This window comes from Ammospiza nelsoni, chromosome 7 (genome assembly GCF_027579445.1).
Source record: "Ammospiza nelsoni isolate bAmmNel1 chromosome 7, bAmmNel1.pri, whole genome shotgun sequence".
NCBI lineage: Eukaryota > Metazoa > Chordata > Aves > Passeriformes > Passerellidae > Ammospiza > Ammospiza nelsoni.
This window is the reverse complement of record NC_080639.1, coordinates 4,832,388-4,934,364: the sequence shown is the minus strand read 5'-3', so window position 1 is coordinate 4,934,364 and position 101,977 is coordinate 4,832,388. Positions and strand designations below refer to the sequence as shown.

General features: G+C 46.0%; 1 protein-coding gene across 2 annotated transcripts; it reads right to left on the bottom strand.

Moving 5' to 3' along the window:
- Positions 1-14,432: 14,432 nt before the first annotated feature.
- On the bottom strand, positions 14,433-95,562 carry ABCA12 (ATP binding cassette subfamily A member 12). 2 transcript variants are annotated; one of them, XM_059475923.1, is made up of 54 exons: positions 95,302-95,562; positions 91,579-91,672; positions 79,404-79,551; positions 77,084-77,172; positions 75,970-76,079; positions 75,067-75,252; positions 74,075-74,253; positions 71,136-71,248; positions 69,832-69,928; positions 65,570-69,703; positions 64,835-64,950; positions 64,107-64,213; positions 62,414-62,667; positions 62,191-62,303; positions 61,635-61,759; positions 60,665-60,838; positions 59,619-59,783; positions 58,407-58,608; positions 57,680-57,819; positions 56,997-57,116; positions 55,800-55,890; positions 54,286-54,465; positions 53,096-53,402; positions 50,718-50,832; positions 49,031-49,360; positions 48,135-48,204; positions 47,899-48,033; positions 47,079-47,234; positions 46,172-46,349; positions 44,471-44,689; positions 43,658-43,854; positions 42,884-43,044; positions 41,927-42,151; positions 41,016-41,154; positions 39,372-39,624; positions 36,455-36,541; positions 35,580-35,673; positions 34,002-34,129; positions 33,011-33,098; positions 32,445-32,550; positions 28,969-29,023; positions 28,096-28,273; positions 25,531-25,646; positions 24,658-24,817; positions 23,120-23,388; positions 21,918-22,128; positions 20,342-20,451; positions 19,654-19,798; positions 19,391-19,525; positions 18,506-18,609; positions 18,168-18,260; positions 17,636-17,741; positions 16,989-17,126; positions 14,433-15,819 (listed from the first exon to the last, which is right to left on the bottom strand). In XM_059475923.1, exons 1-54 carry the CDS (start codon positions 95,368-95,370, stop codon positions 15,700-15,702), a joined length of 11,934 nt encoding a protein of 3,977 aa, XP_059331906.1. In that variant the 5' UTR covers positions 95,371-95,562; the 3' UTR covers positions 14,433-15,699. The 2 variants fall into 2 exon arrangements, with proteins under 2 accessions (XP_059331906.1, XP_059331907.1); XM_059475924.1 differs by lacking the exons at positions 60,665-60,838; positions 69,832-69,928; positions 71,136-71,248; ... (5 more) ...; positions 91,579-91,672; positions 95,302-95,562 and having other exon boundaries at positions 65,570-67,872.
- Positions 95,563-101,977: the final 6,415 nt, after the last annotated feature.

The window sequence follows — 101,977 nt, the reverse complement described above, 5'->3', positions numbered from 1 at the left end:
TAGTAATGCAATTAGAGTAATAATAATTTGGACTATCTGGATTAGGACAATATGAGACAATAAAAATAAAGCGCTACGGACGTCCGGGTACCTTTTTCTGGGCAAAATAAGCCCGAAAAAGGACCCACATTAACAGAGGATTAACCCTTAAAAACAATAACCTGTTGCATATTCATACACCTCATACATGATGCATAAATTCCATTCAAACACAGCATTCTGTCTGGTCAGTGTCAACTTCTTCCTCCGAATCCTGACAGCGTCATCGTGGCTGAGCAAGGTGGGAAGAAGTTTGTTTCTTCTGATAATGGAGCAATAAATTCCCTTTCTCTGAAAGATTCAGGTGTCCTGTGGCTGCCATCTTGATCCGAGTCCTTTCTTTAGAAAAAAAGTATAGCATAGTTTCTATTTTAACATTTTGTTATAACCTAAAACTATATTTAACACACTACTGAAGAGAATAAATACAGCATAACTTTCTAACACGACACATATAATATTCATTTCAATATTTGTGAAAAGCCAATACTAAAATACGCATTTTTCACACCTGGGGGCACAGCCCGACTCCCCCTGGCTGTCCCCTACTGTCAGGAGCTGTGCAGAGCCACAAGGTCCCCCCTGAGCCTCCTTTGCTCCAGGCTGAGCCCCTTTCGAGCTCCATCAGCTGCTCCTGGTGCTCCAGCCCCTTCCCCAGCTCTGCTGCCCTTCTGACCTGCTCCAGCCCCTCGACATCCATGGTGTCCTGAAGTGCCCGGAGCTGGACACAGCACCCGAGGTGTGGCCTCAGCAGTGCCCAGCACTGGGGAAAAATCACCTCCCTGCTCCTGCGGCTGCGCTATTCCTGATATAGACCAGGTGCCATTGGCCTTCTTGCCTACCTGGGCTCCTGTGCAGCCACTGCCTCTGGCACCTTTCCCAGCTGCCCAGCCTGGAGCTGCAGGGGGTTATCCTGGCCAAAGTGCAGGACACACTTGGCCTTCTCGAACCTCCTGCTGTTGGTCTCTGCCCGTCTAGATACCACAACACCATCTGAATTGATCTCCTACCCAAACCTGATGCTCCTGTGTACGTCTTCCCAGTGTCTCTATATCTATAACAAAAATGTCTCTGAAAAATGTGTATTTTATGATTGGCTTTTTGCAAATATTAAAATTAATATTAGATGTGTTATGTTAGAAAGTTATGCTGTATTAATTCTCTTAAGTAGTGTGTTAAATTTAGTTTTAGATTATAACAAAATGTTAAAATAGAAACTATGCTATATAGGATACTTTTTTTTCTAAAGAAAGGATTCGCATCGAGGTAGCAGCCACAGGACACCTAAATCTTTCAGAGAAAAAGAATTTATTGCTCCATTATCAGAACAAATGAACTTCTTCCCACCTCGCTCAGCCATGAAGACTCTGTTAGGATTCAGAGGAAGAAGCTGACACTGACCAGACAGAATGCTGTGTTTGAATGGAATTTATGCATCATGTATGAGGTGTATGAATATGCAACAGGTTCTTGTTTTTAAGGGTTAGTCCTCTGTTAACATGGGTCCTTTTTCGAGCTTATTTTGCCCAGAAAAAGGTACCCAGACTGTCCATAACTCTTTGTCTCTACTGTCTCATATTATCCTTATTCAAACTGTCCAAATTATTATTACTCTAATTGTATTACTATTTTTATAAGCATTTTATTACTATTAAACTTTTAAAATTTTAAAAACAAGTGTTTGGCATTTTTCACATGTCTAACACAGCATAAACATAAATATCAGGCAGAGATACCTTACCAGTCACAGTTATTTCAGCTTTCCAGGGTGGTTTTCCCTCAGCCTGTGTGTCTTGCAGCACCCCAGCCCCAGCCCAGTCTCCCACTTTTGCAGCTTGATGTTTTTTAGGTGGTACCTGCACAGAGATGCAGCCCCCACCATCCCTCTGCAGCGTAATTACTGGAGCACATAAAGTAGTTATAGCAGGAATTTATCACTTTCAGGTAGAAATACTCCTGGCCAAGTAAAAGATAGAGCAGGAATGCCAGGAGCAATTTATAACGGGCTTACTGACATTTCACATGGAGAAGCTCCGCCAGTGAATAAGCATCAAGCCATAAATCTCGGAGAAAACGTGATTAAAGCGAGCAAGTTATTCTTTGAGGGAACTTCATCATAAAAGGACATGGCTGCAAAATTTGGTTTGTGACAATCATAGAAAACAGCCATCAGAGGGGTGTCCCAGCCATCTAGACAGAAGGAGTTCTACTTAAATGGGTGCTAAATCAGAGCTGAAAGTATTTCTTAATAAGTTATTAATGTCTTCCAAGAGGGAGGTTCTACAGTTTCCAAGGGTCACACTCCTTTGCTTTCCAGCTTGAAATTGTGAATTTTCTATTTTTTTGTTTCTTTCTTTAGGGAAGGCTAAATATTTATCTTTTTTACTAATATGAAGCAGAGGTGCACACAGGGAAATGGGCTCCACACAGGATGTGGAATTGTGAAATCTCTCAGCACTTTGGAGAACGTTTCCTGCTGTCATCTGAGGGCAGTGAGCTGCTGCAGGGCACAGCATCCTCCTCTCCTGTCTTGGCAGAGGCAAAGGGGCAGGCAGAGGTGCCCTGGGTGTGCTGCCCACAGAGGAGTTTGTCCCCAAGCCCTGCAAGCCAGGGGACTTAGGTTCCTTAAGAAAATACGCTAAGAAAATAAGCTGAGAAAATAAGCTAAGAAAATAAGAATAAGGCTTAAGAAAATAAGAATAAGGTTAAGAAAATAAGCCAAGCCTGTCATTTTTCCCTTAAGAATGAAGAACTGCCAAGTGCAACCTTAACCACCTTAACCTTAACCTACCTTAACCTACTCCCTGTTACTTGGCTCATCCTGTGCTCCAAAAACCCAGCTCCCAGCAGCTCCCCGTGCACCAGGGATCCTGAAAGATGGCAAAAGGCCTCACAGCTGAGATGAAACTTCAATGCAGTTTGAAGCATTTGGAGCAGGTTACAAACCACACTTGATCCATAGATCTCTTGAGTCAACCTGGCATTTATGTTCACAAAATATGAGATGCCGATATATAGTGTATAGCACAGTAAAGCAGATAAGTGCCTCCTCTTCCTTTCCTCCAGCTGAAATATGTTTAGTGCCTCTCTCAATAAATCCACAGATGCAAGAGTTTCCATTGTGCTGAGACATTATGTGGGAATTTACAAACATTTACAACTAAGTTAAACTGAGGCAAAGCACTGCCCTGGGCAGCCTGCATCTAACAAATGCTTGCATTCCAGAAAGATGTAGAAGTCAGAAATGATTCATTCTCCTTAATTTTATAAAGGTTAAGGAGCTGGCAGTCTTGGAAATCTAAAAAATGTCTTCTTCAGCAGTGAATTACTGCAACCAATTGGACAGTCAGAAGCAAAAAGAAAAAGATGGGGGGGAACAGAGGAAAGGAAGAAATATAACTCTAAATTTGGTTTATGCAGTATTTAAAGCACAAGTCAAGCCATTCCAGGCAGTATAAGGCCCACAGACTTTAAAATAAATTTGTTGCATGACAGAAAGCCAGTGAAGGGGTTTCAGCAGTGGTGTGATATAGTGAGGCAGCAGCGTTGGTGCGTGCATGAATCAGCAGCTCTGCACCCTGCTGAGGCAGGGCTCATCCTCACCACCCTGCTGAGGCAGGGCTCATCCTCACTGTGCTGGGCTGGAAATGGGATTTCCAAACAATGCTGAGCTCCAGAACCAAAGCCATGCTGAAGGATGGCTCAGCTCCCTGGCTGATGAGGGAGGGAAAAAATCCTCGCCTGCCTCGTGCTTCATTTCAAAGCATTGCCCATCTGGTGAGGACCTTTTTATGGAAATGCACTGCTACCTGATATTTTATTCATTTAATGGAGCTCCCCAGCTGTTTCTCAACAAATATACAATTATTATGTGATGCACTGTGTAGCGTGCAGAGGGAAGCAGTTCCACTGAGTTTTGTAAATCTGTTTTCTTAGGGGTTAAAAGAGCCAAAGCTCCCTGAAGAGGGGATCACTCTGCTCTCATCCACCTGAATACAGAGCACATCCTGAAACCTCTGCACCCTGCCAGGAAAGGATGCTCAGCTTGACGTGCTGCACACCCACAGCAAGTGATAGGATGGATCCTCTTCATCAGAAGACTGCAGAAAAAACTGGAGGAGGCACAGCCTCATCCTTGAATTCCCTCTCTTCCCAAATATCTGAATCACAGGCTTTAACAGGCTTAGTTTGCTCCTCAGCCACCCCTCTGGGGCCAATTTTGCCCCACACCCAAAGCCCTGTGAGCTCACCGTGGTCGCAGAGGCATCATGGACTGCAGTGCTCATTTGACAGACATGGGGCTGCTGAGATCCTTCAGTGCAGGAATTGATTAGGGCTGTTAGACTACCAAATTTTAAGATTTCAAATACTGAAGGATTTCATCCTTCAAAGGAAATAATAATAATAATAATAATAATAATAATAATAATAATAATAATAATAATAATAATAATAATAAAAAGTCTATTACACTTTCAGACTAAGCAGCACAGCCAGCATTGCATTGCACGGCATTAAATTATTCCTTGAGTCTCGATAGCAGGAACATCTGCTGGTGTTAGACATGGCATTTTTAATTAAAGGCAGCAGCAGAGAAGCCTGTGGTTCATTGGTTCTGCTTTCACCGTGTGAATTGCTAAATCCAAAGGGCACTTGTACAAAAGATTTGGTCAGAGCACAAGCTCTGGGCCCAGCACTGCAGAAAAGCACCAGAGGTGACGGGTAATTTCCACCTGCCCATCGCCTGGCAGGAGATCTCTGTCAATGCTCACATGGGTCAAAAGCTGTGGGGGATTTTACAAAATTGAAATTACCCTTCTGATTTGACCAGAAAAGGGATTTCCTGCAGAAAGGCAAGTAACAGAGAACAGCAAAGCACAAGAAAACCCTGTGCCCAGCTGAGTTCACACCTTTGCTGCAGTAACTGCTGATGCTCCCCTGCTCCAGTGCTGGGGTGCATGGAGAGATGGCACAGACCTCTCTACTAGGTGGTGCCCCCCAGAGTTTTAACTTCTGAAGGAAAAAAGTCTGAACAGGGAATAATTTGCATCCCACATCAGCTGCCCTCCAAGACCAAAAATCCCCATCAGTGCTGGGATTTGAGGGATTTCAGCACAGCTGGAAAATGCCCAAAGCCCCCAACAGGGTGGGTACATCCAAGACAGAGTTACCCAAAAAACAGTTTTCTGGTCCTCTTCCACCTACCATAACCCCAAGGCAGTCCCAACTAACCTGGGTCAGGCTAGGCAGTCTGCTTTGATGGGACCCAGCCTTTCTTCAATAAAACCCGAATTTAAATCTGGGAGATGCCAGGTCCTGACTCTGCTGGTTGGATTGGCAGAGCTGAGGAGCAGAGGGAAGTTCTTGTCTCAGGCTGTGGATGTCAGAAATGTCAGCCCCATGGACGCGTGTGGCTGCCTTCTCTTTGGCACCAGGGGGCCAGGATTTCCCTCAGCAAGCCACACAGATGGTGTTTGTTTGCTCAGGCACCATGAAAAAGGAAAATATTTGGTGCAAGCTGCTAGCAGACAGAGACAGACATATGGTGGGTGTGAGGCAAGCCTGGCTGCTCAGGAAAGCACAGGCAAGGCTCTGCAGCAGCTTTTAGATGTTGGATTGCCCTTGAGCTGAGTGGGAGAAAAGTCCAAGAAAACCACTGAAGAACCTGGGTGCAGGCTTTGTACTAGTGTAGCTTGAATCCTCTTATTAGCCCCCCTCTAATTAATCTTACTATACTATCCCTATTGCAGTAGAATTATTATAATTAACCCAGTTTTAATTCATGCAAACCTCAGCGCTGGCTCAACGCTTGGAGAGATTCACCCTGGTTTGATGTCTGTTCATCTGGCACACACAGAACACAGGTTCAAAATGACAGAGACCATTAAAGGCAATTACTTGCATTTTTAGACCCAGTGGAGTCAAAGTGCAGGTGCAACATTGCTTTTGTTCTTTTCACCTGTGACTGTTTTTAAACGTATCATTGACTGTTTTTAAAAGTATCATTGCAGCTTCAAGCCTAAGAGAAATCTTTGGGACACCGCAAAAAAATCAAATTCTTTTTATTTCCCTTCCAGTTACATTTTAAAAATGCAAACCATAATTGTTTCCCAGATATCAAGGCCTAATTCTTGATCAGGACTAACCTGCAGCTAAAGCAGCACTGGTGACCTCCATGAGGTCAGTCAGGGATCTCCACACCTTCAGTCAGGGCTCAGCACCTCCAGTTCCACCAGGATAAAGCAGATAACCAGGACTGACTTTGGGAAGAAATATGCTATGATTTCTTAGCAACAAACTTGCCTCACTTTAAAAAATTCAAGTTATTTTGGAGGCTAGAGAAGAAGTGGGGACCTTGTCTGAGTGCTTGAGGGCAGAGACAGATGCTGTGCCCAAGCACTGAGATAAGGATCCCTGCGCAGTGAAGCTGTGCCACCACCAAATTTAGAAATGATCTGTGGAGAGGGATGGAGCCAATCTGGCATGAGCTCCACACCCAAAACACCAAGCACTGTCATGTTGGTGCCCTGCCAGCCTTGCTCTGGTGCACAAGTGTCTCAGCCCCACCTTTAGCTTGAATAAAGTCAAATCAGGGGAAAAAATAATACATCAGCAAGGATTGCAGCTGGCATTTCTGGGGAATATGAACTATGTGGGTAATGCTCCCTTGATTTAAAATGAAATGCTCCTTCCCTGCTAAGCCTTCCTTCCAAAGGGAGGAGCAGCAGGCTCCAGCATCCCACAAAACCCATGCCTGGTGCTTTTTAAATGTGAAAGCCAGGGTTGAGCTGCAGATAAAAAAAATAAGGAAATCTGTGGAGTTACTGCAGAGATCCATGGGTGCAATGCAGCAGCTGCCAAGTGCCAGCACTGTGCCCTGCACTGGGGCTGGGGGTGGCAGAACAGGTCCAAGACCTCCTGGTCTTGCTTTGCCCCTCGGTGCTGATTTACCGTGTCAGCACAAGAGAGATTCTGTGGGGCTGCAGCTTGGCCTGAACTGTTGGCAGTCCCTCACATGGAGAGCTCCCAGAACATTTTCCTGACTTCATCCTGCCTGGAGGAAACCAAGGAACAAAAGCCACATCTGTACGTGTTTACAAGTAAAGTTATGGATTCTGCAAATAGGTGAGGATATTATTTTTTCCATCCTAATCCATACTAAATCCAAATTAACATGATAGTGGCTCCTGGTGATTTATGTTGTTATAGTAAATAACAGCAACTGCACGGCACTTAGCTGATGATTAATGATCCTTATTTACAGTGTGCTCAGCCCAGGTCTGCAGTTTACACTTGCAAACATCAAAGGAGAGTTCAGCTTTCCTTCCCTCCTGTATTTTGAGGCCACGTTGTAAATCCTGTGCCAGCAGCCTCGGCAGCTGCATTTTAATCCACAAATAGGATTGCCATAAACTTCCAGGAGAAACAGTGGTCTGACCTGTGAGCCAGGGGGGCTGTTTCCCTCTGGGAACCTCTGAGAGCAGGTCTGGCTTCTCCAGCCTCTGCAGGGAAGAGAGCCAAGCTGTGACAGTGGATGACACCATCATGCCCTCCCCTCCAGGTTGTCAGGGTCTGTCACTCCAACGCACCATGCTGCAAGCACAATTCCTATTTTTGTGCCCTGGTTTTGCTGCAATCCCTCCTCTTGATCCACCTGAGGGAAGCAGGATGGTTTGCGAGCTCCTCTGCCCTCCCAGAGCCAGTGCCCATCCCCAGCCTTGCACCTGCACTGCCCCATGCTGGGATTCTCCAGCCCTGAGCCATCCAAACCCTTTGCACAGGCTCCTTTTTCCTGCCCCACTCTGCAAGCAGGCCCGTGGGGACGGGACAGCTCTGGCACAGACCCTCCTGTTTGCACCAGGTGGGTGCTGAGCACCTCTGCATTTCACAGCCTAGGTGGGAAAACAGCTTCCCACATCCCAAGGTGATTTCAAGGACTTTATAACCTCACAGGCTGGAGTGCTCCCTCACACAACCCAAGCCAGGAATGCCAAAGGGGCTGGGAGGGAAGTACAACACAGCAGCTTTGATTTATCAGGATGAGGCTGCTGAGATAATACAGGAACTCAGCAGTCCAGGGGGGACACTCATCTCTCCCATTTCACTTGCTGGGAGAAGTGGTGCTCTATTATTCACAGGGCACTATATTAGCATCATATATGAGCTGATTTCAAGCCCTGAAGTCACCTCATGTGGGATATTCACAGTGGAAAAATGACCCCTTACAACATCAAGACTCTCCAAGGAAGCTGTGAAGGTTTCTTGCTCTCACAGGTCACTTACATTCACCCAGGAATGACATTTTCCTGCAGGCTGACAGAGTTATGTGGTTCAGGCACATGAGATTCCCAGAGTGGTTGAAATATGAACTCAGTCTGAAGCTGCATCCCCTTGCTGTGCTGCCTCCACTGTCAGGAAAGGCAGGGCAGCAGGCATGGAGCAAACCATCCCATTCCTCCTGGAGCATCTCCATCCCCTGCAGGCATCTGGGGGTCCAGCCATAGGTGTAGGACCTTTAAAGCTTGCACATGCTTTTACACTGCCTGGTCTGCAGCCCAAATCCTCCCAGTGAAGGTCCCCTTGGCTGCAATGGCATGGTATTCCCTAATCCTGCCTGATTTCACCCATCCAGCCCTGAGGAGCAGGAGGGTCCCTCAAACAAGCAGCCAGGGTGGTTTGTAACAAATAACAAACACCCCAGCTTTGCCTTTGCTGCCATCCACCCATATGTGGCAAAGAGCTGATTGTGGGGGAGAAAGGTCCTTGCTGAGTGTTTGATGAGGATGGTCAAATGCTGAATGGCAAAGGCAGGGGGGAGGAGAAGCCTCACTGCCCGTGCTCTGGAATGTTCTCACAGGGTGTTATTGCAGCATGAGCAGCAGCCCAGGAGGGATCACGCCCTTTGTGGCTCCTCAGAGAGGCTTTGGGAATTCTGGGGAGCTCTGGAGGCTCATAAAAAATGAGAAAAGGAGTCAGGCTGAGCAATGGCTCTCTGTCAGGAGCCAGGATATCCCTCTGGCTGTCCTGAGCAGCCAAGACCCCTGCCAGGGTCTCAGAGACCCTGGCACAGAGCCCAAAATGCCTGTGGTTTTCATAATGACCCATGGAGCAAGTTACCAACCTTAGATGAAGATCTGCAAACCACGACAATCTAAGTGGAATGATAGTGAATTTATCACAAAGTGAAAAAGTAGATTTTGGGGTTTTTGGTATGGGGGTTCAGGGGGCAAGATGGAGGGATCTGGGCATGTCCAGCCTTTCTCCTTCTTCTTGGCCTCCATCTGCTGCTGTGATGGTGGCACTTACAGATTGGTTTAGAGTAGAAGCTCGCTGTCTGACATAGGTGATAGGCATTGGAAAGTAATTGTAAACATTGTATACATTGTAGTTTTTAGTATAAAGACATAACACAGCCCTGGGGGCAGGCAGAATGCCTCTGACTGTCGTGCTGAGTGGACCTCGGCAGGGCAAGAGAAAGAATTTTATAGATAAGATACAATAAACAACCTTGAGACTGAGAAATGAAGAGCCCTGACTCCTTCTTCAAGTGGTGGGCTGGGAAAAGAGACTTTTAACATTTCTTGGGGTCACTCTGACCAGCTAGAGGCCTGACAGCTCTCTTCCTCTTTATGGCAAACCCAGAGCTGCCCTTGCCTGGCTGATCAGGCATGGCTGTGATTCCCCAGGTTCCTGCAGCAGAATGGATTTGGCAGCACTGCAGCTGCTTTGCAGTGATGGATGGGAATGGTTATAATTGTTAATCTGATTAAGCCTATGCTCTCAGCTTTTGCTTGTTTTACTGGCATTGAAGGTACCTAAAGAAACACCTGAGGAGGAGCATATGAAGATGGATGGAGCACCTGCTTCCATGCAGCTCTCAGAATTGATCCCAGGGCTCCATGTGGTGATGTGAGTTTGCATTAAAACGGGGTACCTGGATTATCAACACATGCCAGCCCTCAGGCTTTGTGGTACAATGGGCAAAGGAGAGTCTCCTTCAGCTTTATTTTCTCTCTTTCACAGGATTTTAAATAAGAATCTGGGGGAGCAAGGTGTGGTTGCACAGCCTGCTGCTGTCCAGAGCAGCCTGACTGCGGGCTTTGACAGGGACTTCAGCTGAGGCTCCAGAGCAAGAGCCATACTCCTGACTGGCTGCTTTGGGGATGGAATTATGCTCAAGGCTAAACTTCTTTTACCTCATGTAACTCCACAGAGATGGCCAAGGGACACCTAGAAGTGCTCTGGTGTTTCTAGCAATTCCTAATGTTTGCATTGCTAATTTTTTAATGAGTTTTCTTATCAAAGTCAACTCTGTTGCTTTAACTTTCACGGTTCCTGGAGGCAGGGTACATTCTGCCACTGCAAGAGGGAAATGTCATGTACAAAAACGTGTGAAAAGCTCTTACCTTTTAGAAGCACCTGGATCTTAATTGTTTTCCAGCAACTGTCTGTTGGAGAAAATTGCTCTTACAAAGCTGAAAAAGGTTCCTTCCTGTGTTTCTCCTCTGGGAGCTCTTTCCCAGGGGAGGAGCAGGCCACTGCTGGTGATGCAAACCCTCATGTCCCTCCTCTGGGACCTCAGGGACATGGGTCACCAGGCAGGCTTCAGCTCTGGGCTGCTGGCCCTCTCAGCACACGTCTGCCTGGAACTGCACTGGTGTAATTAAAGGTATGCCACTAATTGGATGCACAACCCTAAGGGGACTCCTTTAATTGCATTTCAATCTGGTTGGTATCATTTTAACTTAGATTCATTGCTGTCTTGTGCAGGAATAACTCAGCTGGGTCTGGTAATGGAGATCATCCTGCTTCCTCTTCCCTGTCACACACTGGATGTGCTTCAGTTGGTTTGTGTCTGGCTGGGAAAGAGGCAGAGGGCTGGGAAAAAACCCTTCCCCTGGCAACCAGGACATGGAGAGTAGAGGGCTGAGAGCTCACCTTGACCTGCTCATGGAGGTAAGAGCCTCAAATATTCCCCTGTCTTCACCTGGATTCCATCTCATGTGCGTTACCATAAATTGCCATGCCCGTGCTTTGTTTTTTTCTTTGTCAGTGAAGACCTGAACTCTTTCCAAGAGAAGCTTAATTTCTACCCAACCTGCAGGTCTAGTGAAAGCCTCACTGCTTAAAGCAAAGCACCTCCATGACACGCAAGGCTGGGGAGATGGTGGGGTTGCTGCTTTGAGCCTTACAGCTCATGGGAGCACTGCCATGTCCTTGTCTCACCCCCAGCATGGGGCCCTCAGGGTTGCTCTCCCTGGTGGATTCCTTGTTTCCAGAAGTATCTTCCAGCAGCAATGAGCAGTGAAGTGGGGGCTGCACCCCCCAGGATGAGCACCTGGGAAGGAGAACTGGTTCCAAGTGTTGCTCCATGGGTTGCAGGCACAAGGATCTGTGTTCTTCATCCCAGTGGGACTCTTCCATTCTGGGCATGTGCCACCATCCTGGGGCAGCCTCCAGCCCCAAAACTCTCACACTCCCTGTGGTGATTTTGTGCATTCTACAGATATTTTGAGGAGTCAGGTCTGGCCCAAAATGGGCTGCACTCACCATTGTGCTCCCTCCTTCCCAGTGCTGTGTATGTGAGCAGCATGAGGAGCAGAGCCAACAGCAAGAGCTGGCTGTGTCCCTTACTAATGGTCTTCTTATTATTTCAGTGCCATCTTCCTTCTTTCCATCCTCTCCCCGAACAACTAAATTAATTACAGTGATTTTTTTTCTTTAAATACTGCCATGGAATGATAATTCTGGTGAATTCAATTTTTTTTGTCATTCCCCACTGCTGCTTTTCTGTGTTGTGCTCACTTTTAATATGCTGTTGATACTTTGTTAGAGCTATGCAAGATCACAGCTGTTGTCCACAAAAAAAAAAAAAAAGAGTAAAATCATGCTATGTGCTGTTGCCATCCAAAACCCATTTTTCTTTCTCCACCAGCTCACAAAATAACCCTTCCACTATTAACTGAAGAGACAGATATTTTTCTTGGCTTGCAAAAAGCCTCCCAGCAACTTCAGTGAAGCTGCAGCAATGGAAGGAAGCTGAAGCTCCTCCAAAAGGCTAAACCCCATTGTGAGCCTGTTATGAGGATGGATCCCTCAAATTCTGGACCCAGGAGTGACTCTTTACAGGCTGCAGGTCCTTGGGCACCACCAGCCCCTAAGCTCCAGCAGTCACTGAATTTTGTTTACCTGGATGTGTTCATCTGAGCTGTAAACATGTGTACTGAACTGACCCAGTAACAAAACCACTCCTGCAGCTCTCGTGAAAGGACCAAAAAATCCCATTAGAGACCTTGAATTTATATTTACAATATTTTACTTAACACCGACTCGTCTGAAGAGTTTTCCCCAGCCCTGCCAGACCCTTTCTGACCCTGCCAAACCAGCCCTCAGTGCCGTTTGCACCGAGAGCAGAGCTAAGGGAGCAGCACAAAGTGATAAAGGCAGGATGGAGATTTGAATCGCTGTCTCCAAGTCCACAACTCCAATTACAAACCTGACTTCAATCAGCCTGCCAATGCACACAACCAATTCTGCAATTCCTCCTTGACTCCCTGGCCCTGCTTAGCGACTGCCCTGCCTGTCCCTGCTGTAAATGCATTTTAAATGAAGCCGGTGCCAATTAACGCCCCGGGGCTGTGTGACCGTGCTGGGCGGGCTCGCCCTGGCACTGCTGCCCCCTCGGGGGATATTGGAGGTGACTGAGGTGACGCTGCTTTAAAGGAGGAAGATGAAAAGCTTGTTTCCCCTGGAACACACGCTCGTCTCTGCCTCCTGGAGAGGTGTGTACCGTGGTACGCAGCAATCCCAGCTCCCTGCTCAGGCCAGAGGAAGGAGGCAACTTGGTGGCTCATTCTGGAAGCAGAAATTTTGGCTTCTGAGGGGATTCAGAGAGGGCTGGCAGTGGGAGGCACCCAGTATGACACCCCTCTCCTGCAGACCCTCAAAACCTTTCAGATTCTCACCAGTGGTTTCTCAGTCAGTGCTCTGCATTCCTGGCCACCCCTGGGACCTTCTCTCAGGGAGACAAGGAGGGGATGGGAGGCATGGAGCTGATGTTCAGAGGCAGGAGAGTGCTGGCTTCCAAGGGTTTTGCCTCGAATTGAGCTTAGAACATGTCCTTCTTCCAAAAGGGCCGGGATGGATCTGAGGCTCTGCAGGCAATGGGATGTTTGGAAAGTGGCAGGAATGCTAATTCAGCCCCTGGTGACGTTAGGTACAAGCTCCCTGCCAGATGCTTCCAGCCCCCAAACGGATGTAGCTGCTTCTCCACGGGCCTCAGTTCAATTCCCCCAGTAAATAAACTGTGCCTCGCTTGGACCAATACCCAGAGTTTGATTGCAAGAGCAGATGGTTTATTTTTACCTGCGAGTGAGAGCGGGGATTGTAGATCATGGCCGTGACACATTTCACACGGAGCAGATGTTTCTATTAATGCCAGAATTGGGTGGGAATTCAAAGGATGCTTTTGGCTTTTTTTTTTTCTCCTCAAAACTCTATTTTACACAATTAAATTGCAACTTGCTGAAGTATTCCAATGAATCAATGAATCACTTCCTTTTTTTTCCCCCCCTTTTTGATTAGTAGGCTCTAAAGGGACAAAAGAATAGTTTTGTATCAGTCTCCCTCAATTACATGTAAAATACATCTGGACAGAGTCTGAAGATCCATCTTTCACTGGCAGTTGCAAAGCCATCGACATAATAAAATAATACTCTGATTGGTATTACAAGGCTGCATTTAAATCATTGGCATTCATGCTCTCAGTCCTTTGCAGGGAGCACAAGCCCTCCATTAGCGAAAAGCTTAATTTTATACTATGATCTGTGTAAGATGTGCAATGAAAATGAGAAAAAAGAGCTTTTGCAGAGCTGGAGACATAATAATAGGAGCTACAATGGATGTCTGGGCAGCTTTTTCAGTCACTTATAAACTGCAGGTGTCAAATGCATTCTGCAAAGAAGCTGAATCCCAGTTTTAATTACAGTCAGCAGGTTAAGGCATAATTCAAAGCTCTATAATACTTTCAATCCATAATAAAACTCCTCCTACTATCAGTAAGAAGTTTCCACCAAGACCAAGGAGAGGACATGACCTCCTTGCAGCAGCTAAACCTTGAATTTCAGCATGCCACTGAATACCAAGGGTGTTTGGGGTTTTACAAAGTGCCTACTCCTTGCACAATTCTCACAGCAAATCCTGGCATCACAGAGAAGCTGAACTAGTCAAACTCATGGTCAGGGTAACAAAGATGTGTCATTGCAGCTTTCATCAAAGGTTCCTTTGATTTAAATTAGTTTGAGGGAAGGAGAAGAAAAGGAAGAAGAAACCACCTGGCTGGAATTGTGTGGGTGAACCCAGGTCTCACAAGGTAAGGCTTTATCTGCAATCTGTTTTACCAGCAACAGCAAGTTTATTGAGCTCAGAGTTGAAGTTCATTTTGTGCTTGAAGGTACATCAATGCCCTGACCCAAACCCGAGTCTCTGGGGCCTTATGCTGATACATCTAATAAAGAATCATATTAAACTATCCTATGTATTAATCATTCTGGGGGAAGAGAGCAGGGTGTGTGTGGTGGTGTGCTGAACTCAGCTGCTGGGAGCTGCTCTCAGAATGGGCAGAGCACTCCCCCCAAGCCAGCAGGCAGAGTCTTTGAAGCAGGAGCTAATGATGCCTTGTTATGTGGGAAAACACAGCTCCAGGGTCAGGGGGCAGCCAGCACATGGGGCTGAGGTGGAAGGTCACTGGAGAGGACACAGAGAGGCAGAGCTGCTGGAGATGGAGGCTGTATGAGCAAGGGGGATGCTCCTTGCTTCTGCTGTGCTCAGGGAAATACAATCTTATGAAGGAAAGAGCTTCTTCCAGTCAGAGCATTCAGCCAACAGACCTGCCCTGTTCCACTCTTCAACTGTTCCAGAGCAGCCCTGAACTCCAGCCAGAAGGAGAAAAGGGCTCCTGGGGGAATCATCTTCCACTGGGTACCAAGAGCCAGGAACTGCCTGGGACCAGAGGACTCACTCGAGGAGTTATACAGAGCTGGAATAAGCTACAGGAACAAACCAAAACCACTGGAAGCACTAACTTGTAAAATAATTATATTTGTGCTGACATAACCAGAGAAGCTCTGTGTCATTGCCAAAGATGGCCCCCAGCAGTGGCCTTTGCCACTGTCAGTATTTAACACCTGCATCCTCACAACCCCCCTGTGAGGAGGGGCAAGGCCATGAGCCCCATTTCCCCAGGGAGAGCCTGTCAGAACTGAGCCACTTTCACCCAGCAAGTCTGCTGCTGAGCAGGGAGAGGAGTGTGGCTTTCCTCTGTGGCTGTGGGGCTGCTCTGTGGTCAGACACCTGCACTGCCCACAGCTCCTCTGCTCCATCACAGCCACAAGCTGTGGTGTTTAAATCCTCACAGCCATTACAGTGATCATAAAACAAGAATTGGGGGTGGAGGGGAAAGAACCTGTGGAAAGCCCAATCTGATTTGTAACCAAGTGCCAGTCTCAAACACCTACCATGTTCCTAGTGACATTAATTAAGCGCTTATCAAAAAAACAAAGTACTTTAAGAAAGTGGGACTGCTTATCCCCATCACCCTAAAATCACTTAAAACAGGATTGGAGGGGCTGTCAGGGCTTTTCCCCAGCTTCTATGATCCCTTCAATAGATGGAGCTTATGGTGCTAGCCTGGCTACTTGTGTCAGAGCTGTCCAATGTCACATCAGGACCCGCGTCCACGCCATCAGGATCTGCTTGATCTTTAGCAAAGTTGATGAAAACCTGCAAGTTTAAAGGAAAACAGTCAGTGTGTGACAGCATAAATAATTTATGACATGAATGAATATAAAAAAGGCATGGCTGTTCATTTGACTGTGAGCCTGGAGAGCTCGCTCGGGGATGGATTCACGCTGAATTTGAGAATTGCAAATGGTTGGGCTTCTGTGGGCTCATGTAAATAAATGGATGTGCAGACATTCCTGAACAGAACCTCATTGTCCTGCAGCTCAGGCTCCTCAGGAGCCAGCCAGGCACTGCCCATGCAGTGCTCCCTTCAATCACACTGTAATACAGTCCCATGATTACTTCATAAACCCATCTGTCCCTGTGTAATTGACATCTGTTCACGCACAACTGCAGAGTGTACAGAGAGGTGTATGAAACCACACATAACAGCCTTCCTTTCAACAGCAGCTAATGAATACAGAAAGGACTCTCACCAGAACACTCCCTGCAATCACATTTGCATATTCACAGAGCCAAGCTGTCCTCCCACAAAATTTGAGCTGGGGCTTCCTGTGCTTTGCCTGCCTGTTTCTCTCACAGCCACTGCCCCTTACTGGAGCAGCACTGAGGGAATCCCTCCCAGACTGCTGTGTCACAGTCCATGGCACTGCAGGGCTGCAGCTCTGCTCCTCTGTCTGGGACAAACCTAACATTCCAGGTGCTGATGCTCAACAGGGTGATTTCTGCTGGATAGTCCTTGTGGCAATCCCTTCAGCTGATGTGCTCCCTACGAGATTTTGTTGCCATTGGGAATGCTCTTCCCAGGGAAAATGGAATGAACCCCAAAGCTAAGTTTGGAGTAATGCTAAGTGAACTTACCACCTGAAAAGTGAAATTAAGCATGTTTTCAGGACTGGTGGAAAGCCTAGCCCTGGACTTGGGGGTGATTCGTAGTCCTGCCCTTCACCCACACGGCTCCTGAAATCAGCAGTGGCAGAGGGAAGAATAGATCCTTTATGCTCCATGCAGCTTTCTGTGTGTGTTTCCCTAGCACCAGCCGAGGTACCTGGAGGCAGCAGTGCTGACAAAGTAGCCCCAGGAGGAATATAGACGGAAATCCCTTTCAAACTGTAGTCTATTGTGTGCAGCAGTCCATTATGTGTAACCATCATTCTGCTCCCCTGTTAGCAGTTTTAAATGGATGGCCTCACATTTTAATTCCTTACCTCCTCCAGCGTTGTCTGACTCACAGAGAAGTGCCTGATGTTGAAGGCTGCTTTGTTGCCTTCCAGGAGATCAAATATATTTGCTACCCCTCCTGCAGAGACCGGGACGTGGTACTCCACCATCTTGAAATGCTGATCCTGTGGGGACAGGAGTGGTGGAGGAAAGCCAAGAGCCAACAAATCCAACAGCTGGATCCAACAGTGCCCATGGCATTTTCCAGCTCCAGGTGTGCAGTTTTGATTCACACAGAGATTGGGCTACAGCCAATGGATGGGATTTGTGACTCAGTTACTCTGGTTTTACAATTACTCAGTTACTGGAAGTACTGGAAGCATCTCTACCCACTGAACCTAAAGGGGGTTTCTATCCATTCCAGGCTTCAGAGGGAAGGGCATTCCCAGGGCAGAGGGGCACCTAACAGCTGCCTTAGAGGATCACTGCAGCTCTTTGGCTGATGTTACTTCAGCCACCAGGAACTGGAGTGCTCCAGCCCTCAGAAAATGCAGCTGAAAGCAGTGACAAGTGTGGCTCTGAGAGCTCAGGTCGATGTGCACAGTTTGTCACAAGATGTCCACCTTGCAAGGATCTCCTTGGTCACTTTGAAGGGATTTTGAAAGTCTCTCCTGAAAGCATTTGCCTGGCTTACCTTCAGGCATGTATTTGGGAAGTGTGACTTCATGAACTCTGTCAGCTTCTCAGTGCAAACTGTGCTGCTGTTTAAGTGCATCTTCACAGTGAATCCTCTTCCAAATCTGGGGGAGAAAGAAACTCACAATTAACACTGTAGGAAAGAGAAAAACAGATGAAGAAACTCCTTTGAGAGTGCTGCACAACCTCTTTGGGGAAATCTAATCCAGGCATGGTGCAGCTTGAATGGGGTCAGGATTGTTAACCTGGAGTGAAACTTAGTAAGAAGCTGAGCTATTGTTATAACTAATAAAAGCAAAGCTCAGCCCTAATACACATTTCTCATTTGTAGCAGTGAACAGAATACTTTGGGGGACACATTCTGGGAAGACAGGTTGTGAGGGAGTAGAAAGTGCATTAGTTAACACAGAATTTCAGCACTGTTTAAGGGACATGAACCAGGAAATGTCATTGTTTTGATAACACAGGTCTCATGTTCTGAGCACTCCAGAGGCTGTTCAGTAAAAGTGAAATAGGTTCACTTTACTGACCTGCTCTTGATGTGCTGCAAAGAGCCAATGCACTGGAAACTCCCATTCACCATGATGGCCAGCCTGGTACACAGGGCTTCACACTCCTCCATGCTGCAAAACCAACCAAGAAACTCTAGTTAGTCATTGAGAAAGTGTAAAAATATGGTTAATACCTGGGGAACACCACTGATCTTCCCTAAAGTGTTGTGGGTCTCTCTGGACACCACATTCAGCCACAACAAACCCCCAAACTTGTCACAGCTTGGTGCCCTGAAACTGTGCAAGGACCAGGGAGGGATGGGTCTCTCCACACTTGTGCTGACCCCAAAAAGAGAGGCAGAGCAGGCCAGCCCTACCTGTGGGATGTGAGTATCACTGAGCATTTGTTCTGCACTTCCTCACTGATGATTTTCCAAAGGTGACGTTTCGCGTTCGGGTCCATTCCAGAGCTTGGCTCATCCTGTTGGGAAAGACAGGACTGGATGGAAATTTGCACTCAAAAAATAAATAAGCCTGGGCTCAGGCAGGAGTTTAGTATAGAGAGAATTCCCCCCTCCTATTTTTATAGAGATATTTTATCTCACAAAGCAGCAGGAGCACAGGCAGGTGGTCAGAAGTAAAGGCAGCACTGCTGGGCTCAATAGAAGTCAGGATAAGGGATAATTATGTCCACTAGGTATCAAACTTAATATTGGAAATCCTGCTCACAGAGGTCTGCACACATTGAGTGCACAGCAAGTGGGAAAACTGCACAAAAAGGTAGCTTTTACCAATGGGGTAAGCCCATGGAAGAACTAGAAATTCAGAGTGAAAGGCATGTCAGGAAGCCAAACCTAAAAATGCAGTCACGTTCTAATCCTGAGCAAAGTGGCCCCTCTGCTCTCCTACAGTTCTGGAGCCCTGGCTGCTGCTTTTCTTGCAAAGCTGTGCAGGTAAATTGATAGAAATAAAAGACAAGAGAGAGCAGAGTTTAATTGGCAAATATATGGTCTAATTTTGACTTCTGGAAGGTGCTGCCAGAGAAACTGAAAGACTTGCCACTCACTTATGCCCTCAAAGAAAAGATGGCTGTTTGCTGGAATCTGAACTTCCCTGTGATGGTTTCTGTTGTCAGGCCAAGTATGGGCACGTGGGGAGTGTCCCTTAAGCTGTGCCTGAGGAGGTTTTGTGAGACTGTCCAAGTTCTCCTGCCAGCCCAAGGGCCTGCTCCTCTTCCCTCTCAACAAGACCCCATTTCTCACCAGCAGCAGAATGGATGGGTTGCCAATGAGAGCCAGAGCAGTTGACAGTTTCCTGTTGGTGCCATAGCTGCACATAGAGGTGACTCTGTCCTTGTAGGCCATCAGGTTCAGCCGGTGCAGGAGCTGCAGTACAACCTAGGGGACAAGAGTTCTGCTTCCACAACATGCCCAGCCCATGGATTACCACACATGGATCTACTGAAGGACTGATTTAAAGGCTCCAAATGGCAGAAATGCTGCAAGTCAAAGCCCTTGTTACTCACTCCCTTGATGTCCCCCTCTGGAATGCCATGCAGCCGAGCGTAGTAGTACATGTGCTCCTCCACGGTCAGCAGGTCATCCAGGGCATCCTCCTGAGGACAGTAGCCAAAGAGTGACCAGTGGGCCTCACTGATGTCATTCAAGGACCTGTGGAAGGAGATGGCACATCACTGTAACCTCACTGAATTGCCAGTGTGCTCTGGAATTAAATAGGAGGGAGAACATCCCTTTCTCCTACTCCCTAGCCACCTCCCCAACCCTTGAAGGAAAATGCAAGATGGATCTGCAGAGCTCCAGCTTTCAGGCCCCCAGTTCTGCAGAGGCTGCATGTAGCTCCCCAGTTACTGCCAGCACAGCTGCCACCAAGCCTACACCTGGTAAGGAAAGCTTTGAGGTGAGTCCTGCTGGGCTCCAGGTCTGGCTTAGAAGTGGGATCCCACTGCTGAGGATCTGAGCCCGATCCCATCTGCAATGGGTTGAAGTGGAACAAACACCTCTGAGCAGCAAAATGCAACCCCCCCCCCCAGGAAGCAACCATGCCACCTTCAAAGGATGAATTCCCTGGTTTATTTACTTTTGCTCTGGCTTGAGTGTTTTATTTCAAATTTTTACATTTCTTTTCCTTTGCCACCCAGCCTTAAAAACTGCTCTCAGGTTGATTTGCTTCCCCAGAAATCATATCCTCCATACCCAGAGTGATCCTGGACCCGCAGCCTTCCACTGGATGCTCCAATATCCCCTGTCAGCATCTTAAAGATTGTTGTCTTTCCAGCTCCATTCACACCAAGCAAGCCAAAGCACTGGGAAAGGAAAGTCAAAATGTAAACATGCAGAAATATTGCTCTGAGATGGGTGCTCAGTGCACCTTGGCCCTTCTTTTTCCAGCCCTTGAGCAAGATGAATTGCCAGAGGAGCTCAGAGCATGCCAGTGTTATAATGGAGGTTGTTTATGGTGCAATATACTCCAGCTTATATTAGCACCATTTGTTTAATGTGGTGAAAAACCAAGGATATGTCTCCAGCAGAGTCAATCCTTTTACTGTGAGCTGCATTTCTGCAGGAGCTCAGGCCCAAATCCCCATTGGCTCATCTGTGCCAAGCCTCCCCTTGACAGGGACAGAGCTGCTCCTGGGAATGGGGTGAGTCAGGTTTGGCGCTGGTTAAAACCTTCATCAACACAAGGTTTTTGTCACATAGCATCACCAAAGAACTACCTTAAAAAGATGAAGAATTATCTCCCTGTAGTGTAGTTCCAGCATATCATGGTAAAATCCACATTTTATAGCTAAACTTGGATTTAGGCACTTGTGTGTTGCATCAGCCATCTCCATTGTGCTGATAATTACTGTTATTTTGCCATCATTAGCACAGAGCAGCTGATGTGGAAGCCCTCCTGTGCTGGGGATGCACAGCAACCCATGGCCCTTCCCCACCTTGGTCCATACAGGAACAGGAGCTGTGCACAGTCTGCACTGCAGGGCCACAGCTCCTGCTTACAGCTGGGGAATGGTGCCCTGAGTCCCACCAGCATCAGGGTGAATTTTGCTAGAAGTCAGAGACCTCAGTGGCAGTCCTGGCTTGTAAAAAAATCCTCAGCCATAAAGACATGCACAGTGTCCATGTGAGGATACTGTCCTTTCATCTCAGTGGGACCCAGGCCATTAAAATAAACCAGGTGCCAAGGATTAATTCCAACCTTCCCCACAAGTCAGGTGCACGGCCTGAGGTACAGTCTGGTCTCCAGTTTCCTCTGGATCTCAGAGGTGCTCTGTGTACTCCTGTCTTTTCACTTCTCACTGCACTGACATGACCAAAGAATGTTGCTTTCTTTGGAGCTAATTTTAGGTCCTGATTCATGAAAATGTGTGTTCAGCTGGAGTGATTTGTCTTCCCTTGATGGGAAAACACAAGCAGATAAGCCTGACTCACCATCTCCCATGCAGTTCAGGTGTCTAATTTCAGCTGGACACGTTCTGCTGTCATTATTTACCACCTGGTGATCCCCAGTGACCCCCCCCAAGACTGCACTGTACAAGCAGAGCATGCAGACATTTTGCTCTGAATATAGAGCTCCATCAATTCCATCCACTTTCCCTCCTTCTAGGGCCTCTAAACTGTCACTTGATATCCCAAATCTACCAGGAGCCTTCTGTGACCCCAAGAATCAATAAATGAGGCAAAGAAAGGAAGAGACCGGAACAACACAAACCATTACAGAAGATGGCAGTGACAGGGGAAGGTGCCTGCAGCCTTTCCCCTCACTCACCTCCCCAGCAGGGATGCCCAGGCTGATGTTCTTCACTGCTGTGATGCGTTTGTGAGGGAGGTGGTAGATCTTGGTGAGGTTCTGGAGCTGCACCACGTCGAAGTCCGCTTTGCCAGACTCCACCCGGCTCCTCTCAGCCTGGACATCGCCATCCTCCACGGCCGCAGGGGGCAGAAGGGAGGCTTTGCCATGGACTCTGTCAAACAGGAACCTGGGGAGGGCAGAGAGGGACTCAGCCTCAGGCACCAGCCGGGGTGGATCCCAGGGAGCCTCCCTGTGAAACCCCAGGACATGCACACAATACTCAGATATACAGTTTCTATTCTCTCCTGGTATTTGCTCCACCCAGTTCTCTTACTGCCTGTTTTTTCCTCCTATTTTTCAGCAAATATTCTGGGCTGGAGCAGGTCCTGCCTTGCTGGCAGCTCCCAATGCAGGAGACAGGGATGTTCTCACTCCTCTCTGTGTGCACCCAGGGCAGAGGAGATGGGGAGAGCCAAACAGAGGAGGCTGTCAGTGGAATGACAGCCCTCACCAACAGCTGAGTATCCACCCACCAAACCCAGGTTAATATTCTAACATTAACCTCAGTTAATATTAGAATATTAACCCTAGTTAACATTCTAATATTAACTGAGAGAAAACTCACTCCACATTCACAAATTGTCCTGGAAATTATGTCCTGCATAATTTCCAGTGATGGTGCAGGAACCCAGAATAAGACCACAGAGCTGTGGCTGTTCCCAGTGAGGCTCCAGATATTACTTAGTGTTTCTTTTATGGAAAATCCTTTCCTTAGGATTTTATCTCCTGAGAAGCTGAGAGGCCTCAGGAACAAAATGTAAACATTGATTATCTGCTGCTGTGGAATGCAACAGGTGGGTCTGTGATTGGTCTCATGTGGTTGTTTCTAATTAATGGCCAATCACAGTGAGCTGGCTTGGACAGAGAGTCTGAGCCACAAGTCTTTGTTATCATTCTTTCTTCTTCTATTCTTAGCTAGCCTTCTGATGAAATCCTTTCTTCTATTCTTTTAGTATAGTTTAAATATAATATATATCATAAAATAATAAATCAGCCTTCTGAAACATGGAGTCAGATCCTCATCTCTTCCCTCATCCTCCGACCCCTGTGAACACGGTCACAAGTTAGGACTTGGGCTCCAGATGTTACTTAGGACTGAGGCTGCAGATGTTACTTACTCCAGGACCTTGTTCCAGACTCTCTGGACCATCCTGTCGTGCACTGTGAGTCGAATGGCAAAGAACACAGTGCCCTGGATGAACATGGCCAGCAGCTTGGATGTGGTCTTGTCCAGCTCAAAGGTTTTGTCAGGGTAGTCCACTCCATAGGCTCTTAAGAAGCCCAGCAGTGCCTGATCCTGAGAGAGTTCAATCAAGCCATAGCCAAAGCAAAATTGTGGGAACAGGAGGAACACATGCCTTAAATTTTCAGCAAGATCATGCAAGCCCTGGAAAAGAAAAACAAAGAGCAGCACAGTCAGTCACTGCTTTTATTCATGGAATAAATTCATAGGTTTTACTGTGGGACTGAAGTGTAACAATTACACTGGGATTTGCCTGTGTCTCAGCAGAGATAAATTGAGAGCAAAGAGCTCTGCAGACAGCTCGTTTCACAGACACAAGGTCATAAAAGTCAACAGGCAGCTCTGAGGTTGTGATCACCCATAGTAAACAGCAGCCAGTTCCCAGCATGGTCCCTGCTGCTGCTCCAGCACCCTGAACCCACCATGAGCCAGAGCTGAGCCCTGCCACTGTGCCCCCCTAATCTGTCCAGCACAGCCTGCTGCCCTGGAGCATTGCCCTGGCTGTTTTCCTTGGACAAACATCTCCATAAAACAAAAGGTTTGGCTTTTCTAGACATAGAAGGGCTTTTCCAGCTAATTCACAGCAGAGCAGCCCAGTGCAGTCTCACAGTAAAGAACTCTGGTACATTTCTAGCAGAAGAAAGGATTAGGGCACAAAGCAAACTGGAGAGGCACTAAATTAGCATGGAAGGGAACTGACTCCCTGCCACTGGGGCACAGGGGGATGAATGGTGATCATAATTGCATATCCCTAAAATCCAAGGGGTTGCTGAATAAACTCTGTCCAGACAGAGAGAAAAATCCAACCCAGCTATTGTAATTGCTCTTCATAAAGAAAGAAATCTAAGTGTAAGATGTGCATTTTATCCCAGCCATTCCCAGGCAGATCTCAGGTTAAGAGAGGGCTTTACTTTAGGGAATCATCACTGTCTCTGGGTTGTTTTTCATCCTTGCAGGGAGAAGATGACTGCATTACAGACTGGAATGACAGACAGCTGGTGCTGGGTTAGCTGCAGCACATGTCAGACTCAGGGCAGGGACATTCAGCTGTCACTCCCCACAGCTCACGCTCAAGAACTCAGCAATGGTTTGAAGTGTCCATCAACAACTTCTTATCGAGCATCTCCACCACCTCCTGCCCTCCTTCTTCCATCACCAGGGTGGTTATAAAGAGAGTCCTCAGTTTTCTCCCTCTCTTTTCATGCTCTCCCCTCTGTCACCATCATTTCTTTCTTTGCTGGGGGTGCAGATTTACAGCCAAGCAAGATCCATATGTGACTCATGTCCTGTCTGTAGGGAAGCCCATGAAATCCTGTGGCTGTGTCCAGCTGCTACAGACCTGATCAAAGCCACCAAGCCCACAGGGACCCTCCTGCTGGCTCACCACAGGGTCAGGACCTGTGGGGCTCCTACCTGGTCCGTGGCCTTCTCCTGGGAGAGCAGGAACACAACAGAGTGAGTGATAATGGTGTTGATGCCAAAGAACAGGTTGACACAGACATAAACAATGAAGGCCATCCCTGTTTCCTTGAACAGCCCAGCCAGCAGGTACATCCAGGAAAATGATGCATATCTACAAATATCAACAGTGCAGAGAAAACCATGGTAACTCAAAGGCTACTTTGAAAACAAACCACTGAAGACATCAGACAACAAAATCATTGGATGGTTTGAGTTGGAAGAGAGCTTAAAGCCCATCCAGTTCCACCCCCTGCCACCAGATCAGGTTGCTCCAAGCCCTGTCCAACCCGGCTTTGAACACTCCCAGAGTTGGAACACAACAGTTCTGTTTTGGCATGTAATTACATTTCCACATGACAGAGCTTAAAGAAAGGAAAAATGCCTTTGTGTCTGTTAGGATTTGGAGAAAAGGTTTATGAGACATACTTTGAACATGGAACCCCACCTGAAAACAGAGATACTGGGCCTGGAGGATTCAAGTCTAAGTTTTCCAGAATTGTGCTACTGCTGTTTATTTTGCTCTGTGGTATTAAAATGCTCTTGAACTTTGCAAGAGGTCAGCAAGCATTTGCTTATAGCTTGGGCTGTTTCTGGGACCTTGGAGATTTCTATATCCTCATGTAGGGATTGCTTTGAATAAAGCAGGCATGACAACAATGCTTCACCTCCCTGCTCCTGAAAGGAGCAACTCAGTGACTGTTTGTGAAGGGCATATTGAAGAGAAAAGCCCACATATTCCCCCCTGGATCTCAGACTGCAGCAGTCTGCAAGAGCCAGTTCCTTACCCTGTGCAGTGATATTTAAATAACTAAGCTCCACACTTACCCAAAGAGCAACAGCAGAAGAAATACTGCCACTAAGTTACTGTTGTTGCAGAAAGCTGGGATCTGGAAGGCTGAAATAACTCCTACTGAGAGTCCAATAGGGACCATAAAAAGTACCTGCAAAATGATATTAAAAAGATGTTACTAGGACAACAGTTCTGAAACACCTTCCTGCAACCAAACAGAAGAAACAATGCCAGGACTGAATCTGGTCCCACAAATGCAGCTTGGTTTGGTTTTTCTAAGGGAATGGTTTTTCCAGGGAAGCCAAACACAGGTGGGCTCTCAATTCCCCCCAGATGAATTCCCACAAAGCCTTTTTGAATAGGCAAAGACTCAGCACTGAGGAGAGTGGGCAGAAAGTACCTTAAAAAAGATTGTGAATGAAAAATACCCCTCTGGGTTTTCTGTTAGCCTTGCAGTCACACCACTTCACTGTGCCCTGTAAATCTAGTCTTTATAGTGTTGAGTCAAGCCAGAGAGCTACCAAAAGTCTGCCTGGAGAGCTCCCTCTCCTCCCCAGCTCCGGGATTTGCAGAATTTACTGGCAGGGATTCACTGAGAAATACCAAGTTGCCGAGAGCGCTGCATTAGTTTCAGCCCGCTGAATACCGACTGTGCAAGGGCTCCGGGGATTTGGCCACAGGCTGATTTACAAATACGCAGGGCTGGAGGGAGGGCCCGGAGCGGGCAGGCAGGCACAGACCGGCTCCACCCTCCCTGCAGTGCACTGCCGAGCCAGCCTGGGGCCACGCTGCACTGGGACCCCCTCAATTCCTCCTGCAGGGCAGGGCATCCTTGTGCTGCTGCCCTGGGATCCCCTCCACTCCTCCTGCAGGGCAGGGCATCCTGTGCTGCTGCCCTGGGATCCCTTCCATTCCTCCTGGAGGCCAGGGCATCCTGTGCTGCTGCTCTGGGATCCCTTCCACTCCTCCTGCAGGGCAGGGCATCCTGTGCTGCTGCCCTGGGATCCCTTCCATTCCTCCTGCAGGGCAGGGCATCCTGTGCTGCTGCCCTGGGATCCCTTCCATTCCTCTTGGAGACCAGGGCATCCTGTGCTGCTGCCCTGGGATCCCTTCCATTCCTCTTGGAGACCAGGGCATCCTGTGCTGCTGCTCTGGGATCCCTTCCAGCCTCCTGCAGGGCAGGGCATCCTTGTGCTGCTGTCTTGGGACTCCCTCAATTCCTCCTGCAGGGCATCCTTGTGCTGCTACCTTGGGACCCCTTCCAGCCTCCTACAGGGCAGAGCATCCTTGTACTGCTGCCTTGGGATTCCTTCCATTCCTCCTGCAGGGCAGGGGATCCTTGTGCTGCTGCCATGGGACCCCCTCAATTCTTCCTGCAGGGCAGGGCATCCTTGTCCTGCTGCTTTGGGACCCACTTTATTCCTCCGAAGGCCAGGGCATCCTGTACTGCTGCCCTGGAATCCCTTCCATTCCTCCTGCAGGGCAGGGCATCCTTGTGCTGCTGTCCTGGGCTCCCTTTCATTCTTCCTGGAGGCCAGGGCATCCTGTGCTGCTGCCTTGGGATCCTCTCAATTCCTCCTGCAGGGCAGGGGATCCTTGTGCTGCTGCCTGCACTCATCAGCCCCTCCAGGCAGGCCCTTCTGGCTCACATTCCCCATGGGATTCCAGCCCTTGGCTCTCCCTGCACCAAAGAGGGTCAGTCACCCAAATGTCCTTGAGGATTTCCTGCTTTTGGGAAGCAATGGAACACTGGGATTTTAGGCACTTGCAGATGTGCCTCAGCAGCAGAAATGTGTGGGATAAGTGGAGCTGGTCACCACTGCAGCCCAGCTGGCAGTGCCAGGCTCAGGAGCTGAGCTTGGCTGTACTGTCCATTCCCTGTGTGAGGGTCTGACACCTGCACCACAGGGAATGCAGAACACACAAAGCCCTTCAGCCTACACACACTGCAAACATTTTTCCCCTTGGCCCAGCAATGCTTTCCAGCAGTGCCATGAGCCCTCTGCACCAGGAGGAAACAACTTCAGGGGAAACAAGGGCACATCTCTAGCAGGGAATAGTGCTGGGAGCTCAGCAAGGCACATCCTTGCAGCACTGTGAAAAAGAACTGCTCAGGTCCTGCAAGGCTGCATTTGTAGCTTTTCCTGGCTTAAAAACTTCATAACACAGACAGCATTCCAGCCAGAGGTGGGGTTTTGCCCAGCAGGGCTGTGTCAGCTGTTGCTGTGGGATCCCAGAGTGGCTGTAGCCCTGAGCCCCACAGCCTCACCCCAGACCTGTGGAGCCTGGCTGACAGCAGATCCAGCCCTGTAAGCTGTCAGAGCAGCACTGGGTGCTGGGATGGAAACCAGGCTGCAGCCTGCTCCCTGCTGCTCCTGTATAAATGTGCTGGGTGTTTTACACACACTCCAGAGAGCAGGAATGCCTTTGCTTGGCACAATCCAGTGCTGCAGTTCACATTTAATCCTCCCCAGTGCCTTGGAGAACAATTACTATACAACACTCTTGGTAGCAATAAGAAGAACTTTAAATAAAGAACTTTTTTCCCCTCATGGTGTGTAATGCTCCCCCTGGTGCATTTAGGAATGTGAATTATTTACCAGATCATAAACCAAGTTGGTCACCCAGTAGGTTGTCATCCCAATGCCTGAAATGTGCTGCAGCTGCTTGGCTTTGGTTTGGTGCTCCTTGACCATGTAGAGCACAAAGCTTGCTGTGGTGATGGAGTAGCCCACCAAAACAGACATGGACACTATGATGTCCAATAAGCTGTTCAGCCTGGGAAAAAAGGGGGAGAAACATGAATTTGGTGAGTGAAAGTGGCAGATTTCCCTCACTGTTGAGGCTCAGAAGGAATAAGGTCCTGATTCTGGGACAGATCTTTTGTAATCCTGGAATGGTTTGGGTTGGAAGGGTCCTCAAAGCTCATCCCATTCCACCCCCTGACAAGGGCAGGGACATCTTCCACTATCCCAGGCTGCTCCAAGCCCTGTCCAACCTGGCCTTGGACACTTCCAAGCATGGCCTCACCACCCTCAGAGAGAATTTCCTCCTTTCTTTGCTCCCTGTGCTGATGGCAATGATTTCCAGCAAAAGGGACTCACAGGACTGAGCTGGAGTGCTGGACCCCAGCATGGAGTGGAAGGGCCAAAAGGAAAATTATGTCACCATCATCATGATCATCATTATTATTTTGTTTGTTTGTTTATATGGCCAAACACCCAAATGTGTGAGGCTGTAACTGTGACCTCCAGACCTCCATGAGATCCTGCCAAAAAACCCCCACAGGAATCCCCAGCTCTGGTGGCAAGTAGGACACTATTCATGTATAGGGGGAATGAACACAAGTGAGAACAGTTTCATCACTTAGAGAAAGATATCCAATAATTTAGGCTGGTTTATGGTTTGCAATAAGTGGTTTGCTCCTTTTAAAGCTAAAAAAATTCAGGCATCAACCAAATGAATCTTCTTACATTACTTGTTCTTGACTCTGTCCTCCAGGATATGGGTGAGCTGATAGGAAAATACCTATGGGAGGGAAAACAGAAATTGAAAATGTGTCCAAATTAAAGCTTCCTTCAGCAGCTCCTGATATTGACAACAATATAGAAAACTGAGAGAAAAGAGACGAAAAGCAGATCAAAAGAGTGTTTCTGCTCTGTCATCTCTGTGTGATCTTGGGCAGGATTTTGAGCCTCCCCCTTTTCCCTGGATTTCACTTGGCTGCAAGCAGATCTGAAATTCAAACCTGGGCCCTGTTCCTCCAGCTGTGTGGCTGCCAGCCCCATTCCGTCCCCACACTCCAATCAGGCACTGTGGGGCTGATTGTGCATTCCAGCTCAGATCCTTCAGCATTGCCACCTTCCAAACTCATGGATGTGTTCTGCTTCAGAGCTGCTGTCTGCTGATCCCACCTTGTCCCATTTGTTCTTTTATCACCAGGAACAATCCCTTCCCTGCTGCCCACCTCCACAACTGCTACCTGCCTGTCATAGATGCCTTTCTCCATATGGGATCTCTGAAGGTGAGAGCAGAAACCCAGGCAAGCTACTTTTGCCCCTAGCGTGGCAGTGAGTTAATTCTGAACTGTTCTGTCTTAAAAAAAAAACAGAAAAAATAAAATAAAGAGTATTTTGATCAAAAAGTTACTAGCAAAAATTTAATTATCACACTGATAAGTCCCTGTGATGTTTTCCAAAAAACTAATCCATTAAAAATGGGTTTGTATCAGGCCCAAACTGCAACTGAGAAATTCTCTGAGAAATTCAAACTGCAAATGAGAAATTCAAACTGCAAATGAGAAATTCTCTGCTTATGTGCAGGTATCTTCAGATGAGGTTTAAGCACTCCTTCTCCTAGCCCAAAACTCACTAGTATTGCTCACCACAGTGCTTCTGCCTCGTCTGGAGGCATTTTGTGCCCACAAAAGCAAAAGGCAGAGCATGGAGGGGCTCTGGTGGGCCAGTCCCATCCTCCAGTTCAGGTCTCTGCCTTGGCCCCACCAGCAGGGCAGCCCAGTCTCTAAGGCTCCAGAGCCTGAGAAAGGGTTCCCAGGTTTATGTGCCTAAAAATGAGGCTCTCAATTCGTATTTTGACATCTAAAAAAATGCCTCAGGGAGTGCTGGGGGACCTCCAGCTGCTCTAAAATTCAGAGATTTTCTATACCATGCCACTTGGGGAATTTAAGCTCCTCACAGCCAGGTGGCAGACCTTAGGAATGATGTGATGAAGAATTTTTCTGGGTAATTTTCCCTAAGAATGGGCACTCTGACAGGGGGGACCAGAAGGAAGGAGCCTGAGGGTTTAGCTGACCAAATGCCATACTGAGCAAATGAATTTGAAAGGGAGGATTTAATCAGAAATTAATTTTGGTGGAAAAAAAAAAAACCAAACCTGACCAAACCTCAGTCTTGTCATCAGTGAGAGAAATGGGATTAAAATCCTGGACTGCTGATAAAGCCATACAAATAGCCAGGAAATGTTTCCCTTCTCCAAAAGGAGAGAGAGAAAGAAAGATACTGTCTGTCTAATCTATTAATACTTCACTATAAAGCCATTTTCCTTTACTGCAGCTTAGGCTAGAAGTCAACATTTCCATTTCAATGCTTCCTCCTTTTTTGTTAGCTGGGATTGAGAGAAGAGAAAGCACAATATACAGAAGTCAAAAGCTATTATGACTTGCTTAGTGACAGGGTAAAAAGCTTTTTATGTATTTTTTTTTTTAAATATACCCAGTCTAAGTCAAACCTCTAAAGGAGGACTGGCACCTTTTTCTGACTGCTGAAGTGACAACACACTTTTATCTGGCCATTTCAATGGCTCTTAAACCATCATTTATTTGTCACAACAACAACTCCATTGAGCTGCCAGGAGCACACCCCACAGAACGTGCCTTCAGTTGTGTTTCAGACTGGGTTTACTCCACCTCAGGGGAACCAGCCTCATCCACTCATTTTATTTCTCCCTTTCTCTGGCTTGGATGATTAGTGGGAAGCACAGAATTGTCTGTCTGGTCATTTACTACTAAGTATTTCTTTCCAAAAACACCTAAGCAGCAGGACAGATGGAACAAAACCTGCTGCTATTCTTTCCCCCTGAAAATTGCTGTTTTGCTGGTAGAAAACTTTCCCTGTGAGAACTTTCTGGCTGTTCACAAGAGCTTCCTGCCTTTGCTCTTTCCCAACACAGCATGTGTTGGGAATAGAGAGACAGAGCAAGGAGCTTCACTGCTTAATAATTCAGCTGCTCTGGGATGTTGCTGCTGCTGCTGGAAGTGCCTGGCTGGGGTCTCCCCTCTGGCAGCTCTGTGATGTGTGAGCTGAGGGCACACTGCAAAGCCCAGGGGGGACAGCCAGGACAAGGCTCTGTGTCATTCCCTGTGAGCTGAGCTGGCTGGGAGGGAGTCTCAGTCTCACTGGGAAGCACTGGGGGCCACTTGTGATCAGCATCTGCTGCTGGAATTCAGGGTGTCACACTCAAAGCTCCAGGCCAGGTGCTGGATCCATTACAGCTCAATTCAGACATGTCCTGTGAGCCAAGAGACACTGCCACCTGTGCCTGTGTCACCAGGGACAGCAGCCCTCTGAGGTGAGCAGGGCTGGGCCTGGCCAGGACGAGGCTGGAAGGGCACTGCTGCTCCAAGAAAGTCAATCAGGAGGGTGTTCTGCACTCAATTGCTGAGCAGAGCCCAGACATCTCTATGCAAGACAAATCTCTCTCTTGTCTCTGCACCCTGGCACTCTCTGGCGGCAGACACACCCACAGACAGGTTTGTGCCCACACTGCACATTGAAAGGTGCTAAACTGCAAAGGGAAAGGCAAAGTGTCCTGGTTTACCAGCAGGAATTTGGTTTGCTGCGGTGTGTTGTGGAGGAGAAACTATGAGGACCCCAAATGGGCCATCAGCTCTCCTTGGATTGGTGTAAGTCAGGTGTCAGAGGAAAAACACAGCTGGAAATTCTGTTTCTTCTTTAATCTCTCCCTCCCCACTCTCACTCAAACCCAAACACAGATGCCCACTCACCCTGGGCTGCTCTCAGCAGAAGGGTGACATATTCAAATTTCCTAATCTAATTTTCTAAAATTTCCTAATCCACCCCTGGAGATGACCTAGTGGAACTTTTCTGTGCACAACTGATGGGCACCTATCAAAGACAGACCTGGCAGTGGCACATGAGAGGCAATAAATCAATCAGGAACTGCTGCCATGTCTCAGATGAAGGGTTTTACGTAGGAGCTGGGGCTCCCTGTCCAGCTCCCCTGAGCCTCTAACACAAATGAGCTTTGTGATTTATTTATCCTCTTGAATTCTGTTTTGAAAGGAATTGCAGAACAGTGAATAAAGAAAAGGTCTCACTGAAGCCAAGGTAAGTGTTGGCATTGGTTTCAGCAGAAGCAGGATATCCCTCCAAAGGGGAGAAGTTATCTGCTCCTGTAAAGGGACACTTACCATATCTGGAAGTCTCATTTTTTGGCAAGTTGGCTCGAAGAATGAAGTTGTTCAAGCTGTTGAGATAGGCTGGGAGGCTGTGATAACCCTCAGGATTGTACCACACCTGCACACAATTGAGAAATTGAAACAATTTGGGAGTTATTACTGACAACATGTTGGTTTGTCCTGCTTCACTTGTGCAAACTACCTCAAATTTTAGCCCTGGTGTTTTACAACATTTTCACTGAGCTGAACCAGAGAAATGGGCATATCAGAATGCACCAGCCAGCCCTTGTTATGGTACATACATCCCCTCATGAGATAAAAGTGTTACTAATTGATCTTTTCACCTCTGTATAATAAAATTATGACAGCAGAAAAATTGCCTCCTGCTAGCAAGAGAAGTGAAACCAATAAAGAAGAATGGGGAGAGAAAAGAAAATGAACTGCAAGTCATCTTTGTCATGCCAAGCTGCAGATTTCAGAGGGTTTTGCCTTTTTTTCTGGAATATCCATGAACTTGGCATTCCTTCTCCCGAGTCCCACCCTTCCCATGCCAGGATGAGCAGGTGGGGGTTGGTTACCTTAGTCAGTGTTCTGTTGGGGGGCACTGGCTTGATGTCAAACCGCAGATCTGGTGTCAAAGGCAGCCCAAAGCTCCAGCCACCATACCTGAGTGAAAACCAGAGGGAAATGCATCACTGCCCTCATCCCAAAGCTCTGATTGCCTTGGATGGGCCATGCCTACATGTCACTGCCCCCTGACTTCAGAGAGCTTATCCCAGTGAGGAGCCAAGCCACCTCTCCCCTGGGAGCCTTTCTTTGGGGGGTAAAAGCCCCCAGAAGCTTGGCAAACTTGTCACAAAGGTGCTGAAAGCCTCCCTTTGAGGCAGATCCTGGAGCCCAGTGGACTCCTGAGCTGTGTGCCTGCCACTCTGGAGTGAGATGCTGCTTCTGACCCAGGAGATGAGCAGCTCAGTTTGTCAGTGGCAGATGGACACATTTCCTGCCAGCCTCAGTGGCAGGTGACCTCTGCCCCAAGAGCCACCCCACAGCACAAGGAAATGCTCAGGCTCTGCTCTCACTGCAATGGATGCACTCCTCTAAGTGAAGCTCTCACTGAGACTCTTCAGAGAGTCAAATCTGGAGGAAAATCTCTCCCCAGGGTTTACTTCATGACAGGCTGTATCAGATTTTCCTCTTTTTAAAGATTTGAGTCAGACAAAAAAGGCTTGTCTGCAGATGCAGCCCCAACATGCCAACTGATTGACACATTATCCCCAGGCTATGATCTGCTGTGTCAAGCAGAACACTTGCATGAGCCTTTACCTTTTTTATTTTATTTTTTACCTTTTTAATTTTATTTTTATTTTTTATTTTATTTTATTTCTTTTTTATCTTTTTTTTTCTTTTTTTTTTTTCTAATTTTTTTATTTTATCCATGATTGCAGGGCACTTCAGCTTCTTTCAGCAGACTCCAAACCCCCACTGCCCTGCCACCTCTTCATGCAGAGGGGATGTGGGATGTCCTGCCTTGCTCCCAGTGCCTTTCAGCACAGAGAGAGGGGTTTGTACCTTTTCTGCAGGAAATCTTTGGTGGTTGCCAGGATGTAGCTCTCCACATTGTGCCCTGTCACATTGTAAAGGGTCCGTGTGGAGAAGGTCCTTCTGTGAGGGGGAGTGTAGTTTGTCTGTGGACAAGTCTGAGGGGAGACAAACAAAGAAAAAACTTCAGTGTTTGTGTTTTAACTAAAAACCACCACAATAGGACAAGACTGAGAGCCTGCCATGGCAGCATTTCTGCTCCTTCCCAAGCCAGGGTGCAGGGACACACAGCACACATCCCTGCACACTGTCCCCAACATTCAGGGAGCTGCTTAAAAACAACCTCTGCTTAAATCTACCCTTCAGCTCTCCTGGCATCAGTGGGACCTTGAAACGTGCTTCATGCTTTGGAGGAAGATTTTGGCTGAATTAAAGCTGATCCCACTTAGCAGAGTGACTGCACAGACAACTGCAGAAGGCAAAACAACTCACAGAGCAGAAAACTCTGTGGTGGCCTCAAACTCTCAACTTCCATTTCTCAGAAGCTACACTCTACATTTCTGCTTTACTGTCAGTCACTGCAAATGTTTTCCTGGGCTTCAGAGAAACCTTGAATTAGTCCTGAATATATAATTTCACATGCTGAGGGCCAAAGTCACATCAGTGTTTCATGAGGTTGAAGTGTCCTCCCAGACAGCATGTTGGCTTCTTCCTTCAGCTCATCCATAACAAAAGCCCTGGACTCCCCCATTGTGCATCTGTTCATCTGAATACACAAAATAGCTTCCTCCATGCTGAGGAACACCTGCCTGTGCCTGCTAGAGGTGAGAATCAGCTTTGAACATTATCCCAACTTGCTGGAGAAATTATGCCAATACTTTTAATGATGTGAAATTAGGTGTATGTCCAGAAAACTGCACAAAATAGCTGCTGCATTTTAAAGAATGACTAGAAATGTTCAGCTAAGTACATCCTTTATGTTAAAAGGCATCACATGGTGCCATGAGTTTATCTGCTATGGCAAAAAGCTGAGGACTGGTGAGCAGCACTAGAGGGAGGAGAGCTCAACCCCAAACTAAACTAAAATTGTAACATCCTTGGGGCAGGATCTGCTTTTTCCCCATGTGCATGCAAATCCCAGCAGTGCCCATATCTGGCTCTCTAGGTACCACTGTAATGCAAATTATTATTATTAATATTAATATTAATTTTTAGAACAAGGAGCAGATCTAGACTTTGCATAAAGTTAAATTCTGAGGAGCAAGCAGCAAAAGTAGCTGTGATTTTATATAGTGACAGTGCTGGTATAAGATGAAATCTTCCTCTTGAACACATGCTCCCCTCTGTCAAAAGGGACAATCATACAACACTCAAAAACACCATTAAACCTTTTCCCAGGGATGTTAGGGTGTGAATATTCTGAGGATGCTGTCTCCTTTCCTGTCCCCAAACTGGTGCAGACAGTGGTTATCCAGTGTGTAAATTCAACAAGGCCAAAGAGAGACAGGAGGGATTGGAATGCTGAGCCCCAGCCATAAAACCCCTCCCAACAAACAAGGTCCCCAATTATCCCCCAAGCCCCTTCACTTCTGGGTTTATCCAAGTTACCTGGATGCCATCTGTGCAGTTGCAGGCAGAATATTTAGTTCTCTGGTTTCCACTGGTAATCCACTGGCCAAGCTTGTCCTCTGTTAAGCACTGCCTGAAAAGGAACACATTTTCCTCTGAGGCTCTCTGGGCTCAGGTGTGCAAACGAAGCTAATTGCTGTCATGTTTAATGACAGCAAGGCTGGCAGTTGGGCAGCTCCAGCAGAAATGCAGAGCTTCCTGTCAGCTCTGGGTGGTCCAGGGAATCCCCAGCCTGCTGCTGCCTCCTGTGCCCCTTGGCAGAGAGCCCTCCCTGTGCCTGGATTCGCTCAGCTATCAGATGGAATCCAGGCATCACTTCATTCCTACAGTAGGCACTGCAAGGAATGGGCACTCAGAGGCCAAAAGCATCTGAAACCTGTCCAGAAATAAGGGCTATTGTTGTGGCAATCCCTGGGCAATTCTGTGATGGGTTGTATTGCCTGGGCAGTCACTGCAAACAGGGTAAATATTTGCCTGCATGACCATTCAAGTCTGCCCAGGACTTTACCATCCTGAGAATTTATCTGCAAAGCCCAAAACAAACCAGCCCTCATGGCACAGCTTCTAGATAGAGGTAACAAACCCTGTGCTGAGGACTTGCTGCGTGGGCTCATGTTATAATTGGAATTATTGGGGCGGCAAGGACCACTTCTCAGAGAGGAGAATTGCTCATTTTCCTCCTGGCATCCTGCCACCACCAAAGCTGCTTCCTTATCACTCCTCATAATGCAGGAGTCCAATGCATGAGGATTCTGCCCATGATCAAAGATGGTTATTAAGGTCTAATGGCTAATAGTGTCATGCCAATTCTCTTGCAGGTTTGGAGTTTAAGTGGAAAAAACCCCAATACTTACGAATTGCTTTCGTTCATGCACGTGTTATCCGTCCCAGGGAAAGCCAGCATCGAAGAAACTAAAGCAGCTGTGGTTTCATTAAAATTCCTAAGAATTAACAAAGAAAAATAGAAAACAGGAGAAGGTTCAAAGAATTTCCACTGCCACTGTGTAGAGGAAAACTGTGCTTGAATGAAACAGATTTAAGGTGTTGAATAATTGAGTATTTGTGGAAGCAGCTCTGAAGGACACGCAGTACGTGAGGACAGTCACACAGCTTTAAAAGGAGCCCTCATCACCTCAGCCACTCCAGGGATTTGCTGCCTCTAGATCCAAGCAAGATACTTTTGGACAATCAAATTTCTCTTTATGGGGAAAAAAAAAAATCTCCTGCAATTTCCAGGCACTGCTTGCAGCCCTGACTCAATCAGGTCTCTCATCCATGACATCCACTTGGTTCACACCATTCAAGAAGATTGTCCTTGGTTCTGTCCCTGCTCTCTAGCAATGATCCAAAAGGAGAAGCAGGGAACATTAGGAACAGAGGACTCAGGCATGCAACTCTGGCTCATTCCCCCATCTAGCAGGACTGAAGTGGAAAGGTGTGAGGAATCCTGGGAAGAACACCTAGAGCAGATGGCTTTAGAGCTGAATTTTGTATTTCTGACTTAGAGCTGAGAACTACTGGAGAAGGAAAGAGGTGCACAGCATGAAAGCCAAATGATTCCAATCATAGTTGTTTTGGTAACAGGATTTTTAAGGAGAATGACATAATTCAGTGGTGGCATCCTAACAACCCTGGAAAAGCACATGCTCTTCCAATTGCCTGAGTGCCATGGACCAGCAGGGCCTGACCAGGAAAGAACATCCTCTGCTAACAGAGAGGAAGGAAATGCTCACAAGATGGATAGAATTTGATCTCAAAATTGTAATGTTGGAGGCAACTGATCTGGGTACTTCATTTCACACTGGGAGAGGAGCATGTATGTATACATTAAGAAAAACTCTGTGGCTGCTATAAGGCTGAAAGACTCCAATGGGAAACACCAAGAACATTTCTCAGAATCACAGAATCACAGAATCACAGAAGTTCAAGACTGGAAGAGACCTATAAGATCATCAAGTCCAGTCGATGTTCTAACTGTACACTAGATCATGGCAGCAAGTGCCACATCCAGTCTTTTTTTGAATTCTTCAAGGGATGATGACTCCACCACCTCACTGGGTAAATGATTCCAGTATCTGACCACTCTTACTGTGAAATATTTGCTTCTTAATTCTAACTTACATCTCACTTGACGCAACTTGAGACTGTGTCCTCTTGTTCTATCTGTTATCGCCCGGAGAAAGAGACCGACCCCCAGCTCACCACAGCCACCCTTCAGGAAGTTGTAGAGAGCGATGAGGTCACCCCTTAGTCTCCTTTTCTCCAGGCTGAACAACCCCAGCTCCCTCAGTCGCTCTTCGTATGGCTTGTGTTCCAAGCCCCTTATTAGTCTCGTTGCCCTCCTCTGGACACGCTCAAGTAACTCAACGTCCCTCCTAAAGTGAGGGGCCCAGAACTGGATACAGTACTCCAAGTGAGGCCTCACCAGTGCCGAGTACAGGGGAAGAATGACCTCTCTGCTCCTGCTGGCCACTCCATTTCTGATACTGGCCAGGATGGCATTGGCCCTCTTGGCTACCTGGGCACATTGCTGGCTCATATTTAATCGACTGTCAACCAGCACCCCCAGGTCCCTTTCCACCTGGGCACTATCCAGCCATTCCGTCCCCAGCTTATATCGGTACAGGGGGTTATTGTGGCCGAAGTGCAATACTCGGCACTTGGACTTATTGAACTTCATCCCGTTTGATTCTGCCCATGCATCTGACCTTTCCAAATCTCTCTGGAGAGCCCTACACCCCTCAAGCAGATCTACACTCTTTCCCAATTTAGTGTCATCAGCGAATTTACTAATAAAAGACTCTAAGCCCTCATCCATATCATCAATAAAAATGTTGAACAAAACTGGCCCCAACACAGACCCCTGAGGGACACCACTGGGGACTGGTCGCCAGCTGGATGTGACACCATTCACCACCACTCTCTGGGCCCGGCCATCCAGCCAGTTCTGAACCCAGCAAAGGGTATTCCTATCCAGACCACGGCCAGCGAGTTTGTCCAGGAGTATGCTATGGGAAACAGTGTCGAAGGCCTTGCTGAAATCCAGAAAAACAACATCTACAGCCTATTCTCAGATATTTCATAGTTAAATCCAAATCAGAGGTTGTTTTTTCTGAAGCTTTCTGGTTTGAGCCAAGCCATGTCCTCAGAGATCCCTTGGGAACAGGGTTTCTCTGTGTGTGTTGTCTGCACAGCATAACCACGTGTCCTATGTGTAGGACACTGGCTGTGCTCAGAAATAACCCTGAAGAGCTCATTCTGAACTGATGTCTCTGGTTTTTGCTTTTATATTTTTCAGATTATGTTTAAGTGTGCTTAAGTGTGCTTTTAAGTGTGTAGGTCTGAGCTTTATATAAAGGGATGATGAGCTCTCTTCACAGAGTAGGGAGATAAAACAATTCCTTCTCTAGCTGGGGACCAAGGACAAATGATCCAAATCTCAGGCCCAAGAGCACAAACAACAGTGTACTGAAAGAGAAAAAAAAGCAGGATGGGACTTCATAACCTAAAGCTGTAATTGGACAATTAACTCCAATCTGCAAATGGAGCAGAACTTATAAAAGTGAGAGACCCTGTGATCGGTTGTCTATTTTGTGACCATTTTGGGTCCATCTTGGGTGTAGCCCTGGCTGGGCCCTTGTGCTGCCCAAGGTGGATCCATTGAGCCCTTTTAATAAATTTCTACTTTATCCTTCAACTCTTTAATTCTTTGGTCTCTGTTCTAGGTCAGCCTTCACAAGGCCTCACAAGGTCCCGAGGAGCAGCACTCACCCAAAGAAGTCCACCTGGTCAGCTGTGCCATACAGGGAGGGGGACAGAGGCAGCTCAGGGTACTCGGTCTCCTTGGTCCTCAGTGTCCCCAGGCCCATGGCAGCCATCACAAAGAGCACGGGGAGGATGACCTGGGCGATGAAGCCGCGCACGTCCCGCCGGGTGTGGTGGAACCGCTTGATGAACAGCGCTGAGGTTCTCTTCAGCAGCAGCGGCAAACCCCGCAGGCTCTTGGACCTGATCAGCAGCTGGTCTGGGCACAAAGGATGGCACTGGGTCATGGCTCTGCATTTGTGCAGTGCAGGGAGGTGATGGGGAGATGGGACCTGATCAGCAGCTGGTCTGGGCACAAAGGATGGCACTGGGTCATGGCTCAGTGTTTGTGCAAGGCAGGGAGGTGGTGGGTAGAGCACTCTGGGAGGGTGTTTCACTTCCTGTACACTTTTACAGATAGCAAATCCAAACTACTAAGGTGGACCAAACACAGGATCAGGTGTGGGACAGGGCTCCAGTCATAAGCTCATGTAACACCAGTATTTTGTTAAATTTCAGATGTGTACATGTAGTGACCTTCAGTGTGAGACCTTGCAAGAGGAACACAGGCTTCCAGATGAAAAAGGTTATCTACATCCAACCTACTCACTCCAACTTTCAGGCCAAACATATTTTTCTTTTAGATTTGCAAGCTGAAATTTTTCATAATTTAAAAAGCAGGTCCTCAGAAAAATAACAGAATTAATTCTGAAATAAGAAAATAAGCACAAGCCACTAGGCCTCTTGCATGGACAGGTTTTGTGGTATACTAAAAACAGAGCCAAATCCTGTACCAGCTATTCTTCTCTATGAAATATTAACCTGTATAATACACCATGAAGCAAATCCTTCTCAGCCTTCTTTAAGGGTGAAACAAAACACTTTTCTACTTGAGTGACTGTTTACAGTAACATTTATAGTGCAGGTCAGCTTTGAGAAGGACAAAAATACCTCTGTGTTGTCCCTTGGATGCCTTCCTGACTATAAATGGTATATTTATAAGTACAAAACAGTGCTTCTAACCCAAGGTATGTCTCATTTTTGGGTTGTGCCACCTTTAGGAGGTCTCAGACCCCCAGGGATAGTGGTGTAGCTTGGTTCTCTTCTGAATTTACCCCACTGTCTGCTCCCTTAGGCCCCTTTACTAAACTGCAATGTCTGGGGCACAGCAAAAAGCATCAAGGAGGACCCAGCTCAGAGCTGTGCTGCTTTTCCAACAGACTAAAGAATTTCCATGAAGTTTCTTTCCAATTCTACTAGTTATGGGGAAATAATCCTCTACATCTATTACAGCAATTACTTTCAGAGGTACACATTTACTCTTTCACCCACATGCTATATTGATTAGATTAAAACCTGGATCAATGTAAAGGAAGGCAGATGCAAACAAAACCCCTTTAGTAATTTATCCTGTGATTCAGACTATTCCAAAGCCGGGGATCTAAAGGACTGATGAGTGCTGTACTTCCAGTGATTTATAAGTTTTGTGATTCCTGGCTGGGTGAAATGTGGCTTTCAACAAAGAAAGAAGACAGGGAGCTCAAATCAGTCCATCTGTCAGTGTTTGCATCTGCAGTAAATCTGGAATAAACCCTGTAGGAGACTGAGTACCATCTCTTTCTGTGAAGGTGTCTGTGCTCACAGACATTTCGTCACCACCAGTGTGACCACTGACTCCAGGCAGCTGATGGGGCAGCACAGCATCTTCTTGCTGGTCCTTCACCAGCTCTTTTGTCAGATTCAGGAACACCTATGGAGCAAGAAAATATGAAGGGAAATTTGCCCAAATGACTCCATTTACCAAAACAATTACCAGAACCCACTCTCCTGCGTTGTAGCTGTAGTTGGTGCAGCAGTTATGTACAAGAATCCTCTTTCTCTTCCCTTTGTGCTCAGTGAGAGAAATTAACTTTTTTTTTTTCCCATATACTCCTGTCTCTGTTCTCCTGCAGCAGTGGAAAGTCAAACCTGTTTCCCTGGGATATTCACCCTCTAGCTCCTGACAATCCCACTACCTCCATGCTGGGAGTGTGCAGTCATGGCACATGGGACATGATGTACACCTGATTCTTGCTGCTTTAGGAAAACATCTCAAAAGAAACTAAGAAATTCTGAGCAGGAAGGTAACAATCTCCCTCCTTCCCCTCTGCAAGACATGGGTCATCACTGCTCATCACTGCTCATCATTTACTTTTTATTTCTGATGCAATTAAATGTGTTTATTTGACCAGAGATTTCCCACGGGCAGAAAGGTGCCTGTGTTTATTTCTCCTCAGTCAAACTCCAGAGCCTCATTTTCTGGGTAAAACATCAAAAGGCTGTCACAGCCAGGTGAGACAGTGCATTAGTATATATATAGATTTATAGATGCATCCACACACTCGTGTACCTCAGTGTAACCCCTTCCTCCCTGCCTGAAACCCTCATGGAATTCCTAACATGCCCAGAGAGCAGAGCCACACAGTGCTGTGAAATGAATCTCCATGACATTCCAGCAAATCCAGCAGCTCCTGAGCTCATACCTCTTCCACAGTTGTGTTGGAAATCCCGTAGCAACCCAGGTGGAGATCATTCAAGCTGGTGTCCAGGGCTCTGAGGAGGGCCTGGTAGGCTCCTGACACCGTGGACATGAAGGGGGGAAGCACATAGACCAGCTCTCCACCAATATCCTCCTTGAGATAAGCCTCTGGGAGATAGGACTGGATCAAGGAGGTCACTGCTGTGGTGTCACATTCCTCTATCATGTTCTGAAAAAAGAGGAAAACACTCTGGTCACTGAGAAGGTTGCAAGGTCAACCTTTCTCCTGCAGGATGTAGCCCAAATCCTGTCCCAGAGCATAATGGATAAGTGATCTCAGTCCAGCTATCCAACAGGATAAATATCAAAAGAAGATGAAAGTGGGTAATTTCTGGCCCTTGAAAAAGGGATGTGTGACAGTCTCCCATCTTGGTCCATCCATAACCTCAGCAGGTTGGGCTGAATCAACTACTTTGCAGTGCTAAAGGTTTGTAGTACAAAAGAGAAAAAGCCTGGCCAGCAGAGACCTTAACGTGGCTGCCAGCACAAACTCACTCTTTTTCCCATGGGAAACAGGGCTTGCTTATGGGACTATTTTTACTTTCTCTGTCTCCAGTGCCAGCAGTCTGGAAGAGGGGCTGGTATCTCATGGTGCTGGGGCTACCAACAGCACTGTAATAAATGCTAGCAAGAGTTCCCCACTCCTTGCAAGTAGAACTCTTTGCCCAAGCCAGACACTATGGATGGGCTCTTTCCATCTGCTTTATTCCTCACATTCTGCAGCCTTGCCTTCAACCTTCAAGGAGACCCTGTTCTTTTTCACCAAAGCAGAGCCCTGCCATTGCTGTTTTCACAAGGCATGGAGATCACTCAGCTCCTGCCCATACATCCCTCCACCAGCCCTGATGACTCCCTTGGAGACAGAGCTGCCAGGAGCTCTGGGATCAGCTCAGACACAAACCTTCTTTTTGGTGAGGGTCAGGTGGTAGCCATCCCCAAAGGTTTCCTTCAGGTAGAAAGGTGAGCCACAGCATTTGAGCCCTCCATGCTCTAGGAAGGCAATCCGGTCACTCAGCACTTCTGCTTCATCCAGGTGATGTGTGGAGAGAATGATGGTTCTGCCTGGAAAACAAAGTCACCACAGAATGGACACCTGGTTTTATGGCAAAACTGGATTTTAGAAGGGTTTGGGTTATTTTCTTTTCTTCCTCAAAGATTTCTGTATTTCCCTACACAATGATATTATCATTATAATTGCAGGGGTTCCAGAGCTTCCCCTTGCTCTGGATCAGCCCATGGCAAGTAAATCCACATTATTAAACCAACACAATGAAAGTTAATAGCAATTTTATTTTATCACATTCTGGTCAGATCTGCCCTTATCTCAACAGTGAGACAGCCGAAAGCCTCACTGGATGAGGGAACACAGAGTATCAGGTGAAAATCAACTGCATTTTTTGGTAGTTATTATTGAAATTGAATGAAAGGCAACAAGAGAGACAAATTTTACACTATTGTAAGCTGTGTTCTATGGTGAAGTTATTTTTTAAATGACACTGAATTTCAGAAACCAACCAGGATGGACCCTCCAGAATTGCAAAATCCCAGTCTCCCAAATTTTTTTCTCTCTGGCCTCCAAAACCCACAATTCAAATCCACTGGTACCATCTTTGTAAAATGACACAAATCACCTTTGTCCCTCTTTGGAGGGCAACATCATCTCTCCTCAAAGTACCTTTCTTATTCTTGGAGATTATTTCCCAAATACTCCTCCGGGAGCACGGATCCACGCCCGTGGTTGGCTCATCCAGGATCACCACCCTGGATCCCCCCAGCAGAGCAATGGCTATGGATAACTTCCTCTTCATCCCTCCTGACAGGGTGCCAGCCAGCTTGTGTCGATGGCTGTACAGCCCAGTCTCCTTCAAAGTCCTGCAAAACAGAGGGAAAACTCCCAAAAGTTGTCCTTCAAGCAGGGAATCTGAAAATACCTGAAAAAACTGTAACTGGAAATGAAATCGTGCTCTGCTGAGTGGTCACAGTGTAGAGTCACCCTGCAGCTCAGTCATTGGGATTTTCATTTAAAACATTTTTGAGGATGTTTTCAAAGTTTTCATCTGACAAGTCAAGGTTAAAGGCTCAACCCCATCAACTGAGACACCAAGATCCAAAGTCCCTGGGATGTTCTGGCTGCTTCATTTCTCTGCAGAACCAATAAAGCCAACATCATCTTTCTGACTGGTTGATTAAATCTCTTCCCAGGGCAAACTGTAAAGCAGCAAGGAGTAGCCCCTTAGGCCTATAAATTCATCTCCAAATAATTGCCACAGCAGCCTGTAAACCCCCTGGAGAAGAGATACTGTTTTCTTACAGCACAGGTATCAATATATTCCTCTAGTCAGAGCAAGGCACCATTTGAACCCTAAGCTGGAGCTGCAACAAGACCTCCAATCCACCATTTTGAGCTTTGCAGGGGCACTGGCACCACCACACAACTATTTTGACAGCCCTCTCTCCCTCCTCCCCCCCATTCCTGCTACTTTTCTACCTCTTCACTTCTTGGTAGAGCTCTTGCTTGCTGCAGTGAGGGACTTTGATGTAGCCATAGAGCAGCAGGTGCTCCTTGGTGGTGAGGTAGTTGAAGAGCACGTTGTGCTGCATGCACACCCCCATGTTCTTCCTGATCACCTCCTGGTCAGTCCTGATGTCTTTGCCATACACAAAGATTGTGCCTGATGATGTAGGGAACAACCCAGTCAAAATAGATCTGAAGGAAAATGAAATAGAAAGGGGAAGTTAGAAAAAGGAGGAAGCCATGGGTAATTTTTTTCACGTGGCCTTGGAGCTGTCACCACTTCCAAGGTTTTTTTGTGTCCCCTCCCATTCCTTCCAGCCAGACACCACTGCCCACTGTGTGCCAGGTTCTGGCAGAGCAGAGGCAAATTAACATCCATGGACATCCTTGTTCCCCTCTGTGGGATTGCAGGGCCAAGCTCCAAGCTCACCCTGGCTACTCCTCCCCTCTGCTTTTACCTGCTGCAGCCTCCCTCTCCCTAGCTCAGACCCATATCCCCCACACCCAGGAATGCCCTTGACTTCCAGTTTAGTTACTGGGAATTCCCAGAATGCAGTGACTCCTTGTTCTCTGAGGATTGCCTGGAGTGCCCACAGGGCCTCATATTGTAACCACAGCTGGGACTTGAAAACCTCCTCTTCATCTGCCTAATCCCAGCAGAGCATGCAGACCTGATTTCACTGCCATTATTCATGAGAAATGGGAGAGGACTTCTCCATGAGACACCTCACAGTGGGCAGCACTTTCATCTACTTCAAGCAAATAATCACCCACCAAGCAGGAGCTGAGTCAAACTCCCTCTGCTCAGAATAACTACTTGCACATTACAGCTCATTTTTGGTGCTGTCCTGCAGGGACTAAAGGGAGAAGATGCATCTCAGACCACCCTTCACCTTCACAGAGTTTTTCTTCTCTCCTGAGACTTTAAACCATCATTTAAAAGCAGTAATTTGTGACCTTATTCAGGATTTGAAGCCTCTGCTAAGTTTCAGGAAGGTTTTATACTTTTCTGCATATCACCTTTGCTACACTTTGCAAACAGAATATGAGGTGAATTGATAATAAGCTGAGGTGAAGCACACATCTGTCTTACTGATTTTGGCTCTTCTGAGGCTTCTATTTATCAGCTTAATGTTCCTTTCAGAGATATGCACATATATATCAGTAGAGAAATCAAGTTCTACAGGTCTGTTTTAGTGCTGTTATCTAACAAGTCAAATAATAATTTATAAACAGCAAGGCTGAAAGGCCAATGCATTAATCCCCTGCCATTCCAGCCCAGCCAACACATGCCTCTGTACAGCTGAAGTGTATCTTTATTAAGTTTTCTTGCTGGCATCACTTCAGCTTTGGTGTGTGCATGAGCTCCCCACAGGTTCCAGAACAACCTAACCCCAGGCCATGGAACAAAACCCCTGAACAGCTGCTGTGCTGTGTATCCCAGCTATCTCAGCAGATTAAAAAGCATGTTCCTAAGCAGGAAAGGACCTGTTAGAACCTAAAGAATTCTAACAGATGAAGGAACTCCTGAGGTCATCCATGAGCAAGGTGAAACTACAGGAGGGATTTGGCCTAGTGAAGCACCTTCCTCAGTCTCCCACTGCTGCACTTGCCCTCTTGCTCACCCAGCCACACCCCACAGGATAAAAAAGAGCTGCTTTAAAGGATACACACATGGTTGTAGTTTTCCCAGCTCCATTGTGTCCCAGCAGGGAAGTGATATTCCCTTCATAGAAGTTGAGGCTGAGGTTGTCCACTGCAGCTTTGGATCCATAAACCTTTGTTATGCCGTGGAGGGAGACTCCCAAGGGGAGGTCGGTGGGCTCTGGTTCCACATGAGGGTGGGGGGCACCTTGGACACCAAAGAGAAGGGTCAGGGACAGCTACTGCAGTGCTTGTGCTACTTTCTTCATCTCAGAGCAAACCAAAATACAGAAAAGCAGGTGTCTTTCTGCCAGGAACACTGAGAACATGCCACCAGATGTGTATCATTTTGAACTCTCTGGGATTTTTCCTTTTTACTTCTGAAGCTTCTAACAGCTCCTGACAACAGGCATTAATCGCTTCTGGAAAGGTCTCATATTTAGGTTTTTCAGAGCACCAAACTTCATTTATACTAAACAAGCACAGAAAGTTAGAGGACATGAAGTAAAGCTACAGAGTTATTTTCAGTTAGGTGGAAACAGCAAGGTTTTATGTGTGATCCTAATATTTTACAGGCTAAATATTTAAAGAGATAAGCAAAGAAGAACACGTGTCCTTTGCCAAGTGGAAACCTGTATTTGCTTGCCCAGACAAAAGTGTATTTCTACACAGACAGACAGGCATGGAAGGTAACTGGCCAACTACAACACACACAAATATGAGTGTGAAAATCAGTACTGACTCTGCACAACAAATAGAAAGAGCAAATATAATTTAAGGGCCAGATCTCCATTCATGTGAGTACCAGCTTTCAATATTTCCTGTGCTTCAAAATAACAATCAATGGTGTTTTCTGACTATGGTGCCCCTTCACAAATTTGGCTTTGTTTACCCAAAATATAAATTATTATTGCTACCCCTTCTAGCATCCACATACATATCTTGTTGGGGAGGGTGACTTCTTTCCTCAACATCAGCTTGGAGAAGAGCAGGCATCTCTGTTTCTCATTCCAGAAGGGCAGGTAGCTGTTGTACTCAATCCAGTAAGATGGAAGCAGTGGGAAGTACCAGGGAGCAGCCATGCCATATCTACCTGCAGGAACAGGAGTCTCATTCAGCTATCTGTTCCTCGGGAAGTGCCACTGGTGGGGTGCACTCAAAACAGCAAAAATTAACTTCACAGAGATTTCTTGATATGTTCATGCACCACCAAGACTTTGTAGAGACTTTTCTGATTGGCACAATAGGAAGCAGTCACTAATTTGTTATTCTGAGTAACTCCATAGCTGGAGGGCAGGAGAACTTTACATTTTCCACTGGGTAGATTTCCGTATGCCAGTGGATTGCTTCATTAGGTGGGGAAGAAAAGCAAAAGACAAATGTACTGGCTCTTGCCCAAGGCAGGAATTACTTTTTGAAACCAAATGATGTAAGTAACACAGCTCAAAATCACTCAGCTGACAAATGCAGTCTAACATGCTCCACTCTCACCCACCAGACTGCAGTGACACCCTCCTCTGTCCTTGGCTTCAGCTTCTTCAGGAGACCTACCTAGCCAAGTGACAGGCTGAGAAACCCTAATTCTCCCTTGCTCTGCTCGCTCTCAGTGCCATTAACAGGCTCAGACATCCACAATGTTGTGCTCCCTTTGGTCTGGGACAGAGTGTGTGCCCTGTCTCACTGCCTCAGCCAGCTCTGTGTTCACTGTTCTCCAAAAGAGGTGCTACAGCACCACCCTCAATGCTCTGCACCCTTACCTGGGAAAACATTCCTTATGTACCAGCCCAGGATGAAGTAAATGAAGGAGTCTATCAGAATGAGCCAGCACATCCAGCCAAAGGAAGTGTTGTCTCCAATCATTGGGGACTTGTACATGTTGTCCCACTGCAGTCCTGCAGAGAGGAATTGAGAAATACAATCAGAACCCCTCTCAGCCAGTGAAATACCACCCCTGGGAGAGCTCAAAGCCTGGCTCTGTCAGCCACAAACTCACCTATGCCCTGTGCCTCATAGCGAGCAATGTATTGACTTGCATAACTGAAGGCAGTTGGAGACAACAGACTCTGGGGGATAAACAAAATTGAAAACAAGAAACATTTGAATTAGTCTCTAAGAGAAGTCAGGTCAGTCAAGCAATCAGGTACCTCACTGGGTTATTCCAATAGCCAGAAAAATGAGTGCTGGGTTTGTTTTTTCCCCAGCAGTCACAGGGAGCACTGGACCAGGCCTGTGATGGGAAGTGCTACCTGGTGACAGGCTGAAATGTCTCCTTAGGGCTTGACTTTCTTTTGCATCCACACTCTGGACACAGCTTCCTCCCTCATACAGGGCTTTATTTTAGGCTTTTGAAATACAGCAGTGCTTGAGAATTACCTCATGGAGCCATGTGGTTAATTCTTTTACCACTTGCATTAATTCATTTCCTGAATTTGGTGATGAGTCTGGCTTCTGGAACCTAACACTTACCTACTCTGCCCCTTGGTAAGAAACAAGGCTTTACATCTACTCCCATGTGTAGGGATTTGAGACACAGGAAGCCAGGGATGATCTGAGGCAGCAATGAGCAAACCCAAACCTCTCACTGAGACAGCCTGGCTTTTCAGAGCGGGTGAAAGCAGCTCATTTTGTTTTGCAATGAAAACACATAGCTCAAACTACTGTGATTCAGCTGGCAGGTGGGAACTCACTAAAATTCCACAAGGAGTGCCTTCAGTCAGGGGACACAGCTAACTCCAGGTGTCCCTCAAAAGGTCCATGGCCAACTCTCCTAGCGTGCTTGTCACCACCCACTGATGGAATTCAGAAAGGCACGAGGTACAATAAAAGCTGGAATGTACTGAGGTCCCTGCCTCCACACACTGCCTGGGAATATGGAGAAGCAGAACTCACCAGGAGGCTCTTGACAGAGAAGCTCAGGTGGTTCTCAATGACGAGCAGCACGATGAAGGGGAAGAAGGTGAGGATGTAGACCAGGCTGCCTACCAAGGCAGCGATGTTGGTGTTGTTGAAGAAAACACTGATGAAGTAGCTCATGGCTATGATGGACAGGCTGTAGTCCATCAGGTACAGGAACAGGAGGGCTGTGTCTGTTTTGGGAAGGATGTCACCCACTTTCAGAACAACAATGAGGAAGGTGACGGTAATCAGGAGGAAGATGGCGCACTCGATGAACCAGGCGATGAAATGGCTACTGGCATTGACCCCCATCATCTTCATGTACTGCACAGAGGAAGGTAAAAATAACAATCACAAGTGGCATTTCAGAGAAATGAAGAATTATTTCTTTTTCCAGCTTCTGGACAGGACCTGCAACCAGACCACGCTCATTCTATCCAGGGACAAACCCTGCACTCCCATTTCAGGAATGCCCACAGTTTGCAGAGCAGTCTGTTGGAAAAGAACAACCCAGAGAGGACCTGCAAGGATCAAATGTCACAGCCCACAAGCTCCAAAGCACCTTCTGGCCTTAGATTTGTAAGTTTTCTAAAGCCTTTTGGTTGTTTTTTAAAATAATGATAATAGATCCAGTGGCTTAAGCCTAAAAGCTCTCAAATTTCTTTGAAACCAGACCTTTCTCACACAACCCCAAGACAAAAAAAAATAACAGCTAAATTACTATGGTCAGAAGGAAAAAATATTAATTTATATTAGCTGATAATTAATCCCCCTTGCATAAAACTGCAAATTTGTATTGATAAATCCAGAAGAAACTTGCAAATTTGCAACTTGCATAAAACTGCAAATTTGTATTGATAAACCCAGAAGAAACTACATGTGCTGGTGTTTTCTTGTGGATTATAACACAGCTAAAAAGATTAGTGATGCCCTGGTCCTTGGAGACAGCGAAAATGGTTGTCTAAATTAGAGTAGGGGGCTGCCAGAGAGCACACCCTGGGGTTCATTCATTTTTCATCTCCTCACAGGTCAGAGTGTCCTTTCTTGGAAGTGTTTTTGGTGAATCAGTATTTGTTTCCATGGTGTTGGATAAAAAACAAATCTGCCCAAAGCTTTTGTTGCTTGCTGAGGCTTAGTTTGACAAAAGTTCTTCGCTGTTCATCTCTGTTGACAGTGATCACACTGAAAACCTGAGTTAATTTCATAAATTCCCAATGTCTCAATGTCATTTCTTTTCCAACAGGCAGCCTGAATGAAGAACTTCATTTCAGAGGAGCTGATGTAATATGTAGCACCTTCTGAAATATTAAGTATAATAACTTCAAGGATAGGAAATAAGTCACTTTTCATATCTTTGTCCCCAGTAGGTATGACTCAAAGTCAATTTTTAGAGAGCTTTAAATCTTCAGAGACTCTGTAACTTTGTGAGGTGCCCATGTTTCCTGTGTTCAGCACTGCAAAGCAATATTCCCTCCACTTGAAGGGCAAACACCCTGCATTTCCATGGCTTTGAGCTTGGTTATAATGTCAGAATTCACACACTGCAGGTCAAACAATAGGTATCTGGAATATTTGCCTTAATGCTTGTTTTGCTCCATTTAATATTGCACATCAGACACGCCAACCACGAATAAGGAAAATCTGTTTATAATTCTGCACGCCCCAGAAAGTTTCCCCATACCTCATAAAGCCTGAGATCTTTCTCCTGAACAAGTGTTTTAACAAAATCAGCTATAAACAGCACCCAGGCAGCCATCAGAGCAAATGGAAGAGAGTAGGTCACGCTGGTTAAGAACCTGTAAAAGGCAAAAGCAAGCTTTAGCTGAATACAAAATGTTCTGAGGATTAAGGCTTTGTACAAGAATATATTTTTCAGAACAATACTATGGCACAGGAAAAGACATGCTTATATTTCAAAGTGTGGAGTAAAATTAATAATTATTAAAAAAGACTCCTTTGCCATTGCATTGGACTTTCTATTCATCAAACTCCTGACTGCTCAGAATATTTATATTTTTTTTAATGTTGCAGAGGGATTTCCTTGCTCAGCAGCACCACTGGCAGAGGCAAGAAGCACCATGGGCAGTAGCATCTCCTGGCTCTCTGATGCACTGCATTCCATTTGGGAACACCACATAATACCCAGATCTAATGGCCAAATTTCATGATCAGGCTATATTTCCTGTGTTGGAGTCTGGATGTGGGTGTTTTCCCAAAGGTTGTCTGTCCCACCACCCCACAGGACAGGCAGACCCAGGGCATATTTCTTAGCTCCTCATTTTAGCTAAAACCTTCCAGTGCCAAATGTGTGAGGAAAAAAAATCCCAAATGCAATGGTCAAAAATAAATTTCTGTTTTTGACATGGAAACCAAGTTTTCATAGCAGGGGATCCCCTTCATTCCATCTGCAGGGTTTACATTTTCCTCCTTAATTTAGAAACTTGACTTAAAACCCACAACCAGTGTATGCCTGGAATAATGTACAATAACAGTGAGAAATGAACATTACATTTGTTTTCAAACTTTTTTTTTCCCTGTAAAGCTGAAAATTTCCTATAAACCAGCATTTTAGGAAATACTTCCATGCAAATGAAGCCTTATTTATAAAGAACCAGGAAAGGCTCTCCTAAAAATTCAGCATAGCACAACACCTCTTGTGTACTGGCGCTTATATATATAAAAATAACAACATATATAAATTATATATATATAATATTATATAATATATATTTATATATACTATATAATATACTATATATGATATACTATGTACTATATACTATATAATACATAATACATAAATAACATATATTATATACCATATATTATATATTATTATATATAATCTATAATATATAATATATAAATATATAATGATATTATATATATAAATGCATATAAATATACATAAAAATATATTTATATATAAATGTATAAATTTATAAATAAATAAATATAAATATAAATATAAATGTAAATATATATATATATATATATATATATATATATATATATATATATATTCCCCCCATTCCCCCCCCTCTTCTCTCCAGTATGATAACTGTGCAATAACTGTGCAATAATCAATAAGCAGACATTTTGTGATGACTTCTGCTGGATGAAAATCCAAAGCCTTGAGGTATTTCAATAATTGAGCAAACACCTCCCTCTGAACCTGGGCTGGGGAGAGGGAAACCCAAAGGCAAGTGGTTTTCCCAGGAGTTAATTACTGCACAAAACTCTCTCTCAGCAATAACCCAGGAATTTGCTTCAGAATTGGGTTTGGATGCTTCCTTCCTGCTTCCTGGGCACCTCACTTGTCCTGAGAAGGGGTTACAGGTTTTAGGTGCCCAGCTCTCTTCAGTGCCAGCTGACACAGGAGATGAACAGCTCTGCTGTGGCTCAAAAATGATATTTTACAGCTCCCAAACAATCTTTTGGCTCATGCAGTTGGCATGGAGGTTTTTCAGTAGGAAAAACTCCTAGGTCCAGCCTATCCCTTTGCTCCAAGGGAGACCCTCAGTCAGGGCACAGTGATCCTCACATCAATACTTCTGCTGAACATCCTGCAATGCTCCCTGACGGACCCTGAAATCCCTTCCCTGTGTGTTTTCCACTCAGTTTGGCCACTGTAAAGCTCATAAACCTAGGCACCCTTTCTTCCCCAAAAAAATCAGTTTTTTAAGTTCTGCTGCATTGTCTGCATGTGAACACCTGCAGAACAAGCCAAGACTCATATTTAATCAAGTTTTGGCAAATCTCAACCCCACTATGTGTAGCAAAACAGGGACAGAGAGTTTTACCTGCTGGAAAACCTACAGTTACCACCACAAACCAGGTATTAAAAAAACACTGAAAACTAAGATTAGGCAAACTAAACAGACCATCTTAGAGTCAAAAATTCTCTCTTTTGGGAATTTTCTTGAGAAAAAACCCAACTGAACAGAATGAAATTATTTTTATGCCATGTGAGTATGGTATTAAGGAATGGTGAACTCGAACAGTCAGGGACAAGATGAGTTGACACAAAACACGAAGGCAAAAGCCACCCAAACTTACATATCCTTGTTGTAGCAGGGGTAGGGCATGGCCTGGACCTGAACAGCTATTTCCTCTGGTTTCTTGCCAGTCTGTAGCTCAATGATGGCCCTTTCAATGCTGTCCTGGATGTAGATGAAGGCCCTGCTGTAAATCTGGCTCTGGGAGGTGGAGTTGTGCGGGCCCACGGTCCAGATGCGCTCGCGGATCCTGTTGGTGGTTTGGGTGATCCTGCTGCTCATCCTGATGGTGTAGTTGAGCACAGGAGGGAGGGACAGGCCACCAGGAACTGACTGGCCAGGCCTTGGAGGCAGCTTGAAAATGATACCTGGGAAAAGAAAGGGAAAAGGATTTCCTTTGGAGTCGACAGCACACACAGATATGTAGAAACTCCTCCTTTTTACAAGGCCTCTTCACAGAAATTTTTCTATCCAGAACATTTTTCCTGATTTTTCCATATATAAAACATGTGATAGAATGGAGGATGAACAGAGAAGAAAACTGCTACTATGGGAAAGGACAAATACTACCAAGGTTTGAAGTTCCAAGAGAGGTAGAAGTTTCTATCTACCCCTCAATTATGAAGTATAAAAGCAAACAGGTCACAGGATTTATGAGTGGATCTAATCTTTAAACATTAAGATATGTTAATGATACAAATATAAGTTCCTATTTTCTGCTCCCTCTACCCCTCTCTGCAGTTTGATCCCACAATCCAATACCACAAATGTGAAAAGTGTGACTTAGAAGACCCAGTACACCATTATGGTGCTTGGCTGGAATACCTCAAGTGATTTATGACCTTCTAATAAATTGAATTGTCTCATATTTGGACTTGAGGATCTTAAAAGTTCTTTTCCAACCTGAATGATTCTGTGATACCTTTCTTGATTAAAGCACCTTTTCCCAGAGCAGCTTGAAAGGAAATGGCTGCACAAAGATCACCTTGGGCCAGTGGGATTTTATTCAAACTGAGAATTAACCAAGAGAATCACCAGCTGACCACAGACAGGGGAGGTGCAAGGGAAGAGGAGGTATGAAAAGGAGGTCTCAATGTGCAGGTCCCACACACACCTGCTCCAAATCAACTGCAGTGTGGTGGGAGCTGTGACCACAACAGTTGCTGGAGAAAAGCCAAATATTTTATGCTGCATTCCCACACTATATCAGGCAGAATTTAGCTGTCAGGGGGACTTGGGACTGTCGCATACTTGCAAACAGCTCGTTCTTCAGGAAGAGCTCCTTAGCCACCGCTTCCATCTCGTCCAAGTCCTGCACTGGCCGGATGCGGTTGAAGGAGACGCAGGAGGAGACGTTCACAGCCAGGGCAGCCAAAGTGTTCAGCTGCTCAACAACATCAGCATTGTTCTGCAGCTCCAGCCGGATATCATCTAGGGAAAAACCCCACAAACAACCCCTCCAACATCACTACACCCAGCAGAAATCCCACTCCATCTTTCCACTCCTTCACGCTGCTGATGACACCAGAAAGGAGGAAAGAAAACAAACCAAAAGGCATCCTGCGAAATATGCAGTGTGAAATACATTTCTGCACTCAGCAATGCAATGGAGGCATGCTGTTGACCCAGTTTTTATGTTAATCATTTGTAATATGCTCGTGAGCTTGCCTTTGGGAGGATGCCAGCAATGGGATGTGACAGCCATCCCAAATCAGAAGTCCCCACTAACCTGCTGAGGCTTTAGACATGCACGTGGTGCATCCTTTCCCCATTCCTTCCACACCCTCTGGTTTAGTAGGTAATCAACTCTCCTTTTGAGCTGCTGTGTCTCAGGGGAGGACATGCTTTATCCAGGCACATCAAGGCAGAGCTGTGAATGCTGTGCTGATGTGTGGACTCAACCTGATGCTGCAGTTAATAAAGATGCTGCTGTTTGCTGGCAGGTTTCAAAGGTGGCTGCATAATGCAAGGTAACTAATATGGAACAGCTGCTGCAGGCTCCGTGGCTTTATGGGGAGTTTAGGCAGGAGCTGTTGCTCATGAATAACACAGGGGTCAGCACCAACTGCATGTAAATGGCTGCAACAGACCATAATCACTCTTGGCTGCTGCTGGGCCTTGCTGGCACAGTCCAGATCTATGGTGATATGCCTGGCCACTCACTGCCAAAGCAGGTAGGGACAGCAAGGCTGGCAGGAAGGGACTGGGATCCCCCATGCACTCACAGGGATGTACTACCACCACTGTTACTGGTGATTCTCACAGTGCACAGCTCCAAATGTCACCTTGGAGGGCCTTGCAGACCTACCAAACTGCAGCAGAGCATCTCCTGCATTGCTGCCCCTGGCTCCATCAGCCTGGCTACATTTATGTGATCCCTGGCTCTTCTGCTCTGGAGAAGTTCTGATCTGAACCTCGCTTCGATGCAAGGGAGCTCTCCACGACATTTTCCAGCCGAGTCCCGGGTAGCTCATTTGAAGCCATAATTACGGCTGAACAGTGTCCTCCAGTGGCCACACACCGCGGCAAAGCTCCCGTCCCTGCAGCCCGAACACCCAGGGGAAACACCTCTCCACACCAGGGCTCTGCTCTCTAAGAGCCTTTTCCCTGCAAGATTTCTGCATCACTGCGATTGCCTTGCCCTGGAGCCTCCAACATGGGCCAGAGAAGAGCAGACTATGGGATGGCTGCAGCTGGCTGAACCTGGAGCTCCCAGGCCTGAAGTACAAGTAAGGAAGAGGGCAGCACATCATGGACACACTCACCCAGCTCATTTATCTGACTCAGGAGCTCAGCTGCGTCCAGATCCACCATCAGCTTGATAAAAACCTGCACAAAGGGGTTCTGCAGGGCATTCTACCAGCAAGCAGAGAAAGACAAAGCATCAGTTTGACCAGAAGCTCCTTGAGCTCACCCACTGTGCAATTCCAAACCACCACAGAGCAGCTGCCTTCACTGCTCTGGGTATTTGCACTGCCCCCTCCCTACTCCCTTCACTCTGCATCAGGATGGGGAAATGTCAGCAATGGAAACACCATAGAAAGCTCCCTAAATCCAAGTCAGTGCTTCTCTGAGTCAAGAAAGGATGCCCACTGAGTCTCCACCAGGCACTGGAGTCCCATCAAAAAAATCATGGATGATTTTAGTTATTCTAGAAGTAAATTTCCCTTGTGTCTGTTTTAAGTCCTGTGAACACAGCCAGTGCACAATGCAAAGGCAACCAAAACTTAACTTGGAGATCAGCACAGGTTTTTGTTTGGCTGAATATTTCATTATTCCACCAATGACTGCAATCAGCAGAGAGCATTTCATTTCACTTTTGCATATTCCACTCTGGATTTTCTCCTGGTGCCATGGAAATTAGAATGAATTCCAGCCCCTAAAATTAACTGCTAATGCTTTTGGCTTCCAGAGATCTCATTTTTGTAAGAAAAGGAGACAATTTTTACTACAGAGAATGGTAAACAAGTGTGTGTAACATTACAGTCTACTGCCTTCTGTATCCAGGCAAGGCTAGGCTTCTTAGGAGAGGGAAAAAGAAATTTTATTTACATTCACTGAGGTACAAAACATCTTCCAGCTCTTATGTGTGTACCCAGAACTACATGCTTATTATAGATACTGTTTCATTCTCTGAAAAATTCATTTCTTGCCTGGTCTTGGCTGGCTGGATCAGCCCATCAAGCAGAAAGTTAATTTGCAAACTGAAGAGTGTTCCCTCCAGCAGGCCCCAGTACAGCCAGGGTCAGGGAACATATTACAAACAGTTCATTTGAGAAAGAGAATTTGCAGGGAAAGGTGAGGCAGGAGCATCTCTGTTAAGGAACAGGCAGAAACTGTGAAGTCCAGGACACCCTGAGAGGGGCCTCCCCAGCTGACCTAAGATGTCCCTGGAACCCCAGTTTGCTTCAGTGAACAGATTCCCTCCTGGCAAGAGGCAGAGGGGAGGTTGGAAGTCATACCTTGATCATTGGAACTGTCTGGTTTAACTTAGTCAGTGAATTCAGGATGACAGGAGACTGGTCCAGCCACTCCTGGGACTTCAGGGCTAACTCAGCCATCTGCTCCAGGGTTGCATTTGACTACAAAAGAAGCCCACAACATAAAAGGATTACTTTATTCATTACCTTACAGATTTTAACTAATAAATAAATAAATCAATAAGACTGCTGAGATCAAATTTGTTTTCCTTAGGATTTTTCTTAGCATACTCTCATTGTTTGGCAAAATGTCTTAACACACTGGATTTATGCAAGTACTTAAAAATATTATATTTAGGGCATGTCTTGAATATCTGCTTTCCTTCTGCCTCTGGTCTGCCTGTGAACAAGCACTGGTTACAGCATTTGTCCTGGGAGACACATCTCTCCTACTGGCTGAAAATATGGGGGTGAAACTTTATAAGCTGGAGGCCTTCAACAATTGTCCTATAAATATTAGACCAACAGCAGCTTCTGGAGAGAAGATTCAACCAAAGACAAAAGATGACTCATATGGCCAGCAAGGCAAGTAGGAAAAGATAATGTGATGAATACTCCAAACAGTGAGAAAGCAGCCCTCTGCTTCCCAGGGAAACAAGCCTGTGCTAGATAAATTACAGCCCTGTGCAGTGGGTGTATGCTGATGTCCTGGAGCAGAGCCATACCTTTCCCATGATTGCTCGAGTTTCTGGGGTGTCTGGTGTGAAAAGGATCTTCCCAAGCACCATTGGTTTTAAGAAAGACCAAATCAAAGCTCCAGTGGGGGTCTTGACCAGGTCCAGGTAAAAGGATAAGCAAAATGGGGCTGCAAGGGGAGAAAAGCAAAAAATTACACTGAGAACAAACAGACCAGACACAAGAAAGCTGCCAGTATGTTTTTTCTCCCATCTGCCCAGTTTGTTGCTGTGGCCAGTGAATACCTTCAGGGCCCTCTTCACTGACTGATCTAATGCATCTTGACAAAAGCAATCCACCCCCAAGATCTCCTGTTGCTGAACTCAAGACAACAAGAGTCTCTCTGTTGGAGCCAACATTATCTGCTTGAAGGTTAAATGGAGTTTTGTGAACTCAGAGGAGCTAATAATGTCAGTACAGTCAGGAAAACTACACATCAAGAAAAAGCAGTGACCTGTCGAGCCCTAGGACCAGATCATCAACAAATGGGAGACAGTGCAGTGTCAAGCACTGCTCTGCTGCACAGGCAGTTTTCCCTTTGAACATTTATGGAAATAAACCACCAATAATTAGGGCAGTGCAGATCTTCAGCTACCATAAATAATGAGCACTTACAGCCCTCAGAGACATGTGGAGAATAGCTCAGCACTAGATCTGTCTGGAAATAGCAGAGTTCAGCTCTGAAACGTTTGTGCCCTAGGGAAAAGCCAGACTTACTGGAATCCTGAGGAATCCCATATTTCCTCATCAGCTTTTGGACATAGACATCCCCTGCATGAGAACTGTTGCTTACAGGGTCTCCAAAGTCTGGAAGCAAAGACTCAAAAAACAAGGGTGTGATCTCCTGGTTACAGAGGATTTTTGACATGGATTTAAAAGTGCCATGTGTTATCCCAGAGTTGTTTGGTTTAAATAATGCCTGCAGAAAAGACAAAACACAAATAAATCCTGCACACTGAAAGCATCCCCCTTGGAGAGAAATAAAAGAATGAGAAGGAAAGCACTGAACTTTTTTATACTGCTTTCTTATGACAGGTTTGCATTTACCAAAATAGGAACTTTCTATGGAAATCATGTATTTTTTTGTTATGACAGAGGTGGCACATTTATTTCCAGGTATGACAACCAATGTGGGAAGTGCCTACAATGTGTGCAGAGAAATTCCCTATAATGTGTGCCTGGTGACATTCACACACCTGGGTTACAACACACATTTGTCACATGGATGTGCACATCACTGTCCCCATCCAGCCCATGGCTGCACGTGGCTCTGCAATGTGCAGGCAGAATGATGACCAGGAACAATTCCTGTCACTTGTGCTCTCCTGGACCATGGATCAGAGATGGATTGGGCACTGTGCTGGATGAAGGCAGAGCACCCTGGAGTTACTGCAGCTGTCAGAGCAGTAATGGGTTTGTACTGAATGTTTTGGGCACTCTGAGGCTTTGGGTCTGATCTAATGCACACTGAAGCTAAGACAGTTTTTTGCTGCTGACTTTGGAGGGTTTGCCTTTAGTGGGCAGTTCTCCAGCTGATCCTTCCAGTATTTTGCTGCAAATCCTCTCTCCTTTAAGACATTCTTGCTCCAAGTGTCCCCCTCCACTCATGAGCACATGATGGTCCCAGTGCTCCAAATCAAAACTCCCCCAGGGAGGCAACACAGACTCACAGAATGGATTGGGTTGGAAGAGACCACAAAGCTCATCTCATTCCAACCTCCTGCCATGGGCAGGGACACCTACCAGAAGTCCCATCCAGCCTGGCCTTGAACACTTCCACAGATAAGTTTGATAGAGCTTTTCCTCAGAACACTGTTGCTTTGAAACAGAATCTATGTTTAATGCACCTGTGGTTTCTAGGATAAGAAATTACTGTGGAAACCATTTCAGTGGTATTTTGCCTTAAAAGCACATGCAGGCTACACATACCTTAGTCAGTGGCATTTTCCTGGACTGTCGGAGCTTTTTCAGGGAATGAATAGCTTGTAGCAATGGATCAATGCCAGATTCAACCTGGTGTCTGAAATATTTCATTTTTGTCAGAAGGCCTAACATCTTGTCCATAGGTTTCTGGAGTTCCTTAGGGAAAAACATCTGCAAGAGGCAGGAAGGAAATCAATTATGATGAGCAGGAATCTGCATGCACAGGCATGCACACGCCCATATTGTGTTAAGTCAAACATGAGCACTGTGGGATTTTCAAAATTGCAAGGAGGCTTTACAGAGTGGGTGTCCCATGGGAAATGAATGGGATTAGTATTCCTAAATCCCCAAGCACTTTTGCAAACCATTCACCTGAACATTACATAATCTAACAGTGTATTTCCAAACATCTGCAGTTGGGAAATATGTGTCATGTACTGGCTGGGATACGACCAAATCTCCCATTTCACAGAGCACAGGTGTCAAACACCACAAGTGACTTTTGACCTGAGCCCAAATTCATTGGCATTGTCATTTAACAACTTTTTTTTTGCCCAGGATCACTCCTGTATTTTTAAATACATGTTCACTATTCACTTCTTCATGAATGTTTTCTTAGATGCTGTTGCTATAGTTGGGGGGTGGGGGGAATTTCAATCATTTAATAACTTTGTAGTTCCAAATAGATAGGGAAAAGATATGTTACAGGACTTTTTCCAGGGCTTCCCTTTTCAAGGCATCAAAAAATTTAGCTCATTTTTGGGTCAGCTGGGAGTGTTCAAAAGGTTGTGACAGCACATAAAGGATACTAGCAGACAGGGAGGCATTTAGAGTAGGTCCAGTGCCTTTAAATGAGGTTTGCTGCTTTACACCAGCTGGGATTCTCATTTATATCCACGCTGTCACAGCATGGATATGCAATAAAACTTGCTGCATGAGCAAAGCCTGATCTTTGGCTTGTGTAAATCAGTGTAGCTTCTGGCCACTGCAATGATATTTTATAACCTTTCAGCCAGGGCGTGCAGAAAGCACTCCAAAAATCCAGCACTAACCTTGTACAAGAAATTGTAAATGTCCAAGTGTCTCAGCAGGGTGACCCCAAGGAGGTAGGTCCTGCGAGTCCTCTCTGGCACAGGGAGGCTGCACAGCTCCTGCAGCACCACCTGCAGCTGTGGGTCAGTGGGATGGGCACTGCAGGACTCCAGCTGCAGCACCTGAGAGAGGAGCTGGGTGTGCACAAAGGGAAAAGAGAATTATTAAGGGTGTACTGCACACTCCACCATGCCTGGGTTTATCTTGCCTGGCTGTTGTTCTTTCCACAGTGCCATATTTCAACCACCCAAGAACTAGAAAATGCCTGCTCATTACTCCTGCTCCCAGGGACAAATCCTAAGGACTGTGTTTTACTACCCAGCTTGCACAGTAGTAAAAACTTTTGTGGCTTCAATTTCTCACTGACTGATGCATGTGAAGTTTGGAAAAGAGCACACTCTTTGGGGCCCAGTCCAGACAAGATGGCTGGGAAGGGGGAAAGCATCTGGAGCTCTGCTTGCAGGAGCAGGAGGCTGAGGAAGGGAAGCTCTTCTCTCATTCTGGGAGGGTATTTTTGGACCCTGAGCGCTCTCACACGTTGTGGTTATAAATGTGCTTTTCCACCTGGACTGGGACAACTCCCCAGTGACCAGGACAACTGAAAACCCTGCTCAGCCTCCCTTGAGTGTGTCCCAGAGAGTTGTGCCCTGCTCCAAATCAGAACCACCCCTCTCCAGGCAGTGCCTGGCTGCTGCCCAGCTCCTGGTGACAGCCCAAGGGACCATATGGCTCCCAGTCTCCAATGGCTGGGCTGACAACAGTGATGCTCCTGGGGGCTTTCCCAACCCATAACATGCCCTGCTATCCTCTGTCTGCCCCTGTGGGGTCATCTGTGCTGTCACACACCCAATGACCTGCTCAAATTATAGTTTTAATGGTCTGAGCAGTAGAAAGCAACAAGACCTCCCTAAAGGATAACAGCAAACTCACCTGACTGCTATTTTCTGGGAAAGATGCTTCCAGAAGAGCATCAATGCTGGCTGTGGACATTCCTGTTGTGTTTCTGAGGTCCTCTTTGAGCTGCTCCACATTTTTAAATACATCTCTTAACTTTTCTGGAATAAACAGTCAAAGAACAATTGATGTTACAGCTTTCTCCAGACACACAGCAAATCTCAAGCACTTATGTGAAGTATGGGAGTGTGGTACCTCACTGCTCATAAGAAAAAAGTCAAAAAAACTTGGAACATGCAGTCATTACTCCCTACATTTTACAGTCTGGTTTTTGGGCTGAAGTTATCACATCTCAGGACAGCAAAATTTGCTCAGATGGAAATACTTGGTGCTTTTTTTTGTAAAGAAAACAAAGTGTGGTCTTGAACAGGCTCTGGAAGTACCCCAGATAAAGGATCCCAAGGTCATTTTGTATGGTTATTTCATTCATATCAGCTCTTCCTGGCAGCTGGGCAGTTCTGGGACTTCCAGCAGCAAGTGTGGTACCAGTGGTGATGTTTACCAACATTGTAAAGAAAATACAGAAGAGTACCTTGCTTGCTGGAGTCTGTTAAACCCTCAGTGACATTCAACATGGAATTCAAAGTAGCCACATACTGAGGAATCTCTTGAAAGAAACCAATTTCTGGCACATTTTCTTGAAGCCTGAATTGGAAAAACAAAACAACAAACAAAAGTGAGAATACAAAGAGAAGGCAAGAAGTCATCTCATAAACAGAATACTAAAACAGTCTAGCTCAGAGAGAGAGCCTCACCACTTGAGCTGTGCCTGGATGTCTGTGGCATCCCCAATGAGGACATTCTGGAGCTCCTGGGAGATCCTCCTGTGACTCAGCACGTTGGCCACCAGCTGGCTGCTCAGCTCAGCAGCACGGAGGAGCTGCTCCTGAGCCTGGCCCTGCTCACACAGCTCCCCAAAGGGAGCCTCAGGGAGGTGGCAGAGCTGCTGGATGGACTGAAAGCTCTCATGGTCACACAGAAGTGCTGTCAGATCCCGGAGGCGAGAGATCTTCAAAGGACATTTGGGAAAAAAAGGGAGAAAAATGCACAAACACCAGTTAGATGACAGAATTATAACAGGCAAGCTTTAAAGAGTCTAGCTGTCCCTTTCTCTGTCTCCTTAGGACTAGGATTTTGAAATATATATATATATTTAGTTCATTCAAAAGGTCTCCAATGGAACAGCTTGTGACAATCATTGTGTGAGCTTCTGGCAAGCCTGGCTGAATCTAATAAACCTTGCAAACCTTAACATGTCATTTCCCCTGCCCAACACACTTAAGACAGCAGTACTCCATTGCACTTACCTGTTTATTAATTAATCTTCTCAGAGACCAAATAAATCTACCTTGCACAACAGGTTTAGCCTTTCAGATACCACCTGGTCATCTACTGCAGCACAGGAAAGGGACTTGGCCACAAGTCAGAGCTTCCTCATCTGCCAAACTGTGTCAAATTATAGTCCTTTGCTATTATGGGCTTCCCTCTTGTCTGACATCATTATTTACATTATCAGGCTCTTAGGGGAAGTATTATTTTCAGCTTTATGCCCTTAAGTACCTGTCACACTGAGGCTCATCATATTATTGTTACAGATATATTACACAGCAACAACATTGCACACTGCTGTATTTTTTTAAAGGGACTTTTAAATGCTATTTCTCATATGGAGCAATAGACTGAAGTGCATGCATGCTATTAGTGCAGTCATGAAGAAGCATTTTGTTCAAATGAGGCACTGCCAAACCCAAAGCTGGTGAGGGAACTCCATGAATCAATCCTGGTGCTTCACCTCAGAAGCCATTCTGGTGTTGTGTGACATCTGGGGCCAGAGGAGCATGTGGGGACTCGACTCCAGCCACACTGGGGCTGGTACAGCTCCTTAGGCACAGCAGTTACCCAGTTAGTCATGCTGCTAACTGCCACTTAGGAGTGCACAATTCCATGGATTTTCAGCAGGGCAGAGGTATCTAATCCCTATCTGTGCCTTTCAGAACTCCTCCCTGCCTCCTCCTCAACTGAAGCTGAGGCATCCTAGAATGATTGCAGCTCTGCAAGGTGCTTCAGGAAGTCTCAATATATTGAATTTTAAAACTAGTGGTGCACTGAGGAATATGCTGTCACTGGCCATCTCTGCAGTGCTCATCCTCCTGGGACAGCTGGTGGCAAACAGAGCCATCCTATCCATGGGAGGACAGGAACACCTCTACCTTCTCTGAAAAATGGATGTACACTCAGTAGGGACAGATAAAAGAACAAGTTCCTCAACCCAGTTTACAGGTGACCTTCAAATCTAGGCAGCCCCCAGAACACAGAGTTTCAGCCCTAGTTTTTATCAGCTGTTCTCTTAAAAAAACTCTTTTCCATACTCTGTTTTTCAAAACCACCATTGCACATTCATGTATCACTGCGGGATGTCCTTCAAGTCAGCATTTAAAGCAGACTCACTTTTAGCTTCAGGAGCTCTGGTATGGATGAATGTTTCTCAGAAGTATTATTTTGCATAAAAGAATTCTTTTTCAGATGAGTTTGCTTCAAAAGCAGTGTGATGTTTTCTGTGCAGGGGAAAAAAAACAATAGTTACTCCAGACAAAAATGCCAGAAACTTCACAGAGGGAATATCAGCACTTTTATTCTGTGGCCAACTGAGCATTGCTATTTTCCACCAAACCCACACGGCTGAGGACCTCTGAAATCACACAGCAAGGCCCAAATTGTAATCTGGGTTATAAGGGACTGAGTTCAAGTAGGTGCTCTGTTCCTAGTGAAATCCAGCCCATGCTGGTGCACAGGTAAAACCTCTTGGGTGTTACATCAAGCACACAAGATGAGTATCTATGCGAAACACCATGTTAGCTCTCAGAAATAACTGCTGTCATATTACAGCTACAAAAAGCTGGGAAGGGAAAGAAGTTTCTATTTGTAAGATTGCTTTGTCTGAGTGTCAGCATCCTGTCATCACACTGAGAAGAAGAGATGTACCTTCTGGAGAGACTGGGATGGAAACTCATAATCCCAAAGCGACATAACTCAAACAAAACCCCAGTCTGGCTTGCCCATGTCTCACAGCTCCAGTTAATTGCCAGCAGATAAAACCATGCAGCACCATTCCTTCCCACCATTAGACAAAACACATTGCAGCTGAGGCCCCTGAGCATTAATGAAATCATGATCACCTGTCAATTCCCCATCCTCAGCTTCTGCAGAATTTATTAAACACATCAGGTAAGGGTTATAGCTGTTGTTCGCTGTCACCTGCAAGATGGTGTTTTGAAATTCTAAAAACAGAAATCTGAAAAATAAGATAGGAATTTAAATCAGCTTCACTTTCAAAAACAAGGTATGTATTAGTGAGGGACCTGTCAGCTGTGGATGCTGCTCCTCAGCAGAGTAAATAAGAATTCCAGATGAAAGCCATCTCTCCTAAGTGGGTACCCCCCCAGTTTTATTCCATCAGTTCTTTCTGCTGTTATTTCCCAAAGCTGTCATTCACTCTCAAAATAAGAAAACACACTTGAAAAGTTCACATCTATGTGATGGATGCATTACACAGATGGAAAGGCACACCTAAGGGAGACTGAGGATCAAAAATTAGAGAGTCATCCCACAAAGGAAGGTTTTCCCATGAGCCTACCACTGGTGGTGAGACTCCTTCAGGACTCTGTTCCACTGCATTGATACGTGTGCCAACACACAAAATTTTTTGTTAGTCTGACTTTCAGCTGTACTTTCAGCTCAAGGAGAAGTTTCCTCTTCTTCAATTTAACCCACATTACACATTGTGTCCTAAATTACAGCGATTGCAGGCTTAGGTTGTTCCACTGGAAGAAAATTCCACACTTCTCATGCTGGAATGAGAATGGTGGTCACAACCCACGCATGGAATTACAATTCCCAAATCCCAAACTCACTGTGTGATCAAGCTGGCTGGGGACAGAGTGTGGTCACTCAGAGTCCAAGGCAGGGTCTTGTTGTAAAGGGTTTCTGCCACAACAGTGAAGTGATGAGCAACAACATCAATCACAGTGTCAAAACTGGTTTGGTTGGAGAGAGGAGGTGAACTGGAACTCATATTGAATTCATTTAGCAGGCCAGGGATGTTCAGCGCCTTGAGAATGTAGAAGGTGGCTTCTGTGATTTCTAGAGCTGACAGATCACTGGCAGAGTCACTTGCCATGGCTTCCAAGAGCCTTGCAAGGGAAGCTCCTTCAGCTGGGTTCCTTTTGGTGCTGAGGAAGCTGTCAAACACATCCCAGACACTGGTGTAGTAGCTGCCTATGGTGAGGCTCTGCTGGAGCCTCTGCAGCAGGCTGTGGAGCTCATCCTGTGCCACACTGGAGAGCATGGTCAGGTTATCCCAGCCTGTGGCACTGCCAGAGGAATTCAGGGAGCTCAGCGCTGTTTCATTCAGCAGGGCAGGGAGGAGCACGTTCAGAAGCTGGGATGGGGACACATCACCCACATCCTGGGCTGGGATGGGGCACGAGGCATCACCCTGCACCAGCCCCTCCGTGGCTGCACTCAGAGCTCTCACCTTCTCCTGCAGCCACGAGTTTCCCAGCCCAGAGACAAGGTCTAACTTGGAGAGGAAACTCAGGGACAAACGCAGAGCTCGGGTGAGGCACGACAGCTCCTTGGCAAAGCTCTCCCTGCTGTTGTTGTAGGCAGCAGCAAACTCTGGGGACAGCTGCAGGTTGTTTATGGCCAGCTGGAACAGCCTGGTAAAGGTCTCATTGCTCCCTGTCCCACCCTCCATGCCCAAGGAATGCAAGAGGGGCTTGCAGGGGCTCCTGCCTGAGGACTCCCTTAGAGTGGCATTTTCAAACAGCACCTCAAGGCCCATGTCAAGCAGATGCTCAAAGGAGCAGTTCTGGAGTGTCCTGTAGCCATTGCTGCTGGGCTCAAGGAAAGGATCCAAGGCTGATCTCAAGAACTCCCAAACTTTTGCCTGTAGTGAGGAATTGTGCTGTGAGGGAGACTGGCTGAACTCCTGCAGCAGCAAATTTGAGAAATTATAGACAGCATCCATTTTTTCCTCCAATGTTTTGTTTAAGTTGGTGTCATGTAGGACTTTCATTCCTGCTCCCCACATTTCCATCAGTCTCTGGGTATGGTTACTGTAAGAATCGAGTAACAGGCTGAGAGATTCAAGCTCTCTGATGTTATACCTTTCCTGCAAACTTTTCAAAGTTAAGATACCCCTCTGCATGGCCTGCAAGTATGTGGAGATGTTGTTTCCCCTGGAGTCATCTTCACCATACAGCTCAAAGATGGAAGATGCAAAGTTTAGCAGCTGCTTCAGTTCCTCACTGAAAGGAAGGCTGGAGTCATTTTCCAGTGTATTTAGCAGATTTTGCAGCATGTCCAGAAGTGACTGGGCAGTGAGACTGTCTGGATTACTCCAGTTCAAGGATTGCAGACCTTCAGCAATGTGCCAGAAAGCATCAATTTCGTTTGCCTGCCCTCCAGAAGGGAGCTTCTGCATTAGCTTAGACAAAGAAGAGATCAGCAGATAATGATCACTGGTATTCACCTTTGCCATGGCACCAAGAAGTTTCTCAAGGGACAAAAGGTGTTCTGCAAAATTTTCAAAAGTTTCAGGGGTCAACAAGAAGTCAGAAAATAATGATGACACTTTTTCATTTGTGCTGAGATAATTTTCAATGTCTTCGAGCGAGATTGCATCGAGTGCAAGCATTTTGATAACCTCCCATGCATTCTCTGCATTAAAATGAGTCCTGTTTAAAATTATCTCATTCCAAATCACTGCAGCCATAGTCAGAACATCTTGATTTTCTTTTCCATAGGGATTAGAGTAGAACAGTCCTTCACCACCCTCTTCATACAGAGGAAGTATTTCTTGAAACATTCTTTCCAAGTCCAGTGTGTTGTCTGTGGCAGAAGCTGAACTGAAAAGGAGCTTTAATGAACTGTACAAATCACTCAGATCTGAGGATTCCATCGCTTCAGTAGAATTCTGAAAGATCTGATGCACCAATGCTTTTCCAGGAGCCACTCCAAAGTCCACAAGGATTAGAGCTTTCTTCATCATTTGCAGGAGCTCCACATATTCACCCACTTCTGTGAGGCTCCATTTGGAGGTGAGCAGGCTGCCAGTGGCGTGCCACAGCCGGGAGAAGTGTCCCCACTCGGGCTGCCTGGAGGCAGCTCTGCCCACCTGCAGCAGCTCATAGAGGCTGCTGTTCCTCATGGAAGCAGCTGCTGGCAGGAGGGAGAACACAGGCAGCCCATCCCAGCCTGTGGCACTGCCAGAGGAATTCAGGGAGCTCAGCGCTGTTTCATTCAGCAGGGCAGGGAGGAGCACGTTCAGAAGCTGGGATGGGGACACGTCACCCACATCCTGGGCTGGGATGGGGCACGAGGCATCACCCTGCACCAGCCCCTCCGTGGCTGCACTCAGAGCTCTCACCTTCTCCTGCAGCCACGAGTTTCCCAGCCCAGAGACAAGGTCTAACTTGGAGAGGAAACTCAGGGACAAACGCAGAGCTCGGGTGAGGCACGACAGCTCCTTGGCAAAGCTCTCCCTGCTGTTGTTGTAGGCAGCAGCAAACTCTGGGGACAGCTGCAGGTTGTTTATGGCCAGCTGGAACAGCCTGGTAAAGGTCTCATTGCTCCCTGTCCCACCCTCCATGCCCAAGGAATGCAAGAGGGGCTTGCAGGGGCTCCTGCCTGAGGACTCCCTTAGAGTGGCATTTTCAAACAGCACCTCAAGGCCCATGTCAAGCAGATGCTCAAAGGAGCAGTTCTGGAGTGTCCTGTAGCCATTGCTGCTGGGCTCAAGGAAAGGATCCAAGGCTGATCTCAAGAACTCCCAAACTTTTGCCTGTAGTGAGGAATTGTGCTGTGAGGGAGACTGGCTGAACTCCTGCAGTAGAAGATGTGTTAAATTATAGATGGGTTTAATTATGTCTTCACTGGAGTCTTCAGTGGCACTTGTATAATGAAGGATTTTCATTCCTGTTCTCAGAAGTTCAGACAAGCTCTCCAAGGTTTTATTGTTAAAATTAAAGAAAAGATCTATAGATTTTAATGCACTGACATTATAATTCAGCTGTAAGTCTTTTAAGATGTTCAACGTCTTCTGGATGGCTTGAGTGACTTGTGAGATATTGGCTACTCCAGAGCTTTCCCCAAACTCTTTAAACACAGCTGTTATGAGCTCTGACAGCTGATCCAGCTCCTCACTGAAGACACCACTTGATTTATTACTCAGCTTTTGCAAATGGCTGTTTAGCACCTCCAAGAACTGCCCATAGGCGACAATGGCTGTGTTATTCCACTTCATGGATCTCAGCTTCTCCCCTATGCGCCAGTAGACGTTCAGCTCATCCCACCAGGCCTCCCCCATGGACTTCTCTACGGCCCTCATCAGCTCAAACACAGGCAGCAGGAGGTACTGATAGCCTACATTTGTGCCCATCATTCTAAAAAACATCTCCTCGAGAGCTAGGAGCTGCTCTGGGAAGTTTCTGTAGGAGTCAGGCTCAAGCAGATCATCAGAAAACACAGATGGCATCTCTTCCAATCCACTCAAACCGTCTCTGAGACCTTCCAGAAGCGATGGCATGCTTGTGGAGAGCAACATTTTGAGAGCATCCTTAGTTTTCAATGCACTAAAATTGGAATTACTTAGGAGAGCTGGATTCCAAAGCTTTGTAGCTAATTTTAAAGCCCTCTGAATTTCTTTCCAGTGGGTCATTGTATTGAAAATGGAAGTCCCATTAAAGTCACTCTGTAATTGCAGTGATGTGAAGTTATAGATTTCATCAATTATTTCCTTATTATATGGTTCCTTTAATTTATAATCATGGTGTGGATTCATTCCCAGTTCAAGAAATGCATACAATTTCTGTAATGTTTCATTGTTCAAATTTCTGAATAGATTTAAGCTTTTTAATTCACTTCTATTCATTTTTTCCTCAAAGCCTTTTAAATGTTGTAGATGCTTTTGTATGGCTTCTAAATCATCTGAATTAACGGACCTCTTGGAGAGCTTTCCACCAATCTCTGGTGACTTTATTTTTCTGGAGGGGAACAAAAAAGTGTTTTAGTGAATATGAAATCAATGCAAGTGGAAATGTAAGGTGATTTAGAGCAAAGATCATAGATTTGAATTACACTGTTAGTAATATCCCTTTACCTAATGTCTCACCTTAGAACTTCCTCCAATTCAGATACTAAAGTGTGATTGTCTCTCCAGTGAACAAAGGAATTACAAATAGATCTGGTCACCCAACTTCTTTCTTTATCTACAACAAAAATGTGAAAAGAATATTAGTAAAGATCACGTAATTCTGGAACATGAAAGGTGCTATAATTGCAAATCTATTCAGGACAATATGCACATATGAAGTCAGGCTCCTACCAGAAGCCACAATAACCTGGTTACAAATCTGAGTTTTCTTTTGGGGTGTAACTCTTCTTGGCCTTTCAAGGGAAGTGAGGATGGCATCCTAGAAGTGCCTTTCTGTGCTGAAATAATTCAGGAACAATTCAATGCTCCTGTGATCTGGATGCTGACAGAGGTCTCCTCCTGCTTTAGGGGCACTTTGCTGTCAGTAATGCAGAGTAAGGTGGCCAAGGATTTATTATGGTTTCTTTCCCTTCATTTAGGGTTGCTTTTTTACTGCTCACATATAAGCTCTGTCTGCAGCATCATTCATGTCCCCCACAGCCATTTACACTCATCTTGATATCCCCATGTGCCCAATCCTCTCACCAGCCACTTTCCATGTTTTCCCTTCTTGCACACCTCATCTTTCTTCTTACCCACCTCAACTCCCACAATCTGCATGAAACAAGTAGAGAAGGGACAGCAATCCCCATCTGTCCCTTGTAGCATTTAGTTCCTCTCCCTTGCCTGTTCCCAGATCCCCAGTGAGAGGGGGATCTCTCTGCTGAAGGGACAGGGATTTGAAGGAATGGCTCATCAGGATGTAAACAGCTCATTGTGCAGCCCCTGCCTTGCTGCACCAAGCTGAGTTAGACAGAGCCCACAACTAGAGGCAGATTTTGACATCACCCCCCCAAGTGAGAGGGGGATCTCTCTGCTGAAGGGACAGGGATTTGAAGGAATGGCTCATCAGGATGTAAACAGCTCATTGTGCAGCCCCTGCCTTGCTGCACCAAGCTGAGTTAGACAGAGCCCACAACTAGAGGCAGATTTTGACATCACCCCCCCAAAAAAGCAAATCAAAGTGAACCATTACTGCTCCCCATTTACACTGAGGCTACAAACTCATGTTAATTCATTGTCTACTGACAAAATCAAGCCTTTTTTACTTTTCCATTTGAAATGAGGCATTTTATTTGTGTTTGTAAAAAGCTGAAGGAAGAAGCCATTATGCTGAGCCCTGAACAGTGTGCAATCTGTATGGTTACTCATTAGCCTGCAGTTTGCTTCTCCTCAGCACCACAGGTTTTCAGCAGAGATATGAGTCAATGGAGGAGTCTTACCTTGCTCCAAGCAGTTCAGGGGAAGTGGAGAATCTGTAACCTCATTCTGAACAGTTTTGAATCTATCATCACTCACCGGAGATGCAGAGACATTCTGAGCTCCCAGCACAACACTGAAGGAGGGGGGAAAAAAGGAAAATAAATTGTGGTTACAGGTTTACATGCTTTAACAGGAAACAGCTGGAATACAGCCTATCATTCTTAAAATGTCTGACAGACAAGACATCACCTCTATTTTTAGTGATTTGTTTGATGATGCACAAGATACAAACACCAGGGAAAGCCATGGTGGTATATCAGCACAAACACTCGTGTGGCACCCATTAGGTGCACTTTTTCAGAGTTATGTAAAATCTACAGGCCACTAAAATCCAGAAAACACACAGGTGACACAGCAGCCATGTGATTCACTGCTGCAGGGGAATTCCCTCCTAAAAATTCCCAAGAACCAAGGAGACAAGGCTCCAGAGAGAGCAGGGATCCCAGGGGGGAAAACATCTGTGGAAGGAAGAAGTGATCACAAATAACTGGTACCATTTCCAATTCTCCTTCTTTCATTTTTCATGCTGTAATATCCAGGCTGTCAGGGAAGCAAGGAATGTTTTCCAGGCTTAGGAAGGAACAAGCTGATAATCAGGCATATTGTATCACAGAGGAACTAATTTAAAGGACTGCCTGCTCAGGTGTGCAGGTTACTGAAAACATCACTGTGATTTTTAGTCCCTTCTTCTTCTCCTGTATAAAGAGCAGCTTTCACAGTAGCTGTGGGGTCACTGAAATGCACCATCTCTCTCTCACCTGCCTCAGGTTGTGCAGGTGACACACAAAGATCTCAGTGGCATGAATAAATACATACTGATCTGTGGGAACAGGCTGCTACTGAAAGCAGAGCACTGGGGATCTCTTCTCTCCTAATTTAACATAATGTCTCCATGCAGGCTTCCTGGGCTTGGTGCTCATCATTTTCATTCTGCAGATGTGCTTGGAAGAGTCTTAGAGGGGAAGAAACCCAGTTACAAATGACATATTTAGCTGAGCAATGGCAGAGCCAAGGAGGAGGCAGGCACAGACTTGCCAGAAATGGATGCACATCACACAGATCAGAAGGCAGCAAACATGGAAACAAGTGTTGTTGCTGCCCTTTAATTTCAGTCTTGCAGGGTTTCTGCAGACTTTGGCTGTGGAGAAAAAGCTCAGCTTATATGCTTAGCTGAAAAACTATCTTTCAGCAACAAACAGGAACATTTGTGAAATCAGTCTGCAAACCAGGTTTTTGTGGGCAATAAAATTTGCTGCTAAACTTTCTGTAGGATTCATGACTTGGAAGTTACTGTTTCACACTGGTGGTGTTTATCACTCGGTTCATACAGATGCAACAATGAGCAAAAAGTTCTTCTATACCTTCATATTTCAACCACAAAAAAAAAAAAAAATCCCTGTACAGCACTTTTTTAGGAGTTCAGTCCTGCCTGAGTAAGAGACGTGGGCAGGCTGGCTAAGATGTGCTTTTGTAAGCATCATTAAAAGTACTATTTGTGCAATCTCTTTGCAATAACTCTTTACTCATGCATTTACAGTGCCAGATGCCAGGCATAAAAGCACTGCACAGCTCTGGTGATGAAATTCTATGTGCCTCTTTGTTGTGCCTATGATAACTTCCCCCAGCTCTGCAGCTGGAGAGCAAAGCAGGGCAGCACAGTAAATATTAATTCTCCCTGGGCACTCCAACAGGGCTGGTTCTCAGGCTGGGTTCTGCAAGCCAGTAAATGCAACCAAATGTAATACTCCTGTGACTGAAACAGCAGCATGAACAAAATGCTTCTGAATAAAATTACAATTCTTGCCACACTACTGCTGACTCCTTTAAGGATAAGGGCATTACAGCTTACACATGGGTCTCACAATGCAGCATGGAAAATTACCTTGATATTAAATGTACAGGTTTCTAAGTGCCTCAGCAACACTCCAGTGATCAAAAGTGAGTCCCTCTAAGCCTGGGTGCAATCAAAGCTTCTACAACTTCTTTTGGCATCTTAACCCAACTGCTCATGTATGCAAGATAAAAACAAAAAGCATTCTGAAGACTCTCAGTTTCTTGGTGTCCTCCATGTACTGTAACAAGCAGGATCAGTCACACATCCAGAAGATGATTTGGAACACAGTCCCTTAATCTTGAGTAACTTGTGTCTTCTGGAGATCAGGGAGAGTTAAGCCAAACTACAGCCCAGGAAAGGGATTTCAAGGCTAAGCCTATTTTAGAAATTTGTATTGCCCTAGGTGCAAACTGCATCAAATATTTCAGTGCAGTTAAATAATGCAGTTAAGCCATCTCTGTTTTAATATAACCACTGAGCAAGTGCATAACTGGCACTCTCTTCTTCAAGTCAGATGTGTTAAAGCCCATATGGTAGAAAACCAGGCTCCCTCTCTTCTCTGCTTTCTTGGGACCAGTCTTGAAGGATTAACCCAGCAGTAGATTAGGAAATCAGTTTTAAAAACCAACATTATGGCTCCCCTACAAGTGCTTGAGGTGTTCCAAAGCAAGCTGAACTTGGCTCTGTGCTTTTCTGGAAAGAAGCAGCTGGCTGCTTTCTTCATCCAGCCAGGAGGGTTTTTCTTCCACCAAAGGCAGTGCCTGTGACTCACCAGCTTTTCTATGTGCACAAGGGCATGACAGTGCCTCTGAGCAGGCTGGGAGAAAACTCAAGAGTTTATATCAAATTCCCATTAAAAGAATGACACAAGAGTCACTGAAAAACAACACACTGCTCACAGTCCACAGACACCTTTAGAGATGCATTAGCATGGAGCTGCATCATTCCCCAAACAAATCATGCTTTTAAGGTAACACCTTTCTTTCAAGAAAGATGATGCCCTTAGAGGTCAGTACACAAGCCCAGCAGCTTTCAGTGCTTCTCCTGCCATTTTCTCTGTTTTACCTGCTTGGATTCTGAAGGAAATCAATGATGTCTCGCAGCTGCATGTTGTCCTGAAACACATCTGGGGCCAGCAAAAGCAGGTGCCACAGGGAGGTGTCATTCTGCACTTGGGAGATGAGTGTCAGAAATGAGACCATTTCATTGACAAAAGTCTCCTGGTACTCTGGGTTGTGCTGCACCTTAACAAACAAAAATGTAAGGAATTATTTAAGAACCAGAAGAAATTATTTATTAACCAGAAGTCTTGCTGCAGGGGAGTACTTCTATGTTTTTTAGCTGGAACTGCATGTGCATGCAAGCTTGCAAACAATACATTCAAAGGACAGGTAATAACTGAGAGTGTGACTGTGTTTTACCTTCACACCCCAGGCTGTACAATAAATTCTCTGCTCAGACAAGCCCTACAATTCACAATGTCCTAAAGAGTCCAAAGACTAGGAATATAAGAAAATTAGTATCAATTCTAACCTTGGCTAAGAAAAAAAAAAAAAAAGAAGAAGGCTTTATCTTTAAAGGATTAATTTGCTTTAATTATATTGCTTTCCCAGAGACAAGTACTGCTTCAATCATGAATTGCTGGATCAGATGCAGGAGTCACTGGATGAAGTGATACTGCTGAGGTAATACACAATTAAATTTATTGCCTTCCTAAGGTTTAAACACTCTTATTTACACCACATCCTCATGCTGTTCTACTGACCTGCAAAGAAAGAGGAGAAGCAAGGCCCAGGCGTGGTGAGAACCCTTGGTAGCCATGAGCTGATGGCTGGATGACCCTTGGCTTTCCAAGCCATGTTCTCAGCTTGGAGGTGTCTGGGTTAACCCCATGCACAAGAATTCACTCATCCTCACTGTGCCCCACTTGCACTTGGGCACAGAGATGAGCAACTCCTGCCCACGAGGGGCCGTGTTGTAGCTCCAAACCCTGCCTGACGTGTCTGAACTGCCACAGCTCCCAGCTGCAGCCCCCAGGGAAGGTCCCAGGCACTCACCTGGGACAGCTGGCTCCTGAACTCCTGGGCAAAGGCCTCCAGAAGCGAGGAGTTGGTGAAGCAGAATGTGTGGTGGATGTTGGCTGCCATGCTCCCTCCCATGGCACCAGGATGTGCCAGGTACCGCGACAAGAGCTGGCACAGCAGGGCCCTGAGGCTCCCTGCAGTGGAGTGTTGGGCCTGCCTCTGGAAGAACAAAAAACATTCAGGGGGGCTGTGAAGCAATATTGTGTTTGGGGTGGTGCTAAATGCAGTGATGAAACTTATTTAAGGGATAGCAGTAAATGAAAAAAACTGTGGTTACAGCATAGACAGAATTCTAACAGCTGAACAGTTTCACTAAAACCCCTCAAGTTCCTCATCTATTACAAAGAGAAATTGTGTGCTTAAGTGTTTGTAGGCCTTGACACCAAACCACAAAAGCAGTGTCCACTAAATTGTAACAAATTTCTATTACAAAGCAATAGATTCTATAAATATGAAATACCTATACAATAAACACACAGTGCCTCTGGTGCCACTGCAGGACTAGCATGGGCAAATAAATATTTGAATGTCAAAGCCTCTGACATCATATTTTTAATTTCATAAGAAAGAAAATATACTGCAAATACCTTAACTCACACAAGTTCTGAACAAAGTATCTCAGAGTATTTATATATATTTAGTATTTCATGATATTATGTCTCAAGGTTTGCCTGGTTTCTGCCTAGAGGATAAAAAACTCACCACAAAGCTTAAAAATCCACCCACAATCACTGTGTTTCCCAAATAAAGCTCATTCACATAATAAGGGAGATCCTAAAGCAATAAAAGCTGTGTCTTGGTTCTTTGAGCTTCTAATTCTTTAAATATGAGAATACACAATGTTCATACTCAGCTATTATGCAAATACAGACTTACCTTCCCAAAATTGAAGATCTTGTTGAACGTCTGGGTGCTGGAAGTCAAGTTGGATGGTGATGAAACATTCTGAAGGTTTTTCTCTCCATGAGATACCAAATCCCCAAATGCTGCAACAACAGTTTGAAATACTGTATTTCACTTACAGCTTTTCAAACCTCTTTGCTCCATAAAAGCAGGACACAGGACAGCTACCTACAGCTTTGGGTGGATTAGCAAACTGTTTCCAAAGGTACAACCAATGGCTACCTGTAAGTACTTTAGGGTTTTTCCTGATATAATGAAATTCTGGATGACACTGTAACTTGTTATATGGGGCCACAACCTATCATTTTAAATTTTACTTTTAAATAAAATGTAGAACTGAGTTCCTCCCTGACCATCAGCATGAGTCAATAGTTCCCATAACTGTTCATTGATTTGTTTTTCCCCTCCCCACGCCTCTGCACTTGGTCCCTTTTGCATTCTGCCTTTTTCTGTCTGTGCACCACAGAGGGTGCTGGCAGGAATGCTAATTGGAACAGTGAATGGCTGGAGCAGAACAGGCAAATGCAAATCTGTAATCATTCATTTCATCGTGAACTCCCTGCAGAAAGGACTATCCATCACGATGGCTTGCAGATTGTACCAGCCATTACCACCAATAAATAATAATTGTAATGATTTTATGGAAACTTTCAGGCTGAAAGTTCCTTCAGGAAAGAGAATCACATCAGAGGAGAGCATCACCAACAATAAATATCCACTCTGGCACAGAAGACAACTTATTTGCTGGATAACTGTGGATAAAAACCCGTTTGAAAAAACAATCATAAGCTGTTTATGGAGAATTTGTGGGTAGTGAAAGGGCAATATTCCATAAACAGCCAGGTCTCTAATTAATGTCCAATCAATCTGTGATCTTGCATTGCTCCTGTGAAATACAACCATTTAATCCTGGTTACTTGGCCAAATTCCAAAGTCCTCTCTACAGCTACTTGTACTTGTCCCCAAGAATTTACACTAATGTCGTGGCCATTGTCACGTGCCTCTATGAAACACATAAATCATTTCAGCAGTGCTCTAAGAACTGCAGCTCTGTCCAGAGATCTTCAAAAGAGCAGTGAGAACCTACCCAGTGAAGCACTCCTGCTTTCAGGAACCTCTGCACTCCGTGGCGATGGCTGCCTGTCCTTGGCTACACTGGATGAGCTCCTGCGCTTGCTGGGAGGAAAAAGAAAAGAAAAAAAAAAGGAAAAAAAAGAAGAGACAACTGTAACAACTGCAAGAATTTCTTATAATTAACTTACTGCTTTAACTCAGAATGTGTCTGTGGCTGGATTTCATGGCAGGTGTGTTGAAATCTGGGTTATGCAAAAGCCTGGTTCCTTCTGGAGGCCTGGCACGTCTCTTGGGGAAGCAAAAGTCCAGAACTCCATGGCTATAAAGTGTGTGGCCTTACCAAGAAATCCTTCCAGACAACAGGACCTTACTCATCCTTCCCAAACATTCCACTACAGGAGAAAAGGCTGCTGAGCTTGGTTTTTGGACTTGGTTCCCTTTTATTAAGGGAAATTTCAAGCAACCTTACCATGCACACCTTGGTAAATGCCTCTAAGGAACAGAATCAAAGGGGAGAACCTTGCCCATCTTCCCTGCTGACCTCTGGTTATACATAGTTTTAGGGCAAGTTATAAAACAGCTTAACAAGAGCTTCAGTGAGTTGCACAATGGGAGGGAGAGGAGAAAACCAGCCTGGATTAGCTGAATATTACAAAACAACAGATCCAGGTAGTGAAGGGCCACGGCTCAAACACTTTGTGACAAACTCACCAGTGAGGATCCTGCACCCCTGAGGCAGAGCTGCACCTATTCATCTGGAGCTTTCCCCTTCCCAAGGAATCTTTTCCTGAGGTTTTAGACTCTGCTGCATCCTGCTAGTTTTGGTGTGGCTACTTAATAGTTGGTGTTTTTCCTTGTAGGACACACCAAGGCTGACACTGACCATGCAAGGGGAGGAATGGCCACATATCTATAATGATACTTCCCACACACAATCTCAAGCATCAAAAGCTGTCAAGATGCTTGTTAATAACTCATGTTCTTGATATAAAATCTGGCCAAATCCTTTGGTTTTCATTTGGCAGGAAAAGTCACTTACTTCCTAAACAGCTTTTCAGAAACCAAAAGCAGAAAGCAAGGAGGATTTGCAGCTATTCAAACCCATGGAAAACCTCCAGCCTTGGCACTAGAAGCTCCCATTTCTTCATTTCAATACCCCAAATGAACCATTGTTTAACATGCCCAGGAAAAAACAATGACACTGAGGAACAGAGCTGTGAATCCAGGCATCCAGTCTCCATGTGGCTTTGCCTTCCCTCCTCTCTTCTGCTGCATGACCTTGAATTCAATTAGGATTCACCTTGTGCAACTTCAGTTGCCCACATCCTTAATCATCCTTCCCACCCATGGAGAGATTCTGACCACTGAATTGGCCTAAGAAATGACTCCCTCTGCATTAGGGAGGATCTTTAAGGACCCACCAACCTCAGGACTGCCTGATGGTGGGCCCATTTTAGCTCTTCAGAATCTCAACCTCTCGCCAGGGGGGATTTGAGACTCTGACTATGGAGCAGCCTCTCACCTAAAAGCAAAGATGAGTAACCAGGGCCATTGTGAGATGCTCAGATTTTTAGCTCTCCATTAACCAGCCAGGCCTCAGCATGGGCACGTTCCCCAGGGGTCTGTCAGAACTGGGCAGCCAAGGTGTAGAAACCACCCTGGTTGGCAAGTCTCAAGGCAAATCCTGTTTGACTTCAACTGGAACATCAAGAAGTTGAAATGGTCCCACTGAACATTTCCATTTCAGCAAATGGACATTCCAATAAAACATGCCCAGCCAGCTCCATGCTGCAAATCTCTGGCTTTCATGGGCAAAAAATGTTTCTGCATTTTCATGTGTTTCCCAACATGTTTGATGGCCTGCAGAGAGGACACCCATTCTGGAGGATGCGCTCAAACAGCAGCTGCTCCAGAACTGTATCCAGCCAAAGTATCCTGAACTGATCCCTCTCAGTGGCAGATCAACATTCTGGGCTGCTCTGGGTGCAAGTCTTATCACTGATCTGACCCACAGCCATGCAAAACCATGTTCCTTTGCTTTGATCTGGGTGAGCTGAAGAGTTTTTCTCAGGGAGCAAAATTCCCTTCAGTAGAAGATTCAAGCCTGAATCAGTGGACACATTACTGAGAGCTGTCCCTAATGTGATTATTTCTGAAGTGTCCAGTTGCAGCTGATATTCTAAGTGTCAGACATCTCTTAGAACAGGTAGTTGAGGTATATCTGTTGTGGACAAATTTGTACATACACACAGACATGCATGGATGCTCCCTCCCCCTCAAAACAGACTCTGTTTTACACCTCCTAACACCAGGAAATATTCAGATTCCCTTACAGTCTGAGGGGTGAGATGTCATTAAGTCTTGGCAGCAGATCTTCTGGTGTGTATGGTGTGCCCTTACACCTGGCATCGGAATCACACAGCACCGTCTGCAGGAACGGGAAGAAGCCTGCACTGGGAAGGTTTCGGGGTGCAAGGTAACCTGGAGGAAGAAAGAGAGACAAAATGCCATTATGATGATGAGGACGTGCACTTTTTGGCCATATGTTTCTGTCAGGATGTGCTATTTTCCCTTCTTAAACAGCAGGAGAGATTCTCAGTTCCACTGAGGCTCCTTTCACTGACTCCACCCTGGCAGTATCATCTGCCAAATCCCACTACAAGCACCTCCTCAACACTGACAAAGCCATCACAGGCTATTTAATCACAGAATGGTTTGGCTTGGAAGAAACCTTGAAGGTAGCCCAGTTCCAACATGCCTTTCATGGGCAGGGACACGTCCCACCAGACCCAGTTGCTCAGGGTCCCAGTTAGTAGGAAGAAGAGCCAAGATATTTGTTCATAGGATACCTGCTGATCCTGAAACAACTGCACATTCCCTCCCTTCTCTCCCAAATCCAACAACAGGAAAAAAATTACAAAAATCCACTTAGATTAAGGTATTCTAATTGTGTCTTTTAAAAAATACAACAAAGTGAAAGCAGGCACATGGCCAGAGTAACCTGAAGTACCCATGAGAACATGTTCTCCAAGACTTGTGGGATTGTTTTCTACACAAAGCCACGATCTTCATTTCCAAGCCAGGAAATAAAATGCATTGCCAAATACTGCACCCACTGCTGCTGTTAAAACAGGGCTTCATCTCTGCTTTTACTACAGGCAGGGGCAATGGATCCAGGACCAACAAACATCCTTTGCCTTTTGAGCAGAGCTGCCCCAGGAAGGCAGAGGAGCCATCCATCACCACCACCCCCCGTGCATCCTCCCAGCTCAGAGCAGCTCCAGCACCATCTGCCTGGTGACCTGGGATGCTGGCAGGCAGTGCTGAGGGATGGGATGTGTGTCCCTGTGTCCATTTCTCCAGCCACAGAGGGGTCCTGAGCAATGAGACACTCTGGGAGTGTTGGATGTGCCTCTTGCCCCGTGCTGCTCGCTGCCAGCCCGCAGAGTTCATGGCTGCTCTTCCTCTTGCAGACAAACACTCTCATAAATCTCCAAACTCTTTTGCTGGATCACAGCAACATATTATTTAAAATAATCATTTGGAAAATTACCTGGCAAAGGACATTGCTATTATTTCTGCTATGGAAAGGAGCCAGATTTGCTGAAGGCCTGCAGGCAGGCTTGTGGTAATTGATTACCTTGCTCTTTAGTCTTCAAAGATGACCTGAGACTCTCTCTCAGGCACAGCTTTATCTCTCACCCCTCCAGCAAGGACACAGAACTACATTTGCACAACATTTACTCATTATAGCAGTGGTCAAACCCCAGATGCTCCCAGAGGGCTTAGCAGGGGTAGGTGGATTCCAGGGCTGTTGGTCTCCTTGATGGAGAGTGGATTTTCCTGAGCTTTCCTCAGCACATTTGGTTGCTGCATTTTTCTGTCAGAACACAAGAGCTCATGGTTTAGCAAGGAGTTCCCATTGCTTTGGTCAAAATAGCAACCAGCACAGAGGCCCCTGAGACCTGCAGAGGTACAGGCACTCACTTCGATGGTGGTGTGATTCTCAGTGGAGAGTTAGGAGTACAAGAGAAAATTAAAGAACATGAAGAAGGCTCCCTGCTGTGGGGAGCTTCCCCCAACAATCCCTGCATCCCTCAAGCCACCTCAGGAATTATACCCCTCCCTCCCTCTCTCCCTCAGGAGTTACACAGCTGGCTGAACCAGCTCTCAGTAATCTCAGAGCACCAAGGGCAGCAAAAGAGCTCCCTTAATCCTCCAGGCAGAACTTCTGCTGTTGGGGCCACAGGACCAAGCATCCACCACTCTAAAGGTGTTGCAAGGTAATTAATCTGCTGTCCATGAGGGAAACTTTAGAGCAGGGCACTTTAATCTGGAAGCATCCTTGTGTGAATATCCCTGTCATGTCTGCAGTGTTTGCCCTTTGGGATCACCAATTACAGCCCTGCCCAGCGTTCTGCACACATGGGCACCTTCCTCTCATCTTCCTTCTCATCTCCCACACCCTCATTGCCATGCAGGGCATTGACTTGCACACCCATCCAAAAATGCACACCACAGACCTCACTGGATCAGTGTCCCTCCCAAAATGAAGCTTCAAAGATGTGGGAAGCCATGGGGCCTGGGATGGAGGGCACAGCCACCAGGATGTGTAGGAGCTCCACCCTTCACTGCCCTCCACACCTACCCACATCCACACAGCTCATGTCTCTTAGCAGACCAGGAGCAGCCAAAGCTGTGTAACTCCCCAGGGTAAAGCTGAAAGGGGAACACAAGGATGGGTCTGGAGAGCACTGGTCTTCTCCAGAGACATGCCAGATGTTTACAGAGGTGATAAAGCAAGAGATCCTGATGCATCCAGATCAGAGGAAGACCCTTCCTTGAGGTACAATTACAGCAATAACAAATTCTAGAATTATGAACTATGGGAGGAATTTGGAAGGATTTAGAGCATAGGTAGTGTCAGTGTGTGGGTTTTGAAGGCAAGAGAATTTTTTCATGCCCAAGCAGTGGTGAAACAACCCTAAATGGACTCAAAGAATTGGACTCAAAGGTGACACACTTTGAACTAAGTGGGCAATGAAACAATCAGCTGCTCTATCACAGTGTTTAGCATCAGAACACAGCAATGGTATTGTACAAAAGGTTCTTCTTTTTCTTTTGAAACAGCAGCCCCAGATACAAAGAGCCAGGAATTTGTGACCTGAAGTTTGGAAGTGCTGCCACCGGTGGTGGTGGCACAACGCCTGTGAAGGCACTGCTGGCCCATGAGGCTGAGGCACTCGGTGAGGCTCTGCCAGCTCTCAGCAGATGCTGAGCAGTTTGCTGGCAGTTGGATGCAGCCATGGGTCTCCTGATCCATTCCTGAGTCACAAACCAGTGTTACCCCACGATGCTCCTGGCACAGGAGCAGTGGCAGTGCCAGGGAGGACTCTTCTGGAAGAGGCCTGGGCTCTGACAGCAGTTAGAGAATTAATGAAGTTTTTTGAGAAAGACCATGACGCAGAAAAACCCAAAATGTCTGGGCCAGATTCCCATGTGGTGTGAGTTAGACCCAAGCTGGTTTCCAGCCCTGCTTCCTGCAAAGGACTTTACTGATGCCAAGGTGAGCCATGAGATTTACGCTATCTCCCTGCTCCTTCCTCCTGCCCTCCATCCCCTTGAGGATGAGGAGATGTGACCCCACAGAGCCATAGGGGCTGTCCTGCCCACCCAGATGAACTTCCCCACCTTGCCCTGAGTTTGCAATACCTCTCTGAAGGGTTCCAGGTTCCTCCTCCTCTCCTTTGTTCCTGCCTTTGGGGTGGAGGTTCTTTCTCCTCCCTTTACACCTGCTGCTCTTTGGCTCCTTTGTGATTTTTACGCTCTCTGCTCTTTATGATCAGTCCATGAACCTGATGTGATCAGATCACAGTGCTGATTTTTAATTTATTAAATAAGGAGGTGGAAGTGGAAGGTCTGTGGCTGAGCAAAACCAGCTTGCCCAGTCTTAATAGACATGGAAGTGGATTGTGTGTGCTCTGGGCTGGTGTTACTGCAGAGCCAAATTCCCAGGGCCAGATGAGTTCCCTGCTGGCCCTGTAACCCCTGCATGGATGGCCAGGGAGGAAGCTGCTCCAGGAGATCTCCATACTGAGTTTATCCAGCACACCAGTGACACCAGCGCACAACCTAAGCACCAGCTAGCAAATGTGACAGAAGGAGAGTTGTGCCTGCTCTGTAAAATTTAAAGGACAGTCTTTCCATGGTGATAGTTTCCCTGAAGGGTAACACCCCCACTAGAAACTTTTGCTGTATTTTTACTGTTGGAAATCCCTTTGTTTTCCACAGGCACCTCCTTCTCCCACTCAAACCTATGGCAATGCCCTATCCAAGCCCCAACTTTATGATCCCTCATCACACACTAGAGCAGATCCACAACACATAACAAAAATTTTTTTTTTCAATCCTCCTACTGCCTTTAGCTTTAAACCTCCTAATTTGCTAAAACTCCAATTTCCCTTGAAGGGTTCCATTATCAGTGCCCATGAGTTAAGGGGGAGAGATCACTGCACCCCCTGCTGCCACATGTCTGAGCTGAGAGATCACCCTCTCACATTTCTGGCCAAACTGACACATCTACAACCAAAATCCAAGCCCAGATCTGTATCCTGTTAGCAAAGCCTGACTCTGGGTCTGCCAGCAGCAGAATCCCAAGTGCAGATGTTTTCACTGTGTGTTCAGACAGAGAGTTTTGGTTTCCTGTCCCCACTGAGAGAAGGGCTCAGGAACTGAAGGACAGAGGCATCCCAAAGGGCAGAGGAGGCCAAGGGCTCAGAGCTGCATGGGCTGGTTCTCCCTGTTCAGTAGCATCTAACCACATCTCCAAGAGCTGGAAAGAAACAAGGCATGCAGAACAGTAACAACAAACATAAGATACCAATTAATGCATGCATGCCACTGGTAATTCTAGCTTTTCCCCATTTGCTCTCATGCAGAATAAAAAAAGAAAATTAATTTCTCCTATTTTTCTGAATGTTGTAAATTCCAGCACACTTCCCTTCAACATGAGCAAAACATTTTGTTTTCTTCAGGTAAAGGTGCTTGGTATAATACCAATGAGAAATGTCAGGGTGGTTCTAAATGTCATACAAAAGGGATGACAATGACTATTTCACTGTGGTCTAGAAGATTAATTGAAACTGACCCAAATGTTTAAACCTAAATGGACCGTGTTTCACGTTGCCACATTGATTTTGCTGCTTCCACTGCTCTGAGGTTTGTGGTATTTGCATTACAGCTGAGTCCAGCCATTTGCTGATCCAGCCAGGAATTCAGCAGATCAGCACCATGACCACAGCAGCCCCCAGCTGAGTTTTTCTGGTTTCTACCCACCTCTAGTTTAGGGTTTTATCACCACTACTTGGGCATGAAAAAAAATTCAATTGCCTTCAAAATGCACACATTTTGACACTACCTATGCTCTAAGTCCTTCCAGATTCCTCCCATAGTTCATAAAAAATCCATATAAATCTAAACTCTGGTGAAATGGAGGCACTAATGAGCTAATGGTTTCATTAGGAAGTATTTGTGTTTAATTGGAAATGCATTCAATCACTGCCAAATCATACAAGGCAACAACATAACTGGGACTTTTCAGCTAGGGAAAAAGTAGCCAAAAAGTGGTTTGATAAAGAAATGAATAAAGTTGGGAATCAGTGAGTAAAAGGGTGAAAAAATGGTCACTCCTCATAACACAGGGACAGCAAAATACAGTGAGATCAGGGCATAACCAGCAAACAGGACTGAAAACAGATTTTTGTAACAAATATCAAAACATTGTAGAACTTACTGCCATGGGATAAAGCACACATTGATTTCAAAAGAATTAGACAAATTCACAAAAATAGATTTGTCAGCAGCTACTAAAATGATCACATGGATCAAACCCCTTCAGCTGCTGGCTGAAGAAAGCTTAAACCTTTCAGGATTTTTGTAGTGGAGCAAACACTCTGTGCTGTGTTCCTACACACCCCTGAGCAGTGGGGTCTAACCCAGAGCAGCAAAAGACCCCAAACTGTTTATCAGCTGTGATCCATATTTATCTCAAGAGTCACAAAAGCTCCTAGTGAGAATATGTCCTGCTCTGGTCACCTCCTCCCAACTTTCTGTGCCAAATGTTTGGCTGTGTTTTTGCACACACAACCTCCTGGCTTCCCCTCTAGTCTTTCTCATTGTCACACAGCATCACTTTAAATTTTAATTTCTGCTTTTTTCAACAGCCAAAACGACAAAAGTGCCTGTTTCATGACATGACAAAGACCCTGCTTCCCTCCAACCACATGCAACTGTCCATTTCCAGCTTTGTTCACATCTATTTATCTGTAACAACCGAAGCTGCCTATTTTTATTTTTTTTATTGTACAAAGCTTTATGCTAATGCTAGGACTTTGAATCGCTCTCCAAAAACTAAACTAAATCATCAAATCTATGGGATGGGATTAATTTTTAAGCAGGGCACTCTTTATACATGAATACTCAGTTGGTTCATGCCTTACCTATTAAAACAGAATCTTTAATTGCCCTGGCACTTCTATTACTGTGACATTTCCATGCATTTTTTTTCTAATATCTAATCTGACCCTCCCCTGGCACAATTGAAGGCCATTACCTCTCATCTTTTCACTTGAGACATGGCAGAACAGACTGATCCCCACCTCATACAGCCTCCTTTTGCATCTCCTGATTTTTGAAATGGAAGCACAGCAGGACCCCAGATAAATCCATCCAAGCCCCCTGGACACCCAGTGTGGCTGGGTGAGATTTAAAGCCTTGCATTTTTTTTAATCTTTACAGCCACAGGACCCTTGTTTTCTCATGATGTCCTGCCCAGGACACTGCAATCAAAGCAGCAGACAACTCACAGCCACACTCCTCCCTCCCTCTGAGGCCTCCATGGAAGAAACATTTCATTTTGTTGCCCAATTCTTCCCCCAAGCACTTCAGGCTCTGCAATGAGACCAACCAGAGCAGACACAATCCACTTCCATGCTTATTAAGACTGGGCAAGCTGGTTTTGCTCAGCCACAGACCTTCCACTTCCACCTCCTTATTTAATAAATTAAAAATCAGCGCTGCAATCTGATCACATCGGGTTCATGATCATAAAGAGCAGAGAGCATAAAAATCACAAAGGAGTCAAAGAGCAGCAGGTGCAAAGGGAGGAGAAAGGACTTCCAAACCAAAGGCAGGAACAAAGGAGAGGAGGAGGAACCTGGAACCCTTCAGAGAGGTATTGCAAACTCAGGGCAAGGTGGGGAAATGACAGAGATGAGGGCAGAGCTGAGGAGGCTCACAGTGCTAGCAAGGGATGCTCCACTGCCTGAAGCACAAACACACCAGGAGAAAGCAGTACCTGCACACAAGCCCTTTTCCTAGAGGGCTCTTTGAAAGCAATATTTAATGCAGACAAGGCTAGCCTGGTCTTGTAACACAGCTAAGATGATCTTGTCTGTATGAGCCCTACCCAAACAGGACCTAAGATGAGAGTCAGGACATTTCCCAGCAAGAAACTGGAACCTAAAAACTTAAATCCATATCTAGACTCTTGGAAAAACACCTGCACAGAAAGTGTGTTTAACCAACCAACATCTTTCAATGCTGAGTGCCTCCAGAGCCCAGGTTTAGATTCTTTAAGCAAAAGTGACCTCCTTCCCAGAAACACAGGCACCAACAACTGCTAATTCCAGTCTAAGCCAAGCTGCTCAGCACCTCTGGAAAAATACCTGTGCCCTTTTAGATCCCAGAGCCTGGACCGAGATGTTTCAGGAAGTCAGTTAGAATGAAATGATCACCCCAAGGCCCTGCTCAATGAGGAAGGAAAAATCACAGTGAGAAGTCAGGAGTTCCCAGCTCCAGCCCTGAACATCCTTCAGTCACACCCCAGAAGGCAGAAGAGTCTGTGGGAAGAAAGGGAAGTGTGGAGATTTAAGACAAGGGAGGCATTACAAACATCCCAGTGCTCTCTTTAGCAGCTGATCTCCAAGCCAAGGGGAAAACAAGGTACTACATGGCTGGGCACTGCTTCTGCATGCAAGGAGAGCAGTGTAGATGTCTATTCCAGCAAATATGGGGTTAATTAATATAATCCATACCCTCTTCAGGTCTGGTTTAATGAAACAGAGGGTTACATGGCAGTCTGCTCCCTAGCAGAACAGAATGAAACAAAACATTCACACCAAAGCAAGAGACTCGCTGAGGTATTTCCCTCATCACGGCAGACTCCATCAGATACAAAAATCTGATGTCCAGAAAGGGGAGGAAAGACTGACAGAAAAGAAAGGGAGGAAAATGAAGCAATGTAAAGGAACACAAGGAGTGGGGCTGCTCCACCACAGGCAAGTGGTGAAGGAGAGCCTGCAGTCTGCTGTGTGTAGAATAGGCTGAACCCTGGGGGTGGATTATGACTTGCATAAATATCCATGACTTATCCAAATGAATGGAGTGGCCTGTGCAGCTGAGCCATCATCCCAACTCCCTGTAATTAGCATGGGAACCTATTCATTTTTCCACATTACTGGGAAAAGAGATGAACACAGGTGCCTCCAACTAAGAGGCAAATTCCTATAAAGTACAGCATATTTTCTGAGTTTTCTCACCTCCAGGTGAGATACCTTCTAAGGCATCAGAGAGTTCTGATTTTTCCTGCCAGTTTTGGACCTGTTCAAAGGTCCAATGGGAATGGGATGCAGCTCAGAGGCAGAGCCTATCCTGGGCCTTCCTTCTCCCAGGAGCACTGGAGCCAAGAATGAGAGCAGAGTCTGCTCCTACATAGCTCTGGCTCTAAGCTAGACCCAAAGAGTTGTGCTGGTACTGACCAGATAACCAATTGTGATGATATTCCCCCAGAATATTGGCTGCAAAGAGCAGCCTCGTGGAGGACTCTGCTGCTGAGACTCTGACAAACATCTCTGAGTGAATGCAATGCACCCTTGCAGGCATCTCCACAACACTGGGGAAATCTTGGGGGGAAATTCTGGGCAGAGGTGAAGGGTAGAAAGTGCTTCACTGGGAAAGCTCTGCCAAGGAATTCCCTGGCAGAATTTGGTGGGTTTAAGAGCAGACCCAAGAGCACGGCTGCTTTTCATGAAGAACTGTCTGTGAATGAGGCGTGGGTTTGACAGCACCACAGGAGCAGACCCGGGGTGAGGTTTGCCCCACATCCTCCCCACAGATCAGGGTTCTGTAACCACACCCAGGAGAGCTCCTACCGGGAATTCTGACGAGGTTCAACTTACAGCAGGGAGAGGAGGCCAGCAGGAAAGGAAGGAATCGGGCGGGGAGGGTGTGACAGGGTGTCACAGCTCGTTAAAGCAAGCAGCGTAATTGAGCTCCTCTGCAGACTGAGTGGGCTGAGCCCTGAGGGACAGATTGTATCTCGCACACAATTCCCATACCTTGCTAAAACCTGCAGGATGGAAAGGGATTTGTGTCCCTGCTCTAGAAAACAGGTGACACAGGCACAAAAGTCTGGGAGATACCATCAAACCCGGTGGCTTTCACCTGCAGGATCCAGTCCAGAGTTTCCTATTCCACACATACACATCCCAATGTGTCCTAGCAAAGACAAAAGCTGGAATAAAAGGGTCAGAAGTCACAACTGCAATGTGAATAGTAAGTTGGATGGGGATTTCGTTTGTAAGACTCTGGGATCATCACAGAAACTGGGTATGCAGACAGTGAAATCTCTTTTTCATTTCTCCTGACAACAATCTCTGCTGACCTGGAAACACATCATCAAACAGAATCCCTGAATAAAGAAGAGAGATAGGTTTTTTTACCTCCTAGATACAGGATGCTTTAGTTGTGAAGAAAATTATTTATCAGACCTCAGCTCCTTGTTTCCCTCAGTTCTTAGCTCTCCTATGAGCAGCTCTGGAGTGGTGACATTTATTTGGCATGTCATTTCCCTCTGAAGCTCAGCCTGGCACAAGCTCCCTTTGCATTAAGTGCTACACAATATAATTCAGCACAAGCAACTTGCTCCTGCAGGAAACCCTTGCCATTTGTTCACCTTGACTGATATTTGCCAGGTAATTTCTCTACATAATCCTCCACCTATTCAATGTGTATTAGCTGCCCTTCAGAAGAAATTACTGTCTTCAATTTGAGCTGCTTTAATTGAAAAAAAATTAATAGATTTCATGATATTTCTGTGGCCCTGAATACACAAGATAAGGTTACAGAGTGGGATTATCTCTAAGGCTCCAAACATCAGCATCTGAGTAGCTTATTCCATCTCTGTGCCACTGATTCTGGGCTTCCTGACTTTTGTCTACCTGCAATAATCTCTTGACAGCAGAACTGGAAACAATTTCTTGTCACTACTTAACAATTCTGTCTTAAGCCAGGCACTGGAACTCAGCATAAGGTGAATTTTATGAATAAAATGAATAAAATCCCCTCCTGTAATAGTTTTCTTAGATGTGTCCACCCCCGCCTGCTTTTCTATCAAAAAGGAAAGTTCCCAAGTGATTTATCTTTTGCTTTTCAATTGTCAAGGAACTGTTCTTATTTAACTATAGTAGGAGCAGAAACTGGCTGTTTGATGCTCTGGTTAGCATCCTTGTTATTCCCTCAGGATTCTTAGATGGTCTCTGAACATCTGGATCACAAGAACACACCAAAACCATTATTTTCCAGCAAAAAACCTCTCTTGCAATTGAGAGTTCCTATCATCCACTTCTAAGAGAGACAGACTCCTACTCACACACTTATTGAGAGTTGCACGGAAATAAAATTAATCTGCACAAGGAAAGGGAACTCATCCAAAGACACTGCCCAACTTTCCCCTTTCCTGCAAAGCACAACTGCTGGTGCTACTTGCAGGTCATGAGATTATTGCTGTTAATTCATTAAGGCAGAGATGTGATCATGCAGAGTAAAAATGCTGCAAATAAATATAGCTTCAAACTAATAACCATGTCAAATAAAAGAATAAATATTTCCCCATCCAGATGGCTCCCTTGACATCCAACTTATCTGATTTATTGGGACAGGCAGTACAACTGGTGGGGCAGTGTGGGAGGTCTGCCATTTCCACACTTGACAAAATCCAGGGTTTTCACAAAGCACAACATGTCCTGTCTTGCCTGCTCCAACTTGTTCCAGGGAATTTGGGAGAACTTGGAATATATAACATGCCTAAAGAGGTCTTTTGCTGACAGCAGATGGGCTTGGGGTTCAAAAATTATCCCAACATTTCAAGAATGTTCTTTCCCATTAAAGAATACTTTCAGGAAGAACTTGCCTACATCCCTGCCTATGGAAGGAGGTACACAATGCTTCAGAGGGATTAGGCTGTAACAAGGACTCTCTGCTACAAGGACAATCTTAATTGCATGTCTGATACTTGTCACAATGTGCTCCTGCCTCACACCTCACAGAGGAAGAGGAGTTTCTAACCAGAGAATCACACCAGGGTGAACATCCCAGTGTTCAGAGGCAGATCCCTCCCAGCCACATCCCACACATGGGACAGCTACAAACACTGGGAGACAAATGCTTGTCTCCTCTGCTGCCAGGCACTGTCTCCTGTCCTCCTGCATCAGTCTCCCTGCCCCAAATACAAACCTCCAACCTTGCCCATGCCAGGGCTTTGCTCCTGCCGCCCCATATGGGTCACCCATGATGGTGTCTCTGCCATAACCAGGTGCTGAAAATCTTTAAGTTCCCTTCCAAGCCAAACCATTCTATGGCTTTATCATTTGATTCAACTCAAAACCAACACTGTGAAAGGAAAACAGGCTCCCAACTGGATGAACTCCTTGCTCTGCTTTACTTCATGAACAAAAGTGCCCAGGGCTGGGACATGCCTCTGATGGTGGTAAGGACTCACTGCTCAGCAGAAGTGCTTTAGAGCAGACCCAAGTGCATCCCTGCTCTGAAATGGACACTTCCTGACCCAAGGAGAGAGGCCTGCAAGCAGAACCAGCTTGTGCAAACCCATTTGACCCCCAACAACTCCTGAGCCACCCTAGGAGCTGCTGTTTTTTTTACAAGGGGCTCACATGCACCATCAGGTCCCAGGAGCCAAGCAAGCTATCACTCTTCAGCTGAGCCTTAGCAGTGAGATACTTTAATGTGCACATTTTGCATGTGGCATGCACAAGGTAAAACCTTTCATGTTTGCCACCTCACCTGCATAATCACACTTGCAGCCTCTGCCTTCACTCATTTTACTGAGTAAGCTCTCCCCCCAGCTGCCCTCTTCTCCCTCAGTTTATCCTGGAAATTTATATTGCAGTATCCAAATAAATCTTGATGAGACAGTTCTTTAAGGTTGTTTTCTAATTATAAAGCTAATTTGGAAAAAAAAAACAACCATGAGCAAAAACAACCTCAGAGGAGCACACACATTTTATTTACAGCATGATGCATCCCAGGAAATCTCCACTGGAAACTACACGGAGCCAAATTTGTAAAAGTAACAAAACACATCAAATGAACACATCAGCCACTGAAATGAGAGCTAAACCCCACAGACATAAAAACAAACCAGTTACTTACAGTTCTGCTGTGGCTCTGGAGGGAATTTGAGACGGATAATGGCCAAGATGATGAAAACAACCACGGGCCAGGAAATTAAAACAAACGACCATACCTATAAAAGAGCAATGAAAATAAATCAGTTACGTTTGTGGCATTGATGTCACCCAGAGCCTGTCTGGAATGCACAAGCAGGGCCCTAAGTGAGTTATGAGGCGCATTGTAAATCACACCTGTCCTGGCATGCATACAATTAAAATCCAAGCATTATCTATTCAGGAAGAAAAACTACTGAAGATTTTAAGAGCAAATAACAAGGCTGAGAGCAGCACAGGGTTTCAGTTTGGCTGGTAATTATGGGGGACTGTGTTTACCCAGCTTTGAGACACTGCTATGTCACAGTAAAGGCATGCTGGGAAGCACCAGCCAGAAGATAAAGCAGCTGCAGAGTGAAAGCTTGGTTTCACTTTCAGTGAAATGATGGATAAATAGAACTTCAATTGACCTACACCCCAAAATTGAAGTGTTTGACAAGCCTACAGCAGTTTCCCCCCCAAAAAAAATTTAGCTGTTTTTCACAAGCAGTGGATCCTCATGGTAGAGCTGGAAGGAAGGATTTGCACAGTGGTCATCCACAAGATGTGGAGCTCAAGCATGGCAGAGGAAGGGGTTTATGGAGTTGTGCAACCTGCCTACAGAACACACATCTTCAAAACCCTTATAAGAACTTCTGACCCCAGCAGCCCAAATCTCTGCCACCTTTCCCTCTACAGACTGTACCAGTCCATACACATGAGCTGAGATGATTCTCAGAATGGTTTTGGTTAAAGGAACCTTAAAGCTGATACAGTCCCACCCTTTGCCATGGGCAGGGACACCTTCCACTACCCCAGGGTGCCCCAAACCCATCCAACCTGGCACTGGACACTGCCAGGGATCCAGGGGCAGCCACAGCTTCTCTGTGCCAGGGCCTCATCTCCCTCACAGGGAAGACTTTCTTCCATATATCTAACTTAAGGTGGAAGAGAAATAATGTAATATTGCCCTAATGTACATGAACATGTATAGCACTCTTGCCTCTGACATGAGGGTTGCCCCTTTCAATGGACAAGAATTAAGAAAACACTACAATTAATCATTAAGTATAGTAAACCAATCTAGGGAGGATGCCCAAAATTTTAAAATACAAGCCTTGGCGTTTTGTGAGCTAGGAAATTGTAATTATTCAAATAATCCCTTGGTTTTGCACTAGGGGAAAGCTGGCTCCCATGCTTACTAGATTAAGAGTTTTCCATTTATCAGTAGTTAAACTGAAACTCCTCTGTGCTACAAAATTGCTGTTCTATCTTCATGCCCATTTTAGGAACTGCAAAGATGTCTTTCTTCAAAATAATCCCATTTTTCATCGTTGTGTTGCTATTTTTTTTTAAGATCAGTACATCTTATCCAAAGCTGTTTTTCCAAAGTAATTCCAAGCCCATAACCGAATTTTCATTTCCTGTAACACTCACTGGAACATAAAGCCAAACAGACAGACAGACAAATCCTGGAGAGCAATTCAGCCCAAAGATGGTTGTTCCACTGCAACTCCATCCCTATGGTCCCTGATGAGGTGACTCAGGCTTAGAACTAGCAGCAAATTTGGCACTGACATATTTTAGTAATTTTTTTTATATCAGATGCTTTCCCTATAATCAGTCCCCAAACATGCAGTTGAACTGTGATTAATTCTCATGCAAATGGTATTATTAATGTGTCCTCCTAGTTTAGCACCACACAGGCTAAAGTAAAATTATGGGGTAACAGCACAGAAACTGATATTAGTCAGAAACTGCCTAAAGGGAGGGCTGGACATCTGTCACATTCCTGGGACAATAAATGGATACTGATTGCTCCTACTCAGGAAAATCATTGTCCCTCCCCATTTTGAGCTTACACTCCTCACTTTCCAGACATGTCTTCTCTCAGTATCTCTGTCCTGTGACTTAATTGGATTTAATAGTAGCTGGGCACATCACTTGCAACATCACAGCATTCCCACTGTCCCAGGCATTTCTAATAAACAAAAACAAGAGAACCACCCCAGCCACACCGCAGGTAGAACATGTTGACTCCAATGGAACCACAACCAACCTCAATCTGGCTCTTGGGACATTAACAACTGTGATGTAGATTGCATAATTTCTCAATTGCTGGATTATTTCACTGCTAAAAGTTGATTTAATCTCTCAGAGCTTACTTAGGATCTCTGGTTGAGTGCACATTTTCTCTCCCCTTCCTGCCTCTGTTGAAATAATGAAGTGCAAGACACAAGAGGCACCAATATCTCCAGTTCGCTTTGGCACTCAGGCCCAACTCTGCTCCCAAAAAGATCTGAGTTTACCTCCTCACACCCTCCTCAGCCTGAGAAAGCTCCCTAATTTGGAGCAAGAGAGGGAAATTAAGGAGGGTTGCAAGGCATGCCTGCCATAAAACAGTCAGCAGTGGCCAGATTTTATTTTAATTGACATTTCAGTTCTACAGAGTTGATATTTCAACTTCCCAGGAAACCAGAATTACAGCAAGTCAGACTGTGGTCAGAAGCACAGGCAGGGCTTAGGTGGCATTTACTCAGGGTACACAGGAGCTAAAAGGGACCCGAGCCTTCTGCTTTTAACAAGGCTGTTACAATTTCTCTTGAGAAATTAGAGATAATTTATGGGGATTCTTCTGCATCTCAGGAAAAGTGTATTGTGCAGCAGTGAAGAAGGCTCTGAGGCACACAGCATTTCCACAGGAGTCAGAGGCACCCAGCACCTCTCTGAATCAGGCTCCACAACCAGGAGATTGGGCAGGGTGAGCTGGAACAGACTTTGCATATAGTCATACAAGGCCTTTCACTTCACCCTCACATCACACCCTCCTTGGACATTTCTCTTTGGCCAGCACTTCCTGTGCCTGCCAAGGTTTCCATTCCACCAGGGCAAGTTCAAACCCCACCACGTTTGGGTTTCTGGAGCACAGGTTATGGTGCAGCTCCCTGAACTACCCAGGCTTCTGCTGAAAATACCACACACCAAAACTGGACTGGGACAACACTACTCTGCCTGGCCATGCTATACCTCCTACAGGAATGTTTGCTCCCTGATGCTGCTGCAGCTCAGATCCCTCTCTGGACATTTCTGCCAATGGTTTATCTCTCAGACACAAAGATGATTGGGCTGTTTGATTCGCAGCACACTGGACTCCACTGGAAACCTGTCCTACCTGCATCCCTCTTGGATAACAAAAGTATCACCTGAGCTACTTTTTCTTTATCCATCCTTTACAAATGGCTCTGTGTAAGGGCAGCTCCACCACCCCCAGATCCCAGGGGCTCCTCAGAGGCTGTGCAGCAGGCACAGGGTCACTCACATGGCAGCAGGTACAGAACTGCAGGTTCTGCCCACGAGTCTGTGCATGGTTTTGTTTGCACAGACATTGTCCTGAGGAAACAAGAGAGGCATCCATGGTACTCAGTCTGGACTCCTGAGCTTTATACAAGACCCATCTGCACTTCCTGAGCTTCACACAAGACCCATCTTCTCTTCCTGACTTCACACAAAATCCATCTTCACTTCTGTGCCATTCCCTTCCTTCCTTCTGCTTCGACCACCACTCTCCCATTCCAACAGCCCAAGCTCCCTCTCTGCAGTGCCCCCCCTGCTCCTCAGCTCCTGATGTTTCCAGGCTCTCCCTCCTGCACTCCTCTGTTCCCACACTCACCAGCTGCCTCTTGACACTGAGCCAGTTCTTCCAGAGCAGGATCCTGAGGTGCTGGGAGAGTGCAGCCATGCTTGGCTCACCCGACCGAGAGCGAGGGGGCTGCGGGTTCCTCCTCCCCACGCTTAGGAGGCAAAAGTGGAGGCTCTAACCCAAAAGGGCACCCAGTGTCCAAAATCCAGGCCTCTGCCTCTTCCCCACAGCATAGCTCTGAAGCAGCTACTCCATCCACTTGTGGCTGCTGTACTCCCAGGAACTGTGGCTCTTGTCCTCACAGCAATAGCTCCTAGCAAATTCAACAGGTTCTTCCTCTCTGGGCGGGCGGGCAGATGCAGCAGCCTGCCTCCACTTGTGTTAATTACAATATCCAGCCTCTCCTGGATGCTCCCTGTCCAAGCCCTCCCAGATAAAATGGATAGCATTCCAAAAAGATGCTGCTGCTTAAACAAAAGGTGATGCATGCCTCCTCCTCCTCCTCCTCCCCATGATGAAACTCCCTGTCTGCCCACACACCGCTTCTGCTGGAGAGGTGTCATCAGCAGCAGCAGTTAGGCCACTTGCCAGGCCAGTCTGACTTCCCTGAGTTCACAGGGAATGCCTGGGGAGAAAGCATCCACAGCCTGTATCTCAGGGACTGATCCAACTGCTTGGCTCCCTGCATCTTCCCTTTCCTCCAGGAAACCGAATGCTGGGGCTCTCACTGGCTGGTTTCCATGAAACACACCAAGTCCCCTGAGAATGGGCCAGATTTGACAAGATTTCAGAGCATTAGTGTGGCTTAAATACTCATTATTCAACTAATCACTGAATTTTCCAAGCTAGTGGTACCTAAAAAGAACAAAGATGAGAGGAATGAGAAGAGACAGGGACAGTGGAAAGCAATGACAGCACAGGGAACTGCTCATTGCACAACAGGAGCAGCATAAATCTGAAATATGGATTTGTCTGATGGGCTCTGCTCAGCTGGAAGAGCTCTGGTCCCCCTTGGGTGTCTGCTAATACCAAGACATCCTTGAAGCACTTGGCAAGCTGTGGAAGACATCACTGTTCTCAGCATATTCCACAAGACATCCAAAAGCATTCCTGTGCATGGCATTTCTTTCAGCCACAAACTAACTTCAGGCCTCAAAAATGAAAACCATCTTGAAGGAGTCCTAGCCAAACTCCACCCAGGGACCAGAGTGGAGGTGGCAGCAGAGGAGTTTTGACTCCAAGGGCTGCTGAAAGCACTGAGAGGGAGAGAGACATGTGGTACTTGGTGAAGGGAAACAGCTTCTCTGGATTGGTAAGGAGACACTGCAAAGGTTGGAATGGCAACAGACCCAGAACAGTCCCTGCCCCACATACCTCCAGCCTAAATAGATTGGACATTCCAGCAATGGGAGTGAAGCTGGAGCTAAAATTAACCTAAAAGGCTTCCCTGGTATAGTTTTAATAGCAATGGGAAGAAACCTAAATGTTTAACCTTCCAGCTCTACATTCCCTTTTTATTTCTCTACCAAATATCCTTAGGAGGGAGAGGGATCCCATTTGGGGCTGGGAGTTGAGAACAAGCACTGCTCCTTGGGACACTCTTTTAGTTCAGCTCCACATAGGAAGCACAGCTGGATTCACTGCATTTGGTCCAAACAGGATTTGCAAACTTCATTCACTTCCTCTCTGGGGCTGAAAAAAGAAATCCAAATATAGATAATTCTGCTCTGAGGGGGTAAGAGAGAAGAAATTTATAATTTCACCATTCACTGCCTTGCCAAGGTCTTCTAAGGCAAGTGTCTGATTGCTTCTTTTTGGTATTCAGTCAAACAACTGTTTCAAAAGAGCACTATGATTTGGATAATAATTTTCCCAAGCAAATGCACATCCTTACTTCCTTTGTGAACTGAGTCAACAAACATTCCCCTTGGGAAGTACCCAAAGGATCATTTGTTCAAGATCATCACTGTAAAATCAGAATAACTCAGTGTCAGTTGGCTCTCAGAGCACCTGCATTCATCTCCCCAAACACCACAGCATTCCCATTCCAGAAGACAGGATGAGGACTTTATTAAACCCTTATAATCTTCTGCTTTTTAATTCCTGTACTTAATAATTCCTGCAGATGGCACAGGAGGCTGGGGACAAAGTGACTGGAGCAGGAACACGTCCCAGTGTGCCAGTGTGCAAATAGCCAGAGGGGGAAAGGAGGGAAAGGCCAGATTCTTCCCTCTCCTAATACATCCTCAGTTGGTTTATTCCTCTGGTTGAACAACCAGGGCTCTTCTGAGCTGAAGGGCAAACCACTGAGGGGTGGTTCAGATCACTGAGAAGAAAAGCAGCATCTGTTTCTGTGCCCACAGAGCTGAGAAAGCTCTCAGGGGAGCTCTGAAATCTGATTTTTATCCAATGCAAATGATTAGAGCCATGATTCATCCCCTGTACTGCAGCTCTCATCACCCTGCAGGGGCTGCAGCTTCCAGGGCAGGAAGAATCACCCCACAGAGGCAGAACTCACCAGCAGACCTTTCCTTGGGATGCTCTTTCAAATAGAGGAGTTTTTATTTCAGCAGCATTTGTGCTTCCCAAGAGTGCCCAGTTACCTCTATGAGAAATGAAAAGTGAGGCAAGCGATGCAAGGCAGAATAAAGCCCGTGAGGGAATGATGTGCCAGATGCTGGAAACATTCTTGCAGGACATGTCCTTACCTATCCAACGTGCCAGGGCTGGCTGCTGAGAGTGCCACAGGCAGCAGCAAGGCAGGGATCCATCGACAGAGCCAAGTGCTGTGGAGGAGCTGCTGCACAGGGTCACTCAGGGGCTGCTGGGGGCTCTCTCCAGCCCTAACACAGCGGGGGAATGACAAAAATGGCCACACTTATCGTTCATATTTCACTGGTTTCTTGGCCAAAATGACAGCTCCACACAGCAGCAGCAGCATGGCTTGGCTGTGAAATACAAGGGGATCAAACCTGACAGTGCAGGCTTGATCTCCTTTGATTTACCCCCCTGAAGTCAGTGCCAGTCTCTATCCCTGGGATGTGGTTCTGAGGTGCACACAGTGGTGGCTGCATAGATGCTTGGATTTTGAAGTCTTTTCCAACCTCACCAGTTCCATGATTCTAACATCACACGCCCTTGCAGCACACCAAGGAAGGTAACATTTAAAAGTCTATAACCAATTTAAAGCCCTGACTCCCTCACAGGTGGAGCAGCAGTTGCGTAAGGATTTGCCAGGATTAGGCAACACAGTGCACAGCAGTGGATGATGCTGCAGTGGTGTAAGACAAACTGAAACACCACTTGAGAAATGGTAAAAAAAGGCTTTGGTTGAGCAGCCCATGGCATCCCCCAGGAGAGGCTGCACACACTCCCTGGGAATTGCTCCTAGTTCCTTCCAATGGCATGGCAGGAGCCTGGAAATGCAAATTCCAACACATTTCCTGGGTGCCCAAATTCAGGCACAAGACATGGTTTTGTGAGATATGCTCACTCAGCATTTTTAAAAACATTCAGAACACTCCAAAAACTAAAACGGGCAGCACTATTTATAGTCCCCATGAAACTGCAGGTGATATGGCACCACCATGGTACCACTCTGCCACCAAACACATTCCCACTATTTATTGGTGATTTCTTCCCCCCTATTAAAATGTATTTGCAAAGCAGCCTCTCCTGGAAGCACTTTTCCCTCAAATGGTTTCTCACTGTCATCAAAACAAGGATTATCTCACACAGGGCCTGCTCCAAAGAGGTCAAGGAGAACTGTGCAGCTGATTTTTGGCTCAGAGTTCTTGGATATTAACTCCTTTTTCCTGCAAGGCAGCCTTGCTTCCAGGAACAAGCCCCCAGACCAAGCAGAGCTTGGAGATACTCTGATAACAGAGCAGATAAGCACAAAAAAAAATTTTATTTTAGCCTAAGTCCAAGCTTCCTGCAAATGAATTAGAGGCATGACAAGCTGAAACATTTGGGAGAGGATTTGCAGAAGAGCTCACCATTGGGTTTTTTCCTCTTATGTCAACAATGCTCTGCCAGAGTAGATTTAGGAAAAGGCAGAGAAATGCAGCTTTTGGGTTTAAAGCCATGGTGCCCTATTCCCAGCCAGTCTTTCACCCTACTCCTTTCCTCCCAAGGTCACCTTCAGCCACATGTGGTCCTAGCAAACCTACAGGTGCATGAATCATTTCCCACCACACCCAGCACTGAGGGCTGGATTTGTGAGGCTCCCACACACACACACACACCTACCTTACCACAGGGCTGCTTGCAGGCTCCACACTGCCCCTTTTCCAGTGGTTACAAACTCCTGTGATCCCATCAACACACAAGCCTGGATCAGGATCAGAAGTTAGTCAGCAAAGACTTGTGGGCACAAAATGAGCAGTGAAAGGCAGCAGCTGCTGGGAGCTCCTGGCAGGCACCAAGAACCCCAGCTTAGTCTCTCCCTGGTACAGCAATAGAGCCATCCCCCACTCTATTCCTGCTCAGCAATGCACAGTTCTTCAGAGTATGCAGTGAAGCCACTAACTTAGGGTTTTAATGAATCAGGCCCCACCCATAACTGTGTGAGCACAACAAACCCCTTCTCAAAAGTCTTATTTTTGGGGGCCCCACTCCCAGTCTACACAAACCCACTGAATCCCAAGGCTGGAGCAAGTGGGTGAAATGGGAGTTTCATTAGGATGTCCTTTAACCCTTCCTTCAGATCTTCACCAATGTTAAACCCAGATCTGATGCCAGTGCCCAAATCCTGACATTTCTCATTTATCATTCTTGGTGCTTTCAGCTGGTTTCCAATCTGCCAGCAATGCTCCTGTCCCATCATGTGGGCATGGACAGCTGACAGATGGACTAACTAGGGATCACACTATTCATGGCAAGGCTGATAACAAGGTCAAAGCAAGGTCACTTGGAAAAATAGATTTGACTTTGTAAAGAACAATTGATATTTCCAAGGCTGGGCACAAGTTGTGCTTTCTAAGCCAAAGTGTCAGCAAAGCTGCCCAAAAAAACTCCAACAAAACAGTTTCCAAGTTAAGAGGCCTAGGAACAGACTGTAAAGATAAGGAAATAGAGGCAGGATGTGTCTGGGACAACAGCTGTATCATGGGTGGGCTGTTCTGTATGCAATGGAACCATATTTCATGAAAGATTAAAATAGTAACAAATTAAAAATTAACTATATTTGCACATCAAAGGAAGTTAAACCCTCAGTCATGTGGATTTAGTAAAGGCTTTTTTTCTACATTCCATAATGCAGTTGTTTGACCAATATATACATAATTATACAAAACACAGGAAAAAACATAATTTTTATTATATTACAGGATAATAAAATAGCTACTTAAAGGTTTGCTCAGATTTAGCAACTGAGTTGTGAGCAGTATTTATTCCCCCCATAGCTGGAGTGCACTCACACATGCTCCTTCCCATGTGGACTCTCTAAAAGAATCACAGGATTTCCAGCCCAGGCACTTACCATGTTCTTCCTCTACTACCTGGCTGCACATTTCAGTGAAGGTTCCACATTTCAGTGGAGAACCTACAGCTCATTTCTGTGGTATTTATCCACCAACAGCCTTGGAAGCTATGGGGAAGGGCTGACAGGCAACCCCAAAAAGCTCAATATCTAGAAGCAAACAGCAATCTGAGAGCAAACTCTAAGGACATGCAGCCACCACACTCCTGCTTAATAGGTTTCTAGGGTGACTGTCCATCACCAAGTCACCTGGGTGTTGTTACAAAATCAGCTAATTAAAACCCCACCCTGGGATCTAAACGAGCATAGGGAGTGCTGATGAGTAATGACAAGTTACACAAGGCCTGTCAGCCTCCTGGAGCTGGGAACTTGCTTGCTGTGGAGAAAAATAGGTGTTGTAATAATCCCTCACCAGCACCACAGTGATGGGTTTGCTTACCTACAGAATGTTTCTGAGAGCTCCTTCACTCCTAGCAAAGGAAAGGTTAAAGATCATTGATAAAAGGCAGCTGTCCCAAAAAAGGGTTTGATTCTCTCACTCCCAGGGTGGACATGGGCAAGAAAGGAAGGTGGCTCTGCAATCAGCCTGGGAGAGAGTGCTCACCCCTCCTTTCCCTAATGACTGTAGCAGCAGGCACCTTCCTGGGAAGAATCAGCCTGGTCCTTCAGGAAGTGCAGGGCACAGAGAAGGGCTCATTATAAGGCATGCCCTGCATGTCCAAGCCCGTGTGTGCCTGAGCACAGGGTACCCAGGCTGATCCCTGGAGAGCTGGGGAGAGGTGTGGGACACGTGCTGGGAGAGGCAGCACCTTGGGAGGGACTGGAGGATGTGCTGCCACCCAGCTGGGCCTCACCTGCACACCCTGAGTTTGCATTCCCCTCTCCCTGCTCACTGGGGCTTCCATGATGTGTCCTTACCTTGGGAGGTGTCCTGGGAGATGCCCAAGCAGGCAGACCCCACTCTAGATTTGCACCTCAGAGAGTTGGCTCATGCTGCAGTTTCACTTTTCAAACAGAAATGAAATCTTGAGTTGATCTTGGGACTTTGCTGTCACATGGAAGTTATCCTGGGCATGGAACAGAGAAAGAGGAGAATCAAGCTCCAGCAGTGCTGGATGGATTTGCACAGCCAGTCCAGCAGCTTCTGGATAGCCACAGATGGTCAATCACACCCAAACCAAGCCATGCTTGGTGGGCACAGAGTGATGCACCCTGCAGGACCTC

What these genes read in the sequence shown, in the direction of transcription:
- ABCA12 (XM_059475923.1), bottom strand. Translation starts at nt 95,370, where the DNA reads ATGGCTGCACTCTCCCAGCACCTCAGGATCCTGCTCTGGAAGAACTGG. An exon ending in AAGATCTCAGGCTTTATGAG is followed by an intron (nt 49,361 to 50,717) that starts GTATGGGGAAAC and finishes TCCTCTGTGCAG; the next exon opens with TACATGAAGATGATGGGGGT. An exon ending in CAGAGGGGGACATCAAGGGA is followed by an intron (nt 19,526 to 19,653) that starts GTGAGTAACAAG and finishes CTTGTCCCCTAG; the next exon opens with GTTGTACTGCAGCTCCTGCA.